Genomic DNA, 141,215 nt, shown 5'->3' with positions numbered 1-141,215 from the left:
ACTAGTGATACACCTCTGAAAAGTGCCTTTTTTTTTTTTTTTTGCTCCCAGCCCCATGCAGGGGCAACTGCTATTAAAAACAAAACCAACCAAACAAATAAACAACAACAACAACAACAAAAAAAGCCAGATATCTGATCCCTACCTCTTGGCTGTTTGCAGGGAGGAGGGAAAAAAAAAATAACTCATAGCTTTTAGCCCTTGGTAAATATTGTGGTCTTGGTGACCTCATCCTGGGTGGTGTTTGTAAGTTAGTAGCTGAATTGAATCACCTCATCATGCTTGGTGATGTCTCATCAAAATCCCGTGTCATCATCATCCTTCCTATTTCTGGTGAGTGGGTGTTGGGGGAAAGGCCCGAGCTATTGAAGTTTGTAAACCACAGGTTTAAGAGGGGAGGCGCATTTTCTACTGAAACTAGACTGGAAGATCTAGATATTAGTGTGTTCTCTCCCATTGAAGAGGCCCCTGCTCAGTGTTCTGTCAAGTCCGCACCTTCTTAAGGCTCCAAGGCTTGTGGTGACCCTCCCCTCCACCCAGGATGCAAATTAGGAAGAACTTTGCCTTGTAAAAACAAGTTGACTCATTCCTAACCTCTGTCTGTCCTGCTTTCTGTAGAGTGTCAGCATCTCATTAGATGGTGCTTGGCCCTGAGACCATCAGATCGGCCATCCTTCGAAGAAATTCAGAACCATCCATGGATGCAAGATGTCCTCCTGCCCCAGGAAACCGCTGAGATTCATCTCCACAGCCTCTCTCCCGGGACCAGCAAATAGCAGCCTTTCTGGCAGGTCTTTCCCTCCCGGTCAGATGCTCCAAGGAGGGGAAGCTTCTGTCCAGCTTCCCAATGACCAGTGACACTTCCACCAAGCAGGACAGTGCTTGACACAGGAACAACATTTACAACCCATTCCAGACCCCAGGCCCCTGGAGGCTGCCTCCCAGGAGCGGGGACGAGGCTCCAGGTGTCCTAGGCCTCAACTCCTCCAGTAGACGTTCTCTCCTCAAGGGTGCCCAGCTCTGCTGGGCTTTTGCAAGATCCCGGGTGGGGGGTGGGGGTGGGGTCTGTCCCCTTCATCACGAGCTCTGCCGCCATGGGTCGGGTAGGGGAAACTGGACTGGGTGGGATAAAACTTATCACCATTTCAAGTCCCTGTCACCTCTTCTGAGTGCCTTCGTGTAGGGACTCCGGCTGTGCTGGGAGAAATACTTGAACTTGCCTCTTTTACCTGCTGCTTCTCCAAAAATCTGCCTGGGTTTGGTTCCCTCTTCCCTGGGCCCTTCACCATCCCTTCACCTCCGTCCCCACCCCCCAACCTCTCCCCTAATGAAAGGTGCCATGGAAGAGGCTAGAGGGCCAATTGCTGAGCCACCTGCCCTTTTTCTGCCTCCTTTAGTAAAACTCCCCGGTGAACTGGTCTTCCTTTTTGGTTTTTACTTAACTGTTTCCAAGCCAAGACCTCACACACACCAAATGCAGAAACAATGCAACGCAACAGACCAGCTGTAAATGTGTGTATAGTTGGCATGCTAGTATACAAAAGGATTATAGTTGATCTAATTTTTTTTTAATTTTGCCTTTAAGTTATTTTACCAGTCTTTTTTTTTTTTTTGAAAAGATGTTCATTCTAACCTGGAGGTCAATGTTAATGTATTTATTTATTTATTTATTTGGTTCCCTTCTTGCTCCATATTTTCCACGGCTCCTGCCTTAGGTTTTTTTTGTCGTTGGTTTTTTTTCTTCTTTCTTTCCTCCTCTGACTTTGGGACCTTTGGGGGAGGGCTGCAACGCTTGCTCTGTTTGTGGGGGTCACGGGACTCAGGCGGGACAGCTGCTACAGCTCCTTGGCTTCTTCCTGGGGCCCCTTACCTACTTGCCCAAGTGGGTATGGGCTCTGTGGGCTCAGGGGGCGGGGCATTGCTGACTTGTGTATATAGGATAAATATATGAAAAGCAGTTCTGGATGGTGTGCCTTCCAGATCTTCTCTGGGGCTGTGTTTTGAGCAGCATGTAGCCTGCTGGTTTATCTGAGTGAAATACTGTACAGGGGAATTCAAGAGATCTTATTTTTTTTTTTTTTATACTTGGCGTTTTTTGAATAAAAACCTTTTGTCTTAACTTGTGGTTTCTAATTGCTGTTTATGGAGAGGCTTACTTGTAGATAAGATTTGACATGAGCGACCTTCAACATTTTAGAGCTATGCAAAGAAAGTGGGTGGATTCAGGTGTTTAGTACCGCCTTGTGGCTGGTGGCTCCCTAGCTCAGCTGACTTAGACATCCCTATTTGTCAGTTAATAATTGAGGCTTTTTTTTTTCCCTAGTCATGTCTTCTAGTAAGATATTTCTGAGCCCAGTGTGTTAGCTGACATAGAAAGATCACTTGATGCTAGGACCAGAGGCAGAAACAACCAGTATGAATATTTTGAGCAGAGACCTAGACACATTATTGTGCTTTGTTTGGTTGAATAACATCTGGGTACTGTCTCAACTTTTTTCCTCAAGGCTGGGTCTTTACCACTTGAACCATAGTTCTACTTCCCACTTTGAAATCACAGCCTTCTGTCTCACCTGGCTTCAAACCTCACTTTTCAGAATTTAGCTTCCTAAGTAGCAAGGGTTTCAGGTGTATGCCGCCAGCCCACAGCAGGAGTATGATGAGTAGGCCTTTTTTGTGTATTTGAGTTATCTTAAGCTGAATATAAGAACTCTTGTGTGCACAAAGTGGTACTGAGGTTTGAATTCAGGGCCTTGTGCTGTTGCAATACTACTAAACCATACCTTCAGCCCTGTTTTTCTTTCACTGATAATATATAGGATAAGGTCTTGCTTTAGGCCCGAACTGCAGTCCACCCATTTTGTAGGCTTTCCATTGTCCCTAGGATCACAGGCTAGTGCCAATGTGTCTAGTTTCCGTTTGTGGAGAACCATAGGAACTTTCTCCCTAGGCTGGCTGGGGACATGGCCTGTTCTCAGCCTCTAGCTAGGATGACAGGTGTATGTCACCAGTGCCCAGGATATTCTGTATTATGAAAGCACATGAACGGAGCCACTATCCTGCATACAGTGCTAACTACTAGTGTTATTTTCTTGTTTATAATGCTAAGTTTTGGGTCTAACCTTCCCATAGGTCATCCATCTTTTTTTTTTTTTTTTTTTTTTTGCCAATCTGGAGGCTTGAACTCACGGCCTGAGCACTGTCCCTGAGCTTCTTTTGCTCAAGGCTACCACTTAAGCCACAGTGCCACTTCCAGCTTTTTTTGTTTATGTAGAACTGAGGAATAGAACCCAGGGCTTCATGCATGCTAGGCAAGTACTCTTCTAAGCCACACTCCCAGCCCCATCTCCTTCCTTCGGAGAATGTACCCCCATTTCAGACCTAGGCCCGTGCACGCTTGGAGGTTGAGCATCCAAACCATAATATCTTTCCTTATCTACAAACCCCGGCTCAGCCCTTATGTGGCTATAGAGAGGAAGGATTTCTTTGTTGGGGGGTGGGGATGATTTGCTGAGGTTCCCCTTTTCTCTACCACATCTTCCTATCTCTCCCCTCACCTTTCCCACAACACACACACATTTGTTGTATCAACTGTTAGTCTTGTGAGCCTCATCTCTTCCAGTAAAGTTTACACTTGAACAATTAAAAGTTGCTCAGAATTCCGAAACTGCGGAGAGCCCCACCCTTCCCTCCCTTGAATTCACATCAGTTTCTCAATCCATCCAGACTGCTACGAGTGAGGCAGAAACTGTACTGATGCTGGCTGGGTGGGAAATACTAGGAGTTGTAGGAGGTAGAATTCAGCCGCTCTTGTCATGCACAGTTAAGAGAGTCTGCCTTAGGCTCAAGTTCTGCCACTATTACCCGAGTTCTGGGAGCAGCTTCTCCCCTCTGAGGCTCCTCTGAAGAGCTGCTCATTGCCTGGCTTCTTAGGAAGCTGGCATTCAGTAACAGATTTGAGCACGTGCAGGCAAATGCTCTGTGCGGCTTCATAGACACCTGTGTTTCCCTGGAGAGCAGCACTGGGGGACAGCAGTTCTGGGGGCCTTGCCGGTGGTTCTCACTGTGGCAGAGGAAAGGGAAGCTGTGTTACTGGACAGGTTTCTGTATAGGGCCCTTTAGCTGGCCTAAGATTAAAGTATTTACAGTAGTTAATGTTTAAAAAAATTATGATAGTCCTGAGGCTTGAACTCGGAGCCTCCCCTTCTAGCTTTTTGGTTTTGGAGCTAAGAGTCTCATGGACTTTCTTACCTGGGATGGCTTTGAACCAGGATCCTCAGATCTTAGCCTCCTGAGTGGCTAGCTCTGAGCCACCAGTGCTTCACTTGACTGGATCTAATACAACCCATTTCTTTCTCTTTTTTTTTGGGGGGGGGTGTTGGTCACGGGGGCTTCAAGTCTGGGCCTGGGCGCTATGCTGAGCTCTTCAGCTCAAGGTTACCACCCTACCCTTGAGCCACAGCACCACTTTCTGTTTTCTAGTGATTAATTGGAGATAAGAGTCTCACTGCTCTGTAGTGCCCCAGGCTGGCTTTGAACCTTGATCCTCAGATCTCAGCCTCCTGAGTAGCTAGGATTACATGTGTGAGCCACTGGGCCTGGCACAGCCCATTTCTGTATGGCCTGGGAGCTCAGGGTTTTCCTTTTTTTTTTTTAACCAGTTTTGAACTCAGGGCCTGAGAACTATCCTTGGGCTTTCCTCAAGGTTAGCATTCTACCACTTGAGTCAGTACCATTTCCAACTTTTCTATGTATGTGGTATTGAGGAATCAAACGCGGGTCCTTGTTCATGCTAGGCAAGCACTCTACCACTAGGTCAAACTCCTGCCTTCCCCCCACCCCCCGACTTTTTTTTGGTAAGTTGTGGGGCTTGAACTCTGGGCCTGGGCGCTGTCCCTAAGCTCTTCAGCTCAAGGCTAGTGCTCTACCACTTGAGCCACAGCGCTACTTCCGATTTTCTAGCGGTTCATTGGAGATGAATCTCATCGACTTTAGTGCCCAGGCCGACTATGAATCATGATCCTTGGAGCTCAGCTTCCTGAGTAGCTAGAATTATAGCCACTGGCACCCAGCAGGGGTTTCCTCCTCCTCCTCCTCCTCCTCTTCCTCCTCCTCCTCCTCCTCTTCCATCTTCTTGTTAGTCTTGGAGTTTGAACTTGGCCTGGGTACTGTCCTTGAGCTCTTCTGCTCAAGGTTACCACTCTACCCTTGAGCCAAGTCCCACTTCCCATTTTAGGAGGTTAATTGTAGATAAGAGTCTCAGGTCCTTTTGTGCCTTTGTACCTTAATCCTCAGATCTCAGCCTCCAGAGTAGCTAGGATTACAGGAGTGAGCCACCAGGCCCCGCCCAGGGTTTTTCCTTTTTGGGAAAAAAATTTTTTTTAGTGGCACTGAGGCTTAGAACTCAGGGCTTTTATATAGAGTAGGCAAGTGTTCTATTACTTGAGCTACACCCCAAGCCCTCAGTTTTACATGTTGAAGAGTAAGATCTAATGGAGTGTAACATTTGATTATGTGAAATTGATATGAAATGCAACTGCTAGTCCCATGAATTAAGCTTACCTAGTTCCATGCTGCTCCATGCCTGGTTTTAAGGCACCCTGGCAGAGACAAGTTGGTAAGTCAGACCATATGCACCACAGAGGTCCAAGAAGATTTTTTTTACCCCTACTCTAGATGGATTGTTGTCCAACAGCCTCGTGTACACACAGAGCCTGCCCTATTCTTTTTTTTTTTTTTTGCCAGTCTTGGGCTTGGGCTCAGGGCCTGAGCACTGTCCTTGGACTTTCTCAAGGCTAGAGCTCTACCACTTGAGCCTCAGCACCACTTCCAGCTTTTTTCTATGAATGTGGTACCGAGGAATCAAACCCGGGTCTTCGTGCATGCTAGGCAAGCACTCTACCACTAGGCCAAACTCCCGGCCCCTGCCCTATTCTTCATGCTTTGCATGAGTTAATGTTTTCATTCTTGCACCAACCCTTGAAGTGGGTGCTATTATTTCTCCCAATTGTACAGATGAGAGAAGCTGACTCTGCTCCTACTACTTTTACAGACTAACGTTTAACTTTATTTGTTAATTTTCGCAGCGTTGAGATCAACTCCAGGCCCTACTCCCGTACTGCTATTCAGACATGTGTGTGGATTTGTTTCTAGAACCTCGAGTTGGGTAAGTTCTATTCTATGCAAATACTCGTGATGCCACCTGCCTGGTGCTTGTTACTTGGGCCTAGGAGGGAACAAGAGTTAGAGGCGCGAAATGCAGGGGAAAAGGAACCAGGAGTGGGGGTGGGTGGGTGGAGTAGGGGCCCATTTCTTGTAAATGTTGCTCAGCTTCTTTAACTGCTGTGTTGATTCTTGGAAACCCTTACCACAAGGACCTATCTAGAACAGTGTCAGAGCAGATGTGGCCTCGTCCTCCGCCTCATTTCCGGCCCAGCCTTGCGCTACTAACCCCGATTGCCAAGACCGAGTTGCAATGACACCCCCCCCCCCCATCACTGTGGAAGGAAGTACAAAAATAAGCAGAGCTAGGGTCAAACCCAAAGGACTTCATTTTATTTTTATTTGTCACAACAGGACATCCGAGCCACAGAATTGGCTTAATCATGACCCCAGAACCATGATGTATGCTCATGGCTAATCAGGCATGGCTGTTAGTAGGGCATTTTGTTATAGTGGTTTTTGAGCCCACAATCTAGTACAAGAAATAGCATTCTGTGATGGGATCCTGACATACTTGGTAGAGCACCCTCCCTAGCAAGTGTGAGGCCCTGTGCTAATACCGCAGTACTAGCTGAGTGCCTGTGGTCCATGCCTATAATCCTAGCTACATAGGAGGCTAAGATCTAAGGATCACAGTTCAAAGCCAGCTCGGACAGAAAAGTCCCCATGAGACTCTTATCTCCAATTAATCATTCAAAAAAGCCCCAAGTGGAGCTGTGGCTCAAAGTGGTAGAGCCCTAGCCTTGAGCAAAAGAGCTTAGGGACAGCACCCAGGCCCTGAGTTCAAGTCCCACAACCAACCAAAACCAATCAACAACCTCAGTACTGTCAAGAGAGAAAGAGAGAGAGATGAGAGAAGGGGGAAAAGGAAGGGAGAAAGAAAGGAAAGATGGAAGAAGAAAGAAGCAAGCAAAGAAGACGTCATCTTCCCCCCTCCCTTCAGTGCTGGGGCTTGAACTCAGGGACTAGGCACTGTCTCTGAGCTTCTTTTGCTCATAACTAGCACTCTATAGCCAGGCACAGTGGCTCACACCTCAAGGCTAGCCGGGCACGAAAGAATGAACGAGAGACTCTTATCTCCAATTAATCACTAGAAAAAGGGAAGTGGGGCTGTGGTTCAGGGAGTAGGGCGATAGCCTTGAGCTGAAGAGCTCAGGAACAATGCCCAGGACAGGATTAGGGCTCAGAGATCGGGCCCCGGCCCAGAGTTCAAGCCCCATGACCGACAAAAACAAAAAATCAAAACAAAAACGAAAAAACAAACTAGCACTGTGTACCACTTGAACCACAGAACCACTTCCAGTCTTTCTTCATATGTAGTACTGAGGAATCAAACCCACAGCTTCATGCATGCTAGGCAAGTATTCTACAGCTAAGCCATATTCCCAGCCCTATAACTGGAGATAGGAGACTCACAGACGTTAGTGCCCAGACTGGCTTTGAACTGAGGCCCTCAGATCTCGGCCTCCTGAGTAACTAGGATTATAGATGTTATCCACTGGGCTCTGCTTGATGCATCTCTTTTCATGAATATGTGTTAAAGATTCAATCTAGAGCTGGACACTGGTGGCTTCATAGTTTGAAGCCAGCCCAGTTAGGAGAGTCTGTGAGATCCTTACCTCGTTAACCAGCAGAAAGCTAGAAGTGGAGCAGTAGCTTAAATGGTAGAGTGCCAGCCTTGAACAAAAAAAGCTAAATAAAAGTATGAGGCCCTGAATTCAAGACCCAATACACACACACACACACACACACACACACACACACACACACACACACACTTTGAATCTGGGGCCTAGGAATGTGGCTTAGTGGTAGAGTGCTTGCCTAGCAGCATGAAGCCCTGGGTTCAATGTCTCAGTACCACAGAAAAAGAAAAAAACTGGAAGTGGTGCTGTGGCTCAAGTGGTAGAGTTCTAGCCTTGAGCACAGAAAGGCTCAGGGACAGTGCTCAGGCCCTGAGTCTAAGCTCCAGGAGTAGACAAAAAGCTTGGGTCCAGGCCCTGTGGGTGCTCCTCCTGGTTTTAACACTGCGCGACCTTAGCCTTCCCATCCTTTTTTGACTTCCCCATAATTTTCATGAAACTGTTGACTTTTGTCTCCTTCTCGAAAGTCTTCTCCTGATTTCATAACCTCTGTCACTTACTACTGATTCCTCTCCTCCCTCTTGCCGCTATCTCCCCTTCCTCCAATGGGGTCAGGTGGCACTCCAATAGGGTAATCTGAGAATGCAGAATAAGACTCATTTGCTGAGTTGTGGGGCTGGTGTTGGCAGCCACCAGGGGGCAGCGCTGAGCCCTTGGCTGTTATATGGAAGCACTGCCTCCTTCACAGCAGATTAGAGGAGGGAGCTGCCACCAGAGCTGGAAGCTGCAGAGATGTAAAGACTACCCTGCATTCACTGTAGAGAAGCAGACAGCATCTCCTGCCACAGCTCCCACTGGCTGAACCCGGCTGGGAGTCAGACATGGAATGAGGGCTGCTTCTGCATAGTCCAGCCACTAGGGTAAGGAGCAGCTCTGGAGCCCTACGGGTGAGACCTACAGGTGGAGGCGATCTGGTATGCACCCTTCCCCTAGAGGAAAAGAGATGGCAGGGGGCGACAGGACACATGCTCTCTGGACAGTCCTCCCTCAGGCCTCTGTGGCCATCTATCACACATTCATCTTGTCTTATAAGAAGCTTTTAGTACCAAGGCTTCAGGACCTTGTATTCTTCCTTGGCTTTCTTATTGACACTGGGTACTCTATCACATGAACCAAGCCTCCAGTCTGGCATTTTGCTGGCTGATTGGAGATAAGAATCCCACAGACTTCTCTGCCTGGGCTAACTTCAACCCTCAATCCTCTGGATCTCAGGATATGCAGTGGATCTCAGAGGCTGCCTTGAGTAGCTGGGATGCTGCGCATGAAACAATGATTACCTAGTTTTGATCCTGCTTGAGGCTCTGAAAGCTGAACAAATTAGAGGCAAGACTAAGGTCAGGGCTCACAGTGTTGCAGCATGGGATGAAGGGTTTAATATTTCACCAGAAAAAAATACTCCTCTTTAAATCACTGATATTTAAAAATGCGTGGGATCTATGTATACCTTCCCCATGTCATGGTCCCACAATCGCCCCTCCACCCTCCATGACACACTCTCTTCCAGCCTTTCACTGCAGTCATTTGAGAGGCTTGAAGAGATAGAAAGCCAGTTCCCATGTATTTATATCAAGCCACGGGGGAAAAGCACGCAGTAACAGAATAATCTGACATAAAAGGTAATTTTAAGTGCGTATAGCCGGCTCTGCTCTCATCCAACACATTTTTCATTGAAAGGAAGGGAGTGAACATTGAAAAAGGAACTTTCTTCAGGCGTAATTTGCATACACAAAATAGCACTCATCTTAAGTGCACAGTTGGATGTTTTGACAAATACACACAGCCTGAAACTCTGTCACACTCAGGATATAGATGCTTCTACACCCCCTCACAAGCAAACCCCAAGTTCCCTGCATCCCTTTGCAGTCTGACTCCTCACACCACTGCTAACCATCCTCTGTCCCTACAGATGAATTTTACCTGCCCTAGAAGTTCCTTTAAATGGCATCACACCACATGGACCCATTTGAAGGACTGTTTATTGAGTGCCTAGCATGTGACACACTGTGACAAGTTTATGATTAATTCTATTTTTTTCTTTTTCCTTTTTTTGCCAATCCTTGAACTCAGGGCCTGGGCACTATCTCGAAGCTTTTTTTGCTCAAGGTTAGCCCTCTACCACTTGAGTCACAGCACCACTTCTGGCCTTTTCTGTTTATGTGATACTGAGAAATTGAACCCAGGGTTCAATTGCATGCAAGGCAAACACTGTATCACTAAGCCACATTTCCAATCTGATTGTTTCTACTTAAAAAAAATTATTATCTTTAAATATTTGTACAAAGGAGTTGTCAGTGAACAAAGCAGTTTTTATTTTACTCATTTACTTATTTTATTTTGTATTTATTGTTGCCAGTATCATAGTCTTATGCTTGTTCAACTTGCTTGCTCACGGCTGGCACTCTACCAGTTGAACCACAGTTCTACTTGCTGGTTGCTTGGAAATAAGTGTCTCACAGACTTTCCTACCTCGGCTGTATTTAGACTGCAATCCTCAGATGGCAGCCTCTTGAGTAGCTGGGATTGCAGGCGTGAGCAGCTGGTACTTGGCAGTCCTTGTGTTTTTGTTTTGGTTTGGTTTTTTTTTTTTTTTTTTTTTTTTTTTTGCCAGTCCTGGGCTTGAGCTCAGGGTCTGAGCACTGTCTTTGGGCATTCTCAAGGCTAGAGCTCTACCACTTGAGCCACAGCACCACTTCTGGCTTTTTTATATATATGTGATACTGAGGAATCGAACTGGGGGTCTTCGTGCATGCTAGGCAAGCACTCTACCACTAGGCCAAACTCCCAGTTAGTCCTTGTGCTTTTTACAGTCCCTCTTCCTCCCAGCCCTTTTTTACTTTTTAGTTGTTTTCCAGATAGTCTCTTCCTTGGGTGGCTTTGAACCATAATCATTCTTCCTTGGCCTTCTGAGTCACTGAAATTATAGGCCTGAACCATTAGCACTCAGCTTCTGGCCTTTTATTTGTTTATTTATTTTGGTAGCCCTGGGGATTGAACTCAGAGCCTTGTGTTGCTAGGCAGATGCTCTATCATTTGAACTGTGTCTCCATCCTGCTTGGATTTGTGGAGGCTCTGAAAGGAAGAAAAAAAAAAACAGGGGCAATAGGAGAAAGGTCAGGACTGGCTGCAGAAGGAAGCAGATTTAGGCCAGGAATTTGTCCTACTGGTAGAGTGCTTGCCTAGCATGCACTAAGGAGGCCTGGGTTCAGTTCCTCAGTAACACATACATAGAAAAGCTGGAAGTGGTGCTGTGGCTTAATGGTAGGGCTCTGGCCCTGCTCTATCCTTGAGGAAAGCCCAAGGACAGTGCTCAGGCCCTGATTTCAAGCCCCAGGACTGGCAAAAAAAAAAAAAAAAGAAAGAAAGAAAGAAAGAAAGAAAGAAAGAAAGAAAGAAAGAGAAAAGAAAAGAAGAAAACAGAGCTTTAACTTTTTTTTTTTTTTTTTTTTTTTTTTTGCTAGTCCTGGGCTTGGGCTCAGGGCCTGAGCACTGTCCTTGGACTTTCTCAAGGCTGGAGCTCTACCACTTGAGCCTAAGCACCACTTCCAGCTTTTTTCTATATATGTGGTACTGAGGAATTGAACCTGGGTCTTCGTGCATGCTAGGCAAGTACTCTGCCACTAGGCCAAACTCCCAGCCCCGAGCTTTAACTTTTAACCAAGAATGCTGGGCCTGTGGTACAGATGGAAATAGCTCTGGTCTCAGGAGAGAAGACTGGGTATAGGGCTGAGGGCAGGTGCAGCAGAGCTGGTCCTCTAAGTACAGGCAGAGTCATGAACTGAAGCTAGAAAGATTGGATTCAGAAGGGGCTAGGTGGGCCAGGAAGTGGGGCCTAGTGGTAGAGTGCTTGCCTAGCATGCATAAAGCCCTGGGTTCCATTCCTCAGTACCACATACACAGCAAAAGCCAGATGTATAGCTGTGGCTCAAGTGATAGAGCACCAGCCTTGAGAAAGCCCAAGGACCGTGCCTAGCCCTTGAGTTCAAAAGGAGGAGGAAAAAGAGGCCATGTTTCGATTCTTCCTGTGTTTGCTCAACCCATGTTGGAATTTGAAGTCTAGAGCTTCACAGTTGAATCAGGCAAACAGATTCAGCTTCCAGTTTCAAACAGGGAGTATCAGGGAGAGGGTGGCTGGGTACATGAGAGGTGTGCACGTGCGTATGTCATGCCAGTTCTAGGGCTTGCGCTCGGGCCTGGGCGCTGTTCTGGAGCAATTTTCTGCTCAAGATTAGTGCTCTACCCCTTGAGCCACAGCTCCACTCTCAGCTTTTTGGTAGTTCATTGGCGATCAGAGTCTCATGGACTTTCCTGTCCGGGCTGGCTTTGAACCACCATCCTCAGATCTCAGCCTCTTGGGTAGCTAGGGTTACAGGTGTGAGTACCAGCATCCAACTTGAGGAGTCTTAAGGACAAAAAAGAACAGAAAGTGCCCCAGTTTGAAAAAGCTCATGTTTTTGGAATTTGCCTGTGTATGGTTTGCTTGGCGTTGTTAGGCACGGAGGCCAGACGCCCGTGGACCCTCCCAGTGCTGAGTTTACACTGTCATCATGGAAATGCTGCCTAACCATGTGAGACCAAATGGAGAAATCAGACAAAACAATGGCTGTGGACTGAGACATTTGAGCATGCTCTTTGCAGCATGTGTCCCCAGGCCACCGCTACATCGTCTTCTCTCTTCCCCACACAGGAATCTGCTCTTCCCTATTCCTGCGACAGGAATTATGGTGAAAATTTGCCCTTGTTTCGCATGAAAGTTTACATGTGTCATGTGTGTGAGGTCCTGAATTCCATGCTCAGCAATGCCCTGCCCGCCTGGGTGTGGACAGAGCAGAATGAAGACTTAGGAGAAGCAAATAGGAAGTGCTTGGGGGGGGGGGTCACCTGAAGGTGAAAGGGCTCTAACCCCACAGGTTAAAGTGGTGGGAACTGGGCAAGGCGGGCGCTGACAGCGACCCTCGGTGCCTCCAGCGGCTCACAGCACGTAACTGTACCTGGATGGTTCCGCTGGGCCAAACGCAGCATCCTGGATGTTAGAGGAATCTTTGTAAACACAGCGTAAAGCACGTGGCTTGTTTTGTTTACAAAGGGAGGATGAGAGAAGTTTTTATTTGTGAAAAGAACGGAATGAACAGCCCACAAACATGAGCTAAAAGGAGCCCAGTATTGGTAGCTCACGCCTGTCATCCTAGCTACTCAGGAGGCTGAGATCTGAGGATCAAGATTTCTGAGGTTCAAAGGTATCCTGGGCAGAAAAATCCGCCAGACTCTTACCTCCAATTCACCACCAGAAAACCAGAGGTGGCACTGTGGCAAAGTGGTAGAGTACTAACCAAAAAGCTCAGGGACAGCTCTCAGGTCATGAGTTCAAGCCCCATGACTTATCTTAAAAGAGAGAGAGACAAAAGGGTTTGGGTGCCAGTGGCTCATGCCTGTAATCGTAGCTATTCAGTAGGCTGAGGATCTTGGTTCAAAGCCAGCGTTGGCAGAAAGTCCATGATACTCTTATTCCCAATTAACTAGTTAAAAAAAATAGAAGTACAGGTGTGGTTCAAGTGGTAGAGCACCATCCTGGAGAAAAGAATTCTAAGCGAGAGCTCAAGGCCCTGCATTAAAAAAGAGAGGAGAGGAGAGACAAAGGGCAGGCTTGGGGAAATTTCTCTATGTTCACTGGACCAGATGAGGTTGTGCTCAGAACATTTTTGAGGCCTCCAGGTGAGGCCATGACTCAGGCTACGGACACAGACTTATGTGCTTCTGGGCGAGGCACATTCTGTAACGATGAATTGTGTGTGTGTTTGGGGGGGTTGAGGGGAGTGCTGGGGCTTGAACTAGGGGCCTGGACGCTGTCCCTGAGCTCTTTTACTCAAGGCTAGTGCTCTACTACTTGAACCACAGCACTACTTCTGGCATTTTGTGGTTAAGTGGAGATAAGTCTCCCAGACTTTTCTGCCCAGGCTGGCTTCGAGCTGTGATTCTCAGATCTCAGCCTCCCAAGTAACTACAGTTACAGACCTGAGCCACCAGTGCTGTGGTCACGTGTTTTTTTTTTTTTTATAATGGTATTTTTAATAAGAGAGTATAAAATTAAAACAAACTAATTGAGGTATAATTCCATAAAGTAAGTGACATAAATCTTGAGTGTTCAGCTTGATGACTTTTTACACATTTGAGTGCCCATGTAACCCCCATCCAGATAAATACAGAATATTGCCAGCATCTGCATCACCACCCACAACTCCCATCTACCAAGGGAAGCCACTGTGTTTCTGATTTCTATCATTGTTGAGTCATCAGGTTGATAGATTTTGAAGATTCGTGTAAATTCATACAATATGTACTCTGGTATCTGGATTCTTTCCTTCACAGAGTTTTGTAAATATCACATGGAATCCACATTTTTTTATTTTTTTATTGTAATTAGTAAAAGGGTTACATGATATTTGCCAGATAGAAGGTGCATTAATTCACATACATTGATACTCTTTCACATGTCTTGGTACCCATTACCCTCCCCCCCACACCCCCCACCCATCTTGGTTTTCCCCCCTTCCCTATCAAATTTCAAATAACCAAATACAAATAAATTCAATATATCAGATAACAAAGTGAGATACTATAACAATATGAGATAACCAAGGGACAGCAAAGGAGATGAGAGACAACATAGTACATTAAGGACAACAATCATTCGTTATATGGCTTTTGTTTCAATATCCTGGAGGTCCTTTCAATTAGCTTCATACTATATGGCCTTATGTATCAAGATTTTGCTCTATTGCAGATCTCTGCTAGTAGAGCCCAAGGTTTCTACTGATTATGATGGATGAGGGAAACCATTGAGCCTAAGTTCCTTTGAGTCTGGCTTACTTCACTTAATATGATTTTTTCTAAGTCTTTCCATTTCCTAACAAATGGGGTGATGTCATTCTTTCTGACAGCAGCATAGAATTCCATTGTGTACAAATACCACAACTTGTTGATCCACTCATCAACTGAGGGACATCTAGGTTGGTTCCATATCTTTTCACGTTTTTTTTTTTTTTTTACCAATTGGTACTCAGGCTTCTTGTATGTGTTTCCACTTAAAGATATCTTCTTCAGGAATGTGGGTGTGCAGCTTGCGGGTGGACTGTTGCCAAGGTTGCATGCCACCCTGGGTTTAGTCAATACCATTTTTAAAATGAGCATCTCTAAAATTCAATATTAAAATCTTCTTATTATAAAGGTGATGTACACAGAGGGGTTACCATTTTATAAGCCAAGTAATGAGTACACTTCTTCTTGGTCCATATCAACTTACTTTGTATCTATGGTTCACTCTTCGACTTTGAACTCTTGGCCAACAGCACTGTAACGCAGGCCTCAGGAACGTGAATCCAACACATGTTTTCACTGTAAGGCTCATTAACGTGTCCTGTGCTTGGGAACACCAAATAGTAATTCAGTACTATGCTTGAGGGATGTTTTGCACAGCAAAATCACAAACAAAGAGCACAAAAATGTGAAAAATGTGGCATTAAATGTTCCACGAAAAGACTTGCTTACAGTATGGGAGGTGAAGCTGGAAGGCAATCGTGGCCCCACTCCTGGCTGCAGCGGCTCTGGGAGCCCATGCACATGGCTGGTCAGATTTACAATGGTTGGGAGCCGCTGTGAGCATTAATTTGGTGCCATAAACAAACCTTGGCACATAGCTAAGTCACAAATATAGACTCCCTGAATAATAAGGATGTACTCTTTTGTGTATGTGTGCATGCACGCGGGCGTGTATTCACATGAGTTGTTATTGGGACCTGAACTCAAGGCCTGAGCTCTGTCCCTTACCTTTTGCTACTCATGGCTGGTGCTCTACCATTTGAACCACACCACCACCACCATGAGTCTCATGGACTTTCCTGGCTGGGCTGGAACTGAACATTACAGGGGTGCACTGCTAGCTCCCACCCTTTCATAAGCAGCTCTCTTTTAGGGGGCTGCTATAAGATGCCTTTCGCTCATTTTGTGTGCTCTCTCTCTAGTCCTGGAACCAACTGCATCTTCAGGGCATGCTGTCTCCTCCTTCGCTGAATGCAGTCAGAGCTTGGGGCTTCCAGGGTGTTCTTCTATGTTAAAGACTCGGGCCTTGGTAGCAGAGGAGTCCCAAGAGAGCGCTTCCATAAGCCGGAGAACCAGGGAGGCATCCTGGCTCCTGAAGAAAGGCAGGAGCTCCCCACCCCCTCTCCTTCCACTCAGCCCCCCTGCAGAATGATGGGGCCTGCTCAGCCCAGGGCTCCCCTACTCAATCCACTCCCACAAACTTTAATTTCTTCTAGAAAGACACCCTCGCTCCCCGCCGCCAACACAGGACAACCCATTCTAACCAAACACCCTTCAGAAGAGGGGTGGACCATGCTTAGGAAGCACCAATTATCTGGGCACCCTTTAACCCAGCAACGGTGACTCCCCCCAAACCAACCATCACAAGTCTACCCTGGTCAATTGAGCATACATCCAGGTTTCTTAAACTGTATTTACTGTCTAAGGTTGTAACAAGGTTCTAGTTTGACAAAGCCCGATAATGACTAATCTGTGTGTAACTGAAAACACATAGAGCAGGTAGAGCCTTTGGGTGATTTTTTTTCTTTTTCCTGGTGCTGGGGATTGATTCAGAGCCAAGGCTATGGCTTGTTTTTGTGTTTGCCTCCCCCAGCGTGAGTAGATGAGCCGTGCATTTTGGTAAGTAAATGAGTGTGGAAGGTGTGCATACTGCTTTCAGGTGAGTTGTGGCAGAGGTGGTGGGGAAGCTGGTAATTAAGCAAAGGTGATCAAATGCTAAATAAAGTCATCTCCGTCGCATCTCTCTTCATCAATTCTGGTTATTTCTCATGGGTGGCTTTTCTGCCTAGGTGGCCTCAAATCGCAGTCTTCCCAATCTCAGCCTCCTAAGTAGCCAGGATTACAGGCTTGAGCTCTGATACCCAGCTTGGAAGTTATTTTTGAAAATCAGCAAGTAATTGTTTAACACAGCCTTTTACATATACACAAACACATAACGATACACAGACACAAACACATAATGAGACATAGACACAAACATAGGTACATAAACACACACATGCCCGCAAAGGCTAATACACAAAGATATCCAACATACTCAAAACACACAAACACAAGACACACTACAGCAAACAGAAACACAGCACACCATACCCGAAGCCTTTTTAGATGACATAAAATCAATCTGGTCAAAAGGCGCAGGGAAACCTGGCAAAGAAGGTGAGTCCTTCAATACGGTTCTGATTTACTTCCAATTGCTAAGAAGGAAGGAAACAGCAGAGGCCCTGCACTTTTTCTGGCTGAGCATTCCCAAGACAAGAGCATGGCCCAGTCTCCAGAACCACCTCACCCGGGGCAGTGCCGGGGCCTTTATAAAACACACACGCAGTGGCTCGCACCTGTAACCCTAGCTACTCAGGAGGCTGAGATCTGAGGATCACAGTTCAAAGCCAGCCTGGGTGCTCCTGTCTGTGAGACTGTTATCTGCAATTTAACATTAGAAAACCAGAAGAGGGGCTGTGGCTCAAGGGGTAGGGTGGTATCCTTAAGCAGAAGAGCTCAGGGACAGCACCAGGCCCAAAGTTCAGGCCCCATGACTGACAAAATCAATCAAGCAATCAATCACACATGCTTAGGGTGGGAATGTGGCCTAGTGGCAGAGTACCTGCCTAGCATGCATAAAGCCCTGGGTTTTATTCCTCAGCACCACATCCAACAGAAAATTCTGGAAGTGGTGCTGTGGCTCAAGTGGTAGAGTGCTGGCCTTGAGCAAAAAAGAAGCTTAGGGACAGAGCTCAGGCCCCGAGTTCAAGCCCCAGGACTGGCAAACAAACAAAATAAAACATACATGGAAAGCAATCATCTCTGTGTGAGAACAACAGTTGAAAGGTGCAGAAGGGAGCCGGGTGTGGTGGTACAGGCCTGCAATCCCAGCACTTGAGAGGGAGGCTGAAGGCAGGAGAATTTTGAGTTGTATCCAGCCTCGGATGGTCTAGGGAGGGAGGCCTTGTCTCTCAGAACAAGCAAACAGAAAAAAGTAAATAATAAGAAAACAAAGGGACTGAAGAAAGGACCAGAGAGGGCATTGGAAGCCAAGACCAGCAGGGAGACAGGTGAGGGTTTAGATGTTAGGGGGTCCAAACACGGAAGGCCAGGGGAAAGGACAGAAAGAAGAGAGGGAGGAAGGGAGGGAGAAACATTTGCATGTCTGGCAGCTGCAGGAAGAGGTGGCATTTCTGTGGAACAGCTAGTGGCAGGTGGCTGCGCTCAGGAGGGACAGGTCACTGCTGGGGACCCTGGATGGGCAGATACCTGAGCAGAGGCTGTGGGAAAAGGAGTCCCGGCCTTGTTGTTAGGGAAATTCTGTGTCCACAAGCTTCCTCTTAACACGAGCCCTAGTGCAGAACCCCTTCCTTCATCCCTCTAGATGGTGAGAGCTTGCAGGGGAAGCTGCACCCTCTTGGGCTCCTACCTGCCTTTTCCTGCTCTCTCAGGGGGCCACCTCTGGCCCCCCAGGCCTTCCTGCAGCCCTGGACAGTGCAGGTCCAGATGACCCCTCATCAGGCAGAAAGCCCCATGGAATGGGATTTGCTCTGTGACCATGATGGCAGGCACAGGTGGTATTTGGCATGGGCCAAGGTGGGGGCAGAAGGGTGACAGGGATGGGGCAGGTGAGCAGGAGGACAGGGTCACGTGGTAAGAGTGCCTCAGAGGTCAAGCCTAGGACTGACAAAAAAAAAAAAAAAAACACAAAAAACACAAAAAGGAAAGAGACCTAAGGGTGCCCACAGGGTCTTTGAGCCAAGCGTTGGGTAGAGCAGGGTAAACAGTTGGGGGCAGAACAAGTGTAGGGACAAAACTAGAAGAATTAAGGCCTAAAAAAAAAAAGTTTTTCTGGGTGTGGTGGCTCACGCCTGTAATCCTAGCTACTCAGGAAACTGAGATCTGAGGATCAAGGTTCAAAGCCAATCCAGGCACTTAAGAACTTGAGACTCTTATCTCTACTTAATCACTAGAAAACCAAAATCTGAAAACCAGAAATGGGGCTTGGCTCAAGGGTAAGGCTCAGGGACAGAGCCCAGGCCCAGAGTTCAAGCCACATGACCCCCACACACACAAAAAAAAAAGTTTTGTTTTTGCTTTATGTCAGTACTAGGGCTTGAATACAGGGTCTGGGTGCTGTGTTAGCCATTTGCTTTGGCTTTTTGATCAAGGCTGGCATTTTGCCAGTTGAACCACACTTCTACCAACTTTTTGCTGCTTAATTGGAGGTAAGAGTCCAACAGCTTTGTCAGCCAGGGCCAGGCTTTAAACCGTGATCCTCCGATCTGAAACTCCTTTTAGGATTACAGGCGTGAGCTCTGAGTGCCTGCCTTGGGATGTGTTCTGAAGAAGTTCTAAGTACTGATGTGGGACTTACATGTATTATTTCTCTGTGTTACCCAGTGGGGCACCCAATAATCATGGGACCATGAGGCTTGGGTCAGGGTTGATTATGGGGATGGAGCCCCAAGGCTGAGGGTCAGCTCTGGGGTCTGCATGGCCCATGCAGTAGGGTGAGCTGAGGAACTGGGGCCAAGTAAGTGAACATCAGGAATGCCTATGTGTGTGGTGATCCCCCGCTCTTCTTGGGGCACCTGCTAAGAGAATGGTGCATGCCTGTGACCTAGTGTGCTAGGGTGACCTTTCGACCTGGCAGACAATGGGGGGGGGGGGGGGCAGAGAGCAGTCAACGACTCCAGAATCTGAGTTCCTGAAAAACAGCTTAGGTAACTGCTACCCTCAGGACCAGGCAAAGGTCAGGGATGTTGTTACAACAATTTGTTTTCTTTTTCTTCCTTTTTTTTTTTTTTTTTTTTTTTTGTCAGTGGTGAGGTTTGAACTCTGTCTGAGCCTGGGCACTGTCCCTGAGCATTTCAGCTCAAGGCTACCATTGAGCCACAACGCCATTGCCTGCCTCTCTCTTCCCCCCACCCCCTCTCCCTCTCTAATTATTTGGTGCTGGTCTTGGGGCTTGAAGTCAAGGCTTAGGCGCTGTCTTTGGCATTTTTTTTTTCTTCATTTGTGACTCGGTGGTTAACTGAAGTTTAGGGTCTCTCAGACTTTTCTGCCCAAGCTGGCTTCCAACCATAATCCTCAGAGCTCAGCCTCCTGAGAAGCTAGGATTACAGGTGTGAGCCACCAGCATCCAGCTCAGGAAACTGAGTCCAGCTGATTCTTGGAACTCTTTCTCAGATCATTTTTAGTATCCAGGTTTACTCCTCCCCCTCATCCCCCCATCTCTCCACTCCAGCCACCCCAACAAAGATTGGGAGATGGAACATTGTTTGATTTTCTTGTGTTTCTGACAAGAGGCACACAGTTAGCTCTGGACCATCAGCTTGGGGTGCCTTAAATGCAAAATCAGCTTTGGAGGACCTGGTTTAGGTGAACAGAGCCGAACGGAAGCTTTTACTGCCACCTCGTGGTAATTTTAGAAACTGCACGGTTCTAAGTTTGCCTCTTGCAGTGTGAGGGGAAGAGCTGAATGAATTGTTAGACTAGCATCTGTCATGTGTTCAATGAAAGTGCATTTTTGTCATCCTGCTCATGGTTCAGAGGAAAGCAGCCACCATGAACAGCACCCCTCGTCTCTGCTCTCAGTTAACTTCAAAGTGGCTCCTATTAAGTCAACTGTAGTGTGTACCAACGCTCAACACTGAAGCCATGTTTCTTTAAAAAGAGTTCTTCTCTAGGGGCTGGGAGTTTGGGCTGGTGCCTGGCAAGCACGAAGATGGGGTTTGATTCCTGGGTATCATATACATAGAAAAAGCCAGAAATGGTGCTGTGGCTCAAGTGGTAGAGCTCTGGCCTCAAGAAGGTCAAAGGACAGTGCTCAGGCCCTGAGCTCAAACCCCAGGACTGGAAAAAAAAAAAAATTGTTCTCAGCCCATGCTGTAATCCTAGCTCTTCAGTAGGTTAAGATGTGAGGATCTTGGTTCGAATCCTGGTTTGAAGTTAGGCTTGTCAGGGAAGTCCATCAGACTCCAGTAAACTCCCCAAAATCCAGAAGCGGAGTTGTGGCTCAAGGGATAGAGTGTGAGCCTTTACACACACACACACACACACACACACCACCACCACCACCACCACCACACACTTCTCAGCTGGTGGAAAAAGAAGAGATAGAAAATTTACAAGTTTAAAGGTATTTTTGGTTGTGACTGACATCTGAGAATGAGACACAGGTCAGTGGCATGTTTGTAATGAGAAATCCTTCAAGGCTGTGTGTGTGTGTGTGTGTGTGTGTGTGTGTGTGTGTGTGTGAGAGAGAGAGAGAGAGAGAGAGAGAGAGAGAGAGAGAGAGAGAGAGAGAGAGAGAGAGAGAGAGAGCGAGCTCCAGCTTGCTTACCACGGAAGCCCAGTCTACACATTTGTTACAATAATTAAAATCATACTTAAATAAGATATATATATATATGACCAAAAGGAAATAAATGTGAATCCCGAATGATCTATTCATTTGTGAGTGGGGTGGCTGAGTGGGCATGTACCAGTCCCGGGGCTTGAACTCGAGCGCTTAGGCACTGTTACTGAGCTTTTATGCTGAAGGTCAGCATGCTACCACTTGAGCCACAGTTCCATTTCTGGTTTTTTGGTGGTTAATTGGAGATGAGAGTCTCATGGCCTTTGCCTTACTTTAGCAAAGACAAAGTGAATTTCCAGAATGCTTCACTTTCCCTCACGGAGTCAGCCACAAGTGGCTATTGAAATTCAAGTGGATTACAATGGAATAAAATGAAAAATCAGACTCCTGAGTTACCCTGGCCATATTCCAATTGCTGGGTTAGCCACCATAAGGAGGAGACAATGCCACAGCATGGGGCTTGAACTCTGGGCCTGGGTGCTGTCCCTGAGCTCAAGGCTAGTGAGCACTCTACCACTTGGGCCACAGCACCACTTGCAGTTTTCTGGGCTTATTGGAGATTAGAGTGTCACGGACTTTAGTGCCTGGTCTGGCTTTGAACTGCGATCCTCGGATCCTAGTCTCCCGAGTAGCTAGGATTATAGGTGTGAGCCACCACACCCGAGATATTTTTTTTTAAATCAATCCAGAAAGTTCCATGGAACAGCCCTGCTCCAGCAGGACTCCACAGAAGAAGAGTTGGAAATGGCACCCAGGAAGCTCAGGCGGGGGGGGGGGAGGGGGAGTGGGGGGGAGGGGGAGTGGGGGGGAACTATGCAAAACAGAACTTGACACCAACAAGATAGATGAACAGAATATATATATTATTAGCTGCTAAAACAAGTAGCACGGACAGGCACATTGGCACACTAATGATCCATGCCACCTTCTTTCCAAGAGCCCTCCTTAGAACCTAAAATTTGAAAAGCCCAAAAGGCAAGCAGCGTCCACGGGTGTCAGGCTGGGAGGTGAGGGCCTCAGTGTTGCCAAACACCACACTTCTCTGTCTCTTCGCTCTCTCATCCTTCCTAGCACTGTTCATTGTAACTTGCGATAGATCATTCCCAGCCCAACAGGGGTCCACAGGTCCACGGTGCTGGCGGAGGAGTGCCTGTGGCGGCCTAACTTTCCCACCATCTTGGGCTCCTTGAAGAGGAAGTAGCCATGCTTGACGATGAAGGGCAGACAGCAGAAGTGCAGGCACATTCGGGAGACTTGGAAAACCATGTGCAGGTAACCCAGTTGCCGGAACTGTTCCTTCACCAGCCCCTGGATAAGCAGAATGAGGGAGAAGTTGATGAGCTCATAGGCAACAATCCACAATGTGTAGATGAGCGGCCCCAGGAACTGGCTCCTGAGGGTACAGTAGAGCAGGAGGCAGCCCATGAACACGGTGGTGAGGGTCAGGGAGGTGTTGAGGGTCTTCTTGTAGACCATGAGCTTCGTGACGAACTCAGAGCTCGTGCTCAGGTAGAGGCTGTATTTTTCTTCATAGCCAATGTGCATGGACTGGTTCAGCTCAATGATGAGGAACTGCACGGTGTTGAAGATGGAGAAGACGGCTGCCACGAGGGATACCATCCTGGCATTCATCTTTCCTGTCTTCCTGGATTTATCTCCTGCGAGGAAAATACAGATTGGATGGAGAAATGTGACGGGAATGGCGAGAGTCAGCCCAAGACAATTCCCTAAGCCATTAGATGGCACTAAGGAGGGCGGAGTGATGGAGATGTGGGGACAGGCTGGTGGCTTTGGGGGCGTAAGAGGCCTCCAGGGATAATGAGCAATGGTGTGCTGGGCTCCCCTGGGAGGAATCTGCGCCTCTGAAGAAAGAAAACCAGAGGCCCAGACATCTCTAATGTTCATCCTTTCTTCCCAAGTCCTTGGAAATGAACTGTTCCTGTGCTGTCCACTGGGGGGCGCCCCAGTCTTGTTCCAAGGCTGGGCCAGCAGTGTGGAACCAGGGGAGGTTTAGCACACAAGACTTAACTGTCTCTGCTGCCCAGAATAATTCTGCCTTTAAATAGCTGCCTTTGTCTTGGGTACTCATGGATCCTACTAATCAGGAGCCTGAGATCTGAAGATCACGGTTCAAAGCCAGCCCCAGGCAGGAAAGGCCCTGAAATTCTTATCTCCAATTAACCATCAGAAAATCAGAAATGGAACTGTGGCTCAAGTGGTAGAGTCCTGGCCTTGAGCACAAAGAAGCTCAGAGACAGCGTATGAGGAGCTACCGGCATCCGGTTTACAATTTATTTTTTATTTTTGGTGCCTATCCAAATGTTTGAACTCAGGGCCTAGGTGCTGTCCCTGAGATTTTTTTTTTTTTTTGCGCGAGGCTAGCATTCTGCCACATGAGCCACAGCTCCGCTTCTGGTTTTTCTGGTATTTTATTGGAAATAAGAATGTCACAGATTTTGCTGCCTGGGCTGGCTTCAAATTGCAGTCCTCACATCTCAGCCTCCTGAATAGCTAGGATTACAGGCTTGAGCCACCAGTGCCTGGCTAACTGCACTTTTTTTTCCCCCTGTGGGTCATGGGACTTGAATTCTGGGCCGGGGCACTATCTCTGAGCCCTTCAGCTCAAGGCTACCACCCTACCCTTTGGGCTACAATGCCACTTCTGGTTTTCTAGTGCTTAATTGGAGATAAGAGTCTCCCAGACTTTAGTGCCCGGGCTGACTTTGAACCTCAGATCTCAGCCTCCTGAAAAGCTAGGATTATAGGCATGAGCCACCACGCCCAGCTTGCACTATTTTTTAAAAAGCATTCCAGATGTATACTTTACCAGACTATGACTCCTCTCTGTATATCACCTTTAAGATAACATTAAAAAAATTTAAAGTATTCAAGATATGTCCATTGAAATGCAATTTAAAACATAGATTAGGAAGGGGAAGAAGAGAAAGAAAGCCACAGGGAGAGAAATTTGCTGATTTATCTATTAACATTTTTTTTTTAATTCAAAAGACTAGACCCCACCAATCAGCGCCCTCTGGTGGCTGTAATGCATTGGTACATCACAATTTTTTTTGAATGTTTGCCTTATGGCCACATTAAAGTCAAACCTACCTCCCAAGACGTATCAAATCCTATCTCTTTAACAAAGCCATTTGTGATTACTACAGTTCAGGCTGACTGCATTCCTCACTACCCATTAAAAAAAATCCCTGGGGCTTGAACTCAGGGCCTCAGACTTCGTTTAGAATTTTCACTCAAGGTTGGCACTCTTAATTACTTGAACTACACCTCTATTGTTTTGTTTTGTTGGTAGTCAATTGAAAATAAGGAAGTCTCATGGACTTTCTGCCTGGGATGGCTCCAAACAGTGGTCGTCAGATGTCAGCCTCCTGAGTAGCTAGGATTACAAGCATGAGACGCTCCACTCATCTGCTTCATTTGGACTCATTAGGTGGTATAGACCGGAAAAAGAGGGCAGACCTGGAGGAGGGCTTGATTCAAAGCAATGCCCTTGAACTAAGTCTCCTCATGGATCAGGAGGGCCCACAAAAGGAAGCCCTGCCTGGCTGTGGGGGTGAGGGTGCGGGAGGGGTTGACATTACGTATTATAGTGATGGACGAAGCTTATAATCTTGGATTTCCGCCGTGGAGTTTCTCCGTTCAACACTGACATGCGTCTGCTGTAGACGATGTTGCCTTGTTTCTGACTTTTGTAGATGATTTGCATGTAGTTGAAGACGAAGAACATCCAGAAGCCATGCAAAAGGTCCCGGCACACCAGGCCGCTCCAGCGCACAATCCGGACCTCCTCTATGTTGAAGTCGTTGGTGATGATCTGGATGACCAAGTTGATGGCCTCGTAGATAAAGATCCACGCACTGTAAATCACCAGGCCCCTGTAGATCTGGGCATAAACGGAGTACAAAAGGAGAAAGCTGATGATCATGGTGATGAAGGACTGGAAAAGAATGATTCTGAAACTCCAACAGATGATGAAATTACTTAGCTTGTGCCTGAAGCTCCTCTGGTTCTGGGTGCTAATGTCTGTGCAGTTGCCATTCTCAAGGTGCTTCTGCTCAAAGATGAGGTACAAGTGGGTGATGATGATGGAGAAGACCCCTGAAAGCATGGTCCCCATCTTGGCAGTCATCCCACACCACCGCTTCTGCTTCATGTCCACACCTAGGGAGGGAAACCACACGAGCCGGGCTCCACTTGCTTCCCAGGCTGGCAGTCCAGGCCTGCTCTGTCTCCCCTTCCCCAATCGGCCTGGTTGAAATGCATTGGCTATGGGGAGGAGGGGGATTTCTGCAGCTAGGAGCTGCTAAAGGAGAGCACTGCTTCTTACCCCTTCTTGGAGATCCTCAGGATGGGCTGAAAGTGCCCAGGCCCCGCCCTCCCCCACCCTGGACCAATCAGATCTTCCCTGAGGGCGACCCAGGCAGCAAGGTTCTAAGAGCCTTATAGGAATTTTCATAGGCAGCCAGCCCCATATTAGACAACACAAGGTTATAGCAAGGTGATCTAAATTCTCTCTGATCTCTCCAGGTATTGCCCTAGATACCCACTGCGGTCCGCATGGCTAAACCAGCTAACCCTAGGGCAACAGGGTCATGATGCAGACCAACCAGCACTCAAGTCACTCCTCTGCTGCATGTCAAAACCTATGAATTAACAGGTACTGGTGGCTCACACTGGTAATCCTTGGTTTGAAGCTAGTATCTAAGAAAGTCTTCTATCAACTAGAAAAATGACAGACTGGAGGTATGCCTCAAGGGATAGAGAGCCAGCCCAGCAAGTGCTGAACTTTGAGTTCCCTGTACCAGAGAAGGGGGAAACAGTGGGCTGTGAATATCTTAGTAAGACTGCTTTTATTTATTTTATCACTATTATTATTTAGAGCGGTGCAGCAGAAGTTAGGCCTGTGGGCATACTAGTCAAGTATTTGTGTGCATGCCAAACCTAGGGCTTGAACTCAGGGCCTGGGCACTGTCTCTGAGGTGTTTTTTTTCTGTTGTTGTTGTTGTTGTTGTTTTGCTGTAGGGTAGTGCTCTACCATTTGAACCACAGCTCCACTTCTGGCTTTTTGGTGGTTAGTTGGAGGTAAGAGTCTCACAGACTTTCATGAGTAGGCTAGCTTTGAAATATGATCCTTGGATCCCAGCTAGGATTGTGGGAGTCAGCCACCTTTACCTGGCTTATTAGTCAAGTTCTCTATCATACAAAGACATCCCCAGCCAGCTGACTGTGGTCAGTTCCTTTACGCTGGATGTTTTGCAAATTTCCCTCCCTTCCTAGCAGTATTTTAACTCAGGGCCTTGCACTTAGTAGGCAGGTACTCTACCACGTGACCAGGCCTTCAACCCTGCACCTTTTCAAATCAACACTGCCTGCTTTACCCACAGGATCTCCATCTCAGGCTCTCAGGGCACAGATTTCCCCATACTTTCCTCTGTGGGAGAAAATGGGAAATCCTCTTCAATCTAGAGCAAATGCCTGGCGTGCTTTGACAATGAGTCAGCCTAGAAGCAACGAAAAACAGCCCAAAGACAATGAGGTAATTCCAATGGTAAATCCCACAGCTGGATACAGAGTCCACACTGTCTGCTTGAGGGGTGAATGCATTCTTTCTCGTGTGTGTGTGTGTGTGTGTGTGTGTGTGTGTGTGTGTGACACTATCACTGTCTTCACTGTCTCTCAGCCTATTGGCTCACTCACCACAGTCATCTACACGTACAGGAAGACCTCAGGATGCTAGGCTGGTCTTCCTTCTGTGTCACATCTGCCTGCCACAGGCCCTTACACCAGCATCCCAACTAGGAGTGTGTCCCCAAGCCTTCTCCCCTTCCCACTGCACCCCACGTCTTTGGTTCATAGGAAGTGCACATTTCCCAGAAAAGCCAAACAGACTCATAGCTCATTGGTCAGCATTTGGTCACATGATCGCGCATAGTTGTGGAGGTAGGGGGAGGCTGGGAAAGCAAGTTTCTGGCAGAGCTGAATGGGATTATCATAACTGGTTTTAGACTAATGATTTATGCCCAGGCTGGGAACAGTTGCTCTATGCACTAAAAAATGAGGTCCTTAACAAGGAATAAGTGTCAGATAACTTAAAAGCTACTTTTGTTGTACCCACGAGTTAAGCTAAAGCTGGATACCAGCTGGGCACTGAGCTCTTTGGACCTGTGTCCTTTGATCTGAGCCATTCTCTCCCACAGGTGCTCTGCAATCACCTCCAGGAAGGACAGGATTTATCTGTATGCATCTTGTGATTAAAAAACAAAAACAAAAACAAAACTGACAACCAGGCACCAGTGGCTCACTCCTGTTATCCTCGCCACTCAGGAGGCTGAGATCTGAGGATTGCGGTTTGAAGCCAACCTGAGCAGAAAAGTCCCAGTGACACTCTTAATTCCAATGAACCATTCAAAAGCCAGAAGTGGTACTGTGGCTCAAGTAATAGAGCACAAAGAGGCTCAGGGACAACACCCAGTCCCTGAGGGTAAGCTCCACAATCAACCAACAAATAAAGGAAGGGGCCAACTGCCCTTCAAACAGGCGATGCTTGATTGTTTTTTCTTTTCTCTTTTTGCAGAGATTTGGGCTTGAACTCAGGGCCTTGAGCTCTCACTTTGCTGTTTTGCTCAAGGCTGGTGCTCTACCACTAGAGCCACAGAGCCACAGCTCCATTTCTTCTACCCCCCCTTTTTTTTCCTGCTTAATTGAAGACAGGTCTCATGGATTTTTTTTTTTTTTCTGCCCTGGCTGGCTTCAAACTGCGATTATCTGGTGGTTAATTGGAGATGAGTCTCATGGACTTTTCCTGCACCAGGCTGACTTTGAACCATGATCTTCAGATTTCAGCCCCCTGAGTAGCACTGTTTCTTGTTTCTTTTTTTGCCAGTCCTTGGGCTTGAACTCAGGGCTTTGTTGCTATCCCTGAGCCAATTTGTGTTCAAGGCTCGTGCTCTACTACTTGAGCTACAGAGCTACTTCCTGCCTTTCCTGAATAGTGTTGGAGATAAGAGTCTCATGGACTTTCCTGCCTGTACTGGCTTCCCCAACTGCGGTCCTCTGATCTCAGCATTTTGAGTTGCTAGGATTACAAGCATGAGCCACCAGTACCCTGGGCACTGTTACTTTTATCTCAACAAACACAACTGCCTCCTGTGTGCTGCCTAAAACCATGAAAAAAAAACAAAACCCTCTATTTCCACCTCTTCTTTGACCCCATGTTTCTCTCCAGTTTACCTTCAACCTTTTTCTGTGTGAGAAGAAGCAGCGGATCCAATGGTAGGCTGATTGAAACAGAGAAGGCATTCCTTATAGGCAATGGGGAAACCCGCAGAATCACATGTGTCTATTAACCAGCCACAATGCCCCGTCAACAATCACAGTGCCCTGGTGGCCCATGACAGTGATCTCATCATTAGGTCACCAGCCCGTGGGGCTCTGCTTATTTGGGGCGGGGCTGGCTGGGTCAATGCCAGCCAGGCTGGCTAGTGTGTCTGTAGTCAACTGTCAGCTGGCCAGGCAGCTCTGTTGGTTTTGGCTGGGTTCATTCCTACGTTGGAGCCTCTGTTGGCTCTTGGCTGATTTCCGATGGCCTCAGCTGGGAAACCGGGAGGCTTGGCCCGGGTCCACGTGTCTCATTGTGCAGCAGGCCAGTCTAGACATGTGCTAATAACAATCACGCAAGCCCAGGTTACATGACGGTTTTTCAGGCCTCTGCGTGTGAAACGGTTTCTAAAATCCCATTGACAAATGCAATCAATTTCAAGTGGGATCCTGGAGTCAGAAGAAGAGCCAACACAATAAGGCCCAGAAGGGTAAGAACTGAGTCTATCATCATGTAACCATGCCGGGTCTAGACGCTTCTCTCTGAGGGTAGTAATCACAGCTCAGTGCCAGCAGGACCCCTGAAGATACGGCAAAGCCACTGATGAGTGTTTGACTCCATCATTATGCTCTGTGTTCGTTCTTCTGGGGCCAGTCTTGAGCTGCCAGGGCACTGCCCAGCCACAGAACCCAAGATTCATTTTTTTTTTTTTTTAGAAAATAGGCTTGATTCGCTTCATTATTCTTGTATAAAATCATATGGTGTGGCCACAGCTGGAGCTTGAGTCGTCTGCATGGAGACTCTGGTGTGGGTTTTTACAAGGCGATCAGTGAATTCCTGGGAAGGAGATTTGGTGAAGATGGTCTCTCTCCAGAGATCAGGGGTCAGGTAACTATAGGTCTTGGAAATGGCATCCAAGGTGGCCTTGGTAAAGCTGCCCAAGATAGCAGAATAGCCCCTTACTGAGCTGTAGCTGTCACCAGCCACAGCTTCTTGGGGACAGGGGCTGAACCAATCCCAGTGCCTCTGGGGGTGGGGAGAGCCACAGCGGCCTGTGACCTTGCATGGGACAGGGTGAGGCCTGCCAATCTTGTCCCCCGGGGACAATGGAGAGCTTGGCCAGGATGATGGCCCCTCGGGTGGCAGTGGCAAGCTCCCTAGAGGACTTCACACCAGGCCGACATGGCCGTTGTAGTCACCAGTGGCCACCAGTGTTTTGAACCTGGTGCGCTGGCCAGCGCGGGTCTGCTTCTGCATAGGCAAGTCTTCAATACCTCGTCCTTGAGGGATGCCCCCGGGAAGCGGATGATCTCAGACCCCTTGATGAGAGGGAGAAAAGAGAAATCTCCTCCAAAGACCTGATCTTCGTGTCCTTAACTAGGCAGCCCAGTTTGGTGATGGGGATCCATTCCTTGTCTTTGGTCTTGCCTCCATGAGCCCCCTGGCTGCAATCCCGGCCTCTACCATGACCAGGACCATAACCTTGACCCCTCTTCAGAAGCAGCCTTGACCTCCCAAGGCTGGGTCCCCGGGGGTCCTCTGGACCCTCCCGCTGCACTGGTGTCATTTGTATAACCCAAGATTCTTATCCACTTTCACATCTCTGCAGTGTGAATGCCTCACCACTCAACATCGAAAGCGGGAGCATTTTACCGACACAGCCAAGGGCACTGCCCTGGTCTTAGCTCTCAAGGAAGCCTGGAGCTGACTCTGGTAGAGACTCTGCTGGGAGTTGGATTCTGCATTTCAGGGAATTTCCACAGGCTGGGAAACTTTCTGGTGGTGATGTCTGCGTTCAAGGCCTTGCACTTGCCAGGCAGTATTCTTTTCTTTTCTTTTTTGGTAGTGATGGGGCTTTGGGCTCTGGGCCTGGGCGATATCTCTGAGCTCTTCAGCTCAAGGATACTGCCCTACCCCTTGAGCCACAGAGCCACTTCCAGTTTTCTAGTTGCTAATTGGAGATAAGAGTCTCAAGGTCTTTAGTGCCCGGACTGGCTTTGAACTTCAATCCTCAGATCTCAGGCTCCTGAGTAGCTTGGATACAGGTGTGAGCTGCCACACCTGTCCCATGATTAGTTTTGAAATACAGTCTCTCATGTTTGCCTAGCCAGCCTGTTTACGTTTCTTCCAGGCATGTACCACTGAGCTCAGCCATTGGCTCAGATAGGTTCCACACACTTTTTACCTTGGCTGGGCCCAAACCAAGAATCCTCCCAATTTCAACCTTCCAAATAGCTAGGGTTACAGGTGTGAGCCACTGCACCTGGCTGGCAATGACACTCTATGATACACTTATGAACACGTGTGAAGCCATGGGCTCAATCCCCAGTACTAGGAAAACAAGAAACAAAAAAGTGGAACAGAAGGCAACAAAATGCTGACTGAACACGGTTGGAAATGAAACCATTAGACTGGGATGAAGACATGTTTACATCATGGAAGAGTACATTGCGGAGAAGATGAATAAAACTGGAGAGATGGAGAGGAAAAAAGCCAGTTGCAAGAGCATATGCATAGAGTGATGCTATTTATAACGTTTCCAAACATGGAAAGCATGTTGTTTATGGACATGCACATATGTGGGAAGTCGGAGCTGTGCGGGAAAGCGAACTTGTCACACAGGATTCGATTTTCCAGCCAAGGAGGGGGACTGAGTGAGATCACAAAAATGGTCTTTATATCTTAGGTCTCTCTCTCTCTCTTTTTTCTCTCTCTCACATGTGCGCATATGCACTCTCTTTCTCCTCCTCCCTCCTTCCTTTTTCATTAACTTAATTGAGCAAAAATTTTTTTTGACAGTCCTGGGCCTTGAACTGGCACTGTCCTGAGCTTTCTCAAGGCTAGAGCTCTACCACTTGAACCACAGCACCATTTTCAGCTTTTTTCTATGTATGTAGTACTGAGGAATTGAACCCGCGTTTTCATGCATGCTAGGCAAGCACTCTACCACTAGGCCAAACTGAACAAACTTTTTTGATTCACTTACATTAGTTACACAGGAGGGGATTTCACTATTATATTCCCATATGTGTTTATAATATATTCTTCTAATTAATGTCACCTCTTCTATCACTCTGCAAGCCCCGTTCTTAATCTTCTTCTTACACACATTATTTGTTATTTAATATTTACTGCAGGCAGGGCCGAGCAAACTATCACTCATGGGCAAAATCTGGTGTACGATTTTTTTTTTTTGATAGTCCTGAGTCTTGAACTCAGAGCCATGCCTTGAGCTTTTTTTTTGCTCAAGAATAGCACTCTACCACTTGAGCCACAGAACCACTTCCAGCATTTTCTTCATATGTAGTATTGAGGAATCAAACCCGGGGCTTCATGCATGCTAGGCAGGCACTCTACCACTAAACCACCCTGGCCTGGTTTTTACTTTCTTAAATTTTTTTTTTTCTTTATGCTGGCTCTATAGATTGAACTCTGGGTACTGTTCCTTAGCTTTCTTACTCAAGGCTAGCACTCTACCATTTGAGCCACAGCTCCATTTCTAGCACTATTGGGGTAGTTGAAGGTAAGAGTCTCACAAACTTTTCTGCCTGGGCTGGCTTTGAACCATGATCCGCAGCTCTCAGCCTCCATAGTAGCTAAGGCTATAGGCGTGAGCCACCAGGGCCTGGTTTAAAGGACAGTTTTTAAAGGTCCTTCTTGGCTGCTGTGGGAGGCATAACAGTGGAAGCTGAGAGAGAATGGTGGCGATCAGGGCTGGGAGTTTGGCCTAGTGGTAGAGTGCTTGCCTAGCCTGCATGAAGACCTGGGTTCGGTTCCTCCCTCCATACCACATACATAGAAAAGCCAGAAGTGGTGCTATGGCTTAAGTGGTAGAGTGCCACCCTTGAGAAAAGCCCAAGGACAGTGATCAGGCCTTGAGTTAAAGCCCCAGGACTGGCAAAAAAATTAAAAAAATAGATTAAGGTGATCATAGTCTTAATGGTGGTAAGAAAGGGCCCAACAATCTTTGCTTCCCTACCAAGCACTATTTTAAAAGTTATTATCAGGGGCTGGGAGTTTGGCCTAGTGGTAGAGTGCTTGCCTAGCATTCATGAAGACCCGGGTTCAATTCCTCAGTACCACATACATAGGAAAAGCCAGAAATGGTGTTGTGGCTCAGGGTAGAACACTAGCCTTGAGGAAAGCCTAAGGACAGTGCTCAGGCCCTGAGCTCAAGCCCAGGACTGGCCAAAAAAAAAAAAAAAAGTTATTATCAGCCAGGGACCAGTGGCTCACACTTATAATCCTAGCAACTCAGAAGGCTGAGATCTGAGGATCATGGTTCAAGGCCAGTCTAGGTAGGAAAGCCTGACTCTTATCGCCAATAAACTATCAAAGAGCTGGAAGTGAAGGTGTGGCTCAAGTGGTAGAGCACCAGCCTTGAGAAGAAAAGGTCAGGCCCTGAGTTCAAGCCCCACCCAGATGGCACCAAAAAAATGTTATAAGGTGATTAAATTCTTTTTTTTTTTAATGTTACATGAAAAACTGGCTTGATATAGAAAATAAAGAGGGGAAATAATAGAGCTTGTCTGGGCTGAGAATTGTTAACTAAATCCCCTGGGCACTTGTGTTATTTAACATTTCCTAAATGACTTTTAAGAAGGATACTTTGAGACTCGGCGAGGTACACAAATTAGACTTTCCTTTTCAGGTAGGGAAATGTCAAGTCAATAGGGAGTACCTTCTGGAACATTTCTAATTCCCTGTGAGTTAGCTGAAAAGTGGGAGGTGTCTTGCCACAGGGCCAGATTTGTGCAGCTCCCATAAGGAAGGCAATTTTGATGACAGATGAAGGATAATGAACTCTGAATGGCCAGCTGCTTTCCAGGAAGGGGATCTAGAAATCAAGGTACCAACTCTCCTAAAGCAGAAAAAGCAATGGGGTGCTGGTGACTCATGCCTGTAATCATAGCCACTCAGGAGGCTGAGATCTGAGGATGGTGGTTTGAAGCCAACCTGGGCAGAAAGGTCTGTGAGACTCTTATTTTCAATTAACCAGCAAAAGAAACAAACCAAACCAAACCAAACCAAAACAACAACAACAACAAAAACCCCAAAAACCCAAAAAGTGGAAATGGGGTTCAAGTGGTAGAGTTCCAGCCTTGAGCAAAAACATAGTTTGAGATTCCAACTTCTTTTTTTTTTTATTGTAATGTATAGAGAGGTTAGTTTCACTGGCCAGATAGTAGGTGCATTGCCTGTCACACATTGATACCCCTTCTCATGTTTTGTCCCAATTTCCCTCCCTTCACCTTGTGAGGTCCCAATTTCAAACCCCAATTATAATGCACACAAATGAAATAAAAAGGTCTTTCTAGGGATGGGGATTTGGCACAAGTAAGAGTACCTGCCTAGCTGGCACAAGGTACTGAATTAAAATCTCAGTACTACCAAAAGAAAAAAGAAGTCAGATGCTGGTGCCTCAAGCCTTTAATCCTAGCTACTCAGGAGGCTGAGATCTGAGAATTGTGGTTCAAAGCCAGCTCAGACAGGAAAGTCCCTAAGACTTTGTCTTCCAACCACCAGAAAACTGGCTCAGAGTGGTAGAGCACTAGCCTTGAGCAGAAAAGCTCAGGGACAGTGCCCAGGCCCTGAGTTCAAACCCCATAACTGGGGGAAAAAAGAAGAAAAAAGAAAAAAATGAATTATTAATGAGAAGGGTTCCTTATGTATTCTCCAATATGTAGAAAGACATGAGATAGCAGTGAGTGAGGGGAAGGGTGGAGGGGGCAATCTGTCACACACTAGTCTTTAGTTAGCACAAAATGATTCTGAATTAGCAAATACTCCTTCAATTATCATGGAATACAACCATAAACACTAAAAACAAAAACAAAAACAAGAAAGGAATCACTAACAAAATATTCAAAATGCTAATATGTTTCATTCTGAGTAAAAACTTGATTGAAAATAAATTTAAAGGTGAATGACAAATAAAGAAAATTAAGGACATGGATTGCTATCTCTGTAATCTTTGTGACTGAGATCCTCTATATCCTCCAGAAAAATGACACTGGGTGATGGTGAGTTGGATGGATAAAGTAAGAACCTCCCCTATGCCCAACTTGTTCAGTGCTAGCTTTGTGTAGTCAAAACGTAAAGAGTCGGGATTGAAATCAGGGTTACATCATTTCAATGTCACCAGCAAGCCAAATCCTGTAAGAGCGTTCAGTTATCAGAGAAGATTCTGATGAATCAACTGTTACTTGCCTGTTGAAACAGTCACTCTGGGCTTTATCAGTCTTCCTTCAAAAAATTTTTAAAAATTAGTTAAAAATATATAATGAGTGACTGTGGTCCTTAATGTACGATGTTATCGCTCATCTCTTTTGCCATCCCTTGGTTATCGCATATTGTTACAATTTTTCACCTTGTTATCTGATATATTTTATATGTGCTTAATTGGTTATTTGAAATAGGATAGGGAAGGGGAGAAATCAAGATAAGGAGAGGGAGGGAAATGGGGACCATGCCATGAGAAAGGGTATCAATGTTTGTGAAGTTATGCATCTTCTATCCGGGGCATATAATGTAACCCTTCTATTAATCACAATAAAACATTTTTGAAAAAAAATTAATTAAAAAGAAATAGGGGATTTCAAGGGAAAGAGACGGGGCCTGTCCTAAACCTGTGTCATTAAGTTGGGAGTTGGATGTCACAGGCATCCCTGTGGGCTCTTACTTTTCGGTCAAAGAAATACATGGTTCTTTCTCCTTGTTTAAAAACTCGCTATGTTAATAATCTCAGAAAGCTCATTCTTCTCAAAGAAAACCGTCTTTTCTGCCAGTCCCTTTCCGTACCTGTTTCTCGCCACCGGTGCGTAGAACTTTCAGCTCCGCCTCCCTGCTCGCGTAGGCCCCGCCTTCTCGGCCCACCTGCGTGCCCAGCCGCTGACGTAGCGCTTGGGCTTCAGAGGGCTGCAGGACTCTGGCTTCTGATTGGTCCATCCGTTTGGGGCCTGTACCGAGCACCAATGGAAACGAGGCTGGGCGGGGAGATGCCCACATCCAAGATGGCGTCCCCAAGCTCTGGGAGCGGGTGACCCGCGGCGGCGGCGGCGGCGGAGGGGAAGCGGCCTGGGTCCGGCCCTCAGATTCCGGGGTCCTGGGGGCATCTCGCGGGGCACCTCCTCCCCGTGACCCGCCTACCAGGACCTCTCCGGGCCAGAGCCATGGCCGCCGAGAACAGCAAGCAGTTTTGGAAGAGAAGCGCCAAGCTGCCGGGGAGGTGAGCCCAGGACGCCGAGGGGGAGGAGGGATCGGACCCAACCCTCCCAGATGCCAAATCCCGCGGGCCCGGGCCGCCGCGGAGGCCGGAACGCTGGCGTGGGGGACCCCCGGCCTCCTCAGCCTGGGCCGCCCGGCCTGGGCGGGCAGCTGTCAAGCCGCGAGCCCCGGGGCCGACGGGGCGTGGGGAGCGCCCGGGGGCCGGGCGAGGGGCTCCGAGGGTGACCGCACCGGGCGGGGCCCGGGGCCCGGGAGCCGCCCCCAACCTGCCTCTCACCTTACCCTCGACTCCTCCCCGGGGGTCTCCGCCCCACACAGGTGGTTGCCCGCAGGTGGGTGGCCCCGGGCTTGGCCCTAGGTGGGGGGCAAGCGGGAACCCGACTTTCTCCTGGACCCCGGGCGAGGCTTGAGAGCCGGTCTCCACTTGACGTTCAGTTGGCCTTTTCTTCTTAGGGGTACTCACTGGCCATTTTCTCAAGATTTGTGCAACCCCCAGTGAACGCCTCCTGTCCCCCACCCCTCCACCGTGTGTAGGAGTCTTCTTTTTTGTGTAAACATACCCAATGCTCTTCAGTTTTGTTGGAAAGCTACTTCCCCCCCCCTTTCTTAATTGCATGTTGACACTTACCAATCTTCCACCCCTCTATCAGTCTTCTGTTGGTTTACGGTTTCAATTTGTTTGAGGTTGGGTCCTGAGAAGCAAGAGAGATGTGTGCTTTTCAGTTGTTAAGATCCTGATAGGATCTTTTGGAGAATAGTGGTTGTTTAGTACAAACACTAGGCAAAAAAAAAAAAAAATACACAAAACTCCCTGCCAACATATGTATTAAAGTCATAGGAGAGACTAGGTGGAGGTAGCTCATGCCTGCAATAATCTTAGTTTATCCTGGAGGCTGAGATCTGAAGATCTGAGTTGGAACAGGAAAGTCCCAAAGACTCTTTTAGACTCCAGTTAACCAACAAAAAGCTGGAAGTGGAGGTGTGTCTCAAGTGATTCGAACTCCAGCCTTGAGTAAAAAAAGCTATTGCTCTGGCCTTGTTCAAGCCCTGAGGATCATGGTTCAGAGCCAACCCAGGCACAAAAGTTCATGAGATTCTTTTTTTTTTTTTTTGTATTATTTTTTTTAATTGTGATGAATAGAAGGGTTACGCTATATTATACCAGATCATGAGATTCTTATCTCCAATTTACCGCCAGAAAACCAGAATGGTGCTGGAGTAGAATGCTAGGAGAGCACTAGCCTTGAGCTGAAGAGCTCAGGGACAACACCCAGGCCCAGAGTTCAAGTTCTACAAAGGAACAACAACAAAAAAGATGTACTTTAGATGAACACCACTTCCTGCCATCTGATTTCCTTTCCTTCCTGCTCTGGTGAGCTCTCCAGTTGTGCTGGCAGTGTTTTCTGTGTTTTTCCATAGATCATGACATGTACACATCCTAAGATTTGAACGAGTGGGAATACGATGTAGAAGATAACAGGAGGTGGTGTAGTCCTTTGCGTCTTTTGTCTGTTGTATTGACTATCTTTTGTTTTCTGTATTCTCCAGGTTTACAGGAATATGGAGTTTTTTGTGTCTATGTGTGTGCTGATACTTGAACTCAGGGTCTGGGTATCTTTATTAACTTTCCTGCTCAAGGCCTTTACTATTTGCACTACATCTTCATTTCTGGCTTTTTGGTGGTTAATTAAAGAAAAGATTCTAGGGCCGGGAGTTTGGCCTAGTGGTAGAGTGCTTGCCTAGCATTCACGAAGACCCAGGTTCGATTCCTCAGTACCACATACATAGAAAAAAGCCGGAAGTGGTGCTAAGGCCCAAGTGGTAGAGCTCTAGCCTTGAGAAAGTCCAAGGACAGTGCTCAGGCCCTGAGCTCAAGCCCAGGACTGGCAAAAAACAAACAAACAAACAAACAAAAAAACAACAAAAAAGAAAAGATTCTAATAGACTTTCCTGCCTGGGTACGCTTGGGGAATCATGATCTTAAGATCTTAGCCTCTTGAGTAGCTTGGATTACAGGTTTGAGAGCCACTAGTGCTCTCATACCTAGTGCTGGTCCAGGGGCTTGAACTAAGTACCTGGATGCTGTCCCTGAGCTTCTTTTGCTCAAGGCTAGTGCTCTAGCACTTGAACCACAGCTCCAATTCTGGCTTTTTGGGAGGAGTTTATTGGAGATGAATCTCAGTGACTTTCTTTCTTTGTGAGCAACCAGCACTTGGCTCATGAAACTTTTTTTGGGGGTGGGTGGGGTTAGTTATGGGGCCTGATTTTTTTTTTTTTTCTAGTCCTGGCTTGAGCTCAGGGCACTGTCTTTGGGCTTTCTCAAGGTTAGAACTCTAACACTTGAGCTACAGCACCATTTCCGGCTATTTCTATGTATGTGGTAACCGAGGAATCGAATCCCATGCATGCTAGGCAAGCACTCCACCACTAGGCCAAACTCTTGGCCCCATCAATGAACTTTTTCCCTCAAGGCTAGTGCTCTACCACTGAACCATAGCTCCATTTCTGGTTTTCTGGAAGTTAATTGGAGATAAGGTTCTCATGGACTTTCCTGCCTTGGCTGGCTTCAAACCACAACCCTCAGATCTCAGTCTCCTGAGTAACTAGGAGTATAGGCATGAGCCACTATGCCCAGCCAAATTCTTTCAAGTAATACAGTTTTGTTTTTTCTTTTTCTTTTTCCCCATCTTTTGGTATTGGTCTTGGGACTTGAACCTCATGGCGTGAGCACTGTCCCTGAGTTCTTTTGCTCAAAGCTATGGAGCTGTCACTTGAGACACAGCTTCACTTCTGGCTTTTTGTGTGTGTGTGTGTGTGCTTAATTGGAGATAATATCATGGACTTTCCTGCTTGGGCTGTCTTTGAACCACAATCCTCAGATCTCACTCTCCTGAGTAGGTAGTATTATAGGCACCCAGTAGGGTGCCTTAGTTTAAGGAAGCCATTAAAGCATTTTCTTGGATAGAAAATTCGCATTTGGACTCTTCTGTTTTTGGGCTGGAAAACGACCCAGCGGACTGTGTCTGTGATAACCTAGAAGTGAAACCGTTTGAGTTGTCTTCAAAAATTGAAAGATAAAAACCTGAAAATGATGGCAGGTTGCTTTCACTTTCCTTTATCATGATCCAGTGATAAGTAACAAGTGACAAAAACTAGGAATTTCATTAAATAAAATAACCTAAGTTCAAATATGAATAAGACTTTCTTTTCCAAATAGCAATGTTGCTGAGATAGAATTCACACTGTGAAACTTTAAAGTGTATAGTTCAGTTGTAGTACAGTATATTCATCTGAAGCATAAAGGATTTTGTCTAATCATCACCACCGACTGCAGGACATTTTTATTACCTTCCCCACTGCATTTACTTCCCATTCCATCTTTCCTCTAGATCCTAGTGACTACTGATTTATTTTTCTGTTTACCCATTCGGGATATTTCAAATCAGTAGAGTGTTTGGCTTCTTTTACTAAAAAAAAATAAAAAAATAATGTTTTCAAACTCATCCCAGTGGTAGCATATGTAAATACTTTGTTCCTTTTATGACTGGGTAACATTTTTTGTTGTTGTTGCTCTAGAGATACCATTTTGTTTATTTGTTCATCAGTGGATGGACATTTGGTTTGTTTCCATCTCTGTGAACATTCACACACAGGTTGTGTGGACGTGTTTCTATTGTGTACACAGAACTGAAATGACTGGGTCCTGTGGTCACTTGATGGAAATAAACATCTTAATTTCTTCCAGTTATCCATAAGAACCTCATGGACTTGATATTTGGTGCAGTGGCTCATGCTTGAAATGCTATCTAGTCCAATTGGAAGAATCAAGGTTTGAGGCTGGCCTGGGTAAAAAGTGAGATTCTCAATTCTACAAAACAAGCTGGTTATGGTGGATGTCTGTTATCCCAACAACTAGGTAGGAGGTTATAGGTCTCTGTCAGGCTGGCCCAGGTGAAAAGCAAGATTCTATCTGAAAAAATTAAGCAAAAAAGGACTGCAGGTGTCTGTGGCTTAATAAATAGAGTGCTTTTATTTTTTTCCTGCCAGTCCTGGAGCTTGAACTCAGGGCCTGAGTAGTGTCCCTGGGCTTTCTGAAGGCTAGAGCTCTACCACTTGAGCCACAGCACCACTGCCAGCTTTTTCTATGTATGTGGAATCAAACCCAGGTTTTTATGCATGCTAGGCAAGTACTCTACCACTAGGCCAAACTCCTGTCCCCAAGTAACAGAGTGCTAATCTGCCAAGATTGAGGCTCTCAATACCACAAACCCCAGTACTACCAAAACTTGAAGGGGAAAAAAAAGCAGGCCATGGGACCTAACTCCCTGGGCTCATATCCCACCTTTGCCACTTTCTAGCTGTTCACCCTGTGGAAGTTAACTTCTCTTGGCTTCAGTCCGTAAACTGGGCATGGAATATCTTCCTCGGTATAAGGAAAAAGGTTCATAGCCCATGGTAAGGAAATAACCCATAATGTCAGGTGGCATGAGAAAGATATACTATAGTAGCTCCAGATTTTGTTTTCCCCCCAGTCAAAAGACTTTGGTTAGTGATGTGTCTGGAGTCCTCAGTCAGCATTGTGCTGGAGAGAGGTGAAAACTAAAGCCTCCACCATTCAGATTACTTAGGCAGAGGACTTCTGGCAGCTGTGCCCAGCCGGCGGCCATTCCTGAGGAGACTGTTTTGAACAGTAGGGCTGTACTGCAGGGCTGGTTAAGATCTAAGTTTTCCATCTCCCATCTGCTCCAGAATTCCATATTCATTAGGTTTGGGAAATTGATGGCTTTTTTTTTTTTTTTTGCTAGGTGTGGGGCTTGAGCTCAGGGCCTGAGCACTGTCCTTGGACTTTTCTCAAGGCTAGAGCTCTACCACTTGAGCCACAGCACCACTTCTGGCTTTTTTTTTTTTTTTATGTATGTGGTAGCGAGGAATCGAACTTGGGTCTGCATGGTAGGCAAGCACTCTACCACTAGGCCAAATTTTTTTTTTTTCCTGGTTCTGGGACTTGAACTCTGAGCCTGGGCACTGTCCCTGAATTTCTTTTTGCACTCTACCACTTGAGCCACAGTGCCACTGCTGGCATTTTCTAAGTAGTTTATTTTAGATAAAAGTCACACGGAGTTTCCTGCCTGGGCTGGCTTTGAACTTTGATCCTCATATCTCAGTCTCTTGAGTAGCTAGAATTATAGGCATGAGCCACCAGTGCCCAGCTGAGTTGTTTCTAACAACAATTCAAGTGCAGCAGCAGCAGCTGGTCTAGGGGCTGGCTGTGCTTTGGGTACTGCTGAGAAAAGAATCTTGAATTAGATTGCCAGGAACTCCACTCCTGGAGCTGGGATGTTTGCCATATGGGTCCTGAAAAAACTAATTGATCTCATTGGTACGTCACATAAGTCCAAACAGAACTTTGGGGTCCTCACCTGCCACCTCAGTCTGTAGAGCTGTTCAACTCAGCTAATGGCTCCCCCATTGCCCAACCCTGTAATTCTTTTTTTTCTTGCTACCTGCAGTTCACTAGCAAGTCCTGCTGGCATGTCAACATTCACCTCTTCTGGGCTGCCCCCACTGCTTCCCCTCTGCCACCTGCATCAAGCATGCTTAGTCTGCTGTGTAGCTGCTAGATAGCGCTTCTTGTTTTTCTTTTGTCCCTCTACAGGCCTTCCAGTTATGGTTAATACAATCCAAATTCTTGGAGTCTTCTGGATTTTTATGTTTCGAAAGATAAGTTATCTGGGCACTGCTGATGCCTGTCATGCTAGCTACTCAGGAGCCTGAGATCTGAGGATTGAGGTTTGAAGCCAGTCTGGGGAAGGAAAAATCCATGAGATTCTTATCTTCAGCTAGCCACCAGAAAACCAGAAGTAGTCCTGTGGCTCAAAGTGGTAGTGTTAGCCTTGAGCAAAAAAGTACAGAGACAGCTGGTCGAGTTGGCTCACACCTGTAATCCTAGCTACTCAGGAGGCTGAGATCTGAGGATCATGGTTCAAAGCCAGCCGAGGCACTAAAGTCCATGAGACTCTTATCTCCAATTAACCACCAGAAAACTGGAAGTGGCATTGTGGCTCAAGGAGTAGGGCAGTAGCCTTGAGTTGAAGAGCTCAGGGACAGCACCCAGGCCCAGAGTCCAAGCCCCACGACTGACCAAAGGAAAAAAAAAAGTGTAGAGACAGCATCCAGGCCCAGAGTTCAAGCCCTATGACAGACCAAAAAGAAGAGAAAGGGAGAGGGAGAAGGAGAGGGAGAGGGAGAGGGAGGAGGAGGAGGGAGGGAGAGAGAGAGGACACCAAGAGGGATGTGTGTGTGTGTGTGTGCAAGCAAGCATGCACTTTGTGCTGGTAATGGAACCCAGGCCTCTTGCTTGTTGGGCAGGTGCCTCTCCACTGATTGACCCCTATACCTAGACTTTGATCTTAATCGAGTGTAGTGGGATGCTTTACAAAGTTGGGAGGGGTGTGACATCTCAGATTTGTAACTACTGATACACTGTTGTGGGGTTAAAAGTGTGGCTTAGTGGAGGAGTACTTGCCTAGCTTGTGTGAGGCCCAGGGTTCATTCCCACACTGAAAAAGAAATCAGGATGAACTGGGGAAAATGGTATAGATTAGTGTTTGCAGTGGCTGTAGGACATCTTATATCTCTGCCGTGATCCACTGAATGCCCTGCAGGGGACAAAGGGTGCAAGAGTGAGGGAATGGAGGCTCCTCAAGGGCAAAAGTGGACATCAGTGCTGGGTGCAGTACTGGTAAATGATTACAGGTAAAGAGGGAAGGGGCAAGGAGAGCGGGCAGGGGCCAAGGAGGTGGTGCTCCTGGGTTTCCAGTTAGGAGCGCAGGGAGCGTGTGGTGTTCTTGCTTCAGAGAAAAAGCCAAGTTTTAAGGCAGAATTCTGAAGTACTCCACCCTTAATTTCTCCAGATCAGGTGAGCTCTAACAGCAGCTCCAGTTCTGAAGAAGTCATGAGTGAGGGTATTTAGTTCTCTTTCCTTTGCCACACAGCACCCTGGAGACATGGGAGTAGGTGGAGGGGCTGGGGCAGAAGATGGACCTTTCTGTTCTGAATTTTGGAAAAGCTGGATGCTGGTGGCTCATGTCCATAATCCTAGCTATTCAGGAAGTTGAGACCTAGAGGACTGAGATTTGAAGCCGGAGGTGGGGAGGTGTGGAAAAATTGGTAAGATTTCATCTCCAATTAACTAGCAAGATGCTAGACTGGAGGCATGGTTCAAGTAGTAGAACACCAGCCATATGCAGGAACCCTGGTTTTGGCAGAGTGCGTACACACCACACACACACACACACACACACACACAATTAAGGAAGCTTTACTGCTGTTTAAACACACTGAGGGCTAGAGGTAGTGCCTGGCATCCGCTTGGGTATTATCACCACCATTGCCCAAGGAGAGTGCCCAGGTCAGAGTTCAAGCCCCACGACTAACCAACCAACCAACAATAAAAAGAAATGCTGTCTTTTCTTTTTTGGGGGGGTCACCTGTAGGGGGTTTGAACTTAGGGCCTGGGCATTTTTGTGGGCTTTCTCAAGGCTGGTGTTCCACCACTTGAGCCACAGGATTATGGCCACTTACATAGTTTTTTCTTTCTTTCTTTCTTTCTTTCTTTTTTTTTTTTTTTTTTTAAGATTTTATTAACATTGATTTTTACATCATATTTCAAATGTCATGTTTAATAAACAAGTATTTCAGAAGGGAATCTATATACAATCACTGGTACATAGATTTTAGAACATAATTAAAATTAGGCTGAGGGTTTGTATGTCATAGATACATATTAATCTATGTAATAAAACATGTCTAAAGAGTATATGTATCCCATCATAGATTCTTATGTCTGTGTAGTTATGTTTATATCTCCAAGACCATGTTTTTAACCTTGGGTACCCAAATATTGAGTCATCACTCTTGTGTACTATTTGGATGCAATATCCACATACTAAGGATACCATGCGCCTTTTGTTCCTTTGGTCTTGACTTGTCCCACTCGACATGATTCGCTGTAGTTTCATTCACTTCCCAGTGAATGCCATTATTTTATCTTGTCTGTTGGCTATGTAGAATTCCATTGTGTATATATACCACATTTTTTGTATCCATTCATCTGCAGTAGGGCATCTGGGTTGTCTCCATTGCTTGGCTATTGTGAATAGTGCAGCGATGAACATAGCTGAGCAGGTATCCTTATCACATCCTGGCTTATAATGCTCAAGATAGATGCCCAGGAGTGGGATGACAGGATAGTAGGGAAGGTCTATTTTCAGTTTTTTAAGAAACCTCCAAACTGTCTTCCAGAGTGCCTGAACTAGTTTACATTCCCACCAGCACTGCAGTAGGGTTCCTCTTTCTCCACAACCCCACCAGCATTCGTAATTGTCTTGAGTTCAGATTATTGGTCATTCTAACTGGGGTAAGGTGGTATCTTAGGGTTGTTTTTATTTGCATTTCCTTTATGACCATGGATAATGAGGATTTTCTCATATGTTTTTCTGCCATTTTAACCTCTTCTTTTGATAAGTCTCTCTTTAGTTCCCTTGCCCATTTAGTGATTGGTTTGTTGGGTTTTGGGGGGATTAGTTTCTTTTTTTAAAATATTTTTTATTGTAATTAATAAAAGGGTTACAAGATATTTGCCAGATAGTAGGTACATTAATTCACATACATTGATTCCCTTTCACATGTCTTGGTACCCATTACCCTCCCCCCCACTCACCCCCCACCCCCCGTCTTGGTTTTCCCCCCTTCCCTATCAAATTTCAAATAACCAAATACAAATAAATTCAATATATCAGATAACAAAGTGAGATACTGTAACAATATGAGATACCCAAGGCACAGCAAAGGAGATGAGAGATAACATAGTACATTCAGGACAACAATCATTCATCATATGCCTTTTGTTTCAATATCCTGGAGGTCCTTTCATTTAGCGTCATACTATATGGCCTTATGTATCAAGGTTTTGCTCTATTGCAGATCTCTGCTAGTAGAGCCCAAGGTTTCTACTGATTATGACAAATGAGGGAACCATTGAGCCTAAGGGGGATTAGTTTCTGGAGTTCACTGTAAATACTGGATATTAAGCATTTGTCTGATATATTATTAGTAAATATCTTTTCCCAGTTGGTTGACTGTCTTTTTACTTTAGTAACTATGTCTTTATCTGTGCAGAAACTTTTAAGTAGTCCCAGTTGTTGAGTCTCCAGTCTGTTGTGACCCTGGACTCTGTTCAGGAAGCTTTTGCCTGGGCCTCACTTACATAGTTCTTAACTAAAACATCCCAGATGACCTGCTAGTGTGGTATACAGGTCCCAGCCTACGTGGGCTGGCGTATTAGCACCTATTCTTGGCTTGACAGTGGTCTTACTGGTACCATGATTAGAAGGTCCTTGCAGTGCTGGCTCAGCAGATCCCAGTTTTGGGACACGTGCACAGAGTGGAGGAGCCTGAGTCCTCTGCCAGCGTGTCTGGCATTTAAGCTGCACAGCTCCCACCTTATGTTTGCCTCCGTTCCTTTGTCAGCGCCCAGCACCTGTTGATTTTTCCTCCTCAGGTTTGCACACCATTGCTAGCTGGATGACAGCTCTGCCAGCAACTTCTGTGTGCCTTCCTGAATGGGGAACACGGGGCAGAACCCTCAGGGCTCACCCAGAGCCTCTTTTCTGTGTGTGCACTGTTTCCCTGCTGTAGTGGGAGATGTCAGTTTCTAGGTCCAGCTGGAAGAGTGCGCATAAACCAAGCCTTGTAGTGTTCTGGGCTTCCCTTCAGTTCTGTCTCTAAATGTTGTTGCATGCCTTGTGCTGGGTGTTGTGTTTAGGCACTCAGTCAGGGACAGCAGAAGCGACCACAGCTTTCTAGAAGCTGGAAATCCATTTGGCACTTGGCCTGCCCTGGTGAGGATGTGAATGATTGACTATCCGGTTTTTCCACTCAGCTTATGTTCCTTTTATAATCAAAAGTAAAGCTGGGGTGGGGGTGGGGGGTGGGGGGGGTGGGGGGAGGGCTGAAGGAACCCAGAAGGTAGGCATGCCCCAGTATTACAAAAAAAAATTGCACATTGTCCACATACTCTACTCTATAAATGTATACAGTTAAAATGTCATTCACAAAATAAGAATACATGAAAAAAGAAATTAGTAATAGAAAAAAGTACAGGCCAGGTGCCTGTGGCTCACAACTGTAATCCTCAGTTACTCAGGTAGCTGAGATCTAAGGATCATGGTTTGAAGTCAGCCTGGTCATGAAAGCCCGTGAGATTCTTATCTCCAGTTAATCACCGGGAAACTGGATGTGATGCTTTGGCTCAAAGTGGTAGAATGCTAACCTGGAGCAGAAAAGCTCAGAGACAGTGCCTGGGCCCCCTCCTACTACTGCTCATGGAGCCAGGTGTGGTGGCTCATGCCTGTAATCCTAACTACTCAGGAGCCTGAGATCTGAGGATTGATTCAAAGCCAGCCTGGGCACTGGCACTAAAATCCGTGAGACTCTTATCTCCAGTTAACCACTAGAAAAGCGGAAGTGGCACTGTGGCTCAACGGGTAGGGTGGTAGCCTTGAGTTGAAGAGTTCAGAGACAGTACCCAGGCCCAGAGTTCCAGCCCATGATGGACACACACACACACACACACACACACACACGTGCGCACGTGCATGCACACATGTACACAAAAGAGTGTCACAGACTTTAGTGCCCAGGCTGGTCTTGAACTGCTATCCTCAGCTCTCAGCCTCCTGAGTAGCTAGGATTACTGTGCCTGGTGTGATTTACCTTTTGATCTAAATCTACCTAAAGTTATATAAGTCCTGATTTGTACAAGTGAGTCAGAGAGGGTATGGGCGCTGGGGGAAAGGAAGGCAGGGAAGTCTTATGGTAGGTTGGGTTTTGAGGAGAGTTGCAGGATGGATACAGTTTCGAAAAGGATGTAAAGGAGAGAAAACCATTTGAGGGTAGGGTTAGAGAGGCTGATTTGACAATTGGGGTATGTTTGGAAGGTGGAGACCTTGGAAAGATCAGAAAAATGGAGCCTCTGAACTACCAGGCTCTGTTGTCATTTAGCCTCTGTGATTGGATTGGTTTCTTTTTATGAGGTGCAATAAACTGGTTTATTATTCAAGATGTTCCACATTCAGCCGAATCATGGTGTAGCTCAGGAACAGGTTAACAAATTCAGTTTGGGCCCTGATTCCTTTGCTGATGAAGTCCATCATTCATTTCAGCCTTTTTAGCTGTGCCAGCATGGATGGCTGACATCTTTAAAAAATAGTCCACTGTGAGTGTAAGATCCTGTCCCAGGTAATTAATAGGCTCTGGCCCTTAAGCCTGCACAATTAGGATTGAATTTTCTCTGCACAATTTACTGGCGGGTGGCTGAACTCTTTTTAAGAGGACCTCAGGATCCTTACTGATTTTTCTATCAAGTCAACTCTCCTAACTGGCTCATTGGTATTTTCCTACAGAGATTATTTTACCATTATTTTATGTTTTACTAAGAGGGTTTGTGGATTTGGAGAATTCAAGTGTACTTACTCTAGAGTGTGTATGAATGTTATAATGCACATCCATGGTGGTTAATGAGGGATACAAGACTCATGGAATTTTCCTGCCTTGTCTGGCTTTGAATCTTTTTTTTTTTTTTTCCAATCCTGGGCCTTGAACCTGGGGCCTGAGCACTGTCCTTGGGCCTTCTCAAGGCTAGAGCTTTACCATGTGAGCCACAGCACCATTTCTGGCTTTTTTTTCCATATATGTGGTACTGAGGAATCGAATCTGGGTCTTCATGCATGCTAGGCAAGCATTCTACCACTAGGCCAAATTCTTGGCCCCTGGCTTTGAATCTTGATCCTCAGATTTCACTCTCCTAAGTGAATTACATGCTTGAGCTATCCATGCTCAGTTTTGCCTGCCTGCCTGCTTGCCTGCCTCCCTCCCTCCTTCACTCCCTTTCTCTGTCCGTGGTGACTCTTCAGCTCAAGGCTAGGGCACTACCCTATTGAGCCACAGTGCCACTTTCAGTTGTCCAGTGGTTATTGGGGATAAGAGTTTCATAGACTTTCATGCTTGGGCTGGCTTTGAACTGCGATCTTTTGAACTGAATCTGTTCTTTAAGAGTGTGTGTGTGTGTGGGCTGGGAGTTTGGCCTAGTGGTTAAAGTGCTTGCCTAGCATGCATGAAGACCTGGGTTCAATTCCTCGGTACCACATACATAGAAAAAAGCCGGAAGTGGTGCTGAGGCTCAAGTGGTAGAGCTCTAGCCTTGAGAAAGTCCAAGGACAGTGCTCAGGCCCTGAGCTCAAGCCCAGGATTGGCAAAAAAAAAAAAAAAAAAGAGTGTGTGTGTGTGTGTGTGTGTGTGTGTGTGTGTGAGCGTGCATGCCTCTGTCTAGACATGTGTCTGTGTATGTTTATGTGTTTGCTTGAACTCAGGGCATGGACAGTGTCCCTGAGCCTCTTTGTGTTCAAGGCTGGCACTCTGCCACTTAGCCATAGCAACATGTCTGGCTTTTTCTGTGTATGTGGTACTGAGGACTCAAACCCAGGGCTTTGTGCATGCTAAGGAAACACTCTACTACTAAGCCCATATTTCTCTTAAAACATGTATTTGTGAGTGAAAATGCTGGGGTTGGGGTCTGTATTTGCATTCTTCCTGGTTGTAGAATTTCAAAGTAGTTGTGTCACCGTACCCTCCTCCTTTCTCGGCTCTTCCCTTATGAGGTGAGCAGATTAGAAAATCGATTTGAATATGTCAAATAATTTGGTGCTGGTTCCCAGTGGTGTGGGTGACAGAACCAGCATGTGAACTCTGCTCTTCGTTACCTGCTACACTGCTATCCTCACAGAAGGACTTGCTGACCGTCAGCGACCTCACACATTGTGGAAGATGCTTTTAAAGGCTGGAGTGCCAACTCTTGCGATGGCGTGGTGTGGTTGTTTATGAGATAATCTGTTTCTTAAAATACCGTCCAGGTTTGTGGTAATGAGCATCCTGACACCTGGCTCCTTCCTTTTTCCTGGCTTCTAGCATCCAGCCCGTCTATGGAGCGCAGCACCCTCCTTTGGACCCTCGGCTCACCAAAAAGTAAGTCAGGACACTTTCTCCTTCACGCACCCCGCTTCTTCCTTCACCCCTGCACCTACCCCAATTTGGTTGAATTGACCCGTTCCACATTGATTTCCCCTCCCTCTGCCTCTCTCTCTCTTTTTTCTCAATACTGGGGCTTAAACTCAGTACCTGGGCACTGTCCCTGAGCTTTTTGCTCAAGGCTAGCACTCTACCACTTGAGTCACAGTTCTACGCTGTTTTTATTTCTTCATATGTGGTACTGAAGAATTGAACCCAGGGCTTCATGTATTCAAGGCAAGCACTCCACTGCTAGGCCACATTCCCAGCCAACATTGACCTTTTCTGCTCCATTTTGGACCCGGAGGTGAATAATCTTCTGATCCCCCAAATGATCCACAGCTGACTGGGAAGCCAGCTCTTGGGAGAGACTTCATGAGCAGGTCTGTTCTATTCAGAAGGCTGGCATGGGCCTCGCAGCATCCCTGGATGGGCCTCCCATTTCCAGCAGGAGATGTGCTGTGGGAGCTTGTTGCTTCTGAGTAGAAGTAGGGCAGCCCCCTCCGGCTCCCTCACACCATGAGTCAGGGCCAAGAGTGTGGAACTGTCAGCTGATCTTCCCTGGTCCTGCTGCTGGCCCACACTCTAGGAATCCCCAGCATGTGTCGTTTTAAGCCATTTCTGTAATAAAATTCTTTGCAGCCACACAGAAACTAGTTAAAGCCAAGCTGTAAGGACCAGTGTCCATCTCCTGGTGATCACGTGGCTCCTGTCTTCTTGGGGAGCATTCATTCATAGCAGAGATAAGGAGGAAGCAGCGTGTCATCTTAAGTTTTCCAACTGTGTCCTCCATCTTTGGCAGAGTGAATTTTTTTTTTTCCCAGTCTTAAGCACTTTTGCTCAAGGCTAATGCTCCCCCACTAGAACTACTAATGTTTTTTGATTTTTGTTTTTTTTTTCTGTGTATGTGTACCGAGGAATTGAACCCAGGACTTTGTACATGCTAGGCAGGCACTCTTTCACTAAGCTACATTCCCAGCCCATGGCAGAGTGAATCTTAGAGGTCCGTTTCTTGGAAATCTTGTGCAGATCTGGTTTTCGACTCCCGGGTGTGTGTAGTAGTGTCATCTCCTCCTTCCTTCACAAGCAGTGGAAGTACGGCGATTTGTTATGATAATTATGAGTCTGGCTCTATGCCATTCTGGAAAGATCCACCTCGGGAGACTGCCAGAAACAGCGCTTTTCAGGGTTGGAATGGGGAGAGTGAGGCTAGGCAGAGGATTATTTATTTATTTATTTATTGTCAGTCCTGGGGCTTGAACTCAGGGTTTGGGTGCTATCTCTGAGCTGCTTTTGCTCAAGTACCTGGCCTAGGAAGAGGATTTTTAGGGACAGTAGTACAATGGTAGATTCACATCCTCATGCCTTTGTCTGAACCCTTAGAACGTGGACTGTGCAGCACCAGGTGTGAGGTCTGAGTGAGCTGTGGGCTCCGTGGCGCTGTGTAAGCGGAGGCTCATCAGTTGTGATGAGGTACTCCTGCTGTGGGGTCTTGCCTGGCTGGTGGGGGGCTCTGTGCTTATTCTGGAGATGTGGGTTCTGTTGTACCTTCTTCTTGAATTTGCTATGAACCTTCAACTGCCTTTTTTTTTTTTTTTTTTTGGTTGTGGGGCTTGAACTCTGAGCCTGGGCGCTGTCCCTGAGCTCTTCAGCTCAAGTCTAGTGCTCTACCACTTGAGCAACAATGCCACATCTGGTTTTCTGGTGGTTACTTGGAGATAAGAGTCTCACAGACTTTAGTGCCCAGGCTGGCTTTGAGCCATGATCCTCCGATCTCAGCCTCCTAGAGGTAGAGTGCTCGCCTAGCATGCACAAAGCCCTGGGTTCGATTCCCCGGTACCATTTACTCAGAAAAAGCTGAAGTGGTGCTGTGGCTCAAGTGGCAGGGTGCTAGTCTTGAATAAAAAAGTGTCCAAGGACAGTGCCTAGCCCCTGAGTTAAAACCCCAGGACTGGCCAAATAAATTATTTTTATTTTTATTTTTATTTTTATTTTTCCAGTCCTAGGGTTTTAACTCAGGATGTGGACTGTCTCTGAGCTTCTTTTTCTCAAGGCTAGCACTCTGCCACTTGAGCCACAGTGCCACTTCCAGCTTTTTCTGTTCTATTTTTTTTAATTGTAATTAGTAAAAGGGTTACATGATATTTGCCAGATAGAAGGTGCATTAATTCACGTACATTGATACCCTTCCTTTCACATGTCTTGGTACCCATTTCCCTCCCCCCCCCCCCCCCCCCCCCCGCTTTTTCTGTTCTAATACTGAGGAATTGAACCCAGGGCTTCATGCATGCTAGGCAAGCATTCTGCCACTGAGCCACATTCTCAATCCAAGTATTTTTTGTTTTATTTTAAAGAGCACAGCTGAATGTTTTGTACTGTATGTACTTCTCCCAACTTGCTCTTGCCTTTCAGAGGGCAGTCTTTTGAGTGAGCTTTGGGTGAGATGCACACTTTTCTGCTAGGATTCCATTACAGAATAGAAGGGACCTTGCCTTCAGTCTCCTGTGACGGACGGCAGGCTCCTGTCACCTGTAGAGGATGGCAGGTGCATGTGTCACCTCCTGGTGAGGGGACCTTGCCCTCAGCCTCCTGTAGAGGGATGTCACCTTCAGTAAAGAGATGGCAGGTATGTGTCACCTCCTGGAGAGGGCTGGCAGGTACATGTCATCTCATGGCAGGTGCAGGTCACCTTTCAGTGAAGGGAATTAGTTTTGTTCACAACTTTCTCCTCCTCCTCCTCCTCCTTTTTTTTTTGCCAGTCCAGGAGCTTGAACTCAGGACTTCCACACTGTCTCTGAACTTCTTTTTGTTCAAGGCTAGCACTCTACCATTTGGGCCACAGTGCCTCTTCTGGCTTTTTCTTTTTATGTGGTAGTGAGGAATTGAACCCAGGGCTTCATGCATGCTAGGCAAGCACTCTACCACTGAGTCACATTCCCTCTGCACCTAGAACAGATGCCATTGGTACCTGGCTATTGCAACATATTTTTTGTTGCTTGTGAGGCTGGAACTCAGAGCCTAGGTGCTATTCCTGGCTTTTCTGTTCAAAGCTAGCACACTACCATTTTGACCCAAAGCTTCACTTCCAATTTTCTAGTGGTTCATTGGAGATAAGAGTCTTCACAGACTTTCCTGCCTGGGCTGGATTGGAAACATGGTCCGCAGATCTCAGCTTCCTAAGTAGCTAGGCTTATAGGCATGAATCACCAGTGTCTGGCCATTGCAGTATGTTTTATAATTGCCTTTATAAACAAGTACCTATAAAGCTACCATCTAGGGCTGGGTGTATGTCCTTGTGGTAGAGTGCTTGCCTAGCATGCATGAAGCCCTGGGTTTGATTCCTTGGTACCACATACACAGAAAGAGCCAGGAGTGTTGCTATGGCTCAAGTGTAGAGTGCTAGCCTTGAGAAAGCTCAAGTGCCCAGGCCCTGAGCTCAAGCCCCAGGACTGGCAAAAAAAAAAAAGGCCCCCATCTGCGCTTTTATTGGGTCCTACTGCATGTTGGGTCAGGGTTGGCATGTCTTGAGTTTCCCCTTGTCCTGTATGTAAGGCAGATCTTTAGGGACATCACCATGTCCCACAATGCCAGGGCAAACTTTCAATCCTGTCCTCTGTCACATATACACAAGGTTAGACAGTGAACATTCTCAATAGTCACTGAGCAGAGCTGCAGTGTACTTTAAGTAGAAGCAATCCCTTAGCTTTGCAAATTGGGAGGACTTTAATTATCTGAATTAATTGCTTCCCTATTTCATGTGTGTGTTACATTCTACATCAGGGGACACCATGCAGCTCTGCCCCACACTGTTTTACAATTCCAGATTGTTGCTATAAAACATTTATCGCCCTTATTTTAGTACTTTGTTGGGACATTTTTATTGCTTTCTCTGCTACAGGATTATCGCTCCACTTCAGACTGCCATTAATTACTGGATGGTTAGTCCCCATCACTGCAGAAGCCTTACATCAGGTCTTCAATTATCTAAGTTGCATGAGCACCATAAGTCATTCCGACTGTGCATTATTGACTTCAATTTGTCCAATTATTACTATTAGTGGGAATATTGCTTGCAATAATTTTTATAGTTCACGTAAAACCAGTCTTATTGCTGAGAAGCCCCATTGACCACATGATGATATGACAAATGTATTATTGTTTGAATTTGATGCTCAAGTAGGATAAATCTTTTTTGGGGGGGGCGTTGTGTGGCTTGAATTCAGGTTCTGGGCACTGTCTCTGAGTTCTTTTGCTCAAGTGCTCTCACACTTTGAGCCACATTTCCACTTAGTTTCATGGGGAATTTCTTTCTTTCTTTCTTTCTTTCTTTCTTTCTTTCTTTCTTTCTTTCTTTCTTTCTTTCTTTCTTTCTTTCTTTCTTTCTTTCTTTCTTTCTTTCTTTCTTTTTGTGGATCCTGGGCCTTGGCACGCTCCCTGAGCTCTTCAGCTCAAGGCTACCACCCTACCCTTGAGTCACACCCCCACTTCCTTTTTTCTAGTGGTTAATTGGAGATAAGAGACTTTAGTCTCCTGGCAGGCTTTGAACCTGATCCTCAGATCTCAGCCTCCTGAGTAGCTAGGATGACAGGCATGAGCCACTGTGTCTGGCTCTCATGAACTGTTACATCAAGAATGGCCTCAAATCTCCCTCCTCCAATCTCTGCCTCCCAAATAATTGGGATTACAGTAATTGAGCCACTGCCTGGCCCTAATTTTTTTTTTTTGTTGTTGTTGTTGTTATTTGTCACGGGGCTTGAACTCTGGGCCTGGGCGCTGTCCCTGAGCTCTTCAGCTCCAGGCTACTGCTCTACCCCTTGAGCACAGTGCCACTTCCCATTTTCTAGTGGTTAATTGGAGAGAAGAGTCTCACAGTCTTTAGTGCCCAGGCTAGCTTTCAAGATCCTCAGGTCTCAGCCTCTTGAGTAGCTAGGATTGCAGGCATGAGCCAGCGTGCCCTGCTCATATATTTTTTCCTTTTGGTTTAAAAATAGAGCCTTAAGCCAGGCACCAATGGCTCACACCTGTAATCCTAGCTACTCAGGAGGCTGAGATCCAAGTATCATGGTTCAAAGCCAGCCTGGGCATGAAAGTCTGAGAGAGACTTATCTCCAGTTAACCACCAGAAAACCAGACATGGCACTGTGGCTCAAGTGGTAGAGTACTAGCCTTGAGCTGAAGAGCTCAGGGACAGTGTCCAGGCCCAGAGTTCAAATTCCACAACCGACCCCCCCCCCCAAAAAAAAAGCCTTAAACTGGGTTATGACTCAAGTAACAGAGTGCCTGCCTAGCACGTATGAGGCCATAAGTTCAAGCCGCAGTACCACCCAAAAGAAAGACAGAAAAAAGAAAGAAAAAAAGTATCCCCAGGGCCGGGAGTTTGGCCAACTGGTAGAGTGCTTGCCTGGCATTCACGAAGACCTGGGTTTGATTCCTCGGTACCACATACATAGAAAAAAGCCGGAAGTGGTGCTCAGGCTCCAGTGGTAGAGCTCTAGCCTTGAGCAAGTCCAAGGACAGTGCTCAGGCCCTGAGCTCAAAAAAAAAAAGAAAAAGAAAGAAAAAAAAATCCCCAAACTAAGATCTTCTTTTTCTTGGCTAACAGAAAAAAAGAGAAGGTGGGGGGTATTTTCATTTTGGGACCTAGCCTAAAATTATGTTCACTTCTACCATAGTTGTGTTTGTTCTAACAGCTAATTTAGCTCATGTTGTCACAACAAATTAACTCAGAAATCTTAGTCGATTAACCCTGAGATTTAGCATCAATAAGATTTATTTCTTGTTCGTGCTTGTGTCCAAAATGGGGTGAGGAGCTGGATGCGGTGGCTCATGCCTGTAACCCTAGCTACTCAGGAGGCTGAGATCTGAGGATCAAGATTCAGAGCCAGCCCAGGCACAAAACAACCTGAGACTCTTGTCTCCAGTTAACCTCTAGAAAGTGAGAAGTGAGGCTTGGCTCTAGGGGAGGGTGGTAGCCTTGAGCTGAAGAGCTCAGGGACAACATCCAGGCCTCGAGGTAGGGCGACAGCGTTGAGCTGAAGAGCTCAGGGACAGTACTCAGACCAGTTCAAGCCCCATAACTCACAAAACAAAACAAAACAAAGCAAAAACAAACTAACAACCAGAAAAACAAAATGGGGAGGGCCAGCTTTGCTCCACATCACCACTCAGTCACCCAGGCTGAGGAAGGCTCCACCATGTGGAAGCCTGCCAATCCCAGGACAGAGAAGGGTCATAGAGAACTCACATCTGCTCTTGTGTACTTTGGCCTGTAAATGACTTCTTCACTTCCCTCAGCTCCTTGGCCAGAGCCCATTCATTATAGGGTCTCATGTGCAGGGGCTGGGAAAGACAGAGGCATCACGGGAGATTCGATGTCTCTGGTTCAGCTGTGTGGGCTACATGGGGCTGATAGGGATGCACTGAGATGAGCTGGTTTTGTTTGAAGAAGATAATGGGTAGTTTGTGCTGTTACTATTACAAAAATAAGCAAATAAAGGTAGTCATATGTGTGAGGCTGCTGGTCCTTGCTAATGCTGTCTCTTTTCTCGAAGCTTCATTAAAGAACGGTCAAAAGTCAACACAGTTCCTCTGAAGAATAAGAAGGCCTCAAGTTTTCACGAGTTTGCCCGGAATACCAGTGATGCTTGGGACATTGGCGATGATGAGGAAGAAGATTTTTCCTCACCTTCTTTGCAGACTCTGAACTCAAAAGTTGCTTTGGCAACTGCTGCCCAAGTCTTAGAAAACCACAGCAAGCTGAGGGTAAAACCAGAACGGTCCCAGTCCACGACATCTGATGGTCCTACGAGCTACAAGGTCATAAAGTCTAGCAGTGATGCCCAGCTATCCAGAAACTCCAGTAAGTCCACCCTGTCCTCTCCGTGCAATCTCCTCACTGAGTGTATTTTGAGTAAAGATGATTTTCTAAATATCCTCATTCTGGCCTTCTATGGGAGTGGGAAATCAAGCCTGAGCTTGCTCAAGTATGACATCTGGAACCTCATTGGTCACAAGCTGCCCTTGACCCTCCCACTTTGGTAGCTGTTAGCCCTGTGACTGGGGCCAAGCGTCACCTGGCATTCTCTACCGATTCTCCTCTTCTCTGAAGTAGTTTTTAGGATCACGTTCTTTGAAGCCTGGTCAGGTTTATGAATTCTGAATAGTATATTTAAAGCTGTTAGTGGCTGCCTTTCACTTCAGCAGCCCTGAGATACATGGCCTGTCATAGTCCCATGCCTACCACCTGTGCCTGTCATGGCGTGGGAGAAGAGCTCTGTTCTCACCCCCCCTTCCCACCCAGGAGACGAGCCTCAGGAACTGCTGGGGGTGAAGGTGGTGTTAGAAGGTTGTTTGGGCCTTTCCCTGGGCATATTTATGCATCTGTTGTATGTTCCGTGTCGCCCTAAAGGGCTATATGGGAGTTGGTTATTTTGGTGAAAGTTCAAACACCTCACTGGTGAAGGATAAGAAGGAAGTTGAATGTCAGAGTCTGGCGTGTGTCCTGGCTCACGTTCTAAGAGAATTGCTCTTCCTGCTTCAGACTAAGCATGTGGTGCAACTTGCACTTAGGCTGTGAGGTCTCTATAATCCCTCCACACTCATTTGCCATGACTAAGCCTGCTCCCAGCTTGAACTTCTGTGCCAGGCCCATTCAGTGTTGATTGGCCAGGTGGCCACAGCTAGAGGCTGTGAAAGTATTCACACACCATGATTGGTGGTCTTCAGGGGTTCCAACAGGGAAAAGCACACCCCTCCCATGATCCCTGCCTCTATATAGTGAGGGACTGCCTCCACTGCCTGTGAGAATCTTCTGTTAGGAGCTAATTTAGGGATACAAGACTGTTTAGATTCACACTATGTAATCTGTGTTTTCTTCTCCCTCCCTCCCTCCCTCCCTCCCTCCCTCCCTCCCTCCCTCCCTCCCTCCCTCCCTCCCTCCCTCCTTCCCTTCAATTGAACCCAGAGCCTTGTAAATGCTAAACAGTGCTGAACCACTGAGCAACATCCCTAGCTCCAGTCTGTATTTTCTAGGCCTAGTCTGTTAGGTATCCCAACCAAGTACCTTATGGCAGTTGGATTTATAAACCTGATAGGGGAGGTTGATGAATAATCCACTGTTAAATATTTGTGACCAGTACTTTTATGGCCAAGATACATTAAGAATATGAAGCAGAGCTGGGCACTGGTGGCTCATGCCTGTAATCCTAGCTACTCTGGAGGCTGAGATCTGAGGATTCCAGTTCAAAGCCAGCCTGGGCAGAAAAGTCTGTGAGACTTTTACCTCTAATTAACCACTCAAAATCTGGAAGTAGAGCTGTGGCTTAAAGTGGTCGAGCCTTGAGCACCTTGAGCAATAGAGCTCTGGGACTGTGCCCTGGCTCTTAGTTCAAATCCTACAACTAATACTCCCCTCCCCCAATGAAACAGTTGTGAAAAGACAGGCACAATTAAAACTTGAGTTTTCTTTTTGGCATTTGGTCATCTCAAAGGTGTCACCGTTACTTCTCCAGACTGCAATTTGCTCCTGTGGAAAACAGATACAAATTCTTCTCATTGTCCTCAGGATCGGAGGAGAGGTCACATGTTAATAGTGACCAGCCTCTTTAACAGTAAACACTAGTGTTTGTCCTATACTGCACCGATCTCCTATTTGATCTAGCGAAGACTAGAGGCACAGAGTGTAGCTCACATCTACGTTCTGCTACTTCAGCCATCTTTTGGCAGAGTTCAAGCTGTGTCATTGTGGTGGGGAAGGTGGAACAAAGAGTAATCTGGAAGTATAGCACCTGCCACGCTGGTGTTCCTTCAGCCCTTGTGGCAGCAGCTGGTCATGCCTGGGCTGTGAACAGGGAGCTCTGGGCTGTGGGAGCTGGAGCAGAGCATTGTGTCCTTACAGGACTTCCTCCTGGGCCTTGAAGGACGTTCCAGATTGAGGTAGAACGAGTATTTGATTTTCCGTGGTGTTGACATACAAGTTCTCAGGAGTTGCTTCAGCATCTGAGCTCTGTTAGCACACAAGATGCCTTTGCCTGATGCTGTACATGCAGCTCTTCTTTGGGCAGGAGCAGAGCCCGCAGGGGCTCCAGCTGGCCTTCAGCCGGAGTGTCAGACAGCATACATAGGTGTACCTGCACTCTGGAGGAGGGTCCCCCTAGCTGAATGGGCAGTCAGAGTGTCTCAGCATCTCTGCTCTTCACAGGCCGTTCTTTTTCTTTCACACAATCTCAGGTGACACGTGCCTGAGGAACCCACTTCACAAACAGCAGTCACTCCCTCTCCGGCCCATCATCCCCCTCGTAGCCCGGATCTCAGACCAGAATGCTTCCGGGGCACCTCCCATGACAGTCCGTGAGAAAACCCGCCTAGAAAAATTCCGTCAGCTTCTCTCCAGCCACAACACTGACTTAGGTGAGTTCTTGAGAGTCCTGGGCATGGCAGCAGTTCTTGGTGACTGGGAGTCTCAGAGACCTGGAAGCTATTGCTCTTTATTCTTCCTTCTTTTACTTTTCTAGCATCTCCTGATCTGGCGCCCATTGCAGTGACCTGCAGGTATTAAGGCAGAAGTTTGTTGCTAGAGACAAGGGACCAAACTAGGTGGGGTGGGTTTCTGGCTCCTGTAGACCATAGTGCAGCTATGGCTTTCTCCTATCTTCTGCTTCGACGGGATCTTCACAGAAATCTACACCCATGGGACTCTGTTTCCCCTAACTCTCATCTCTGAGCTGACTGATGGCTGCTGTGCCCTTTCTTGGTACTCTGCTGCTCAGGGCTGTCATTTTGGGCCTTACCCTTCCTTGCTTGTCAGCAGCAGGCGCTGGTGGTGGTAGTATCTGTCTTTGAAAGGTAGGAGGCGTCTGGCAGCTCTGGTCTGGGTTTGTTTTAGGGCTTTGTGGGAGGGCCTAATCCAATGAGGCTGTTGTCTGTTTGCAGATGAGCTGAGGAAGTGTAGCTGGCCAGGGGTTCCCAGGGAGGTTCGGCATGTAACCTGGAGACTCCTGTCGGTGAGTTCTACCCCTGTGTAGAGAAGCGTGAGCCTCACACAGCCCTTCTTGCCTGATGAGGTTAGTCTGGACATGTTGGTTTTACTCCATGAGTTCTCCATCCCCACTGGAGGGCTCAGAGATGCCCTGCAAGTTCATCCCCACCACTGCAGGATAGGGATCTAGTCTTCCTCCCTTGCAGGAAGAGGGGCACAGCTGGCTCTGTGGCCACAGTCTCAAATAGCACAGCGGGCGAGTCCAGTAGGCGCTGCAGGGAAGCTCCACACTGCCTGCGTGCCTCTCCTTTTGCAGTGGGAATAACTCGAGTGGTTGAAGCCCATTTCCCACGATGACCTGTCACTAAGTGATCTCTCATTAGCCATACTAATCCCATCCCCCCCACTGTGAATGCTGTGCCAGTCACTGCTAGGGGAACGCCTATAAAATTCATCTGTTGATCTAGGGAGGACTTTTGAGGGTCTGTTGTTTGCCAGGCACGGTGCCAGATGCTGTGAGCAGATTCAAAATGGAATCATTGCTCAAATCATCCCATCCTTGCTCTCCAGGCCCTGCTGCCCAATGCGTGGCTTGAGGTCTTTGGGAGGAAGGGGCTCTGCTCTTTGAGCCTGCAACCTGCAATCTTATAACCATGTAACCATCGCCCCTGCCACTTCTAGGCCCAGTGCCATTCAGAGTGGCTTTGCTGAGCAAAAGAGAAATGGGAGATCTGAGAATGACGAGTGGGAGGGGGACCAGGGATCAGAGCGAATGTTTGCCAGAGCTTGGACTAAGAGTGGAGCTGCTGCCAGGTCAGGGCTGGCATCGTAACTGCTCCGTCACAAATTCCATTCAGCTCCCTAAGCTGGTGATGCTCAGGGTTACCCTGGAGAAGCATGCGTGATTACTGCCAGCCTATTTGGCACACCTAATGCTGTGCAGTAGAAGCTGCCAGATCCTTGTAATTCCCGGGAGTGTGGAAGATGGGGACTCGGACTCAGTTCCCTCCCACGGACCTTCATTCCCTGCTGCTGAGGGGGCCAACTCGATGTGCTGTGAAGCTTATCAGTGGTCTGTGCTCTACCTCAGGAGTCAATAACCCTAGGAAAGTCAGCCTTTTCTGCACACATGGATCCCATTGGCAGAGGAAAAAGCCAACACTGGGTGGCCCAAAGCAAGAGAACTACCCTTGTCCTCTTGGCAGTGTTCCCTCTGCCTTTGTGAGTTTCCCAGCCACTGCTAAATCTAAAAGGACAAACATCCAGCCCATGGCCGTCCCACCAAGCCACTCTCGTTCCTCCTGACGGGCAGTGTTGTCTGCAGGGCTATCTCCCAGCAAACACCGAGAGGCGGACGTTGACCCTGCAGCGCAAACGGGAGGAGTATTTTGGCTTCATTGAGCAGTATTACGACTCTAGAAACGAGGAACATCACCAGGACACCTACAGACAGGTACAGTCTTAGTAGTTCTGTTCTTGAACTGTGTCTCCTGGTAGTACTGACTCCCGGAACCTCCTGGTAGAGGCTGTCCAAGTCTTCAGACGGTGGCATGCCTGGGGTAGACTTCCATCCCTCCCAGTCCTCTCTCCCTTCTTGGCACTCAGAAGCCCTGCATGAATTTATTTATTCATTTGCCAGTCTGGGGCTTGAACTTAGGGCCTGAGCACTGTCCTTGGTCTTTCTCAAGTCTAGAGCTCTACCACTTGATCACAGCACCACTTTCGGCTTTTTCTTTGTGGTACCGAGGAATTGAACCTAGGTTTTCATGCATGTTAAACAAGCACTCTACTATTAGGCCACATTCCCAGCCCTGCTTTTGGTCTTTTTAAATAGGTCAGCATCGTTAGTAGTGGTCAGTGGTAGTGCTTCTCCAATTTTTACATGTGTGTAAGTCACCTGGGATCTTGATGAGCCCCTGCTTCCCTGAGGATTATGGGAAAATTCAGGGCTGCAGTGAACCCCAGCAAATCCCCGTAGCAGACAGCACTGGTTCATAGACCACACTGAGCACTGAGGGCCACTGGCCACACGGGAGTGGTTCATGCCCCCCCAGTATTGCCTTCTAACAACCACAGTGCCTACATGGCACCCACTTCTCTGTCCTTTTTGTCATCTGAGCTTTCACAATTAGGGAGTCCTCTGTCTCTAGGTCCTCTGAGGACCTAGAGAGGTCCTCACAGACTGTGGAGGTCTGCATGCGGCGGGAGAAGAGGGGAGACTAGGGGAGGGATAGCTGTGCTATCCACAACTAGCCTGGTAACTGAAGTGGGCTCTGTTGCTGTGGACTCCGTCTAGGATTGTTAGACTGGGCATTAGAAGCTCCTCAAAGTTGAAAGCAGCTGGACTGACTACTTTGGCAACAGAAATGACATCTTTCAGCATCAGTTGAGAAGGCCAGCTGCCTGGGCCTCTCTCATGTCTTACCTGGCAGAGCTTCATAGGCCTCGTTACTCTAGTTCCCTAGCCCGCTTGCCTGGCAGCTGTAGGAGCTCCTTCAGTTCTTGGGAAGTCAGATACAACAAGAGGGCCACACATTTAGATCCCACATGGCACACAGTGCTGGCCTGGGGGGAGGGGTGGGGAGGAGGAAGAGGGTGGGTGCATTGGCTAAAGCTGTTGGATGAAAATGGCCATTTCAGAAGGTGCCTTGTTGTTAGGTGAGCTGAGGCTAGCATGCACATGCTCAATGGAGGCAATTTAGCTTGGATTTTGTTGTGTCTGTTGGTTCTTCCTAAAGGGAAATCATGCTCTCTTACTCCTTTGATTCCATTTGAGAAAATACTTGTCAGAAGAACACACCGGCATTTTTATGGTTGTGCAAATGGCTTCTCTTTTTCAGATTCACATTGACATTCCAAGGACGAATCCTCTCATTCCATTGTTTCAGCAGCCACTTGTACAGGAGGTGAGGGAATTACTTAACGCTCTCTGGTCCTTCTGCCCCAGCGCACGGCCCCTGCGCACAGTATGCAGCTATTGCTCCATGCAGAGCTTTGCCTCAGAGCACTTTCTCTTGTGTCCTCATGGGCTCGCCACAGGTAAGGAGCTGGCCCAGCCTTCGGCCTACCTGGTGCCCGTCAACAACCCTCATCTAATAGTTGGCTCTACTTTATCAAGATGGAAGTTAGGATTAGAAAAAAAAAAGTATGGTAAATACATACATATATAGTTTACCATTTAACCCTTTGTGTGTGTGTATATGCTGGGGCTGGATCTGAGAGCCTGGGTACTGTCACTGAGCTTTTTTGCTCAAGGCTAGCACTCTACCACCACTTGAACCACAGCTCCACTTGCTGCTTTTTGGTGCCTTATTGGAGATAAGAGTCTCATGGACTTTCCTGTCTGGGCTGGCTTCAGACTGCAATCCTTGGATTTCAGCCCCCTTAGTAGCTAGGATATAGGCATGAGCCACTGGTGCCCAGCTTTAACTATTTTTTTTTCAACTCATGATTCAGTGACATTAAGCATATTCACACTGTTATATAATTATCACCACCGTCTAGTCTTAGATCTTCCCAAATTAAAACCTAGTATCTATGAAATAATCCCCTTTTGTCGAGTAACCACCATTCTACGTGTGTGTGTGTGTGTGTGTGTGTGTGTGTGTGTGTGTCTATTAGCATTTTGCTAGTTATTTGTAGATAAGAGTCTCATGGATTTGGCTTCTTCAGCCAGCTTTGAACCATGTTCTTCAGATGTCAGCCTTTGGAATAGCTAGGATTTTAGGTGTAAGCTACCAGCACACAGCTTGCCACTTTGATTTTTATTTTTTATTTACTACTCCAGGTCCTTCAGCTAAATGGAATTATACAATATTTGTCCTTTTGTGACTGACTTAATTCACTAGCATAAGCCTTCAAGGTTTCTTTGTGTTTTAGCATGTACCAGAAGTTCCTGCCTTTTTATCTTCCCACCTCAGCAGTATCTCCCAGCCCCTTGAGGCCAGCAGTTTCCTTCCCAGCACTGCAGTAGACAGGATGCTAAGTGTTCATGTTCCTTGAAGCAATCTGTCAGTTCTCCTCAGAATAGAGAGGGCTTATGGCAAAATAATTTGCTTGACTTTGAGTGGTGTTTGTAATTCTATTATTATTTATTATTTTTTATTTGTTTGGTGGGCTATAGGGCTTGAACTCTAGTCCTGGGCTCTTCAGCTCAAGGCTAGTGCCCTACCCCTTAAGCCACAATGCCACTTCCTGTTTTCTAGTGGTTAATGATAAGAGTCTCATGTTCTTTAGTTCTTTAGTGCCCAGGCCGGCTGTGAACCATAATCCTCAGATCTCAGCCTCCTGAATAGTTAGGTTTACAGGTGTGAGCTACCTTGCCCAGCTTAATTCTATGATTATTATCATTTTATTTATTTATTTGCCAGTCCTGGGGCTTGAGCTCAGGGCCTGGGCACTGTTGTTGGGCTTTCTCTCAAAGCTAGTTAGTGCCTTATCTCTTGAGCCACAGAACCACTTTCAGCTTTTTTTATGTATGTGGTGCCAAGGAACTGAACCCAAGGTATCCCGGCCCTTCATATTTCTATTTAAATACAGGTATTTCTCTTTGTGAGAGCCTTCCTGACTTAGCAATACCATAAGGAAGACTTGGGGGTTTCACCATTGTTTTACCCATAAAATTCAGTGCCAAGGAAGCTAAATATGCAGTCAGCGTTCCTTTCTACCTCCTGTTCAGTGTCCCATAACTCAGCCCTGCTCGTCCCCCATTTCTGGGTGGTAATGTTCAGATACTTTCCTTTTACTTACTCAGGCCAGCCTAATTTGGTCATGAACAAAGTAGTTTGTTTAAAACTCTTCCTTGAGGGTCGGGAGTTTGACCTAGTGGTAGAGTGCTTGCCTAGTATGCATGAAGACCCAGGTTTGATTCCTCAGTATCACATACATAGAAAAAGCCAGAGATGGTACTGTGGCTCAAGTGGCAGATTGCTAGCCTTGAAGAAAAAGTCCAAGGACAGTGCTCAGGCCCTAAATTCAAGCCCCAGGACTGGCAAAAACAAAACAACAACAACAAAAAACTCTGCCTTGGCCTGGGTGTGGTGGGTGTAATCTGAGCTACTCTGGAGGCTGAGATCTAAGGATCATGGTTCAAAGCCAGCCCAGAGCACAAAAGGACCTGAGACTCTTATGTCAATTAAACTCTAGAAAACCGGAAGTAGGGCTTAGCTCAAGGGTAGGGTGGTAGCCTTGAGCTGAAGAGCTCAGTGACAGCACCCAGACCGAGTTCAAGCCCCATGACCCACAAAAAATTAAAAAAATAAAATAAAACTCTTCCTTGGGCTGGGAATGTGGCTTAGCGGCTTAGTGGTAGAGTGCTTGCCTACCATGCATAAAGCTCTGGATTTGATTCCTCAGTACCATATTCACAGAAAAAGCTGGAAGTGGCACTGTGGCTCAAATGATAGAGTGCTAGCCTTGAACAAAAGAAGCCCAGGGACAGGACCTGGGCCCTGAGGTCAAGCCCAGAACTGGCAAAAAAAAAAAAAAGGAAAGAAGGGCCGGGAGTTTGGCCTAGTGGTTAAAGTGCTTGCCTAGCATTCATGAGGACCCGGGTTCGATTCCTGGCACCACATACATAGAAAAAAAAGCCGGAAGTGGTGCTGAGGCTCAAGTGGTAGAGCTCTAGCCTTGAGAAAGTCCAAGGACAGTGCTCAAGCCCAGGACTGGCAAAAAAAAAAAAAAAGAAAGAAAAATCTTCCTTTTGTGGTGAAACCTGGCTAGAAAGATAGAAACGCAAAACTTCATTTTGTGTAGTCTTTCTGTTAAATCAGTAAGAATGCCATCCGAGGACCAGAAAGTAATACCGAATACTGAAGTGCTTGGGAACCTGCTATATCCTTGAGACCTGCATATAACAAGTTAGACTGGTTCCCACTAGAAGAGGAGGCATGGGAAACCCGTGAAGATTTTCCTTTCCACCCCCAGCTAGTTGTCTTCTGGTAGCATTTTTTTTTTTGCTTCTTTATGGTGCTGCATGAGTGTGTCTGCATTGTTTCATTCTTACCCATGAGGCATCCTGCTGGTCTCCTGGTTTGAACAGCTAGCTTCTGTGTACTTAGACATTGTTAAAGCCAGTCCTCAGGGATTTGTATTTCCACAAGGGCCAACAGTGTAGGGCAGACAAGCCTTCAGAATGATGGGTTTGAGGACCTTTTACAAATTGTTTTTGTTTTGTGCTATTCGGAATGGAACTTGGGGCTTTCTGCATGCCAGCTGTACTCGAGCTACATAGCCAGCCCTGGGAGGAGCTTTTTACAGAAGCATCCAGATAGACACAGGTCAAGGATAGTGCAAGGAGACAGACTGGGGTGGAGAGTTCTGGAGATTTTTCTGGAGCATGATGGATCTAGTTGGGGCTTCATTTCCAAGCAAGTGAGAGCAGTCATTCAGCAGCAGAGTGACAGATGTGTAAGAGGTTCTCATGCATGCAATAAGGATGCCATGTTCTTTCTTCAACCCAGAGAGCAAGTGTGTAAGGCAAACGGAGGCAAAAGACCAGCCCAGTTCTAGGCAGGACTTCGTTCTGCCGCCACAAGAAGTGTTTCTCAGCTCTCTTAGACAGCTGGGGCCAGACTCAGCCACCTAGGATGCAGAGGCTAAGAAACATTCTTTATTGTCTCTAGATTCTGTGCTTTGTTACGCTGGATAACCATCTCCCAAAACTTTACAACTATTTTATATCCTTGGAATAAGGCTCTGAACTGTATCAGGCCTAGGAGTTATAGTTCTCAGGACACAGGTGGGCCGTGGATAGCATCAAGTTGAGAGAAAAGGAAAGGAAAGCTCAAAGGGCCAAGTAAAGTAGAATACAGGAGACTAGGATAGGGCAGGACTCTTAAGGGACCGTTGATGTCTTTTCCTTGTACCCCACATAGACCTCTGGCTTCTTTTGACTAATGTCAGTAATCTCAGAGGCTTCCCTGTTGGACTTTGGTTGATTTTTCTTGCTCAGAGTCCCACCTGTGGGAGTTCATGGGATTTGAATCCTTCCACTTCCTATCGCAGCCTGTGTTCCAGTTGTATCCTGACATATGAAGGCACTTCCTGCATGTGTTGTCTGCCGCTTGTTCCTACTCGGCCAGAATGAGCTAAATCTAGATCTTCTTCTCAGCAGGGAGAGAGGGGAGGGTGGTGGAGAAGGTATTTCCTCTCTAATTCCAAAAAAGATTTAGGAAAGCTATCAGGTAGGATGCTCTGATATTTTGTTTCTGGAAACAACTAAAGCAGCAGCATTCACAATTGAGAATGTTGTGGTATTAGTGACACTCATAGCAACCCTTTTCCTAATTATTATTATTAAGGCTTTTTGTTTTTTTAAACAGTGCTGGGGGAGACCCAGAGCTTTGAATATGCTAGGTTATTTTGATTTGGCGGTGTGTGTGTGTGTGTGTGTGTGTGTGTGTGTGTGATATATATATAGATATATGTATATATAATTACTATTATTTTGCCAGTCCTGGGGCTTGAACTCAGGGCCTGAGTACTGTCTTTGGGGTTTCTCAAGGCTAGGGCTCTACCACTTGAGCCACAGCACTACTTCCGGCTTTTACTATGTATGTGGTACTGAGGAATTGAACCTGGGTCTTTGTCTATGTTAGGCAAACACCCTACCACTAGGCCAAACTCCTGGCCCTGTGTGGATACTTTTGAGACAATCTTTCTGTATAGCCAGGAATGGCATAGAACTTGCTATATAGCTCAAGCTAGTCGTGAACTCATAATTCTCTTGCCTCCACTTCCTGACAGCTAGGATGACAGGCAAGAACCACCATACTAGCATTCTGCTTTTAATAAATCATTGTCACTATACTTTCTTTTCCCCCCAAACTTTATGTCCTGATGACCAGCTACTGAAAAGATAAAAGGGGGACTGTATCTAAATCACAACTTGTGTGTTAGGAACTTTTTGCACTGGTATGCTTCCCTTGTCCCACAATATTTTAATTCTTCCTAATGATTCCCAGAATGCCTGAAATGAATTATGAAGTAGGAAAAAGAAGGGCAAGAGTGAGGGTGTCCTCTGATTTAACACTTGTGTCTTCTTTCTTTCTCATTTTCCTAGATCTTTGAAAGAATTCTATTTATTTGGGCCATCCGACACCCTGCCAGTGGGTATGTCCAGGGAATTAATGACCTGGTCACTCCGTTCTTTGTCGTCTTCCTCTCAGAATATGTGGGTAAGAAGCATGAGCACCGAGTTGAACAAGCTACTGCTCTTTCCTATCTGCCATCTGTTTGCTTTTCCTGAGTGTGCACCAGTGGGTATGTCTTGCTGAAAGAGGGACAGATAGTGCCTTTGGAATGCACAGTCAAGAGCTGCTTGCAGCCATAGTCCAGCCTTGAATTGATCTCTTGAGATGATCACAGATCTCACCTAAAAAGACGAGCTTTGTCACAAGATGGACCAAGGTGATAGTGATATTCTGCTACAAATACATGGGTTTGATGGCTTTTCCAAAGTGGTTTAGGGTTCTTTGGAACTTGTCTCACAGATAGGTACCCGCCCATGAATGCTGGCATTTTAGGAACAGGGTGTGGACACAGAGGACAAGGAGCTGTGACACTAAAATCCAGCTTATATGGGGGATGGAGAGGGCCAGAGAGAATGCCAGGACCTTGGTTTCTCCCTGTTCCTCCTTCCCCCCTACCCTCAGGTTCTCCTCACCCTGGAGAAGGCTCACTTTCATGAAGGTGTGTGGGTTTTCTGTCAGTTTCTACTTCCTCCCCAAACCAGCCTAAACTTTGAGGGCCCTGTTCCTCTTCTCAGTTTCTTTACTCATTGTGCTTGGAAAACCACAGAGAGACCCGTCTATCATGATCTGGTGCTTTGCACTTTTACTCAGATGAGAGCTTGTGTAAGAATAAGAGTATTGAAAGGATCTGGCACATGCCTGCACTTCTTACTATTGGGGAAGCTGAGGCAGGAAGATTGTAGCCTGGGTTATGTAGCAAAACTCTTCCTCAAGAAAAAAAAAAAATTGAACCAGGCATCTCATATCACTAGCTACTCAAGAGCCTGAGATCTCAGAATCATGGTTTGAAGCTAACCTAAGCAGGATAGTCCATGAGACTCTTACCTCCAGTAAACCACCAAAAGCCAGAATTTCAGCTGTGGCTCAAGTGGTAGAGTGGTAGCCTTGAGCAAAAGGGACAGTGTCTATACCCTGACTGGCTGTATATGTGCACATGCACACGCATATACACAAAAACATTGCAAAATACTTTAGTAAACACCCCATAGGTCTTTGATTGCACAGATGAAGTAGGAAGTTCTCTGTCTCCTTGTATAGCCAGAATTAGGGCTGGTGGGTCATTGTGAATTTCTTTTTTTTGCCAGTTCTGAGGCTTCAACTTAGGGCCTGGGCACTTTTGCCCTGGGTACTTTTGCCAGGTAGAGTGGACTGGCACTCTTTCACTTGAGCCACAGTACCGCTTCTGGCTTTTTGTGTTTACGTAGTGCTGAGGAATCAAACCCAGGGCTTCATGCACTCTAGGCAAGCACTCTACCACAAAGCCACATTCCCAGCCCATAGTCTTTATGGATTTGGGGAATTACCTCATTCTAGTCAGCTTTTCTAAGGGAGCCTACAGGGACAGGGTTTGCTCTTCTACCAAGCAGTCTCATCTCAGAAAGTTAAGGCATCTAAGTACCAATTTACTGTGCTTCCCGCCGAACTGGGAATGAGGGTGGGGTCCCTGTCACCTGCCCTCTGGTGGTCCCACTCAGCCTTCTCTTCATCTCAGCCTTGACTCTCTGCACTAGGTCTTTCTGTGATATGTATAACTGTTTTCTGCTTGTAGGATCTGGTTGATTAGTATGCACACACACACACACACACACACACACACACACACACGCACGCGCACGCACGCACACACTGATCCACAGCACCTCAGGTATGAAGGGTGCACCTTTGCACTTTGTAAGGATTGGTCTGGATGAGGCAGCACAGAGATGTCCCTCGACCACAGACCTTACCTGGGTCTTTAGTGTCTCTGACCTAGGAAGATGGAACCCATTCATTTTTCACAAGAACTTGTTATGCTCAGTCGCAAATGCATGTCATCACCCAACTTAAACAATAACTATCCATTTGCTCTGCACTCATCCTGGTGTAGTGTTTTGTTGTTAACATAAGGCCTTGGGCCATTTTCATAATAATAACTGTGGCTGGGCACAGTGGCTCATGTTTGTGATCCCAGTCACTTGACTGGTGGAGATTGGGAGGATTACTGGGCAAGGCCAGCCTCAGTAGGAAGTTGGTGAGAGAGACCCTATCTCCAAAGAAAGCTGAGTGTGGTGGTGCCTACTGTTATCCCAGCTAGTCTGGAGATGTAAATATGAGGCTTATGGCCTGGATCAGCCATGCAAAAGGCACTTGAGAAAATAGAACAAAAAGAGCTGAAGACATGTCTCAGAGGGTAGAACATCTTCCTAGAATGTGTGAGGCCCTGAGTTTTAAGTCCCAGTTCTGTTTAAAAAAAAAAAAAAGTGGGACCAGGAGCGTGGCCTAGTGGCCCAGGGCTTCACGCATGCTAAACAAGCACCAGTACCACATACACAGAAAAAGCCGGATGTGGCACTATGGCTCAAGTGGTATAGTACTAGCCTTGAGAAAGCCGAAGGACAGTGCTCAGGCCCCGAGTTCAAGCCCCAGGACTGGGGAAAAAAAAAAGTAATAATGGCTTTCTAATATGATCTAATATATATAGTCAGTGAGGTCCAGGTGAGATTCACATGTTATATAGACTTGGTTGATAAATCTATTTGCCCCCTCTTCCCCATTTCTTTCCTTTAGGAGTCTGTAGATTTAGTCAGGGTTTTTCTGGTTTTCAAGCAAAGACCTTGTCACCTTGTCATGCAAAGCAGTAATACATTCTAATTTCTAAAGTCCTGTTTCATTTGTAAAATACTTTGACATATCTGATTTCAGGTGCAAAGCCCAAGGGTGAGAGATTAAATGAGCTTCCCACTGATAATCCTGATCTCTGACCTTCAGCCCATGCCTGAGATGTGACATGGGATCTCACCTTGAGTTGTGCTTAGATGAGGAATGGCTCTCCTTAAACTATTCTCTGCCCAAAGCAGGCAGCACAATTCTTCTTCCCTCTTTACCTAAAGAAAAAAAACAACAACAACCATCCAAAACAAACAAAAACTATGGCAGAAGAACATTCTCATTGAAAAAGCCCAAGCAGTATAGAAGGGATAGCATGTCCTCAGGTGAGATCCCTATTGTTAGTCTTTTAGTGTGTATTTCATTCCTTGTGTGTGCACAGAAAAACATATTGTGTGAGGGGTGTCCAGAGAAATGGGAACAAATAGTTTGGGTTTGTACTTTCCTGCACCTTATTCATTTTTAATCTAAAAATCTCATATCCAGCTTTCCAAGTGTGGACATTTAGATCTTTATTTTTAGTAGTTATTTCAATAGTTTATTTAGCAGCTTGTTCATTTGTGGAAGAAATTTAAGTTGCCTACAATTTTTAGCTATAATAAATAACATTGCAATGAATAGCCTTCTACATATTATATATTTGTGTTCCACTGCATATTTCACCTCAAGGATCCTAGAAGTGAAATTTCTTTTTTCTTTTTTTTTTTTTTTTGCCAATCCTGAGCTTGAGCTCAGGGCCTGAGCACTGTCCTTGGACTTTCTCAAGGCTAGAGCTCTACCACTTGAGCCTCAGCACCACTTCCGGCTTTTCTCTATGTATGTGGTACTGAGGAATCGAACCCGGGTCTTCATGCATGCTAGGCAAGCACTTTAACCACTAGGCCAAACTCCTGGCCTAGAAGTGAAATTTCTTAAGAGCATGCCAAATGAGTATTACTAAATTACACTTCAGAAAACTTGTATGCTAGCTACGATTGGTATATACACTTTTCCTTTCATCCTTAGCAAAACCAGAGAGACCTGTTAAGCGAGGTCTTGGCCACTGGTAGATGCACTATGGTTTATTAAGGTTTATTTTAAGGTTTTATTTTCACTTGCTTGTCAGTGAGATCACATATTTTTCTTTTCTTTTTATTTATTTTTTTTCTTTCCTTTGTTGGGACTTACAATATAAGGCCTGGTAACTCCTTTTTTTTTTTTTTTTTGGTGGGTCATGGGGTTTGAACTCAGCCTGGGCGTTGTCGCTGAGCTCTTCACCTCAAGGCTACCACCCTACCCTTGAGCCACAGCCCTACTTCCCCTTTTCTAGTGATTAATTGGAGATAAGAGTCTCATGGTCTTTAGTGAGGGGCTGGCTTTGAACCCAGATCCTCAGATCTTAGCCTCCTGAGTACCTAGGATTATAGGCGTGAGCCACTGCCCTGGCTAGGGCCTGGTACTCTTGCTTGGCTTTTTTGCTGACAGCTGGTGCTGTACTGCTTGAGCCATATCTCCAGTCCAGCTTTTTGCTAGTTAATTGAAGATGGAGTCCTGTAGACTCATCTGCTTGGGCTGGCTTCAAAGATTGATTCCTAGACCTCAATCTCTTGGGTAGCGAGGATGGCCTGGGTGAGCACTGGTGCCTGGCAGGGCACCTTATGTGTATGATATTTGTTTCCTTTGTGGTAGTATTTTCAGTCATTTACTAGTCGTTGCTTTTTGTTTGTTTATTTTTATTTTACACTGGGTCTTTGTTTTATATATGGTCTTGGTACATAGCCCAGATTGACCTTAAACTTGGAATTCTTCTGCCTTAGCTTTCCAAGTGCTAGGATTGCAGGCATGTAGCACAATACCTAGCTCTTTATTATTATTTTTTTTGTGTGTGGGTCATGGGACTTGAACTCTGGGCCTGGACATTGTCCCTGAGCTCTTCAGCTCAAGGCTACCGCCCTACCCCTTGAGCCATACTCCCACTTCCCATTTTCTAGTGATTAACTGGAGATAAGAGTCTCACAGTCTTTAGTGCCCAAGATGGCTTTGTAGCGAGGTTATCAGATCTTAGCCTCCTGAGTAGCTAGAATTATAGGCCTAAGCTACCGCCTGACTCTTACTCATTTTTAAAAATGGATTTTTGGTTTGTCTTGTTTTGTAAAAGATGTTTTGGTAGATTAGATATATTCATCTTTCATCTGGTGTGTGTTAAAAAGATGTTGAATCACATGAAATTGCTAATATTCAAGTATTTTTGCCCCTAAATGTGGAAATTTTGTAAGATTTATTTTTATACTTTTTTCCCAGGCCATCATTTTTGTTTGTTTGTTTGTTTTTGCTTTCCTGGAGCTTGAACTTAATGACTGGGCATACCGTGTTTGAGCTTCTCAAGGCTAATGCTCTATCACTTGAGCCACAGTACCACTTCCGGCTTTTTCTATGTATGTAGTAACCAAGGAATCGAACCCAGGGCTTTGTTTATGCTAGGCAAGCACTCTACTTACTAGGCCAAATTCCAAGCCCTATCATTTGTTTTTTATTTCGATTTATTATGTCTCCTATGTAGAACTCAACCAAATTTTATTTAGATTTTTCATCTAGTAAATATTTATTGAGCCCTTATTACAAGTTTAAAACTATAAGAGTGACTTCAGAAGATAATGTGGAGTGGCTCATAGCTATAATCTAGCTACTCATAAAACTGAAGTCTGAGGACTGAGATTTATTTATTTATTTATTTATTTATTTTACATTGTGAAGGAAAATCACGGTTTCGTTTATTTTTATGAGACAGATTATGAGTGCATGATGAAAAAACTTAAGAGTCATCATCAAACTGTGCCAAGAACATTGTAAGAAATTGCTCAGGGAGGACTGACATTTAAAGCCAACCCAGGCTGGAAAGTCTGTAAGACTCTTATCTTCAGTTAACTACCTAAAAAGCTATAAGTGGAGCTGTGGCTCACTCATAGCCTTGAGCATAAAAGCTTAGGGGTAGCCGGGCGCCAGTGCCTCATGCCTGTCATCCTAGCTGCTCAGGAGGCTGAAACCTGAGGGTCACAGTTCAAAGCCAGCCCTGGCATGAAAGGCCTGTGAGCACTGGCCTTGAGCTGAAGAGCTCAGGGACAGTACCCAGGCTTTGAGTTCAAGTCTTGGGACTAGCATTAAAAAAAAAAAAAAAGGTTGGGGCAGGAGTTTGGCCTAGAGTGCTTGCCTAGCATGCACAAACCCAGGTTTGATTCCTTAGTATCACATATATAGAAAAAGCCAGAAGTGGTGTTGTGGCTCACGTGGTAGAGCTCTAGCCTTGAAAAAGCCCAAGGACAGTTCTTGGGCCCTGAGTTCAAACCCCAGGACTGGCAAAAAAAAAAAATTCCACTAGTAAATTGAGTTGTAAAGTTTTACTCCATTTGGATGGCTTGAGCACTGTCATTGGGCTTTCTCAAGGTTAGTGCTCTACCACTTTAGCTACAGCACCACTTCTGGCTTTTGCTATGTATATGGTACCCAGAAACTGAGGAATCGAACCTGGGTCTTTGTGCCTGCTAGGCAAGCATTCTCCCACTAGGCCAACTCCCAGCCCTTCATCGCCATTCTTAAGTAGTACATTTCTTTTACTAGTGTGTAATCTCTCTTTAGAACATTACATAAATCCTTTCTGTGGCTCTGCTTCATTCTCCATTTAGGTCTATTCCTATTCAAATACAATGGGGCACAGAGGCACAGATTTTGATTTGGTGATTGAGTGAAATAGAGGGGAAGAGAGAGAGGGGGAGGGAAGAGGGAGAGAGGGGGGAGAGGAAGAGAGGGAACGTGTATACTCTCAAGAGCATGTGTGTGTTTAATCTCAGTCTCTCCACTCTTTGTCTCTGTCTCTGTGTAATACTGAGATTTGAACTTAGCACCTTGTGCTTGCTGGGCTGAATATTACATACTATGGCCATTCTACATACCCCTCTGTTCCCCGTGCTAGGGAATAAACCCATCACCTTACCTCTGAGCTACAACCTGACCCTCCCACATCTTATCTCTCCATTCATTGATGGATATAAATTATGCTTAAACCACGCCTGCAGACTCCTCCCCAGCTTCTAGGCTTTTCTGTGTTGCCAAGAGGCAACATTGTGGGCCTTAAAACTGGTTCTCTTGGTGGCCGGGGAGGGAAATGGGGACCATGACATGAGAAAGGGTATCAATGTATGTGAAGTAATGCACCTTCTATCTGGTGAATATAATGTAACCCTTCTATTAATTACAATTAAAAATATATATGAAAAAAAACTGGTTCTCTTATCTTGAACCACTTTTCTCCCAAGTTAATGGCGGCATCCTGACAAGGCAGCTTCTATGCAAGACTTTTTTCTTTGACAAGCCCTTGACTTGGTGACAGTAGCAGATTGTCACTGGTGGAGATAGAAAGGCTTGAGACCGTAAGAGGGATGACCTGTGAGGGGATGAGGCAGTATTATCCAGTGTGACTGACCGTGTGGATATCAAACAAATACTATGTGTATCATGAAGTCCAGCACAAGAGTAGCGTGATCCGAAAGATGAGACATGTTCCATTTTCAGAAGAGGGATGCCAGGTGCAGTGGCTCACACCTATAACCCTAGCTATTCAGGAGACTGAGATCTGAGAATCAAGGTTCAAAGCCAGCCCCGGCACTAAAGTCTATGAGACTCTTATCTCCATTTAACCACAAGAAAACTGGAAGTGGTGCTGTGGCTCGAGGTGCAGGGCGATAGCCTTGCGATGAAGAGCTGAGGGATAGCACCCAGGCCCACAGTTCAAGCCCCACTACCGACCAAAAACTATTTCTTCCTGATTGGGTGATATGTACATTTCTTTCCTTTTGCTTAGTATGAGCTGTTCTCTTTCTCCTCTTGAAAACTGCTAGCTGCTCAGGAACTAGCCCTGTTTTGCTGGGCATGGCCACTGGGGGGCAGTAAAGTTCTTTCCCGACAAGGTGCTGAGTGGGGTAGGAGAGGGAATCACTGCTCAGTCTGCAAAGTGCTGAGTGTGCAGTTTGTGTCAGCCACTGTGGGTGATAACCATGCTTTCAGGGATTTACTCAGGGAAAATAGAAGAAGTGGATAGGACTATTCTTAGCAACTCAACTACAACAGCTGCAATAAAATCCTCATGTCCATTAAAAGCTATTCATGCCATGGAATAATATTTAGAAGCAAAGGAATATATGCTGATTGAATGCCACAAGAAAGAACCTCAAAATTATTAAGTTGAAGAGGTGCCAGCTACCAAAAATGTACCTACTAGATGATTTGACTCCCTTTAAGTGCAGTCCAGAAATAAGCAACGAGTCTGTGATAATTAGGATTTTCCTTTTCTCAATTTACTTTTTTGCCAGTATTGGGGCTTGAACTCAGGGCCTGGATGCTGTCCTTGGACATTTTTTTCTCAAGGCTAGCACTCTGCCACTTGAACCACAGCACCCCGTGTATGTGGTTCTGGGAAATCTAACTCAGAACTTTGTGCACGCTAGGTGAGCACGCTACCAGGAGGCCATGCTCCCAGCCCTCAGTTTACTTTGTGATCATTAAATACATGAGTTTTCTCATGAGTCCAGGTTTTATTTTTAATCTTATTCTTATTTATTTATTTATTTTTATTTTGTCAGTCTTGGGGTTTGAACTCAGGGCCTAGGCAGTGTCTCTGAGCTTCTTTTGCTCAAGGCTAGCCCTCTACCACTTGAGCCAAGTGCCACTTCTGGCTTTTCCTGAGTAGTTTCTTGGAGATAAGAGTTTCACAGACTTTCCTGCCCAGGGTGTCTTTGAACTGCCATCCTGAGGTCTCAGCCTCCTGAGTAACTAGGATTATGGGCATGAGTCACTAGGGTCCAGCTTGAGTTTAGGTTTTAGAAGCCAACCGCAAAGGAGGGAAGCTTTGGAAGGCAGGCCATCGCCAGCTTACCTGGAGCCACTTAGCAGGTCACAAAAGCTGGGGCTTGCCATGGGATCCTAGTTGGCTCCTGTCAAGGCCTTAGGGCAGTGCATGGACAAGTTATTCTTGTCAGTTTAGGCAAAACAGGTTCTTTCCAAAGCTGTCAGCATGTCTGTGAGGCACTTAATAAGCTGGCTTCAGGCCCAGGACTCAGGAGTTCTCAGCACAAATCATCAGGTGACTGAGCCCCATTCACTTCAGCATTTTATCAGCTAATAAATGAGCATGTTCTATTCAAGCCCATAGTGGGCAATTTGGTTTTCATAAAGAGCTTTTGAGTTTCCTCCTTTCAGATGGCTTGCCTTTTAAAATAGCCATAAAACATCTCCAAAGCTCTCATTTCCTCCAGTCTGCGGCTGGCTGTTGTCGCTTGTCATGCCAGCCAGCCTGCCCTCACTGGAGACTGCGTGACTGGCCTGGCATCCAGGTTCCGCTTCAATTATGTGTTGATTTCCTCAAGTGGACGTTTAATGATCCTTCCGAACAGATTGTTTATGCCCAATTCAGCTCTACGGAGAGCAGTGGCTCCTCCTTCCTCCACTGCTGCTTTCTGGTGCTCTCTGCTCACAGTTTTTGACTGAACATTTGAATTTTATCTTCAGAGAACGAAGGAAACACAGTGCTGGTGAAGGGACCCCAGGTACCCAGTAGCCCTCACCTAAGTCCCCAAATAGGGTTCAGCACAGCTCCAGGTACTGAGAATGGCCGCCTGCCCAATTGTGACCTCTTGTAGTGATTGCCTTCAAGACCAAAAAGTGAAAGCAGAAACTTTTGACAATTGACGTTGTTGGGTTTGGGGGGAGTTTTTGGTTAACCATAAGGCTTAAACTCAGGACCTGGGATGCTGTCTCAGAGCTCTTTTGCTCAAGGCTAGCCACCCTACCCTTTTGAGCTATAGTTCCACTTCTGTTTTGTTTTTTTTGTTGTTGTTGTTGTTTTTGGCAGTCCTGGGCTTGAGCTCAGCACCTGAGCTCTGTCTTTGGACTTTCTCAAGGCTAGAGCTCTACCACTTGAGCCTCAGCACCACTTCTGGCTTTTTTCTATGTATGTGGTGCCGAGGAGTGGAACCCTGGGATTCGTGCGTGGTAGGTGAGCACTCTACCACTAGGTCACACTCCTAGTCCCCACTTCTGGTTTTTGAGTGGTTAATTGAGATAAGAACCTCACAGGGACTTTTCTACCCAGGCTGGCTTTGAACTGAAGTCCTCAGAGCTCAGCCTCCTGAGTAGCTAGGATTATAGGTATGAACCACCAGGGTCCAGCAAAAATTGACTTTTTTTTTTTTTTTAGTTGCTTGTGGGGCCTGGGTGCTGTCCCTGAGCTCTTTAGCTCAAGGCTACTGTCCTACCCCTTGAGCCGTAGCACCACTTGTGGTTTTCTTGTGGTTAATTGGAGATAAGAGTCTCATGGACTTTAGTGCCTGGGCTGGCTTTGAACCGTGATCTTTAGATCTCAGCTGCCTGAGTAGCTAAGATTACAGGTGTGAGCCACCATGCCTGGCTGACTTTTTTTTTTTTAAGGTATGTTTTAGGGCTGCAAGTTTGTCACTTTATATTAGGCAAGGCTATGCAATAGAGATCTTAAATGTCAACATAGAAGCATATTTGTCCCTCATATAACAGTCGTGATTAACATTTATGTAATGCTTATTTCATGCCAGGGCTGTTGTTATCACTTCATATTTGAACTCAGTATAAATCATTTTGATATAGTGGTGATAGGACAGGGAAGAAATGAGCCACAGAAGGCAGTCATTTGCTAGGAGGGATGTTGGGAGTGCTTGGCGGTCAGGATTTGGGCTCTGAGTTGGCTGAAGAGTCTGTACTTGGCTGGTGGGCTAAGTCCCCCTGTCCCTTGTGGCAGTGTTGCATTTAGTATCCCAGTGTTCAGGAATCTGAAAATTCCCAGGTTGGAGAAGATTTCCAGTTGGATCTTCCTGAGGGAAATGCCTGAGGAGTGGAAATGGCTTTTGTCTGAAGTCTTTCTTGTGAGTGGCATGGTTTCCTTGAGCCTCTGTTCTCTTGGTGAAGGAGCTGCAGTTGAGGGTGGGGAGTGGCGTGCGTGCTCCCTGATGAGGAGAGGCTCTCTTCCTTCCCCACACAGTTGGGAGGCTTCTCCAGAGAAGGGACTGCTTGCGCCTGGAACCTGTAGAAGCTCTCCTGCAGGCTCCCTGGATATGGCGTGGTTTGCGGGTATTTGAGGGCTCTGTTCCTGAGGACATGAGAGGCAAAGTGGCAGGGTGGCCCCGCTGTGAGAAATGAGAGTATGTACAGAAACCTGGAAAGATCTCAGCGATGGAACACAAACAAAAAGCAGGATTCCGAGCTGGGTCTTTCTTATGGTACAATATGATTAAAGTAATATATATGCCACCTAAAAAAATTACGTAATAAATGCTTCAGTTAGGATAAAAGGAAAAGGTTGTTTTTTTGGAAGGCTTTTTACATGCGATTTTTCAACTGAACCTTTTTATGTTTTCTGAATTCTTTGCTTCTGTAAGCTTAGGGTTGTCTTACAAACCCTTTTTAAATTCAGTTTTGGTGATAAAAGGCAAGTGTAGTCAATTTGTGGTTCTCTTTTTCTAAAATAATGTGCATTTTCAGGCACCATAAAATTATGCTTATTGTAGAAATTTTGAAAAGTCCAGTAAAGCTTAGAGAGAATAAAGTCTTTTATTTCTTTTACCTGGGGAATAAGCACTATAAACATTGTGATATATTTTGCCTTTCCTCTGTGCTTATGTAAACATACATATTATATGTAGAGTAGTTGAAAGTCTACCATATATAATTTTATGCCTTGTTCCTTCCTCTTAACACTGGGGCATGCTTTCTAGTGTTGTTGTATACATACTTGTAATAAACTTCATCTTAAGTTGTGTGCCTACTGTGTGCTGGGCACGGAGTCATCATTGTACATGTGCTAACCACAGCCATACTTTTCAAGCTAGACTTGTATCGCTTTCCCAGGATCATAGCTTTTCTGACAAAGTATTCTGGTGTCTGCAAGAGGATTTTTTGTTGTTATTATATAGTCCTTGATGTTCATTAAAACAAACAAACTAAAATCCAGCCAGGCCCTGATGGCTCATATCTGTAATCTTAGCTACTCAGGAAGCTGAGATCTGAAGATTGTGGTTTGAAGCCAGATTGGGCAGAAAAGTCTGTGACTCCAGTTAGCTTACCTTCCATCCATCCCCAAATACATACAAAGGAAAGCTGGAAAGGAAGCTGTGGTTTAAGTGGTAGAGTGCTACCTTTGAGCCAAAGCTCGGGGACAGCGCCTATGCCTTGAGTTCAGTGCCTAGGTGCTGTCCCTGAGCGTAAGCCCAAGGACTGGCACAAAAACAAAAACAAAGCAAAACAATTCTTTAAGAAGAATGAGAGTGGATGCACTGGTGGCTCATACCTGTAATCCTAGCTACTCAGGAGTCTGAAATCTAAAGATCATGCTTTGAAGCTGGTTCAGGCAGGCTCATGAGTCTTATGAGGCTCCATGAGTGCTTCTGCTTGTCCTCTTGACAGGCATGCAGTGTGGCTGTGCTGTGGGGGAGGGGAGCCTTTCTGTGGCTGGAGGGTTTTTGAGGATCTCACATATTCTCCTTGCTAGAAGTCAAAGCATACAACTTCTTGCTCTCATTGCTTATGTACTGCGGGCTTGCCATGAGAAGCTAGTAGTGTTAAAGAGGTCTTGTGGATAAACAAGTGTGGAAAGTACAGGTAAACAAAGGTGACTTCTCCACTGCTTGTTGTTGTTGTTGTTGTTGGTCATGGGCTTGAACTGTGGGTCTGGATGTTGTTCCTGAGCTCTTCAGCTCAAGGCTACAACTTTAAGCCATAGCGCCACTTCCGGTTTTCTGGTGATTAATTGGTGATAAGAGTGTCATGGACTTTCGTGCATGAACCATGATCCTCAGATCTCAGCCTTCTGAGTACCTAGGATTACAGGTGTAAGCCATGGGCACCCAGCTTCTCGACTGCCTTTTATTTTTGCTCAGTCCTGGGGCTCAAACTCAGGGCCTGCACACTGACCTTGGACATTTTTTTGCTCAAGGCTAGCACTCTGCCACTTGAGCCACAGCGCCACTTACCTGGCTTTTTCTGTGTATGTGGTACCAAGGAATCAAGCCTAGGGCTTTGTGCATGCTAGGCGAGCACTCTACCACTAGGCTACACTCCCAGCCCCCTCTCAACTGCTTTTGTATGCTCTAATTTTGGTGGCTCTTCCAACATGGTGATGTAAAACCCAGTGTTGCTCATCTGTATTTGTTCCCTGGGCTTGTTCTTTTCTTGTGACCTACAGGATTGGCATTTTGCAGAACCCATCCATCCTGGGCAGTAGCAGCTTGGTATAGTTAAACCCCAGAAGCACCCACAGGCTTGATTCTTCTTCCTTTACTTTCACCCCTTTACTTCTCAGTCTCGAGACCATGTGTCTGCCTTGTCAGCATTTGGAGTCCATCCTTACTTTGAACTGTGGGGGGCGGGAGCTACCTGACCCCGCTGTTCTCATTATACATATGTGTGACTCTGCTAGAATGCTCTCTGAAATTTAAAAAAAAAAATGTGTCCAACTATCTCTATTGGACTGAATAGAAGGCCTGAATTGGTCAGTTTGACAACTGAATGAACAAAGGGGAGAGACAGATGTGCTAGATTCCACAGGCTCAGTGTTGTAAGGAGGATTGTCAGGAACTTCTGAGCCACAGAGTCCCCTTACTCTGGGGAATAGGGCAGCCTCATTCCTTGACATCAACTTTACCTGGTTCTCCCTTGGCCTGAAGGACTCTGTTGAAGACACTAGGCTCTATTTTTCTCTCTCCATTTTTAGATAAGACCTCTGGACTTTCTTCACCTTTTGTTTTACAGAAGAGGATGTGGAGAACTTTGACGTGACCAACTTATCTCAGGACATACTGCGAAGCATTGAAGCTGACAGCTTTTGGTGCATGAGCAAGCTGCTCGATGGGATCCAGGTGAGCTGCTTCCACCCTTACAGGCCACATAGGCCCCAGGTTCCTGCAGGCCAGTCCTTAACTCATTGCTCTTCCGAATAAGGCAGGGTCACCCATCCACCATGGCCCCTCTACCTCTTTCATTAGCTTCACAGTGGTCTCAAGTCCTCAGAGCCTGAGGACATCTTTAGGGAGCTCTGGCTCTTCCTTCATAGAGAATTCCATTTTTCTGTACAGTAAAGGGTTATTACTATTGTAATGTTAGTTCTTTTGTTCTCCCAGACACCATCTGGAGTCGGGAGTACTAGGTTTGGAAAGATAACCTGTGCTTTTAACCACATTGCAGCAAAGGTAGTTGTTCAGTCTGAGTTTAACCTAGACTCTCTTGCATTTGCAGGATAACTATACCTTTGCACAGCCAGGGATCCAGAAGAAAGTCAAGGCACTGGAAGAGCTTGTCAGCCGGATTGATGGTAGGTTCCAAGGAGCCAGAATTCCCTAGCAGTAGCTCAGCCTGGCCCTGACACAGCCAGCGGTACTAGGGCCATGAACCTTTCCAGATGCTGGCTGTTATTTATCGACAGCTCCAGCATCTTCCCCATCTTGGCAGGAAGGGGAAGAAAACTCCACTGCTCTCCTGAGTGCATCCTTCTCCCTAGGCTTCTGTCACCCCATTCTCAGTTCTCCTTTAGTATCTCTGCTCTGTTGCCCTGGCCACAGCTCTAGTCTAGCCATTCCTACATTTCTGCCACTTCCTCCTAGAAGGGCTTACCCCCTCTTCCCCCCCAAACTCGTGCTCCTCTCAGCATTTTTCTACAGCCTCCTCCTGACCATGCCCCTTGTATGCTCTACACCCCCTCTGGCTTCCCATCACCATTATCGTCAAATCTGGAAGTCACCCTGTCCTGCTGTTGCACTCCTGGGCTCATAGCAGTCTGGCCTACCCCAGTGGGACCTTCTTTTGTTCCCTAGGGAATCAAGGACAGACAGACTCCTCCTGAAGCAGATGTCTTTAAGGAGCAGGAACTCCACAGGGGTCCCTGGCTGTGCTAGAATTGCAGACTTTGGGAAACCCTCCTGTTGACTGCCAGGGACATGGAGGCCAGGAGGGGAGTGAGCTAAGCTTCCTGAGGAGCGCACAGATCCCACAGGGAGACCCTGAGAAGTGGGGGGGTGTCCTCTGGTACCACTGAGGGACTCTGAAGTTACATTTACAAGCAACATCAACTCTTGCTTTTTCTTTTCTCACATTTTCACATTTTCTCCTCCCGAAAGCCTTCCAGGCTGCAGAGGATTGTCTCCATTTTATAGATAAGCAAACAGAGGGTGACACTGATGGGGGATAGTCCTGAGGGACATTAGTTGCAGGGCTGTGTGGTGGCGTGAGGGTGGGGTGTATGTTGACTTGCCCCAGGATACCACCTGGGTGGCATGGGGCGGGAACTGGGGGGCTCTGGCCTCTGTTCATCTGATGAGATACATTTTGGTGGATCGTGTCACACGTTGTGGGAGAGGCTGCCCTTGAGTGGGTCCAGTGAGCCCCTTCCACCGGCAGTGTTCAAGTCCCCGCTGGCTGCCCGTCTGTGAGGAATGCTGAGAGGAATTCCTCACTGGTGGGAAGATGGCTAAGGTGACCTCCAAGGTTCTTTTTCACTCTGGAGTCTTCTCATGAGTAATGAGATCAAGCAGCCAAATGAGCCTTATGTCTCCTGCTTTGTGGCCAGAGCAGCCTAGACGTCCCTGGGGATGTCACTGTCGCCCTGTGCACCCGGCTGGCTGTTAATGTGTGCTGTGTTGAGCAGATGGTCACAAGCACAAAGGCTTACTGTGCCCGTGCTCCCCTCTGGATTGGCTCCGCAGGGTGAGGAGTGGTAAGAAATGGGATCTGCCTTGTTGGCTCCTACAACTCTGAGGGTCAGTCTCCTAAGGTTGTGTCTCTGAGGCCAATGACGCTTCCTGTTCCAGAGCAGGTACATAATCACTTCAGGAGGTATGAGGTGGAATACCTACAGTTTGCCTTCCGGTGGATGAACAACCTACTCATGCGAGAGCTTCCTCTTCGCTGCACCATCCGCCTATGGGACACATACCAGGTAAGAGAGGGAACCCCTGCCTCGCTCTGTGCCAGGCCATCCTGGAGTGCTCAGCTCTCTGCTCTGGTGCGTGGTGCTGCAGTTCGGAAATGCCCACCGTCTCCTTTCTACTGTGTCTACCTTGGCCTTGGGATCAAGCCTTTGCTGATTCCTTTCTAGTTCCTGCCGTTGGAGGGTATGGCACCCCTTTGTGTGAGTGGGAGGACCCAGAGGCTCCCTCTTGGCACACACATGGCTTGGGGGCCTGACTTGCTCACTCTCTTCTTCCCAGTCTGAACCAGAAGGATTCTCCCACTTTCATCTCTATGTGTGTGCAGCCTTCTTGATCAAGTGGAGGAAAGAGATCCTGGATGAGGAAGACTTTCAGGTGAGCTCAGCTTGGGCTGAGGACAAGCAGAGGGTGGCAGAGCCCTTGGTAGGCTATGGGGACAGCGGATGCTGCAGCAGGTACCTATGACCAGAGTAGGAGGGGAGAAGGTGGCTCAGGAGACGCTGCCCTTCTCGCTGGACCCCTCCCGCTGTAGTTGGAGTTCTTCCCAACTGAGAGGAAGGGTACAGAGTGGCTGGGCAGGCTGAGAGTCACCCTCTACCCCCTTTTAGTTTGTACCAGTCCTGGGGCTTGAACTTAGGGCTTGGGTGCTATCCCTGAGCTTTTTGACTCAAGGCTAGCACTCTACCACTTGAGCCACAGATCCACTTCTAGCTTTTTTGGTGGTTAATTAGAGTTACGAGTCTTATGGACTTTGCTGCCTAGTTTGGCTTTGAGCCATGATCTTTAGCACTCAGCCTCCTGAGTAGCTCAGATTACAAGCATGAGCTACCAATGCCCAGCTGAGAGGCCCTTCACTCACTCACCAGTGGTGCCAGGGGCACTGTTGTTGAAGCTTGGCCCTGGGTGATGATGGCGGATGAGAGAGAAATGGCCAAATTCTGGTTCTGTTTTGTAAGTAGAACTGACAGGAAGCGATGACTCTGGATGACTTTACAGTGTATGGCAAAGGCTATGGAGAATGGGGAAGCATGTTGAATTTGAAATGCTGTTAGATGTCCAAATGGATACCCCGAATATGCAGACCAATCAAATAAACACAAGTGTGAGGACATATACATTTAGCAGCCTTTGGCTAGGTACTGCTTCAAATCCAGGGCGCAGGCTGACATCCCTAAGGAGGAGTGAGCAGAGAAGAGGTGAGCTCTGGAATACCTGCACAAGAGGCCAGGAAGAAGAGGCAGATGGAATAGAGGCCAAGAGGGGGTGACCTGTGAGAGTACAGTATGTTAGATAGCCTGGATGAGGTCACTTCCGGTTCCTGGGAAGAAAACTCTAGAAAGGCCTGTGCTAGGTGGTAGAATGCCAGGCTGCTGCTCCAGTTTAGGGTTGAGGGACTAAGGGCTGAAAGAGATGGGCTGAGAGGGCACAGTTTGTAGGTTGTTCAGAAGGTTGTGGGGGAATTTGTTTCCATCTCAAGGTGTACTTGTGGGTGTTCGCGTGCATGTGTGTGCGTGTGCATGTGTGTGTGTGTGGCAGGCATGTCTTTGTTTTAAAAGCATGACAGCTTTTTCAGAGAAGGCCAGGTGCTTTTTCTAAGGGGCAGCCTCTCCATGCGATGCAGAGTGGCACCAAGGACTCTGGAGTTGTGATTAGGTGATAGCACAAGAAAGCCTTTTCAGAGAGATGTGCCCAGCTTGCCCAGGAAGGGTTTGGGAAGAGCAACGGGAGGATGTATTGATTTCTGTGAGTTGGTGCTGGCTGTGGTGCCATGCTGCAGGCCTCTGATTAAGAACCATAGCATCTGCCAACAAGCAGCATACCTGACATCCCAGGATAAATGGGGACGGGCTGCAGGGCTGTATGCCCGGATGAGCTATCAATTTTCCTAATGTGTTTGAGGTGGAGCAGGATGTAGAGAGCATGAAGTCTAAATTACTTACCATGAGCCAGGCCTAGGCAGCCTTGTCAGGTGAGACCAAAGGCCTAGCAGTAGCTCAGGAAAGGGAAGGGATTCCTGCAACAGCTGTCAGCAATTCATAGGGCAGTTCTCTATGGCTTTAAAACTGTGCTGGTTGCTAAGTGCTGGCAGCTCACGCCTATAGTCCTTAGCTACTCAGGAGGCTGAGATTGGAAGGATCCTGGTTTGAGGCCAGCCTTGGCAGAAAAGTTATTTTAGTATGACAGGAAGCCTAAAATAGGCGGACCATGGCTCAGGTACATACAAAGGCAGGATGTGGCATCTCGTTTCATAAATAACAGGTGTGGAGGGAGGGGAGTGGCTGGATGTATGACTTAGCAGTAGAGTTCCTGCCTAGCAAGGGTGAGACCCTGAGCTCAAACCCCAGTACTGCCAAAAAACAAAAATAAAAATGAAAACAAGAAACACATTTGATATCGGATGGACTGGAGGCCCTTGGGCAGTAAACCACAGAACACTTTTTGTGTGTGGGTTAACCTCAGTTAACCCTACTGTAGAGTACTCACAAATAAAAAAATAAAAAGTGAGGGATCAAATGTGGATGCTGCAGGGCTCCTTCCTCCCTAATGCAAGAGGAATGCCAAGCACGCATTGGTGCCTGGCTGTGTTGGGTCTTCAGGAAACAGAAACACCGTAGAGGTGTGAGGAGAGGACGGAGGGCATTGTGGGAGGCTGAGGTGTGAGGAGAGGACGCAGGGTATTGTGGGAGGTTGAGGTGTGAGGAGAGGACGCAGGGCATTGTGGGAGGTTGAGGTGTGAGGAGAGGATGCCAGGCATTGTGGGAGGTTGAGGTGTGAGGAGAGGACGCAGGGCATTGTAGGAGGTTGTACTGTTGGACATGACCTTGCACCCTCTGTTGCTGAAGACTACTCACAGTAAATCACTGCACAAGACTCTGTAGGAGAATCCAGACATTGTAGAAAGCAGTTTTACTGCACTAATGATGCAAAAAAGACCCAGCTGGAATCACATTAGTACACGTGGCAGTCCCAGGAAACTTGGTCACCCCTAAAGAACTGGGACAAGTGCTAGGTAACGGTGGGCCTTCCAGGGCAACAGCGCCTCCTGCTAAAGTTGGAGAACTTGCAGAATAGTGCAGTGGTTTAATCCCTTCTTTGGAGCTGGGCTGCCTGGCGTCATATTCTCTCTGCTACTTTTCTAGGCATACTCCATTAAGCAGATAGCTTTGCTTTCTATGCCTTACTTTCCAGTAAAATGGGTACTAGTGTATATTTCGTAGGTCTGCTCTAAGGACCAGTCTGGTTAGGACACATGGGACAGGTAGAAAGGTGCACTTGACATATATCTCATAAAACAGTGAGCTTGCCAGATGTTGTGGCACATACCTGTATCCCACCTACTCAGGAGGATTGAAAGTTTGAGGCTAGCTTAGGCAAAGCTTACATAGTGAGACCGTATTTCAGGAACAAAATACAAAAATGGAAGGGTGAGCACTAGTTAGGCCAAGGCTAAAGCATTTGCCAAACCTGAGGCCTTGGGTGTAGTCTTCAATTGCTGTGAATAAAAAAATGAAACCAAAACCTCATTAATATTATCCCCATGTATAGTGTGTGCTCCTGAGTCCGGAAGTGACCAAATGGTGATAGCTTTAAAAACCAAGCTTTTGCTGGGCTCCTGTGGCTCATGCCTGTAAGCCTAGCTTCTCAAGAGACTGAGACAGACAGAGTGCCAGTCTAGTGAGAGTATGAGGCACTGAGGTCAAGCCCCCTGAACCATGGGAAAGAAAAGAAAGAAGGAAAGGAAAGGAAGGAGGGAAGGAAGGAAGGAAGGAAGGAAGGAAGGAAGGAAGGAAGGAAGAAAGAAAGAAAGAAAGAAAGAAAGAAAGAAAGAAAGAAAGAAAGAAAGAGAAGGAGCACTTTTGTTTTGTGCCAGTCCTGGGGCTTGATCTCAGGGCCTCGGTGTTGTCCCTAAGTTGCTTTGGTGCAAGCCTAGCACTCTACCACTTGAGCCATAGCTGTACTTCTGATCATTTTGGTGTTTAAGTCACAGGGACCTTCCTGCTGGGTCTGGCTTTGAAGGATGATCCTCAGAGCTCAGCCTCCTGAGTAGCTAGGATTGCTGGTCACCAACACCTGGCTTGGAAGCACTTTTTTTTTTTTTTTTTTTGCCCGTCCGGGCTTGAGCTCAGGGCCTGAGCACTGTCCTCGGATTTTCTCAAGGCTAGAGCTCTACCACTTGAGCCTCAGCACCATTTCCGGCTTTTTTCTATGTATGTGGTACCGAGGAATTGAACCCGGGTCTTCATGCATGCTAGGCAAGCACTTTAACCACTAGGCCAAACTCCCGGCCCCCTTGGAAGCACTTTTAAAAGTAGAACATTTACAGGAACACAAGTTATACCAGTCTGTGTTACATTTAGCATGGCACATAGAAAATTTACACAAGAGAAAGTCACTCACTATAAACTATTTGGATGTAACCTGCTGCCTTAAGGAGGTGTGCATGAATAGAGGACAAGCCCCCAGCTAAGAGCTGCAGTCCAGTGAGTCATTGTGGGAACACAGCATCTGTGGTAGATGTGGTGGCCATAGAACAGGTCCCACCAGGCCTCATATGGCTCAGAGCTGATTCTGAGAAGCACCGTGCAGGGGACCATAAGGGCTGATAATCAGAGTTCCCTTACATAGACAGAAAGGAAACAAGGAGGCAGTGGGCCAGCCACCACCAAATCAATGTCTGCCAGTCCCAAAAAATTCTTGCATTCATCATCTAGAAGTCTTGGAGCCAGGCATGGTGGCTCACACCTGTAATCCTAGCTACTCAGGAGGCTGAGATTGGAGGATCACAGTTCAAAGTCAGCCCAGGCACTACAAAGCTGTGACTCTTATCTGCAATTAATCACTAGAAAACGGGAAGTGGGGCTGTGGCTCAAGGGGTAGGGCAGTAGCCTTGAGCTGAAGAGCTCAAGGACAGTGTCCAGGCCCAGAGTTAAAGCCCCATGACCCCCCCACCCCCCCCCAAAAAAAGAAGTGCCTTGGAAAGATTCCCACTCTGAAGGTGTCTTTGCAAGAGAAAGGTTGGAGGTTTTTTTTTTTTCCAGTCCTGGGCTTGGGCTCAGGGCTTGAGTACTGCCCTTGGACTTTCTCAAGGCTAGCACTCTACCACTTGAGCCTCAGCGCCACTTCTAGCTTTTTGCTATGTATGTAGGGTACTGAGGAATCAAACCCAAGTCTTCATGCATGCTAGGCAAGCACTCTACCACTAGGCCAAATTTCCAGCCCCGAAAGGTTGGAATTTTTAAGTGAAGGAATGAAAGCCTGTAGAATGTTCCAGGCCTTAATAACAAACTGAATGTAAATAAATCACCTGAATCAGATGGCATCCACCCACACTTCTGTGGGAACAAACTCAAGAGTGAGTTGTGGAATGTGGCCCAAAGCCCTCAGCTGCAGGTACCTGGCGAATTGCCAGGTTGACCACTGCCCATAAGAAGGGTTCAGAGGAATCCTGGAAATGAAAGATCTTCAGCCCCAAAACAAGCTGCCGTGAGAAAGGCCCTGGTTTCTAGGCATATAAACAAAAAGTTTTAGGAAAGCCATACTGTTTTCCTGGGAGGAATGGGGGGAGACTTGCCAAATACACCAGGTGCTTTGGTGATAGAAAATCAGCGAATCCACATTTGACTTTCAGAAAGCTTATAGGCAAGGAATTGCTTTTGAAAGTTAGATTGGAATCAGAGAAAATATTTTACTAGATGCTCAGACTAGGAGATGCTTGTTTGCTTGTTCAAAAGTACTTATGTGACTGTGAAAGTTGAAGTGTTTGTGTGTGTGTGTGTGTGTGTGTGTGTGTGTGTGTGTGTGTATATATGTTGGTACTGGGACTTCAATTCAGGGCTTCTCAATGTCCCTTTGTGCTCGCTCACACGCTCTCCCCCCCCCCTTTCTTGTCCTGGGCTTGAGCTCAGGGCCCAAACACTGTCCTTGGCTTTTCTCAAGGCTAGAGCTCTAGCCCTTGAGCCTCAGCACCACTTCTGGCTTTTTTCTATGTATGTGGTACCGAGGAATCGAACCTGGGTCTTCATGCATGCTAGGCAAGCACTCTACCCCTAGGCCAAACTCCCGGCCCCTCCCTTAGCTTTTTCTGCCCAAAGCTGGTGCTCTCCCCATTGAGCAACAGCTCCATTTCTGGGGTTTTGGTGGCTAACAAACCATCAGTGCTAGGAAAGTGTTTTTACATGACTGGATACACTTTACATTTATAAAGAATGCTCCAGTATTGCAAAGTGATTTTCATACAGGATCCTTTTAAAGCTTTTGTGCTGTTCTTGCATGTCCTGTGTTCGGTTGTGCTATCCCTCATCACCAGGTAAAACTAGTTGGCTCTTCAAGATTTGTTTCAGTTTCTTCTGTGACTTCTTTGTATTCTATTTGCTTTGTGCTGCTGCTTTCCCATGCCAGGATAAGCAGTCTGGGCATCAGCTCTTAAGCTAGGTGTCTGGCTCAAACCCTATTAAGGCAAGTTCCTTAGCCTGCTTTCTTATCTGTAAATAAAGGTAATGTTAGTGCTATTGGCAGGATTAAATGGGCGAATACAAAGTATAGATAGAGCATCTGGAACCCCAGCTGGTATGTATGTACTGCTTTATAAGTGATCGCTGCCATTACAACCATTACAATCAATACTCTTTTTTTTTTTTTTTGCCAGACCTGGGCTTGAGCTCAGGGCCTGAGCACTGTCCTTGGACTTTCTCAAGGCTAGAGCTCTACCACTTGAGCCTCAGCACCACTTCGGCTTTTTTCTATGTATGTGGTATTGAGGAATCGAACCCGGGTCTTCCTGCATGCTAGGCAAGCACTTTAACCACTAGGCCAAACTCCCAGCCCCACAATCAATACTCTTGATACTCTCCCTCTCCCCCATTTTTCTCTTAAATATTCTCTGATGGGATGGGTCCCTTGTACCTTTCCTTGATCAAGGTCCCTTTTCATTTTATCTACTCATGCTCTATCTACTCTTTGGCCTTTGTTTAATTGCTTTCTTCCAGTCTTCACACATGGCTCAAATTCCTTCTTGGCCTTTTCCCTTTGGAATTTGTGGATTCTCAGCAGGAGCCTCTTGCAAGGCCCTGTTCTACAGTTTTGGCATTTACAGCTCATGCCTCTAAAAGGCCATTGCCCTCTTTCTGTGAATTGAAAACCATTCTCTAATGCTTGCCCTACAGGCATCCTACCTCCACTCCACTGCTCTGCTATTTCACATCATGTTTAACGCTCCGCTCCCCTGCACGGCAGTGTCTCTTCTCTATCCTGCACAGAAGAGCTGATTTGTTATTACTACCTTTTCCACAGCCAAGTTCCAGCTCTATCCATTTTTGCAGCATTAGGCTAGGTGGAGGCTGGGGGTGGGGAGGTTGTAGCTCTGAGATATTGCCACTAGGTGGCAGAGTGGTGCTTCACCGCTCAGCCTCACCTCCCTTCTGGGAAATAGGTTAACTGTGTAGAGGTAGTGTGGTTCAGAAGCTTTTAGGAAGTGTCTCTTAAGGCTATTATACATTACAGGTAGAGCTCAAATCAGAAAAACATATTCCCTTCTCTGAACTGCGCTTTGCTGGCTTTTTTGGGGGGAGGTGGGGCAAGTCCTGGGCAACTCAGGACCTGGGCAGTGTCCTTGAGCTTTCTCAAGGCTAGTGCCTTACCACTTGAGCCACAGCACCACTTCTGGCCTTTTCTGTGTATGTAGTACCAAGGAATCAAACCCAGGGCTTTGTGCATGCTAGGCAAGCACTTTACCACTAGGCCATGCTCCTGGCTCATAAAAACACAAGTTAGAGGGAAGATACACAATTGAAGCCAGGTTAGTACCAAGGGAGAGTTGTGAGTGAGAAGTGAACACTCCAGAGACGTTTGGATCCGCAACACAATGTTGCATTGTGTGGGCTGGGGTCTAGTGAGAGGGAAGTGGCTGAGTAAAGTAGGGTTAGCCAGATGATGGAGAATTACCATTTGTGAAGGCTGGGAGGAAAAGACAAACTATCGTTCTGTGCACCAGGTTGAAAGCAAATGGCTCAAAAGAGGCTTAATTGGATGATGGGTGGTTATTCTCCTGTCTTACGGAGTTTCACTGTTGTCATGGTCCGTTCATATTTTCAAAGAGGCAGGTGTCAGTGCATCAGGCAATCAACAGAGGCTTTTCAAGGTTTCTGGGGATAAACAAGGGGCCAAGGCTACTGGTGGCTCAGAAAATGGGAGGGTAGATCCTTTGGGTGGAGGGAGAGTGTTGAAGGAGGGGCCTCTCTCTAGGCCTGGGTCTCTAATAGAGTGTCTGCCATTTGCAATCTGAAGTCTGGGCAGAGGTCAAAAAGCCCTTCTTGCCTTCTAGGGTCTCCTCATGCTGCTGCAGAATCTACCTACAATACACTGGGGCAACGAAGAGATCGGGCTCCTTCTGGCAGAGGCATACAGACTCAAGTACATGTTTGCTGATGCCCCCAATCACTACCGCCGATAGGTGCTGTCTCCCCTGGGGACCCAGACTGCCCCCATCTTTGATGGCAATCTCATCACTGTGGCCACTGAGCGAGCCGTGGACCTTGGCCAAGAACCACTCCTGCTGTACAAAGCTCCCTCCGCAGCCCGGGTTTCAGCTTCTGGGCATCCACCACTCCATGTCTCTGGATGTGTCTCTTGGACCACTCTCAGTATTCCATGCCATGTGGATGGGCCCAGCTCTGGGAGAGGACAGAAAAGGAGTACAGGGTTGCCTGCCCCTTTCAAAGGAACTGGACAAAAGAAAAGGGGGAGGCTCAGGGTCTCAACTCACATTGTCCCTACATGGGCCAGCTGGCTGTTGCCTTGAGGCCCCCACAGATTCCAATTGCTTTTCTTTCTTAAAACAGGAAAAACACAATTTATTAAATGCCTGAGGCAGGGGATTATTAGGCTGATAACCTTTGCTTTTTTGTGACTCACTTTGAGTTGATCACAGTTGTATGTGTTTAGAAGAATCCTGGCCCCCTTTCCTCTTTTGGCTCCCTAGCCGCTCTCCCTCTGCTCTGTCTGAGCCATTGAGATGGAGGAGGCACCAAGGCTCATAACTCTGGGAAGAGGCCTACATGTAAGGGCTAGGAATTTTCTTTTTCCTTTTCTCACCAGATGTCTATGTGCAAGTGTGTACCAAGCCCATCTGCATTCTGTCACTGTCTGAACTTCTATGTCCAGTCCAGTCCATCAGCACCAGTGGGGGACAGCTCCAGTGACCAAGCAGAGAGGGATCAGGGCCAGGCAGGGAGGAGGGGATTTTTCCCCTTCCAAACCTTTTTTCCATGATGACCCACTCCAAGATATTATGTGTAAATTGTGTTATTATGTATATGGTAAAGATGTACAAATATATGTCCTTTGTAGCAGATATGATTTTATATTTATAATGTGCATCAATATGTGAAAGCAATCTAGGTCACTAGCACAGATGAAGTTGTCTGACCGGTAGCTTCTTTGATCGGTTTCTGGGCACCCTGTCTGCAGGGGGCAGACTGGCAGTCTGCTGCGGTGGGTATGGCTAAGATGGAGCCATCAATCCACACATCAGTATCTCCGTTTTTCTTTTCTCCCGTCACCGATGCCTGGACCCTGGCCCTCTCTTCTTCAGCAGTGGAACTCCCCACCCCTTTCCCCAGTACCTCCCTAAGAAGGGACTGCAGAGGCCAAAGCCCTCCTTCTTTTTCCTTGGCCCCTGCCTTTCCCGAGCAGCATCTTAGGAAGGTTGTAGGTCAGCACTGGATTCAGCACTGGATTCAGCACTGAAGCTGTGGCTGACTCCTCAGGGTCAAGGGAAAGGATTTCCTCTATGTCCCTGGAGTCTGGGGCTCTTCTCAGAGTGGCATTTGGTGTCTCCTGCTGTCACCATCACCCCCTGTCACAGCTCATGAGATGTGTGGTCTGTGTTCAGTTCATGGTGGTTGGTGGTGGTGGAATGTGTGTGTGGGAGGGGCTGAGGGCAAGCTGGCATCCTTTTGGGCAGCCACATGGTATCCCCAGAGGAAGACATGAGTGCCATTGCCAGTCAGACCCTCTTCTGAGCCACGGCATGACTGAGCTGGGTGTCTCTCAACTGGAGCTGTTCTCAGGTGTCCTTCCCCTTCCGTGTGCCTCTACTCATGTCTCCTTCACAAGTGGGGGGGGGGGTCCCCTCCGTCAGCCAGACTAACTAAAGACACTTGTGCTCCCAAGTGGTGGTTTTATTTTTTTAGTTTTTATGTTTGTATGGGAAATTGTGGGTATGGTGAATGAATTGTAAATAAATGGTGTATTTCCTCCTCCATCTGCTGTTTTTCTCCTGTGGATTTGTGTAGCCTGGAACCAAAGCTGTTTCATTTTCTTGGCATTTTTCTTGCTGACATTCATATATAAGAATCAAAGGGCCGAGAGTTTGGCCTAGTGGTAGAGTGCTTGCCTAGCATGTACGAAGACAAGGGTTTGATTCCTTGGTACCACATACACAGAAAAGCCAGAAGTGGGGCTGTGGCTCAAGTGGTAGAGCACTGGCCTTGAGGAAAGCACAAGGACAGTACTTAGGCCCTGAGTTCAGTTCCCAGGATGGCCAAAAAAAAAAGGATCAAGCCTTTCCCTGGGAACAAGAACACTCAGGACATCACGTAAAGACTAAAGACCAAGAGGCAGTGCCTGAGAACATGAAAACTCATGAGTTCAGGGCTAGCCTGGGCTACATAGTGAGATCCCATTGCAAGAAAAAAAAGAAGAGGAGGAAGAGAGATGGAGGAGGAAAGGAGGAAAAGAAGAGAGATGGAGGAGAAAAGGAGGGGGTAGAAGGGAAGGAAAGTAGATAGAATTTCAGCCTAGAGATAGCTTTTTTTTGGCCAGTCCCGGGGCTTGAACTTGACCTGGGTGCTATCTCTGAGCAACTTTTACTCAAGGCTAGCACTCTACCACTTGAGCCACAGCATCACTTCTGGCTTTTTTGAGTAGTTAATTGGAGACAAGTGCCTCATTGAGGGTAAGTGTCTCATGGACTTTCTGCCTGGACTGGCTTTGAACCTGAATTCTCAGATCTCAGTCTCCTGAGTAGCTAGGATTACAGATGTGAGCCAACAGTGCCAAGCAAGATAGGTAATTTTTAACACCCTTATTGTTCAGAGGAACACCCTTCACATCCAGGCTAGGGACAGCCCTGGCAGGACCAGGATAGAATGCAGGCTTCATCCTGTCTTGCCTAGATAATGTATTCCACCAAACCACATAAAACTAAGGTGTGTAACACAGAGGCTGTACATATTAGGGTCTCCATTAGGCCTTTTTTGGGGGGGAGGGCTTTTGGTGTTTAAGTCTTTTCTCTTGGCAACTTTAGCATGTAATGTCTCAGAAAATACAGTCTGGTTGTATAAGCACTTACCTTCATGTACAACAATCTGGGATGGATCTCTTGACACCAGAAAGAAAATAAACCATTACATAGCAAGTTTTGTTTACTATCTGGCATATATAGCTCATAATCTGTTAGCTATTTACTGTTTTATTCATTCCCACACACATATACACAGTGTATCTCAATCAACCTTCCCTTCTCTATTCTCCATCTTCAAACAATTTTAGCAGGCTTCATTGTTCTGTTTTCACATGCCATTTATTATTTTACTTTCTATGATTTAGTTAACATCCCTCACCGCCCCCCCCAACTCCCTGAGGACACAATTTTGTGGAAGCAAAGTGTTCATCTGGTATTGGAAAACTGAAAACAAACAGTGGGCTGGGGGCATGGCTCAAGTGGCAGACCACTTGTTTAGCAAAAACGAAGTTTACCCCCCCCCCAAACAGTGGCAGGCATTGTGCCATTGGAGACTGTTATGGGTAGAAGCTTTCACACAATACCAAGAGAAACAGGGAAGGCTATACACATGGAGACCACTACAGTCAACGTAGGTTTAGAATATTTTTTTTTTTTGCCAGTCCTGGGCTTGGGCTCAGGGCCTGAGCACTGTCCTTGGACTTTCTCAAGGCTAGAGCTCTACCACTTGAGCCTCAGCACCACTTCCGGCTTTTTTCTATGTATGTGGTACCGAGGAGTCGAACCCGGGTCTTCGTGCATGCTAGGCAAGCACTTTAACCACTAGGCCAAACTCCAGGCCCGGATACTTCTGTCCCTTCTTTCTTCAGGTCCTTCTAGCCCCTCTGAATCCAATCGCCATTCCCACACTAGAGTCTGGTAAGGCTGCCTGGGCCCGCCCCGCCCCCTCCGTAGCTCCCTCCCTCGGGCGGCGAAGCGAGGCTCCAACGCTCGCAGCCGCGGCTGCCTGCTGCGCATGCGCCAGCCGCGAGCTTCCGGCTCTCCACGGGCCGCGCGCAGCTCCAGGGCGCGCGTTCGTTTGTGTCGAACGCGAACGGCAGCCACTGCTTCTGTCTGTTGCCTAGGAATGGCGCGGACTTACGGTACCGGAGACCCGGCTCTCGCCCGCTGCTGACTGCCACCGGGGGTGCCGAGCAGACCATGGGGGAGCCGGGCTCCTCGGTGAAGGGACGCCGAGCCGGCCGCCGGGGCTGGTGCTTGAAACGAATCGGGATGAACGCCGAGTGGCTGCTGCTGGAGGACGGGCGCGAGGTGAGGGCGAGGCGCGGGGGCGAGGCGCGGGGGGCGAGGCGCGGGGGGCGAGGCGCGGGGGGCGGGGCGCGGAGGCCGCGGCCCGGCCGGCGGGCGCGGGCGGCGGAGGCGGGCGGAGTGGCGGGCGTGGCGGGCCGGGCCGGGCCGGAGGTCGCGGTGGCCTGGGCCAGGCCCCGCCCCGGGAGAGGCGGCCGGGACCGCGGGTGCGGAGTGGGGCGGCCCCGTGCGGGGGTCCGGGATTTCCCGGGCCCGGCTCTGGCCTGCGGGGCGGGGGCGGGCCGCCAGGGCGGGGCCTTGTCAACTTTATTTTGAACTTGCGGGTTTAGTTGAGGACGCTCCGAATGGTCGTTTCCTACGCCGTCCCCTCCGCCTCAGGAGAGGTGCGGCTGGGGCCGGGCCTGCAGGCCCCGGGAGCGTCGCCCTGCTGAGCAGAGCCACGGGCTCGCCCGCAGTGCTTCACGAGTGGAAAGCGTTTCCGCGCCCGGGTGCATACATACCTTTAAGAAAGTTGGAAAAGGGAAAAGGTGCGGCCTGTGTCGGCAGGTAAGAAGGGCCAGGACTAGCGTGGTGCCAGGCTGTGGGGAGACATCACTGCAGTTAGAATGGAAAGTACGGCTCTGTCTTGGGCAGTTACGACAGGGAGCCATTCGGATCTCGGCAGTCATTTGTATGCGAGGTTTATGTTGACCATTATATTAGAAGTGAAATAATTATTTGGCCAGGTCGTAGTTCACACCTGCAACCCTAGCCAGTCTGGAGATGGCAGTGGAGAGGATCACTGTTGGAGGCCAGAGACCCATTGATGTAGGCCCTCCAAAGCAAAGAGTGAGACCCTCTATCAAGCCTCAAGCTAGGTGCGGCAGTGCAGTTCTGTACACAGGAGAGATATAGGAGGAGGATCAAATAACCGAAGTAATAAAGACTTCAGTTTTCCACAGGCTTTTTATTTTATTATGTATTTTAAGTTGGATTTTAAAAATAAGTCTCAGTTTATAGTCCCTTAGATATTTATTGACTATCCATATTGTTTGGTGTATTTAGAGATAAATAGACTCTGTACTGGAGTAATTCAGAAGTGGCTTTAAATGTTGCAAATAGAGGCTATAAAATGTTACTTATTTTGTGAAGAACTTATCTACGTAATCCAATCCCTGCTAGTTCACTGAACTTTTTCACACAACCACATATAGCCAGACGTTGCACAAGATTTGGGGAGGTGTACAGTCAAGTCAGACCCTTGCCTTTCTGTTCCCCTTCAAAGTCCCACCCAAATTTTGTGGATGAGATAGTATATCATTGAAAAGAATCCTGCCTGGGCTGGATGGGTGTCTTTAAATTTCTTAAGCCAATTGATAGAATTTGGTATAAAAACAAATAAGTAGATCACGAATTGATCTACTTACTTCATCTAATTGATTGTGATTATAAATTGATCGCAAATTATCTACTTGCCAGTTCTATAAAGAAAAGCCATAGCATCACCATTCCCCCCCCCACCTTTTTTTTTTTTTTTTTTTTGCCAGTCTTGGGGCTTGAACTCAGGGCCTGGGCACTGTCCTTTTACATGTTTTGCTCAGGGCTAGCATTCTGCCACTTGAGCCACAGTGCCACTTCTGGCTTTTTCTGTGCATGTGGTACCAAGGAATCAAACCCAGGGCTCCATACATGCTAGGCAAGTACTCTACTACTAGGCTATACTCCTTTCCCCTGTTTTTGTTGTTTTCCTTTGCTCTTGTATTTGGTCTTCATGAAGGATTCTATCCTAACAGGGTTGGCAATAAGAAGGGGTGGTTCTAGAGTATGTGCAGGCCCTCTAGGAAACCAGCCCAAGACAAAAGGGATCCTTGGTATCCTTTAATTAAAGTGGAAGTAACAAGATTATCTCTAGGTTGATAATATCAGTGTGTTGAAGGGCCTGTAAAACTTGCAAATGGGAAACATTTCTCAATGATGGTTGATGTTTTTGGTGTGCAATTCCAATGGAGAATTAAGTTCTGGCGTTGAGATTTCCAGTTGTGCACATTGTGTTCTTAACTGTAGTCAAGGTAAAGTCTAAGACCAGACACTGAAGGAAAAGATGAAATGAATGTTTTCTTCTTTTTCTGGATTCAAAGGATATGGGAGGCAATTTCAGCAAAAGGTACTCTTCTGTCTCTTCTATTTTCCCTAATGATATTCTGGCTGTTTCCCTGAACTAGGAAATATGGAAAGCTTCTTAGATAGATACTTTATGGAATAGTTTCTGATACTTTATTAGAATATGGAATACTTTCTCTCTTAGAAATCTAACAGATGGAAATTCTTAATAAATAAGGGTGACAGTTCTTAAATATTCCTACCACTGAACTATACCACAGTCCTAAACATTCCATTTTTATAGGACATACATAACAATTCGGAGGAACTGTTTGAATTAGTGAAATTTCTGGCAAACTGTCATAGGGACTAAAAAACTTTAGACTGAATTTTAGTGGCAGTGATCACCACAGCATTTTAAAGGGATATAAATGGTAAGAGTTCCTAGCTGTTATTCTATATTTTCCAGTCCTAATAATCCAGTTTCCAACTTCCTACCTAAAAAGTAAATAACTAGGGCTGAAATCAGTGAATTAGAGAAGTAACAACCAAAAACAAAACAAAAAAAATAGGCATAGAATCAATGAGACAAAAAGCTAATTCTTTGAAAAAATTAACAAAATTGAAAGACTTATAGCTATTGACAAAAAAGAAAAGGAAAAGAGACTCATATCAACATAAGTAGAGACAACTAAGGTAATGTCACAGCAAATATCTAAGAAACCCGAAAGATTATGAGGATTACTTCCAAAAACCTATACTCAGGATGGGAAATCTAGCAGATATGGATGAATTTAGAGACATACAAGCTGCCTAAGATGATCCAAAAAGATAAAAACCACTTAAACAGATCTATAATGAGCAATGCGACTGAGGATGTAATAGTCTTCTAACAAGAAAAAGTTCAGGACCTGATGGATTCACCGCTGAATTCTGTAAGAGCTTTAAATATTAACAAATACAAGTATTCCTCAAACTTTTCTATGAAATAGAAATAGAAGGATCACTACCAACACATTTTGGGAACACATCATTATACTTCATTACATTTCACTGGTAGGGACCCAATGAAAAAAGAGAATTATAGGCTAATCTTTCTGATGATCATAGATACAAAGCTCATTAATAAAATATTTGCCAACAGAGTTCAACAACTAACCAAAAAAATTATACATGATGATCAAATGGGTTTTATCCCAGAGATGTAAGACTGGTTTAATATAAATAAATCAGTAAATGTAATATACCACACTAAATAGAGCCAAAGACAAGAATCACATGATCTCAATAGATGCAGACAAAGTCTTTGACAGAATCCAGTATCCATTCACATTAAAAGTTCTGGAGAAGCATATAAAGCAGGTATCTTAACATAAAAAGACTGTATTGGGACTGGGAGTTTGGCCTAGTGGTAGAGTGCTTGCTTAGCCTGCACGAAGACCTGGGTTCCTCGGTACCACATATATAGAAAAAAAAGCCAGAAATGGTGCTGTGGCTCAAGTGGTAGAGCTCTAGCCTTGAGAAAGCCCAAGGACAGTGCCTAGGCCCTGAGTTCAAGGCCCAGGACTGGCAAAAAAAAACCCGACTATATCAAGCCTGGTGGCTATATCCAACTGGTAGTTCATACCTATAATCCCAGCTACTGAGGAAGCTGAAATCTCAGGATTGTGGTTTCTGTCAGCCTGGGCAGGAAAGTTTGTTAGACTCTTGTCTCCAACTAACTAGCTAAAAATTAGAAGTAGAGGGCCGGGAGTTTGGCCTAGTGGTTAAAGTGCTTGCCTAGCATGCACGAAGACCCGGGTTCGATTCCTTGGTACCACATATATAGAAAAAGCCGGAAGTGGTACTGAAGCTCAAGTGGTAGAGTTCTAGGCTTGAGAAAGTCCAAGGACAGTGCTCAGGCCCTGAGTTCAAGCCCAGGACTGGCAAAAAAAAAAAAAAAATTAGAAGTAGAGCAGTAGCTCAAAGTGGTAGAGCACTGACCTTGGGCAAAAAAGCAGGGACAGAGCCCAGACCCTGAATTTAAGCCCATGACTAACAAAAAAAATGAGGAAGGGATGATTAATATATGACATACCAATAGCCATCATCATACTAAATGGTGAAAAACCATTTCCTTTAACATTAGGAACTGGGCAAAGATGTCCATTTTCTCTACTCCTTTGAAACTCCTAGCTTGAGTAATAAGGCAAGAGAAGGACATAAAGGGGATTCACATAGATAAGAATTCAAATTATTCCTATTTGTATTCAACATGATCCTATAGCTAAAGAACCTGAGAGACTATACACAAGCTTCTAGAGCTGATCAAAGCTAATGGAACAATTCTCAATGACTCGTTGATGTTTTTGGTGTGTAGTTCCCAGAGGAAATTAAGTTCTGGTGTTGAGATTTCCATGCATGCACGTTGTACTCTTTTTTTTTTTTTTTTTTTTTTTTTTTTGGTGGGGGGTGTGTGTGTCATGGGGCTTGAACTCTGGGTCTGGGTGATGTCCCTGAGCTCTTCAGCTCAAGGCTACCGTCCTACTCTTGAGCCACAGCCCCACTTCTCATTTTCTAGTGATTAATTGGAGATGAGTCTCATGTTTTTTAGTTCTTTAGTGCCCGGCCTGGCCTTGAACTGCGATCTTTAGATCTCGGCCTCCTGAGTAGCTCGGATTACAGGGGTGAGCCACTTTACCTGGCACACATTGTACTCTTTTAAGTGTAGCTTCTAGAACTTTAGTTAAATTGTAGGATACAAATCAGTAGCCTTTCAGTATACCAACAATGTACATTCAGGGAGATTAGGAAAGCAATTCTATTTGTAATAACCTCAATAAAACAGAAAGAGAGGAAATAAACCTAACCAAGGGAAGAAAAGATCTCTATAGTTAAAAGTTTAAAAATCTGAAGAAAGAAATGGGAAACCACAGCAGGAACTGGAAAGACCTCTCATGTCCACAGATAGGTGGAATTAATATCGTGAAAATGTCCTTACTGCCAAAGGTGATCTACAAATTTACCATAATCCCCACCAAAATCCCAGGGATGTTCTCACCAGACAGAAAAAAACTATCCAGAAATTCATGTGGAAGAACAGACCCCAGAATAGTCACAACAATTCCCAGATGTAAAGTTCTACTACAAAGTTAAAATAACAAAAGCAGTTTGGTACTGGCACAAAAATAGGTCTGAGGATCAGTGGAACAAACTAGAAGACCCAGAAATTATGTCACATACAGTTATCTGATATTTGACAAGGGAGCCAAAAATGTACAATAAAAAAAAGCCTCTTCTTCATAATTGCTATTGGAAAAACTGGATGTCCTTATGTAGAAAACTAAACTTGGATCCCTGTTTGTCACCATGCCACCAGTATTAACTCAATCTGGATTAAAGACCTCAATATCAGAGACCTGAAGCATTGAAGCTATGCAAGATGGAGTAGGAGGAACGTTAGAACTTAAAAACACAGGCAGAAACTATTTGAGAAAGGGTACAGCAAATAGGATAGACTTGACAAATGGGATTACATCACAGCAGAGGGCATACCCACTAAATTAGAAAGACAGCTGACAGACTGGGAGATCTTTTCCAACAAAATTCTAATATCCAAAATATACAAGGAACTAAAAAAAATATTAACCCCTCTCCCCAAACTAACAAACTAATCAACAAATGGACAGTGGACCTAAGGAAACTTCATGGAAGAAGTAAGAATGGCAAACATGAGGAAAAGAGACTTCCAAGAAGAAATAAGAATGGTGGCCGGGAGTTTGGCCTAGTGGTTAAAGTGCTTGCCTAGCATGCATGAAGACCCGGGTTCGATTCCTCGGTACCACATACATAGAAAAAAGCCGGAAGTGGTGCTGAGGCTCAAGTGGTAGAGCTCTAGCCTTGAGAAAGTCCAAGGACAGTGCTCAGGCCCTGAGCTCAAGCCCAGGACTGGCAAAAAAAAGAAAAAAAAAAAAAAAGAAATAAGAATGGTGTAAACACATGAGGAAAAGAGACTTCTAAGAAGAAATAAGAATGGTGTAAACACATGAGGAAAAGAGACTTCTGAGAAGAAATAAGAATGGTGTAAACACATGAGGAAAAGAGACTTCTGAGAAGAAATAAGAATGATTTAAACACATGAGGAAATTTTCAGCATCCCTGACCATAAAGGAAATGCACATGAAAACAACATTTTGCCCCAATTAGATCAGCCACCTTCAAGAATTCAAACAACAAATACTGTCAGGGATATGGAAAAACAGGAACCCTACTGTACTGTTGGTGGGCATGTAAACTAGTATAACCACTATGGAAAGCTGTTTGGCAGTTCTTCAAAAAAACTAAACACAGTGACCTAGGCTCCTCTGAAACGTGGTGTTGGCTGGGGCCATAACTACAAGCATGACTACATGAAGGAAGAGGAAAGTTTTCCTAAAGATGAGGCGATTGAATCGGAAAAATAAAAATAAACAACAATCACCAAAAAAAGCCCACTACGTTTGGTGAAAGAATTGGATTTTTTTTTTTTTTGTGGGTCATGGGGCTTGAACTCTGGGCCTGGACACTGTCCCTGAGCTCTTCAGCTCCAGGCTACCACCCTAACCCTGGACTTGGGCATTGTCCCTGAGCTTTTCAGTTCAAGGTTACTGCCCTACCCCTAGATCCTCAGCCCCACTTCCCATTTTCTAGTGGTTAATTGGAGATAAGAGTCCCACAGTGTTTACTGCCCATTCCAGCTTTGAACTGCAATCCTCAGATCTCAGCCTCCTGAGTAGCTAGGATTACAGAGGTGAGCCACTGTGTCTGCTAAGAATTGGATGCCTTTCTAAAGGTTGTCAAAAACCCAGTAGAGACTTCAGCCAGTGATGGTTTCTCTGATGTCCTTAATTACTTTGGCTGTGCTAACAATAATAGAATTCTCAGTATATGAAGATACATGGATGAAGTGTGAATATGAAGTAGACAAAGATTTTTCTAGTTGTTGGAGCAGATGTATTGGATTTAGCAGAAGCGGTGTTACTTCTGCAAATGATCTTATTTATGAAACAATAGTACTTGAACTTTTACCACAGCAAAAAGAGTGGCAGAGGATGCTGCAGCTGATTAAGAGTAGGCTACAAGAAGAGCATTCTCTTCAGGGTGTAACATTCAAAAGTGCTTTTAAAAGTTCATCTACACCACTTTCTCCCAGGGAAGATGACTATCAAAGCAGTCTCCAGATACATGCAGAATCCATGGCAATCTCAATGCTAATAAAGTAGCAGGGAATTTTCCCATAACGGCGGGAAAGGCAATTCCACATCCTTGTGGACGTGTGCTCTTGGCAGCACTGGTCAACGATGACTCCTACAACTTCTCATAGGCTATATTGCTTATCTTTCAGAGAGGTTGTTCCAAGAATTATTAGTCCTCTGGATGGAACTGAAAAAATTGCTATAGATCATAACTAGATGGTCCCATATTTTATTACAATAGTACCAAGAAAACTCCAGACATACAAAATTTCAGCAGAAGTATATCAGTTTACTGTCACAAAAAGGGAGTGCATCATCAACCATGCTGCCAGCAAACATGAAGTTTCTGGAATCTTGAGGTGACAGTTACTGAAGAGGAGCATATGCCATTCTGGTAGTTTTCTGTAGGACTCTGTGGTATTGTTGGAGGAATCTTTTCAACAACAAGATGTTACATGGAATTGGAAAATTTATAGTTGAGATAATTTGCTGTCAATTTATCCCTGGATCCTATAAATCTATCCATTTTGTTCCCTTTGAGGATGGCCACACAGCCAACCACCTAACTCTTGCAAAGTAATACACATTGTTACCTCCTGAGGGGAAGGAGAAAAGAATTTTTACTGAGACCTAAAAACCTTTTTTTTAATAAAAAAAACAAATATTATACAATATATTCAAAGAAAAGTATGATTGAGAAACTAGGAGCATACTTTCTTTTTTAAAAAGGAAAAGAAGCAGGTACAGGTGCTCACACCTGTAATCCTAGTTACTCAGGAGGCTGAGATCTGAGGATCAAGGTTCAAAACCAACCCAGGCATGAAAGTCAGACTCATATCTCCAAGTAACTACAAGAAAACTGGAAGTGGTGCTGTGGCTTAAAGCGGTAGAGCAGAAGTCTTGAGCTAAAGAGCTCAAGGACAGTGCCCAGGTCCAGAATTAAAGCCTCATGACTGACCAGAAAAAAAAAAAGAAAGAAAAACCTCAGTGTGAAATCCTATTGATATTTTGCCTGTCATAAATGTTCTAGAAGAGATAGCACAGCAAATCAGTGACCATACCAGCTCGACGCCAATGTCAATCTGAGCCTCTGGTTCTCTCATACCTGGGGACTTGGTCCTGAAAAAAAAACACACACACACACACACAGCTGAGGAAAAGACCTTTATAAGTGTGCATGTTGCCTGCTTCTGTTTTTACAAACCTGATATGAAAATAAAAGATGTGAAGCAAAACAACAACAGCAACAACCCAAATCTAAACACAGAACTTCTCTGTGACCCAGCCGTACCACTCTTGGGTATCTTCCAAGATCATTCATTCATTACTCTGTGATTGAATCATGTTGGCCCGACAACCCTGAGAGTCTACAGTTAACTCCTTTCAGCTCTCTTCTTATTGCCTTTCTCTACTTGATGGCTCTCTTGACAACAGAATTGTTTGGATTCCTCAGAAATCTGTTTTCCCAAGTCTGGATCATATACTCTGCTGATTGATAAGACGGAAGGACCTCCTTTTCCAACACAGTGATTGATCGTCTCTCCTTACATTGTTGTCTTCTAGGTGACTATAGGACGAGGATTTGGTGTCACATACCAGCTAGTATCAAAAGTCTGTCCACTGATGATTTCTCGAAACCACTGTATTTTGAAACAAAACCCTGAGGGCCAGTGGACAATTAAGGACAACAAGGTAGGAGCATGCATAGGTGCCTAATGACTTTGAGTTTTATATATTTTTCTATTATTTTGTTTTGCATAGATGATTCATTGTGTAAAACGGAAAACGTCAGTGTTCTTCCCTTATCACTTTGTTTTCTTTCCTCTGTACAACTTCTGAATTCTGCGAGAGGCCAGATTACATCAGTAACTTCTAATGACCTGGGTTGAATGCGTTGTTAATGAGTGAATTGTAACTATGAAGGGAGCATCTGAATTAGGGTCATAGGTCCTATTAAAAAACTAGACTGAGTTTTGGGGGGAATTGGCTCTTTTTCTTTTATTAATTAATTAATTTGCCAGTCCTAGGGACTGAACACAGGGCCTGAGTATTGTCCTTGGGCTTTCTCAAGGCTAGAGCTCTACCACTTGAGCCACAGCACCACTTCTGGCGTTTTTCTATGTATGTGGTATGGAGGAGTTTAACCTGGATCTTTGTATATGCTAGGCAAGCACTCAACATTAGGCCAAACTCCTGGCCCCGAGTTGGCTCTTTTGAATTGAAGGTCCAGACACCCTAGGAATCAGATGAAGCTTCTAGAAGACGTTTGTGGCTCAGAAAACAAGGGAAGAGTGGAGAAAGTAAGCTTAATTGCACTTAGCTCCTTTCGTAATGCTTCTTCCTCTTCCACCTAAGCCTGAAGAAATTTTATGTTGAATAAAAGGGTTTTCTTCTTTAAACAAACCTGTGTGTTGTCTATTGGAGAATATACTAAAGGAACTAAAATAGTATATAAAGCCCAGAGATTAAGGAATACTAAGTGCAGGTGTGCAAGTACCAGAAAGAAATGAAAATAGTTAAGTTTAGAAAGTTTTGGGGGCCAGGACTATCACCTACTGGTAGAGTGCTCACCTAGCATGCACAAAGACATGGGTTTGATTCCTTGGTACCACATACGTAGAAAAAAGCCAGAAGTGGTGCTGTGTCTCAAGTGGTAGAGCTCTAGCTTTGAGAAAAGTCCAAAGACAGTGCTCAGGTCTGAGTTCAAGCCCCAGGACTGGCCCCCCCCAAAAAAAAAGAAAGAAAAAAAAAAGCAGTAAAGCAATATAAAGTGGTATCTAGACATTTCAAAACTTTCTTTTTTCTTTTTGCCAGTCCTGGGGCTTGAACTCGGGGCCTAGGCACTGTCCCTGAACTTCATTTGCTCAAGGTTAGCTAGCACTTTACCCCTTGAGCCACACTGCCACTTTTGTTTTTTTCTGTTTACATAGTACTAAGGAACCCAGGGCTTCATGCATGCTAGCAAGCCCTCTACCACTAAGCCACATTCCTAGCCCTTGGCCAGGATTTTAAAGGTACCTACTAGAAGGAGGGAGATTGTGCCTCAGTTCAATCCATTCTTAGAAGACAACATTAAGAGAAGGAAAGGAAACAAGAGTGGAAGATGTTTGCTGCACATATAGTGGATGAGAACCATATATATACATATATATTTTAATATGTATATTTTATTTATACATACATATATATTTTTTTTAAAAAAGAAGATAAGACCCAGTTTCAAAATAGGTAAAAGACAGACATTTAGCCGGGCACTGGTGGCTCACACCTATAATCCTAGCTACTCAGGAGACTGGGATCTCAGGATTGGGGTTCAAAGCCAGGCCGTCACGTAAGTCCGTGAGACTCTAATCTCCAGTTAACCACCAGAAAACTGGAAGTGGCGCTGTGGCTCAGGGATAGGACAGTAGCCTTGAGCTGAAGAGTTCAGGAATAGCGCCCAGACCCAGAGTTCAAGCCTCAGGAATAACAACAACAACAACAAAAAAGACATTTATCAAGAGTATAAAAAAGGTTCCCAGGGCCCGGAGTTTGGCTTTGTGGTAGAGTGCTTGCCTAGCATGCATGAAGGCCCGGGTTCCATTCTTGGGTAACCACATACATAGAAAAAAAGCCAGGAGTGGTGCTAAAGTGGTAGAGCTCCAGCTTTGAGAAAGTCCAAGGACAGTGCTCAGATCCTGAGCTCAAGTCCAGGACTGGGAAAAAAAAAAAAAAAGAAGTTCCCATTGGCCCATGCCTGTAATCCTAGCTACTCAGGAGGCTGAGATATGACCATTGTGGTTCAAAGCCAGACCAGGCAGAAAAGTCTCCAATAAACTCAGAAAAAGCCAGAAGTGTCTTAAGTGGTAGAATGGCAGCTTTAAGCACAAAGAGGCTCAGAGATAGCACCCAGAGTTCAAGCCCCAGAAATGGAAAAAAAGAAAGAAAAAGGTTCAATAATGTTCATTCTCCTTAATGATCAGGGGAGAAATTCACATAAAAAACACAAGAAAGCTAGGTGCTATTGTAATTCTAGCCTGTCAGAAGGCTGATATTTGGAAGATCATAGTTTAAAGTCAACTCAGACAGAAAAGTCTGCTATACTCCTCCCAAGTAATTAGGAAGAAGTTAGGTTAGAGACATGGTTCAAATAATAGAACAGCAGCTGAGTAAGTAAGCCAAGAGAACTGGAGTTCAAATTGTGGACACATAGGTCTAGGTGATATCCCTTGGCTTTTTTACTCAAGGCTAGTGTTCTACCACTTGGGCCACAGCTCCACTTTCAGCATTTTTTTTTTTTTGTCGGTCAGTCGTGGGACTTGAACTCTGGGCCTAGGCACTGTCTGAGCTCTTCAGCTCAAGGGTACCCCCCTCCCCCTTGAACCACAGCGCCACTTCCAGTTTTCTAGTGGTTAATTGGAGATGTTTCATGGACTTTAGTGCCCAGGCTGGCTTTGAACCACAATCCTCAGATCTCAGCCTCTTGAGGATTACAGGTGTGAGCCACTGGTACCAAGCACTTTTGGCTTTTTTTGTTGGTTAATTGGAGATAAGAGCCTCACCAGCTTTTCTGCCTGGGCTAAACTCAGATCCTCAGATCTCAATCTGAGGATTGCAAGTGTAAGCCACTAGAGCCTGCCCTATATAAAGTTTAGAAGAAAAAACAAAACCTATGATAGATATACTGATATGTTTACTTTGTGGTTATTCACCTAGTATATTTGAAATTTGTGCACTTTGTTGCCTATTTTTTATTAGCATATATCAGTTGTATAGGGGGGTTCATTATGACATTTCTACATTTATACACAGTGTATCCTGATCAACCTCACCCCCTGAATCACGCTCCCTTAGTCTATTCCCAATTTCTTAAAACTGTATTATTTGCTTTTAACCCCTATACTAGTACTTCTTCAAAATCAGTGAGTAGTGAACATTATATGTGAGTCAGTATGCTATGTGTTTACATGTGTTATCACATATAAATCATATGTTATCACATGTGTTACCACTGTTCAGTGAGATAAGTACTGTACTACCCATTTTGTAGATAGAATTGAAGCACAGAGAATATTAACAAATTGCTGAAGGACATGCAGCTATTAAGCCCAAAGGGTTACATTTGGGCAGTGAGCTCAAGGCTGAGTATAGAGCTCCAGTCTTTTTTTTTTTTTGGCCAGTCCTGGGCTTGAGCTCAGGGCCTGAGCACTGTCCTTGGACTTTCTCAAGGCTAGAGTGCTACCACTTGAGCCTTAGCACCACTTCCGGCTTTTTTCTATGTATGTGGTGCCGAGGAATCGAACCCGGGTCTTCATGCATGCTAGGCAAGCACTTTAACCACTAGGCCAAACTCCCGGCCCTAGAGCTCCAGTCTTAACTACTATGATGCAATGCCCACAGATGTCTGGTGATATTAGTTAGATCAAGCTCTACTTACAGTTTAATTCCATGGGTACCTGCTTTGGAGTTTGCGTGCACTGGGATATATTGAGGGAACACATGCAAAGACAGTACTTGAACAACTTTGCTGACCAAGCCTACATTATGGACTTTACCATTAGATACCATTTTTTTTTTTTACTAACAGAAGTTTGTTTTTTGTCTTTTTCCTTTTCCATTTTGGGCTATTGCCTTTAGTTTTGATCAATATGAGCAATTCAGTTTCAGTTCTCTTCTGTGCTGTTACATATATATAAGTAATTTATCACCTAATAATATGATGATTCTTGCTTATTTTATAGGCTCTTCTCTGTAGAGAAGTGTGAAATAAGGGTGAAAAGACAAAGTGCTGTTTGATGAATGCTGTTGTAAGGATGGTTGGGCTAGGAGCCTTTTTTCCCTGTTTATTCTCTGGACTTTTCCTTCAGAAGAGGCAGAAGGGATTTAGCAGCAGGAAAGAATTCCCACTAGGTGGAAGAAAACAGGCAGCTTAGTTTGTCTCTCTTTCTTCAGAGTCTGAATGGTGTTTGGCTGAACAGAGAACGTCTGCAACCACTGCGGGTTTATTTCATCCAGGAGGGAGACCACATCCAGCTTGGAGTGCCTCTGGAGAACAAAGAGAATGCAGAGTATGAATATGAAGTTACTGAAGAGGACTGGGAGAAGATCTATCCCTGTCTTGCCCCAAAGAATGACCAGATGATGGAAAAAAACAAGGTCTTGAGAACTAAAAGGAGATTTAGTTTAGATGAATTAGAGGGTCTTGGAGCTGAAGGCCCCTCAAATCTGAAATCTAAAGTCAGCAAAGTGTCTTGTGAACCTGGTCAGCCAGTGAAGTCACATAGGAAAAGTGAAGTGACAAGTCAATCCTTGGAATATTCGTGTCCTAACTTGACTTCTCTTGAAGCAAGTAAGACCACTGGGGCTCATCATTACCCTGGCCCTCAGAAGGGCAAAGAGCTTCATCATAAGAAGCAGAAATCCTCAAACTCCTCAGTATCTCAGAACAGCTTAGAGCTGTTTAAAATGAATATGTCCAGGATTTTGAAGCTGAAATCACAGATGCAAGAAAAACAAGTAGCTGTTCTGAATGTGAAAAAGCAGTCCCAGAAGGAGAACTTAAAGAAAATTGTGAAAATGGAGCAGGAACTGCAGGATTTACAGTCCCAGCTGTGTGCAGAGCAGGCTAAGCAGCAGGCCAGAGTGGAGCAGCTGGAGAAGACCTTGCAGGAAGAGGAACAGTATCTCCAGGTATACCATTCAGGGAGGGTAGGTGCCTTGCAAGCTTCTAGCTGGTGCTGATTCTGGTCAGGCACCGAATGCTGAGTACTAGGAATGAGAGTAGATAATGTAAAGATGTTGAGGGAAGTGTTAAGACTCCAACATGCTGATGAGATCAGGAGCCACAGTGATCTCCCTTGCGGCTTGAAGTGGTAAGTGACTGAAAGAACTAACTATGACATAAGGATTATGTCATTAGGATTGATAGCAGAGGTGTCTTATACCCAAGATCAATTCAGGGAGAAGGTGGGTAAAGATGAGGATGCTACAAAATCACAGCACATTCCAGTGAAGCTCATAGTTGTCTTCCTGACTGTCTTTGCTATGTGGTCAAAGCAAGTGTAGATCAGATGACTACTATGCCATTGTGCCTGACAAGTGTGTCAGCTATGAGGATTAGTTAGCCGTAGCTAATGTAGGAGGTGGAAGGCTAGAAAAGCTTTTGTTACATGCAGTGAGCATGAAAAGGGACAAGAATCACGACTCTCTTGTTGGGCAGAATGAGAAACTAACAGCCTTTCTTTAGTATAAGAAAGTAAGGTAGCAATTAACTGTCTTAGTGATGTCAAAGTGAGATCAAATGTATTCCGGTCCCTAAGTCATTTGCTTAAATGACAAGCTCAGACACAAAGCTTTAGACTGGAGCTCATCCTGTCCCTGCTCAAAATGTCAGCTCCCATCTGGCAGGAACCATTTTAGTCCCACCCTGTTGTTCAGGTAATGTTGAATGTCAAGAACTCCCCATTGTTGACTTAGAACTAAGAAGGACCAATCACAACTGAAGTGAAAAAGCCTTATCTTTTGTTTGGGTTGCTCAGGGCGAGCAACAACCAGAAGCAGTGTTGGCTTATTGCTAAACAATTTATAAATTTCATTCTAATCTCTGCTATGACCTTGAGCATGTAGGATTAGCAAAGGCCATGAATTAAGTGCCCTTTAAAGATATGCCCTGGCTGCATATCCAGCACAGATGACTTCTTGAAATTATTAGAGGGTAATAATCTCTTCCTATTTAGTATCATACCTTCTCCAGAGAGAATTTTCTCTTTCTCTTGTATGTATCTGTTGTATGTATGTATGCACACATGTATCAGTACTGGAGCTTGACCTCAGGGCCTATGTGCTGTCCCTTACCTCCATTTCCAGCATTTTGGTGATTAATTGGAGATATTAGAGTGTCAGGGACTTTGCTGCCTGGTCTATCCTCAAATCTTGATCCTCAGATTTCAACCTCCTGAATAGCTAGAATTATAGGCATGAACCACATGTGCCCAGCCCAGTGGTTTTCTGTTTTGTTTTCTTTTTACCCAGAAATGTTTTACCTTGTTGAGAAGTGGTATTGTACACATAATGGAAGAATAGGTTTCAGACATTGTATTAAACTAGAAAACAATTTTAAGTTGACATATTAATGTTTGAGGAAGGAAGAGCTTAGATGTTCTTGTGGAAGAAGCTGGACATATGATTTCATGATGTGAAATCGTATTGGAGGGGCTGACAGAACTACATCAGAACCTAAGACAGAGAGGAGGAACAGCTTAGAGGTTAAAAATGGAAAAGACTGAGTGGAGACAGGGTGGGCAGACTGAGGGAAGAAACTTTGAAGTTCTTTTTTTTTTTCCTTACCAGTCCTGGGGCTTCAACTCAGAGCCTGGGCTCTGTCCCTGAGTCTCTCTTTTCTCAAGGCTAGCACTGTACCACTTGAGCCACAGCACCACTTCTGGCTTTTTCTGTGTATGTGGTACTGAGGAATCAAACCCAGAGCTTCATACACACTAAGCAAGCACTCTTTCATTAAGCCATACTCCAGTGCCCCCTTTTCCACCCCCTCTTTGAAGTTCTTAATAGCACCAGCATGCAAATTGTCTTCATTTAAGGATTTGGTGGCTCTGTAGTTGAGTTTGCATCCTTTGTATGTTATTTCAGTAGCCAGTCAATAAAGGAGGCTTGTACTGTAAGCCTGTAGTCTTTTTAGAACCATCTAAGTGGTGGCTTTGAGTCTTTTTAGAACCATCTAAGTGGTGGCTTTGAGCTGACAGTTCTGAAGAGTGCAATATTTGAACAAATAAACTACTTGAATCTTTTACTGCCAACAGCTTGAATTAAGAGGGGGGATTTTCTACTTGCCCTGTTGTTTCCAGATGCTCCTCACCCTAGCTGGCCTGCTCTGGTAGCTGCTGAGTTTTGTTCTCTCTTCTCCTTCCTAACGGGGAAACCTTCATTTTCTTTTGACTTTACAGGGTTTGGAGAAAAAGCAAGAAGAGGACTTGAAGCAACAGCTGGCCCAGGCTCTGCAGGAGGTAATTTCTCTTGTTTCACTGTTCAGAGACAGTAGTGATTTATAAGAAGTGAAGGGCCGGGAGTTTGGCCTAGTGGTACAGTGCTTGCCTAGCATGCACAAAGACCCAGGTTCAATTCCTTGGTACCACATACATAGCAAAAAGCCAGAAGTGGTGCTGTGGCTCAAGTGGTAGAGCCCCAGCCTTGAGAAAATCCAGGGACAGTACTCAGGCCCTGAGCCCAAGCCCAGGACTGGCAAAAAAAAAAAAAACTATAAAATTTAAAGGATCGGGAGTTTGGCCTAGTGGTTAAAGTGCTTGCCTAGCATGCATGAAGACCCGGGTTCGATTCCTGGTACCACATACATAGAAAAAATGCCGGAAGTGGTGCTGAGGCTCAAGTGGTAGAGCTCTAGCCTTGAGAAAGTCCAAGGACAGTGCTCAGGCCCTGAGCTCAAGCCCAGGACTGGCAAAAATAATAATAGCCTCGTTTAATAAGCGGCCCCATGGTGTAATGGTCAGCACTCTGGACTCTGAATCCAGCGATCCGAGTTCAAATCTCGGTGGGACCTAAGAATCTTATTTAATAGGGAAGGGGGGGAAACCAAGACAGGTAGGGGGGGTGGGGGGAGGGTAATGGGTGCCAAGACATGTGAAAGGGTATCAGTGTATGTGAATTAATGCACCTTCTATCTGGCAAATATCATGTAACCCTTTTACTAATTACAATAAAAAATTAAAAAAAAAAAAAAAGAAGTGGGCAGCCAAGCATCACATGACCACTAGCTGCCTCTGCCTTTTAGCCCAAACATCAGCAGCATCTCCAGTCTGCAAACAGAGCAGGTGGCAGCTGTTCTCACCATCAGGCTGGGAATTTGAAGCCTCACAGATATACCAGATCTTAGCATGAAAATTTACATCTTCATCTGGGCAGAAGTTGCTCTGGTAGTGATGGCAGGTGGGGGAGGAACCCCCAAAGCAAAAAAACCAACCCTGTAGTCATGGAGACTCTGGAGAAGAGGTTTGACTTTCAAAATAGTGAGAACAGCAGAGCGGAGATAGGAGCTATGACTAAGTCTCACGTCTCTGAGCTATGACATCTAGAAACATTTCGAGAATGTTTTTACAAAAGCCTTTAAAGTCACTAAGATTGTGCAGTTTAATCACAAAATACACGGACTTAATTGTAGTGTAATCTCACAGGAATAAAATTCTCCGAAAAGATTACCTGTAGTCTATTTCACTTAACTACTTCATTTGGTTTATTTGACTTGTGTGTATATGTGTGTGTGTGTGTATGTTTATACTGAGGCTTGAACTCAGTGCTTCGTTGTCTTGCTTGGCATTTTGCTCCAGTCTGGCACGTTACCACTTGAGCTATAATTCTTACTTGCAGCTACTTGCTGGTTAATTAGAGATAAGAATTTCCTGGGTTTTTCTGCCTGGGCTCTCTTTGAAGCTGGATCCTCATATCTCATTCCCCTGAGTAGCTAGGATTTACAGGAGTGAGCCACCAGTGCCCAGATTTTTATCTGTATTTATTTATAATATTTATTTTGCATATAGAAGTCTATATTTATTATTATTATTATTGTTATTATTATTATTATTATTATTATTATTTTGGGCGTGAGCTTCGGGTCTGAGTGCTGTCCTTGGAATTTCTTGAGGCTAGAGCTCTAAGCACTTGAGCCACAGCACCATTTCTGTTTTTTTTCTATGTATGTGGTACTGAGGAATTGAACCCAGGTCTTTGTGCTAGCTAGGCAGGTACTTTACCACTGGGCCAAACTCCCAGCCTTATATTATTATTATTATTTTTTATTTATTTGTTTATTTTTGCCAGTCCTGGGCTTGAGCTGAGGGCCTGAGCACTGTCCTTGGACTTTCTTAAGGCTAGAGCTCTACCATTTGAGCCTCAGTACCATTTCCGGCTTTTTTCTATGTGTGTGGTACCGAGGAATCAAACCCGGGTCTTCATGCATGCTAGGCAAGCACTCTACCACTAGGCCAAACTCCCGGCCCTATTACTGTTTTTAAAGCTGCCTCATCTTCTGTCCTTTATGTATTATGACTAGTAGTTTGATATAAGTTTTGCCAGGAAGTTAATGGGTTAGCTCAAATCTCCTTGAGAAAAGTGAGCATGGGAATTTTTTCTTATATTCATTTATTGTTTATTTCTCTACCTTACAGTACTAATAATTATGTGGTATTGTAAGTGTGACAGTGCCTACCTTAACTTCCTTGAGGGATCCACAAATAGTTTTAGAAAAATTTGATGTTTTGGTATTTTTCTGAGATTGTTTTATTTTGTAGGGTGGGAGAGAATTATGTTTCCCATTTGGAATATGTTAAGATGAATATTTAGATGCAGGTTTGAAGTTGACTAAAAAACAATAAGGCTCTGTTCCCTGGGATTCCCTGAGGGATCATTGTACAATATACACACTTGTTCTGAGCAGACAGGAGAACACACATCATGGATGCTTAGCTTTGAAGTCACTGAACTGAGCTGAATCCTGATGCTTTCAGATCATGATTCTGTATGATCATGCCAGGGGGACATGTTACTTTGTTTTTTCTTTGCCAGTCCTGGGGCTTGAACTCAGGGCCTATGCACTGTCCCTGAGCTCCTTTTGCCCAAGACTAGCTCTACCACTTGAGTTATAACACCACTTCTGGCCTTTTCTGTTTATGTGGTACTGAGGAATCAAACCCAGGGCTTCATGCAAGCTAGACAAGCACTAAGCCACACTCCCAGCCTGACTTGTTACTCTTAACTAAAGCAGTGATTCATTTTTGTACCTTTGAAGTTACTCATTATCACACTGATAGAAAATCTTGAATTTATAGAGAACTTTAAAATGCTTCTGAATGTTTGTTATAACCTGTTCTCTTTACTTTTGGGGGGTAGGGGTGGGGGTGGGGGAATGTAGATTGAACTTGGGGCCTTATACTTGCTAGGCCTAATCCATGCTCCTAGCCCTTTTAAATTTACTTTATTTTGGGGGTAGAGTCTGTCATTTATGCTTTGGACTGGCCTGGAATGAGATGTTTCCTGCATGGCTGGTATGATAGATGTACACTATCATGCCCAGCTTTTATTGATTGAGATAAGTAAGATCTTGTGAAATTTTTTGCTGGGCTGGCCTTGAATTGGGCTTTGTGTCCTGAGTAGCTAAGTTTACAGGTGCCAGCCACCATGTCCAGCTTGGAAATACTATTTTCTTACCAATACTGTGGTAGGAAGTACACTTGTTTTCCTATTTTATAGATAAGAAACTTAAGGAGCATGCCAGGCGTGGTGGCTCGTGCCTAGCCTAGGAGGCTGAGATCTGAGGATCTCGGTTCAAAGCCAGCCCAGGCACTAAAGTCCATGAAACTTATCTCCAGTTAACCACTAGAAAACCTGAAGTGGTGCTTTGGCTCAAGTGGTAAGGTGGTAGTCTTGAGCTGAAGAGCTCAGGGACAGCATCCAGACCCAGAGTTCAAGACCCATGACTGACAAAAAAGAAACAAAAAAGAAAGTTAAGGAGCATATATGTTATTGGTCAGAAGACCTAGACCTTTTGACATAGCTCCCTTTTTCTGAAGATCACATGTTTAAATTTTTCTTTTTTTTGTGGGTCCTGGGGCTCAAACTCTGGGCCGACATTGGCCCCAAGCTACCGACTTACACCTTGAGTCTCAGCCCTACTTTCCATTTTCTAGGGGTTAATTGGATATAAGAGTCTCCGGTTCTTTAGTGCCCGGGCTGGCTTTGAACTGCAATCCTCAGATCTCAGCCTCCTGAGTAGCTAAGGTTACAGGCATGAGCCACTGCGCTCGGCTTATTCTGCCTTTCAAAAAGGATTTAAGGAAAGATGCTAAAGTCCAATCTATGCTTGTATATGAAGAAATTAGCAAACTAATTCCCTCCCTCCCTCCTTCCTTCCTTCTCTACTTCAGTCCTGTCTTTCCTTTTCCTCCCTTTCATGCTGGGGATGGAACTCAGGATCTCATGCATACTAAGCATGCGATTAATCACTGAGCCACACACCCAGCCTTTTAATTATATTTCATAAATGTGCATTTCTTAACATTTAGGATAAGCAGCTAATTGTATGAATCAGCTATTAGCTTCTAGGCATGCTATCTTCCAGAAGACTTTAGCCAGGTTCAGGCAATATTGTATTCTGAACATGAGGCTTATCATTTGTAGAATGAGTAAGTTAAAGATTGTCTTTATTGTTTTTTTCTTGTCAATCAGAGGGCTTGAACTCAGGGCCTGAGTGCTGCTTCTGAGTTCTTTTGTTTAAAGCTAGCACTCCACCATTTGGAACCACAGCTTCACTTCAGGAGCTTGAATTCAGGGTCTGGATACTGTCCATGGGCTTTCTCAAGGCTAGAGCTCTACCACTTAAGCCACAGCACCATTTCTGGGTTTTTCTGTGTATGTAGTACCGAGGAATCGAACCCAGGGCTTCGTGTCTCTACCACTAGGCCACACTTCAATTTTTTGGGGGGCGGGGGATTACTGGGCTCGATCTCAGCCTAGGCACTGTCCCTGAGCTCTTCAGCTCAAGTCTACCCCTACCCCTGGGCCTGAGCTCTTCAGCTCAAGGCTATGGCTCTACCTTTGTGCCAAGCCCCAATTCCCATTTTTTAGAGGTTAATTAGAGACAAGAGTCTCAGGTTCTTGGGCCAGTAGTGTGGCCTAGTGGTAGAGTGCTTGCCTAGCATGCTCGAAGGCCCAGGTTCGAGTCCTCAGTACCACATACATTAAAAAAAAGCTGGAAGTGGTGCTGTGGCTCAAGTGGTAGGGCTCTGGCCTTGAGAAAAAGTCCAGGATAGTGCTCAGGCCCTGAGTTCAAGCCCCACAACTGGCAAAAGAAAAGAAAAAGAGTCTCACATTCTTTTGTGCCCGGGCTGGCTTTGAGCCTTGATCCTTAAATCTCAGCCTCCTGAGTAGCTAGGATTACAGGTATGAGCCACTGTGCCCCGCTGACACTTCCAATTTTTGAGTTGTTAATTGTAGATAAGAGTCTCACAGGGAATTTCCTACCCAGGTTGACTTCAAACCTCGATCCTCAGATCTCAGCTTTCTGAGACTAGGATTATAGGCATTAGCCATCAGCTCCCCACTAACTTTTTTTTTTTTATTTCAATAAGATGATGATCAGAGTACCTGAACCCCATTTTGTTGCTGCTGCCACTTTTTTTTGTTTGTTTTGGCCAGTCCTGGGGCTTGAACTCAGGGCCTGAGCACTGTCCTTGGGCTTTCTTTCTCAAGGCTAGGACTCTACCACTTGAGCCACAGCACCACTTCGGCTTTTTTTCTATATATGTGGTACTGAAGAATTGAACCAGGGTCTTCATGCATGCTAGGCAAGCACTCTACCACTAGGCCAAACTCCTGGCCCTTAGAGTGTTTTTGTTTTTTAAAATAAAATGCGCGTTTTGAGGCCTTGAGCCAAGCAAACATACACAATCAGACTCTGGAAAAGCAGTAAAAGTTCTTACATTGATTTGATTGGCCACTGAGGTTGGATTAGGGACTAACATTTGATAGCCTCCCTCATAATCCCATCTGTGAAAAAACAGCAGTTAGAGTGGATATCCTAAATAAGAGATGTTATTTTATTTAATTTTATTTATTTATTTATTTTTTTTGCCAGTCCTGGGCTTGAGCTCAGGGCCTGAGCACTGTCCTTGGACTTTCTCAAGGCTAGAGCTCTACCACTTGAGCCTCAGCACCACTTCTGGCTTTTTGCTATGTATGTGGGGTACCGAGGAATCGAACCCGGGTCTTCATGCATGCTAGGCAAGCACTTTAACCACTAGGCCAAACTCCCGGCCCCAGAAGATGTTATTTTAATTTGAAAATTCATTTGGTCCCTGAACCAAAGTCTCTGACTAAGGGGAGAAGTAGACGTGTGTAGCTGAAAGGAAGGATCTATGTAGCTTATCCTGAATATGTATTTGCTTTGTTTCTGCAGCATCAGGTTCTAATGGAAGAGCTCAGTCGCAGCAAGAAGGACTTTGAAACAATCATTCAAGCCAAGAACAAAGAATTGGAGCAGACCAAGGTACAAAAAAGAGGATTGAGGTTAAGGATTCAGTTAGTACATGCAGCTCAGCATTTTTGACAGTGCATGGGTTGCTATGGTGAACAAAGAGAGAGATTATGGCTGCTCCTTGCCTCTGGGGAAATAAGCTGTAAAATTATTCAAGGCTTATAGAAGGTTCTGCCTGTAGGGCAAGATCTCTTTCTTTCCCTTGTCCAGAAACTAAATGCTGGAAATAAGACACTGGCATCTGGCATTCTAGTTCATGGTGTGGTGAATGTTCCTTTGGGGTGTGTCACTGATACAGACTATGGAGTGTCAGTCAAAAATGATAGTTCAGGGCTGGGAGTTTGGCCTAGTGGTAGAGTGCTTGCCTAGCATGCATGAAGACCCAGGTTCGATTCCTCAGCACCACATATATATAGGAAAAAAGCTGGAAGTGGTACTGTGGCTGAAGGGTAGAGTTCTAGCCTTGAGAACAGTCCAAGGACAGTGCTCAGGCCCTGAGTTCAAGCCCCACAACTGGCCAAAAAAAAAGATAGTTCATTGTAATATGTTTACGTAATTCTTTTCCTACCATATCAGTAGAACTTTTAAATTCAGTGTTACAAATGGAAATGCCCATCAGAGCCAAAGCGGTAATATAAGTGAGCGTAGGGCCTGGTGCAGGACAGTGAGGGTGAGGTGCTTCGCTGCCTTTACTCAGGAGGCAGTTCTTTTGTACTCAGTTGTTGCCATCTGGGAGTGCAGGCCCAGCAGTGTTACACCTGACTTTTCTAAGGCAAGAAAAATCATTTCTGGTGCAAGTGAATTGTCTCAGGTTTCAGATATTGGCAGCAAGTTCAGCTGTTGTTGTTATTATTATTTTTTTTTTTTTGTGGATTATGGGGCTTGAACTCTGGGCTTGGGTGCTGTCCCTGAGTTCTTCAGCTCAAGGCTACCACCCTACCCCTTGAGCCACAACCCCACTTCCCATTTTCTAGTGATTAATTGGAGATAAGAGTCTCAAAGCTTTGTAGTGCTTGGGCTGGCTTTGAACTGCAATCCTCAGATCTCAGCCTACTGAGTAACTAGGATTACAAAGTATGGGCCAATAATAGCCAGCTATTGTTATTATTTTTAAATAATAGATATAATCATACCATTTATGTACTTTGAGGGTACCATATGATGTTTCCCAGAGCTGATTACAGAAGGGATGAGGTGACTTTTTCCCCAACCTGTAATCCTGCAGCTTGAGTTGAGGGACTGGGAACTGACCCTAAGCTTCTTTATGCTTAAGGCTAGCATTCCAACACTTGAGCTTCAGCACCAGTTTCCACTTTTTCTAAGTAGTTTATTGGAGATAAGAGTCTCTCAAGCTGTATGTGGTGGCTCACACCTGTAATCCTAGCTAGTCAGCAGGCTAAAGTCTGAGGATCTCGGTTCAGAGCCAGCCCAGGTACTAAAGTCTATGAGACTTATCTCCAGAAAATCCGGGAAAACCGAAGTGGTGCTGTGGCTCAAGGGGTAGGGCAGAAAGGTAGCCTTGAGCTGAAGAGCTCAGGAACAGTGCCCAGGCCCAGAGTTCAAGTCCCACGACCGACCCTCCTCCCTCTGCGCCCCCCCCCCCCCAGGCTGACTTTGAATACAATCCTCTGATCTCAGTCTCCTGAGCAGCTAAAATTACAGGCCTGAGTCACAGTCCACTCTTAAAACAATCACATAGTACATTGTATACATGCATAGAAATGTCATAATGATATTACTTTCCCCAACTAACATATACTTAATAAATTTAAAAAAACACACCAAAAAACTATCAAGTCCAAGTTAGGGTGCAGACATTTAGACTGTAGCAAGTGGGAGAAGAAAGAAGGAAGGAAGTTAGTGTCTGTATTAGAAAGCAATTCATGAGAAATGGTAACCCAAGGGAAAAGTGTTTCGTTCTCAGGTTGCTACACCAAAATGAATTTTTAATTTAAACTTTCTAAATCCTATTCCAGATAATTAACCTAGCTCCCTGCACTAATCTGCATTCTCCTCAGTTTTCTCAAATGGCATTATATGTCTTTATAGGAAGAAAAGGATAAGGTGCTAGCTCAGAAGGAAGAAGTCCTTAACCACATGAATGATGTGCTAGAGAATGAGCTCCAGTGCATTATTTGCTCAGAATATTTCATTGAGGTGAGTATGAAACAGTGGTTAGCCTCTCACACTTTGCCACCTCTGAGGGGTTTTCAGGGGCCTTTCAGGTTGTTCCTATAGGGAAATAGTCTTGAGACTTTTATTCCAGGAATTTTTAGCTATTTTGATTTCAAAGTGACATCTCAAGATGGCCTCTTCTCATTAGGTTCTGTAATTGTCCTCTTGATTGTCCCTTTTCTTACTTGAATTTTTTTTTCTTTGCCAGTCATGGGGCTTGAACTCAGGTCCTGAGCACTGTCCTTGGGCTTTTCCTCAAGGCTAGAACTCTACCCTTCAGCCACAGTACCACTTCCAGCTTTTTTCCTATATATATGTGGTGCTGAGGAATCGAACCTGGGTCTTCATGCATGCTAGGCAAGCACTCTACCACTAGGCCAAACTCCCAGCCCTGAACTATCATTTTTGACTGACACTCCATAGTCTGTATCAGTGACACACCCCAAAGGAACATTCACCACACCATGAACTAGAATGCCAGATGCCAGTGTCTTATTTCCAGCATTTAGTTTCTGGACAAGGGAAAGAAAGAGATCTTGCCCTACAGGCAGAACCTTCTATAAGCCTTGAATAATTTTATAGCTTATTTCCCCAGAGGCAAGGAGCAGCCATAATCTCTCTCTTTCGCTCTACTACTTGAACCATAGAACCATTTCCTGCTTTTCTATGTATGTGGTACTAAGAAATCGAACCTGGGTCTTTATGAACGTTAGGCAAGCACTCTACCACTAGGCCAAACTCCCAGCCCTGACTTTTTTTTTTTTTTTTTTTTTTTTGCCAGTCTTGGGGCTTGAACTCAGGGCCTGAGCACTGTCCTTGGTCTTTCTTTCTCAAGGCTAGGGCTCTACCACTTGAGCCACAGCACCACTTCTGGCTTTTTCTATGTATGTGGTACTGAGAAATTGAACCTGGGTCTTTGTGCATGCTAGGCAAGCACTCTATCACTAGGCCAAACTCCCAGCCCCTAGAACAATTAACATTTTAACTTCAATAAAACTCTTATTTCCTTGTTGAGTGGTGGCAGGGAAACAGTGCTACATGGCATTAGGATTTTGAAGTATCGGAACAAAGCTGCCCAGTAAAGCTATTCTTTACTCACAGTGGGCAGAATGCCAAGAGTAGCTTTTAGTGCAGCCCTTTAAATAGGGTGCTAAATGTCATTGATTTGTGGTCACTCTGGGAATTCAGGGGAAAAGCTGCATATATTTCAGGGACTGCAGGACTGCTTTTGAAACAGAAACATCTATGTCCTAGTTTACCATTTGCTATCCTGTCATATTTTTTGCTCCAGCTCATTTAGTTTTCATAAATTTCTACCATTTATGACCAGTCCATGTTAAACTAGAAGTGTTGAACTCAGGCTGTTAAATGGCAGTCTTTTCAGATTCCTTAGAAAAGGAAAATGCATGCACACAATGCTTCCTTTTCTCTGGCAGTCTTTAGGGAGGCTGGATCTATTCATCTTCTGAAAAATCTCTCTCTAGTAGACTTGTTTCTTTGTCCTGGATCCAGTTTGACTTCAGGTCGTAATTTCCCACAGTTTCTAGTCAGGTGATTGCCTGTTGTAGAGAAGAAATTCAGTGTACTTGGCCTAGTGTTACCTGTCCTGTGCTACTATGTTTATTTTTCATAGACTGTCTTAGAGGACAGGGGCATGACTCAAGTGGTCAGGCACTTCCCAGCAAAAGCAAAGCCTCAAGTTTAAACCCCAGTACTCTACATTACACACACACACACACACACACACACACACACACACACACACACTCTGCATGTAATTTTATGAGTTCATCTCATATGGGAAATAATATGTTTGTTTGTTTTCTAGCTTTGTAGATATAACATTTGAAGAGACATATCGTTTCTGTGCTTTTTTTTCCCCACTGTTATCCTAACAGGAACGAGGACTCATAAAAATTTTTACTTATAAGATGAACATAAACAAGTGTAGAAAATACTTTTCCTGGATTAGAAAAAAAGAAAAAAGAAAAAAAGGCAGATATCTGACCCAAAGGATTATTCAGAAGAGTATCTCACATACAGACTTCTTTCTTTGTTTTTTCATGGGCATAATTGCATAGAGGTTTAGGCACCAAGAAATCAAACCCAGGATTTTGTGCATGCTAGGTGAGCACTCTACCACTAGGCTATGTTCCTAGCCCTCCAGGTACATTTTTTTTTTTTTTGGCCAGGTGTCTAGTGCACATTAGCAATAAGCAGAACAAAACAAATAAATTACCTAGGGTCTGATCTATGTCTTTTATCTGAGTCTGTTACAACTTTGTCTGTAGCCTTTGAGAAAGGAGGAAGTGAATCCTCTAACATGAAGCTTAAACATTTCCACCCTTGCCTGTAGACCTGTAATCTTAGCTACTTAGGATATTTGCAATCTGAGGGCTGTGGTTCAAAGCCAGCCAGGGCAGGAAAATGTGTGAGACTCGTCTGCAATTAACTGCCAGAAAACTAGAGGTAGAGCTGTGTCAAGGAGTAGAATGCTAGCCTTAAGCACAAAAGCTAAGGGACAGTGCCAAGGCCCAGTTAAAGTACCAGTATACTCTCTGTCTCTGTTTCTCTCGCTCTGTCTCTCTCTCTCTCTCTCTCTCTCTCTCTCTCTCTCTCTCTCTCTCTCTCTCTCTCTCTCTCTCTCACACACACACACACACACACACACACACACACTTTTATCCTACTATACATAAGACTGTGACCAGCTTTCCTTTTTGCTTTGAAAATTACTTGCTGTTACAGCTTTGAGAAAGTAGCCGTGACAAAAATGATTTTGTGTTCCCATTTGTGTTGTAGGCTGTCACCTTGAACTGTGCCCACAGTTTCTGTTCCTACTGTATCAACGAATGGATGAAGCGTAAGACAGAATGCCCCATTTGTCGGCAGGACATCAAGTCCAAAACTTACTCCCTGGTTCTGGATAACTGCATTAATAAGATGGTAGTTAGTCTGAGCTCAGAAGTAAAAGAACGACGAGTTGTCCTCATTAGGGAACGAAGAGGTGAGTGGATCAGAAAACCCCTAGTTCAATGAAAGACTTACCTTCAAATTTCAACAGATTTATTTATCTGTTTACTCATGATTGGGGAAAAGAGGGGAAAAGAGTGAGCTAAAGAACACAGGTGGAAGAAATGAGATAATAAAAGGGAGTTCAAGCTGGCACATGGCTCATACCTGTAATCTTAACTACTCAGGAGGCTAAGATCTAAGGATCACAGTTCAAAGCCAACCCAAGCACGAATGTCCATGAGACTCTTCAATTAACCACCAGAAAACTGGAAGTAGCACTCTGGCTCAAGTGGTAGAATGCCAACCTTGAGTTGAAGAGCTCAGGGACATGGCCTAGGGCCAGAGTTCAGCCCCATGACTGACAAAAAGGAAAAAAGAAAAAAGAAAGCTTGTGTGTGCCTTGGCCATGAGAGGGTGGTAAAAGAAAGCTGACTAAAAACAGTCAGATGTTTGCCTTGTTGATCACTAGATGGTGCTGTTGCTCAAGACAGTTGAGTTGCTGTCACTTAAGTTGAGTAGACAATTATAAATAGTATGTTTACAAATCAAGGTTTTCAACTTGGTGCTAGCACCATGGCTCATGCTTGTAATCCTAGCTACTTAGGAGGCTATAATCTGTTGGTCATTGTTCAAAGCCAACTCAAGCAGAAAAGTCTGTGAGACTCTTATCTCCCCAATAACCAGAGAAAGCTGGAAGTGGAAGTAGGGCTCAAACAGTAGAGACCTAGCCTTGAGCAAAAAAGCTAAGGGACAGCACCCTGACTCTGAGCTCAAGCCCTAGTACTGCCACAAAACAACAAAAAAAAGGTTATGGCCAGGCACTGGTGGCTCACACCTATAATCCTAGCTATTCAGGAGGCTGAGATCTGAGGATTGTGGTTCAAAGCCAGCCTGGGCAAAAAAGTGAAGTCTGTGAGACTCTTATCTCCAATTAATCACTAGAAAAGGGGAAGTGGGACTGTGGCTCAAGAGGTAGGGTGGTAGCCTACCTCTGAGACAGTGCCCAGGCCCAGAGTTCAATCCCCATGATTGACAAAACAAACAAACAAAAACAGAAGAAAAGTTTTCGGGCTGGGAGTTTGGCCTAGTGGTAAAGTGCATGCCTAGCATGCACAAAGACCAGCGTTCAATTCCTTGGTACCACATATATAGAAAAAGCTGGAAGTGATGCTGGGGCTTAAGTGGTAGAATTCTAGCCTTGAGAAAGCCCAAGGATAGTGCCTAGGCCCTGAGTTCAAGCCCCAGGACAGGCAAAAAAACAAAAACAAACACAAGGTTTTCACTGGGCTCCAATGGCTCACCGCTGTAATCCTAGCTACTCAAGAGGCTGAGATCTGAGTATCACAGTTCAAAGCCAGCCCAGGCTCAAAAGTTTGTGAGATTCTTTATTTCCATTTCCAATTAACCACCAGAATACCAAAAGTGGTGCCAGGGCTCATGTGGTAAAGTGCTAGCCTTGAGCTGAGGAGCTCAGGGACAGTGCCCAGACCAAGAGTTCAAGCCCTCTGACTGCCCAAAAAAAAAAAGGTTTTCAGTTTTCAGAATACTTGAACACATACACATGTATACATGTCCTGTCATTAGACAGACTGGACAGGATTATAGACCTAAGATATGTAAGTGTAATCCTATTGTGTTGTCTTTTGGAATGCTGATAGTTTTACTAACAAATCTCCCAGTCAGAGTTTGTGTAAGAAATAGCACAGGTGAATTTCCCTGATGAACTGTGCTGCTGTAGAGAGTATCTGCTCATTAAAGTTATCTTTCACTCTTAGGGCCTGCTCTGTTAAGGTTGTAGAGAGCCACTTTGCTTGAGACTGGAATATCTTTGTGGCAAAAGAATGTTGTCTTGGGCAAAGCACAGGAAGCTAATAAGGAGGATTGTTCCTGAGTAGAGAGAGCACCATTGTACATAAAAGGGTGGGTATAGTTATCATGATTAGTCCCTTGATTAATGAAGCACTGATTGGGAAATCTTCAGAGACACAATGCTGTGATGTCAGTTGTCAATTGGCTGTTCCCATCAGAGAACCAGGAGCTTGCTGCTCCTTCCTGTGTACCTGGTCATTGCAGACTCATAGTCAGTGTATCTCTGATTGTATCTCAGCACTTGATCTTGGGGCCGCATGCTCTCACTTGGCTTTCTTGCTCATGACTGGCAACCTCAGTTGAGCCATGCTTCCAGTTTTGCTTTTTCCTGGTTTATTGGAGATAAGTCTCATTGACTTTTCTTTTTTACATTTTTAAACGTTTTTCTTTTAATTGTTTATGGGATACTGAGAAATTGAACCCAGGGCCTCATGCTTGCTAGATGTGCACAAGACCCTGAGCTGAAATTCCAGTACCATTAGCCGCCCCCCCCATTCCATTTTCACATGGTATTAGAATTGTAAGACAGCAAGGCTGAGCAGTTATCTACTGAGGCCTGGGAGTGCTTTTTTTTTCTTTCTTTCTTCCCCATTTGCAAGAGTCCCAGTAACTCAATTTGATCAGAGTCAGGTTATGACCTTTGAGCCAAACTGTGTTGAGTCTGTGTCAGAGCTGGAACATCTGAGTATAGTCTCTGCCCAGCCTCTTGCCTAGGTTCTTTCTCAGATGGTTTCACAAGGCTTTGGAAGGAAACAAGCAGCATGTGTCAGCTCCATCCACAGAACTGCTTGTACGAGAGTAAATGCCAGCACCCTCCCTTTCTTCTCCAAAGGCTAATGCAGGTACTTCGTGGCCTTTTGGCAACAGTAGGAACCAGCACAGTAAATAGTTACCCCTCTGTGTGTACTTGCTCCCAGCAGTTCTGGCAACCATCTTCAGTTGTGCAGTTATCGCAGCATGCAGCTTTGAGGTGTTCTCTAGAGATACACAGAAGGTCTGAGACCTGGTTTATGGCACGATGTGCCAAATCATCAGCAGCTTCACTGGATTGCAGCGTGGGGTTTGGAGAAAATCACCATTCAAATACCAACCATCCTGTGTTTTTAGGGGCATTAAGAGCTGATTTATTCCTTAGTGCTTAGGGGATTTTGTTTGTTTGTTTTTGTTTTAAGAAGGACCAAATTTAGGCAGTAGGACTGGTGAGCATTTCGTTGTCATTTCTGGTACCATAGTCCAGCCCTGGGCAGGGATTGCTTTCCTCAAGAATTCAGAGTAGGAGGCATATCTGCCTGTGATGGCATGGGGGCTTCTCATGCAGATAGCCTGTGCTCCAGTTTTACCAAGAACAGTCCCTCCTTGGCTTCTTTGGCTGGTGGCTGTCTCAGAGTCCCCTATCTCCATGCTGCTTTCTGAGTTGGAGAAAGGATTCTTTGGGATTGGACTAGCTAACATCTAAACAGAGTTTTGTTGCATGAGTAATTGTTGCTGTCAGGAATACTAGGAGATTCTTGTGAGAAGAGTTTTGGTTCTTTCTTTCCTTCTCCTCCCCCTCCCTCTCCCTCTCCCTCTCCTCTACCCCTCCCTCCCTCCCCCCCTCCCTCCCTCCCTCCCTCCCTCCCCCCCCTCCCCCCTCCCCCTCCCTCCTCCCTCTCTTTCTTTCTTTCTTTTTCTTTCTCTTTCTTTCTTTCTTTCTTTCTTTCTTTCTTTCTTTCTTTCTTTCTTTCTCTCTCTCTCTCTCTCTCTCTCTCTCTCTCTCTTTCTTTCTTTCTTTCTTTCTTTCTTTCTTTCTTTCTTTCTTTCTTGTGGGTCATGGGGCTTGAACTCTGGGCCTGGGCCCTACCCCTGAGCCTGTGTGTTGGACCTGAGCTCTTCAGCTCAAGGCTACCTCCCTACTCCTTGAGCCACATTCTTTAGTGCCCAGGTTGGCTTTGAACTGCAATCCTCAGATCTCAGTCTCCTGAGTAGTTAGAATTTACAGTTATCAGCCACCGCTACCGGCTCTGTTGTTTCATTTTTTATTGCTGGGAATAGGCCTTGAACTCAAGGCCTGAGCTTCTTTTCTTCAAGGCTAGTGTTCTACATTTATGACACAGCTCCACTTCCAGCTTTTTGTGGTTGATTGGAGATAAGAGTGTCGTAGACTTTCTTGTCTGGGCTGGCTTTGAACTATGATCCTCAGATCTCAGTCTCCTGAGTAGCTAGGATTACAGCCACTAGCATCCCAGCAGGAAGAGGTTTTTTTGAAACCCCTTATTAGGGGAGTTGGTGAGGTGAGTGAGCAGTGTCAGTTACTTCCTTTCTGTTTTTCTGTTCTATTTGAGTTTTAGTTGACAGATTTGTTAGCTTCTAACCTTTTGCTTTTTCTAGCATTTTCCTTGGATTGTACTCAGAAAACAGAAAAGTGGGCCCGGAAATGTAGGTCCGTGATGAAGCACTTGCCTCACATGCATAAGGCCATGGGTTTGATTAAAGATTTAAAATATTGCTGATTTTTAGCTTGGACTTGTGAATATTATATTCTCCTGCTCCTTTGCTACTCTTTCACTGAGTTAAAGCTCTTGATGGGAGTGTAGCGTGGCCATCAGGGGACTTTGAAGGGGGCCGAGGTGGGAGGAAGGATTTGTCATCTCTTGAGAATCTGAGACAGAGGCTCCTCCAGAGTTGAGGGTCTCCGGTAAGATCCACTCAGGCTAGACCACCTGGCCTATGGCTTTTAGTGGCTTCTGGTAGGAAGGTGCTCCAGACATGGAACAGAAGGAATGCAGAGTCCAGACTCTGGAGTGCACGTCTGCTGTGATAATGCATCATTGCTAGAATTCAGAGGTCAAGGTGTAATTGGGGAGTGACAGCAGCAAATCTGTTCACCCAGAGAGAATGCTTGGGAGGACCCTCTGGTTGCTATATCAATTGTTTGTTAGTCCCACAGCTGACTTGCTATGTGAGGATAGTCCCTTGTCCCATTAAGAGTATGGACAGTTCTGTCACAGTGTAATCATTTTAGACTGTATTCTCAGATGTTAAATAAGGATGCCTGAGTGTTCCTTATTTGCTAAGCACCTTTTTTTCCCCCTGTGTTGAAGATGGGACTTTGGGCTTCGTGTGTGCTAGGCAAACACCACCACTGAGCAACATTCTCACTCAGCCTAGCAGGTGATTGTTAACACCCCATCCAGACCATGTGCATGAAGTCAGCCCTCCTGTCCACCTCTCAGAACCAAAATGGCTCAACAAAGTCGGGCGGGTTAGGGTGTCCACATTCATACACTCAAATATTGACTAAGAATAGACTTGATTTTTTTTTTAAAGACATGCTTTGTAAAAGTCATTGTGAGAAAGTTAATAGATATATTACTAGAAACATTTTCTTATTTCTCCCTCACAACTCTGCTTTTATTCCTTCTCCTTGTTGGTGTCCTATTATCCTTCCTTTCCTGGTCAAATGTGTTTCCTCTGTTTCAGTTATTTTCTGTCACACTGGGATGTCCTTTATTTAACATCTGAAGATATACAAGTTTGAAATGATCACAGTGTCTTTCATGCTCATCCAGTGGGACCAGTGACTATCCTTACTGCAGGTTAGCTGTGAGATTAACTGAGACATGGAATAGAGCCTAGAAAGTCCTTGAACCTCAACTTTCTTGTTGCCTTGGTAGTCCCTTCCTGTGATTTCAGATTTCAGAGCTGTCTCTTGCCAGAGGTTAAAAAAAAAAAAGCACTACTTCCCTAGCCTGGGAGTATATAGCTTAGTGGTAGAGTGCTTACTTAGCATGCATGAACTCCTGGACTCAATTCCTTAGTACCACATAGACAGAAAAAGCTGGAAGTAGTACGGTAGCTCAAGTGGTAGAGCACAAGCCTGAGCATAGAGGAGAGACTCAGGGACAGAGCCCAGACCCTAAGTTCAAGCCCCAGGACTGGCCAAAAAAAGCAGTTCCCTGATAGCAGGGAATTGGCAGAGAGGGAGTCTTCTCTCTTCCATCAAAAGCTGCCACCTCATTGCAAGCATGGGAAAAGTGTCTACATTTGAGGAGATGATCTTCCCTCATTGCACCCCAAATGCATACCCAGTTGAGTTTGACTACCTGGTCATTTCATCTCTATATAGATTCTGAGGAGGCAGAGCAGGACAGGAGTCAGTGACTGGTAAGACTCACCATGTGGTCCTGAAGGTCACACCAGTGTGATTGGAGTCTATGAGAGCAGTGCCATCTTGCCCACCCAGGATAGACTTTGAATAGTATGACATGATCTGCTTTTATTTTCTCCCTTAACTCCGGTTGCTGTGAGAAGAGACAGGGTGGCAAAGATGGAGGCAGGGTGGCCAGGGGAAAGATGCAGACTTCTTCATTGCTTTTCCTTTCTCTCCAAAGCAAAGAGACTGTCATGAAGCACATGCTCTGAATGCTTTGGAAGATAAGGTTCTTCAGACGTCACTGAGGCCACTCTGGAGGTCATCTGAGAAGCTGTGTGGACAGAGACTGAGTTAGGAAGCCTTTTGCATCCTGCTTGGCATCGTGGCCAGCCCTGCAGGCCACCTTCCTTTCCTTCAGCTACTGTTCTGAAGATGTTCTGGTGACCACGGACAGTAACGTCATTGTTGAAGGACTGTGGATCATACACACTGGCTGCTTCAAGTTCTTCACTACAGGTTCAGTGGATTGAGTTCTGGTATTTTGTTTTTTGTTTTTTTGGTTGTTGTTTTGTTTAATTTGTTACTATTTTTGGTACCTCACAAGCATTTCTGTTGCTGTATGTTTTGAACAGTTTGGTTCACTCCATGGCTGCCCATGCGGGCAGCCTGTGTTTTGAGCCTACCTTACCTCTTCTTTGTGAAAACAAGATGTCATTTCTTGGAAATAAAATATAAAAGCTATTGGTTGCTCAGCTGGGCTTTGGTGTATTTACCTTCCTTTCCTTCCAGCTCCCAGGCAGTCTCACAAGTAAACACTGGCAGCTCATAGATTACAGCCCAATAGCAGATGATGCACTTCAAGTGACTCTCTGTCTGAAAGGCCACGCCCAGGCTGTGCCACAGCAGGTGGGCTCACTCTAGCATGTCCTTTCTTACTCTGGAGGCCAAGGTTACAGCTTACCTTGTTTGGGAGTAGGTGAGTTCCTGTCTTTTTTTGTTTGTTTGTTTGTTTTGTGGGGCATGGGGCTTGAACTCGGCCTCTGCACTGTCCTTGAGCTCTTCACCTCAAGGCTACCGCCCTACCCCTGGACCTGGGCATTGTCCCTGAGCTCCTCAGCTCATGGCTACCACCCTGCCCTTGAGCCAAGCCCCACTTCCTATTTTCTAGAGGTTAATTGGAGATAAGAGTCTCAGGTTCTTTTGTGCCCAGGCTGGCTTTGAACCTTGATCCTCAGATCTCTGCCTCCTGAGTAGCTGGGATTATAGGCATGAGCCACTGCGCTGGCTGGGTGAGTTTCTTTCTAAAGGTGTTTCCAGATTTCCAAAGCAATGCTGAGAACATGGAGACAATGAACTTAGGAGAACTTGGTGTGCTTCCCTAAACCCCATTTTAATTAAAAGTCTCTTCTGATCACCTTCTCTTTTTACTTTTGCTTAGTGTATAAAAGGGTTTCATTATGTTTCTGTACATACAAATTCAATTCTTCTATTACTCTTTTTATTTATCTTTCCCTCTTTCTAAGCAATTTTATGTATATATGCATATATGTATGTATTTTAAAATTTTTTGTGCTGAACCCCAGGGCGTGGGTGCTATCACTGAGCTTTTGTGCTCAAGGCTAGCACTTTACCACTTTGGGCCATACTGCCATTTCTGGTTTTATGGTGATTAATTGGAGATGAGCCTCACGGACTTTCTTGCTTGGGCTAGCTTTTGAACAATGATCCTCAGAATTCAGCCTCCTGAGTAGCTAGGATTACAGGTGTTAGCCACCAGCACCTGGCTGTCCCTGAGCATTTTTTTGTTCAAGGATCAAGCTCTACCTCTTGAGCCACAGCTCTGCTTCTGGTATTTTGGTGATTAATTGGAGATAAGAGTGTCACTGACTTACCTGTCCAGGCTGGTGTGATCTTCAGATCACAGATTTCTTTTTTTTTTTTTTTCTTCACAAATAGACCTTTAATTTGTCATTACTAAAACTCTGAATTTTAAACAGATTCTTGGACTGGTGGTTCATATCCATCAGCTCGCTCGACTTTAGCACCGGTCTCATCCCCAGTAGCTTTTCCAGAACTACCACCTTCACCATGAAGCTCCATGAGTTTTCCCAATTCAAACTTGGGCTTCTTGAGCATTTTCACTTTCCTAACGAAGATATCATGACGTGGGTAAATAGACTGGCAAGCCTTTTCTATGTCTTTCCCGATGCTGTCTGGAATCAACTTATTAACTACTTCTTTCAAGTCATTGGTCTGCACTTCTTGGGTCATGATTTCCATCATCTTCTTCTGGATCTGGCGGACCTGCTGATGCTGAGCATACAAGGTCTTGCGGATCTGATTGTTGCGTTTTCAGTAAAGCCAACACAGAACAGACGAAGCAAATAACCATCTGTAGTCTTGACATCAACCTGAGCTTCAATCATGGTCTGCCACTTTTTGACCATGGAGCACATTTTGTCTCGGGTGAGATCCATGCCATGGAAGTTGGTCAGGCAGTTCTTGCCCTGAATGTCCTCAGTAATTAGCTTGAATTTTCTAAATGCAACTTCATCATTCTGCAGATCAGCAAGGCTCACTTCAAACACCCGACCCTTGAGGCCATCAGATGCGATTTTGGTTCCTTGAGTCCTCATGACTAGTGTTTTCCCAATATTTCTGATATTGAACATGGCCGGGGCTTTCACATCATACCAGTCTTTCTTAGAAAATGGGTCAACCACTTTCTTCTTGGCTCCTTTTTTGCCGCCTTTCGTAAGGCGCTTGTTCTTGCCGACCGCCATGGTGCTGGTCAGAGAGCCAAAAGGGCGGAAGTGCAACTCACGAGAGCACTTAGGCGTAAGGAGATCACAGATTGCTGAGTAGCTAGGATTTCAGATGTGAGTCACTAGTGCCCAGTACCTAGAAGCATTTTAGTCTGAAACAATTGCATTTGTCTGTTCTTACTCTTACTTCCTGAACAATGGGAGTCCTGTTGAGAAAGGCATTAGCTACCCTTGTCAACAGAAAGAAACACCATTTCACTGGTGGGAGGTGAGAGCTCTGGATAAGCTGTGGTGTCCTCAGTGCTCTGATGAGAACACTGGAGATTGAAGAATGGTGGTTGGATTGGAGAGCCCTCTTCCTAGCAGGGATGTAGAACTGAGTCTGTCACTGATCTGCTTCCTTCTGTTTCCATTGTCTATGCAGAGGACCATTTTGTTTTACTCTGCAATACCCTCTATGTTTCATAAAGATTTGAAGACTTTTACCACCTTTGCAGGAATGGAAAAAGTGACCATCTTCTTTCATGCAGTAGATTGAATATTGTGGATGCCCTGGTTTCAATTCTTCTATCTTTGAAATACTAGCCAAAGGCTTAGTGGTACAGCACTTGCCTAGCATGTGTGAAACACTGGGTTCCATCCTTTATACTGCCTAAAAAAGAAAGGAAAGAAAAAGAGGTACTGGTAGAATCAAGAAAGAAATAAAATGAAACATAGAAAACTGACTTTAAGAATATTAACTTTAGGGGCAGCGAGTTTGGCTTAGTGGTAGAGTGTTTGCCTAGCATGCACAAAGACCCAGGTTCAATTCCTCAGTACCACATACATAAAAAAAAGCCAGAAGTGGTGCTGTGGCTCAAGTGGTAGAGTTCTAGCCTTGAGAAGCCCCAAGGACAGTGCTCAGGCTCTGAGTTCAAGCCCCAGGATTGGCAGAAAAAAAAAAAATAATAACTATAACTATCAGAAAAGTCCTGAAAAAAAATGGGTGATTGTTACCTTGGTGTAATGACTTCCTGTTTTGTTACTTTATGTGATGACCTGGATAGGGCTAAGATTTTGTATATTCTGTATGTTTTCAGTTCAGACATTATAATTCTTTACAAATATACATTTCACGACTAAGTATTAGTTCTCATGGCTTGAAATCAAAAGCTATAAAAGAGGAACGTGGTTCTCTCCCCGTGACCATGTGTGTCCTCGCAGGGGAGCAAGTACTGGAGGCACTACCGAGATCTTCCCTGTGTGGACAGGCAGATGCACTGCGTTCTTCTCCCTTCCTTCCTTCTTTCTTTTCTTTTTTCTTTTCTTTCTTTCTTTATTTTTTTGCCACATACAGCTATGTATGTGGTAACAGAGGAATCAAACACAGGTCTTAGTGCATGCTAAACAGGCACTCTGCCAATAGGCCAAACTCCCGGGCCCTTTTCTCCCTTCTTTAACGCATGTGATAAGTTGTTCTGTACCTTGCTTTTCTTTCACACTTAGTACCTAAAGGACTTCCTCTCCCTTTCTTACAGATACCTGTTACTTCAGTTTGCGTATACCATGATTTACTTTTCTAGGCTATTTTTCACTTTTGGTGCTGTGATTGAACCAGGTCCTTGTATAGGCTAAGCAGCATGTTCTGCCACTGAGCTCCACTGCTGGTACTCCAGCCTCCTTCTGATAGAACTGCAACCCTTTTTCTCTTAAAACAATGTTGCAGTTCATTCATTAAAGAGAGTCTTGCCTTGAAAAGCCTGAAGCATCATGAGGGCCAGCCTCATAGACCACCATTCTGACCATTCCCATCTTGCTGCCTCTTCTTCCGCAGCATGCCTCCGAATGCCACAGTTTGGGCAAATACTAAGTAAAGGAAATTTACAATTTCAAAGCCACACTACCTGGATTGGACTCCCAGCTCTGTTGTTTGTAACTGTATATATAATCTAGATAAGTTTCTCAACTTTTTTTGTGTTTGTTTTTTTGCCAGTCCTAGGGCTTGAACTCAGGGCATAGACACTATCCCTGCGCTTCTTTGGCTCAAGGCTAATATCTGCCACTTGAGCCACAGTGCCACTTCCAGCTTTTTCTGTTTATGTGGTTTTGTGATAACTGAGGAATCAAACCCAGGACTTAATGCATACTAGGCAAGTTCTCTACCACTAAGCTACATCCCCAGCCCCCTCAACCTTTCTGAGCCTTGGATATTTCAGCTCTAAGTGGATCTCCATCTCCAAATAATTGCAAAGTAAGGCCCAAATAGTTATGTTCCACTTCATATCATAGTGCTCACAAACAGATATGTTGTAGGGCATTGTGCTGCATGCCTGTATTCCTATCAGTCTTGAGGTAGAGGCAGGAGAATAAGTGTCTATCTTGAGTTCTAGGTTAGGTTAGCATAGGCTACATAGTGAGATCTTATCTGAAAAACAAGCCAGAATAATGATGTCGTTGTTGTTGGGTTTTTTTTGAGGGGGGGGGCAGTAAGGTCTAAGGCTTGAACTCAGGACCGGAGTGCTGTCCATTAGCCTTTTCACTCAAAGCTGACATTCTGCCCCTTGAATCCTATCTCTACTTCCAGCCCCTCCCCCCCCCGCCCTGAAAGATCTCACAGACTTTCCAGACTTGACTATCTTTGAGCCTTGATCCTCAACCTCCTGCATAGTCACCAGCACCTAGCTGGTTTGTTGTTGTTGTTTTGGCAGGGGAAAGGCAGAATCTCCCTATTGTAGTGAGGCTGGCTTTGAATTTACAACCCTTTTAGCCACCTGAGTGCTGGGATTACAGGCATGTACCACCACACCTTGCTCAGAATGTTCTACTTTTAAAAGACAAACCAAAAAAATAACCCAACTTGCCTTGTTTCTCTGAGCTACAGAATGTTCTTTCCCTGGAGAGATATCTGATATTAAACATCATCTTCATTTTGCTTGCCTAGAAAAATACATGGTAACTTTTCTGCCACACAGCACCAAACTACAGTATAGCTGAGCCCCACCGCTGTGCAGTGTGCCTCTAATTAAAGACATGTTCTCTACAACAGGGCTCTGAGAGACTAGAGTATATGCTTCCATTCTGGCTTTATTAAGCAGATGAATACAGCCAGCAAGGTGAGGTGCTCCCTGTCCATCCCATTATTTCAATCTAGAAAGGTCTCTCTCTACCTCTAGGCCAGCTTCATCAATCAGACTATGCCAATATGGGAGATTTTGCTGTTGGTGGACTGGATAGCTGGATGCAAATAAATACAAAATCCCCTCATTATTGCTGGCCTTTCTCTCATCCCCACTTTGCCATTCTCTGTGAGTAGCCATCCAGGCCCCTTGACCACAGGGTTCCTGGGATGGGCGGCTAGCTCTTTTATAGCCTGCTCTGTAAAAATCTCTCCACCTAGAAACCTGGGGTGACCCGGGCTGTTTATCGGACGCTTATACTGCCAGATCTTTAGACAGCCCTCTGATTAGCTCTACTTGATGTACAGAGGGAATCTCTAACTTGCTTTGTGGCCCTAATCTAAGAAGAAAGGGAAGAGATCAGAGTAGGAATCACTCTGTCTGTGGCCCAGAGTGTCTGTCTTGTTACAGGAGCAGGGCCTGGTCAGAGCAGAAGGCTGCCATTGGCTACAGCAAGCCTGGGGTCTGAATGCTATTGTGCTTCATTCAGAGGAAGAAATTTCTTATCTGGTCAGAGTTTTTCAAATTTTTCTGTCTAAATGGGAGCTGAGGCAGTTGGTGAGGGCAGCTCCTAGGGAGAAGATGGGGCTTTATGTTGAGAAAAATAATGAGCTGTCTGTTCACTTTGTTCTCTAGTTTAGAACAGCCCTTCCATCCTAGAAAGGGGACTGGCCTGGAGTAGATGCTCAGCAAATGCTGATGTAATGTTGACCACATTGCCAGACCACATACCCAGAATGCTGTCGGCTCATCAATCTCCGCGCAGTAGTTCCTGCTGCTACTGCTCTATAAATTCATTGGAAGAGCAGTTTAGGTGGCATACTGGAGGTAAAACAACCATCTGCCTGGCATTAGTGAGTGAGAAATAGGACTTCTTGTCTATTTCAGGGGAGAAATGGAAATGGAGGGAAAGGTTTGAAAATCTGGTAGAAGTTGTTCCACTGATGGTCTCTTGTTTATTCTGTGGAGCTGGAAAGGGTTCTGATGACAGTGAAGAGAGCAAGTGGTAGGATCAGGCTGGAAGGTGAGGTCTGGGAACCAGGTTAACCTTGCTGGGGAGCAGGATCAAGGGGCTGAGTATAGTGATGGGCCTGGGTGTCGAGGCAGTAGGTAGGGTCCTTTTGTGTGCTTTTCCTGCTTGTGTGTGGACAAAGCAGAGGCTGGGTGCATACAGGATTGGCATCTTCTGTTTGTGTGTGCTGGTTTGTGTGTGCTGGTCCTTTTTTTTTTTTTTAACTCAGGATTTGGGCACTGTGTAAGATTTTTTGTTCAAGGCTAACAATCTGTCACTTGAGCCATACCCCCACTTCTGGCTATTTGGTAGTTAATTGGAGATAAGAGTCTCACAGACCTTCCTACCCAAGTTGGCTTCAAACTATAATCCTCAGATCTCAGCCTCTTTACTAGCTAGGATTACTGGTGTAAATCACTGGCATCTGGTTAGGATTGGGATCTTGATAGGGAAACATCTTTGGATGCTGAGAGGTTAAAAGAATGTGGATTCAAGGCTGGTCACAGTGGAAAGGGAAGTCAGGAGGAGCTGGTGAGTAGGAAAAGGCCTGGAAGAGACACCTGCAAGGTCAAAGATTGCTCTTTTATATTAGTCCACTTTGTTACAGGGATGAATGAACTATAAAGAGAAAGTATTAGGGCTGGGAGTTTGGCCTAGTGGTAGAGTGCTTGCCTAGCATGCATGAAGACCTGGGTTCAATTCCTTGGTACCACATACATAGAAAAAGCCAGAAGTGGTGCTGTGACTCAAGTGGTGGAGAGCTAGCCTTGAGAAAGCTCAAAGGACAGTGTTCAGGCCCTGAGTTCAAGCCCAAGGACTGGTTTAAAAAAAAAAAAAAAAAAGAGGAAAAGAGGAAAGGGTTGGTTTGGGTACCCATGGTCTGGGTAGCGTGATCAGGTAGACACTTTCTCCCCCAGGCCCCTGATCAGAATGCAGCACTGTGCAGGGAATGCTGGACAGAGCATTTACCTCATGGCCAAATAGGAAGAGATAAGTCCTCTTTAAGAGGACTGGGAGAGTGGTGTAGTGGTAGAGTGCTTTTGCCTAGCATGCATGAAGCCCTGGGTTTGATTTCTCAAGACCACTTACACAGAAAAAGCTAAAGTGATGCTATGGCTCAAGTGGTAGAGTGATAGCCTTGAGAAAGCTCAAGGACAATGCCTAGGCCCTGAGTTCAAGCCCCAGGATTGATTAAAGAAAAAAAAGAGAGTATGGCCAGGTGCAGTGGCTCACACCTATAATCCTAGCTACTTAGGAGGCTGAGATCTGAGGATCAAGGTTCAAAGCTAGCCTGGGCACAAAAGGACCTGAATATCTTATCTCCAATTAACCTCTAGAAAATGAGAAGTGGGGCTTAGCTCAAGGGTAGGGTGGTAGCCTTGAGCTGAAGAGCTCAGGGCCAATGCTCAGGCCCAGGGGTAGGGCGGTAACTCTGGGACAGTGCCCAGGCAGAGTTCAAGCCCCATGACCCACTCCCCCCCCCCCAAAAAAAAAAGTATATTCCTAATCACCAAGGTTCGGAGAGGTGAAGTGTCTCAACCCCGGTCACAACACAGACTGGAAGGCACACACAGCTGAATTGGAATTCCATTTCTACATTTGGCTATTAATACAAGCATGAGTTAGTCAACTAGTGGCTCACATTTATAATCCTAGCTACTCTGAAGGCTGTGATCTGAGGATCATGGTTTGAAGCCAGACAGATCTAAGAAACTTTTACCCCAGTGAAGCAACAAAAAGAAGTGTGGGGTCTGCTCAAGTGGTAGGGCACCAGCATATAAAGTCCACCCCATTTACCCTCCATTACCCTCTGCATTGGCCCACTGATACCCATACATGCCCCCAGCCCTGTTTTATTTTCCTGTGATTTATTATTGAGTATATATTAACCATACAAAAAGATTTCACCATGGTTATATGTGCATATAATATAGTCAGATTAATCTCCCCTATTGTTCACTCTCAGTCTCCATAACTCCAGTGTTTTCTTGTATTTTGTTAAAGACTTCCCAATGTTTTGCTGAACAGTGACTACATGTCATTATCTAGGACATACAATACGGTTACATGTGGTGACGTAAGGAGACTGAGATGACAGCTTCCAGCTGGACAAAGCGGGAATAGGGTTCAGTGAGAAATGGAGACTCCTACCAGCAGACATAGACACACTCTGGCAAGCAGATCATCCAACCTAGTCAAGCTTGCACAAGGCTGTCCAAGCCCAGCAGCTGATTCCCACTTCACTAGAGCCCTGGAGCCAAACTGCTCCCCAGCAGCCATGTGGATAGGTGTGTTAAGCTAGAGTCTAGGGCACCTTGTAATGGAGCAGTCGATAGGGATGTAGTAGATGGTAAACACTAATTATACTACTACTATTGGTGACTCACAGACAGCAGTTGTAGCTCTTTTCATATCATAGCAAAGTTGGGGGTGCTTCAAAACATTTTGCTGAGAATGTGACTTAGTGGTAGAGTGCTTGTCTAGAGTGCATGAAGTCCTGGGCTTGATCCTTCAGTACCACATAAACAGAAAAAGCTGGAAGTAGTGCTATTGCTTAGGTAGTAGGGTGCTAGCCTTGAGCAAAAGAAGCTCAGGGATCCGCGTGCCCAAGCCCTGAGTTCAAGCCCCAGGACTGGCAAAAACAAACATTTTTATTCATTCTTGCTCCAGAACCATAATGCTGTCAGATCTACCCCCAGATAATGCATGATTTATCTACTTGCACCTGTGTGGTGCAGTCACCAGGCAATTCTGAACCAAGTAATTATATGGCCACCAATTTGTCCTATATTGAGAATCTAGACCTTTTCATTGCTTTCACATTTTGCCAGACAGTTGAAATGAAAATTCTTTATAATACAGGTTGATCTTTTGAGACATGGATGAGTGTATAATCTACACATGAACTAGGCAATTTCAAACCTGTCTAGGGGTTCATGTAACTTCCACAGGTTATTATTTAAGATGACTATTACTATTTTTGTATTATAAAGGTAATGTACAGAGGGGTTACAGTTACATCAGTCAGGTAAAGAGTACATTTCTTTTTTGACAATGTAACCCCTCCCCTTGCTTTCTCCCAGTTTTTCCTTCCCATCTCCACCCTCATACTTGTATAGTTGATTTTCTTTCTTTCTTTCTTTTTTTTTTCTGGTTGTGGGGCTTGAACTCTGGGCTCGGTGCTATACTTGAGCTCTTTTGCTCCAGGCTAGTACCCTTCCACTTTGAGCCACTACTCTACTTCCAGTTTCTAAGTGGTTAACTGGAGATAAAGAGTCTCGCTGGAACATTCCTGCCCAGGCTGGCTTCAAACTGCCATTCTCAGATCTCAGTCTCCTGAGTAGCTAGGATTATAAATGTGAACCACTTGTGCCCAGCTCCACCTATGTGTATTCTAATATGTTAGCGTATTGTTCATGTAACCATTACCTGAGATAAAGAGGAAAGGTTTCAGTTCATGAGGGACTTCCTCTCTCCTATTCCACTTGTACTGTGGAGTGTCCCAGTACATCATCGTCATGGCAGGAGCACATGGTAATAAAGGGGAACCATTTACCTTATGCTAGGGGATAGAGAGAGAAAGGAGACCATAGTTCCACAGTCCCCTTCAAGGACATGTCCCCAGAAACCTAAAATCTCCCACTAGACCCCATCTTTTGAGGTTCCATTACCTCCTGGACTTCTTTCCATTTCCGTATGGACTGGCTGTGACTCATGATTCCTCAGTCTTTGCCTCCCAAGTATCCAGGATTATAGGCTTGAGGTACTGTGCCCAGATATATTATCTCATTATTATTAAATGAATGGTCATGAAAGCTAATGTGTGTATGTGTACATCGATATGAATTCAAGTGAGGAGCTGGCAGAATTGAAAGAATATCTGACATCTGCCCAGCCTGAAGGGGCCTCTGAACAAGACATGTCTCTCCACTATCAACAGGCAATCATGTAACTATCTCCCTTTGTTTCCTGAAGGCCTGATGATATTGTCAGAGAAGACTTATTTTGTGAGCTTCATTTTTAAACTACAAAGGCTGGGAACGTTTTGGAGATGGTAGAAGGATTTCTTGCCAAGGGAATTTGGGGGAAGGAAACCTTCCTATTCTGCACAGATGGAGTTTTGGCAATGCTCAGTGATGCATCTAGTTTTGCTACTTTAATGAGAAGCAAACTTTTCACATTGGCACCCTCATTTTTTAAAACACAGACATTCGCTGACAACAAAGATTCCTCTAACAAGCCTGGAAAAACAAGTTTTGTCAACAGGTCTCTGAGTCAAAAGCATATTTAAAAATTCTTTTTTCATCTGGATGTGAAGGGAGAACAGGAATTGCTGTCCTTCCATACAGAAGTTTACTGGCCTTCATGAAGGTCTATCTGCCTTAAAGCATTTTTTTTTTTCAAACTCAGGGCAGAAATTTTACTTCCACTGAAATAAAACAAGTACAAAAGAGAAGAAAAGCCACTCTTGGGACATTGTGAGAAAAGGAATTTTTTTGTTGATGTCTTATCTGGTCGATACTTTTAACCATGTGAAGAAGGCCAGCTTGTTGGGTCAATTCTGTGAAGTCAGCTTATGAAACAATTTCAAACCTTCTTGGCTCAATGATCAATAAGGAGGAAGCTGGAGGATATGTTTTTCTCAGAAAACTATAATATAAAATCCTGTAATCATCTTTGCAAAGAGAATTTTGTGTTTCTGAAATGCTTCTGAAGACTTCTAACGCTACTTCCATTCTGATGACTTCTAAGTTGAGCCATACATTTGCAATCCATTTTTTTTCTTGTATAAACTGAATCTAAGATGTTAAGATATTGACCTAACTAAAGATGAATTCTTGATCTTTGGACCAAAAAAAAAAAGAAGACCCTTGGAGAATTACTATATTCTTTAAGAAAGATTATTCTGGCTTTGATTTTTTTGTTGTTTTGTTTTTGGTTTTGGTTTTTATTTGCCAGCTGGGGCTTGGGCTCAGGGCCTGAGCAGTGTCCTTGGACTTTCTCAAGGCTAGAGCTCTACCACTTGAGCCTCAGCACCACTTCTGGCTTTTTTTCTTTGTATGTGGTACCGAGGAATCGAACCTGGGTCTTCGTGCATGTTAGGCAAGCACTCTACCACTAGGCCAAACTCTTGGCCCAGGCTTTGATTTTTTTTAAAAACAAGAACGACTCTAGAAGCTTCTAGTGCATAGTATTTAAATCTAGAAATGGAGACTTTCCAAGTACTAAAAATAGGTTAAATATTAACAAAACAATTATATCAAAGACCATGCCACATTTTAATTTTCTTGTTTAAGATAGGTAGTGGCCTTCTTACTGACTTTATTTGCACATATTCAATTTGTTTTATTGAAGTAGATTTTACAATGAAATCACA

General features: G+C 45.4%; 5 protein-coding genes, 1 non-coding gene and 3 pseudogenes across 10 annotated transcripts in view; 5 read left to right on the top strand and 4 right to left on the bottom strand.

Annotated features, from left to right (window-relative positions):
- Window positions 1–927, top strand: part of Pim1 (Pim-1 proto-oncogene, serine/threonine kinase) — a 4,310-nt gene extending 3,383 nt beyond the window's left edge. Inside the window, exon 6 of the mRNA XM_090355760.1 lies at window positions 619–927. Within this exon, the coding sequence (XP_090211886.1) occupies window positions 619–776 (158 nt within the window). The 3' untranslated portion in view covers window positions 777–927. The remainder of the gene's footprint in view (window positions 1–618) is intronic.
- Window positions 928–22,345: 21,418 nt separating this feature from the next.
- On the bottom strand, window positions 22,346–22,932 carry Tmem217b (transmembrane protein 217B). The gene has a single exon (XM_090355759.1). The coding sequence runs from the start codon at window positions 22,930–22,932 to the stop codon at window positions 22,378–22,380; it is 555 nt and encodes a 184-aa protein (XP_090211885.1). The 3' UTR covers window positions 22,346–22,377.
- On the bottom strand, window positions 22,870–35,519 carry Tmem217 (transmembrane protein 217). Of its 2 annotated transcripts, none has more exons than XM_090355757.1 (3): window positions 35,441–35,519; window positions 24,903–25,482; window positions 22,870–22,958 (listed from the first exon to the last, which is right to left on the bottom strand). In XM_090355757.1, exons 2-3 carry the CDS (start codon window positions 25,472–25,474, stop codon window positions 22,952–22,954), a joined length of 579 nt encoding a protein of 192 aa, XP_090211883.1. In that variant the 5' UTR covers window positions 25,475–25,482; window positions 35,441–35,519; the 3' UTR covers window positions 22,870–22,951. The 2 variants fall into 2 exon arrangements, with proteins under 2 accessions (XP_090211883.1, XP_090211884.1); XM_090355758.1 differs by lacking the exon at window positions 35,441–35,519 and adding an exon at window positions 35,322–35,410.
- On the bottom strand, window positions 29,378–30,206 carry LOC150047751 (small ribosomal subunit protein uS5 pseudogene; annotated as a pseudogene).
- A 209-nt stretch (window positions 35,520–35,728) lies between the features above and the next one.
- Tbc1d22b (TBC1 domain family member 22B) lies at window positions 35,729–93,100 on the top strand. The gene is made up of 13 exons (XM_090355756.1): window positions 35,729–35,867; window positions 48,893–48,949; window positions 55,543–55,850; window positions 58,220–58,399; window positions 58,922–58,992; window positions 60,292–60,420; window positions 61,808–61,873; window positions 67,030–67,144; window positions 80,669–80,775; window positions 81,152–81,227; window positions 82,720–82,847; window positions 83,119–83,214; window positions 91,160–93,100. The coding sequence occupies exons 1-13, from the start codon at window positions 35,812–35,814 to the stop codon at window positions 91,286–91,288; spliced, it is 1,518 nt and encodes a 505-aa protein (XP_090211882.1). The 5' UTR covers window positions 35,729–35,811; the 3' UTR covers window positions 91,289–93,100.
- Window positions 93,101–95,139: 2,039 nt separating this feature from the next.
- Rnf8 (ring finger protein 8) lies at window positions 95,140–129,658 on the top strand. 4 transcript variants are annotated; one of them, XM_090355752.1, is made up of 8 exons: window positions 95,142–95,392; window positions 104,245–104,373; window positions 108,613–109,350; window positions 111,621–111,680; window positions 117,638–117,727; window positions 119,765–119,872; window positions 122,693–122,897; window positions 124,681–124,824. In XM_090355752.1, the coding sequence occupies exons 1-8, from the start codon at window positions 95,282–95,284 to the stop codon at window positions 124,701–124,703; spliced, it is 1,464 nt and encodes a 487-aa protein (XP_090211878.1). In that variant the 5' UTR covers window positions 95,142–95,281; the 3' UTR covers window positions 124,704–124,824. The 4 variants fall into 4 exon arrangements, with proteins under 4 accessions (XP_090211880.1, XP_090211878.1, XP_090211879.1 ...); XM_090355753.1 differs by lacking the exon at window positions 124,681–124,824 and adding an exon at window positions 129,145–129,658 and having other exon boundaries at window positions 95,143–95,392; XM_090355755.1 differs by lacking the exon at window positions 95,142–95,392 and adding an exon at window positions 95,647–95,935.
- LOC150047748 (endoplasmic reticulum-Golgi intermediate compartment protein 2-like) lies at window positions 100,161–104,085 on the top strand (annotated as a pseudogene).
- Window positions 112,160–112,231, top strand: Trnaq-cug (transfer RNA glutamine (anticodon CUG)). The gene has a single exon. It is a non-coding gene; the product is annotated as a tRNA-Gln (tRNA).
- A 1,184-nt stretch (window positions 129,659–130,842) lies between the features above and the next one.
- LOC150047745 (small ribosomal subunit protein eS1 pseudogene) lies at window positions 130,843–131,717 on the bottom strand (annotated as a pseudogene).
- Between the last annotated feature and the right edge of the window lie 9,498 nt (window positions 131,718–141,215).

The sequence above is a fragment of the Megascapheus bottae genome, chromosome 22 (genome assembly GCF_031878675.1).
Source record: "Megascapheus bottae isolate mThoBot1 chromosome 22, mThoBot2.hap1, whole genome shotgun sequence".
NCBI lineage: Eukaryota > Metazoa > Chordata > Mammalia > Rodentia > Geomyidae > Megascapheus > Megascapheus bottae.
The sequence above is the reverse complement of the archived record's forward strand: the minus strand, read 5'-3'. Positions and strand labels throughout refer to the sequence as shown.

Coding starts and splice junctions, on each gene's coding strand:
- Tmem217b (XM_090355759.1), bottom strand. CDS start 22,932: ATGAATGCCAGGATGGTATCCCTCGTGGCAGCCGTCTTCTCCATCTTC.
- Tmem217 (XM_090355757.1), bottom strand. CDS start 25,474: ATGAAGCAGAAGCGGTGGTGTGGGATGACTGCCAAGATGGGGACCATG.
- Tbc1d22b (XM_090355756.1), top strand. CDS start 35,812: ATGGCCGCCGAGAACAGCAAGCAGTTTTGGAAGAGAAGCGCCAAGCTG. Junction 61,874..67,029: donor AGCAGCCACTTGTACAGGAG/GTGAGGGAATTA, acceptor TCATTTTCCTAG/ATCTTTGAAAGAATTCTATT. Junction 82,848..83,118: donor GCCTATGGGACACATACCAG/GTAAGAGAGGGA, acceptor TCTTCTTCCCAG/TCTGAACCAGAAGGATTCTC.
- Rnf8 (XM_090355752.1), top strand. CDS start 95,282: ATGGGGGAGCCGGGCTCCTCGGTGAAGGGACGCCGAGCCGGCCGCCGG. Junction 104,374..108,612: donor GGACAATTAAGGACAACAAG/GTAGGAGCATGC, acceptor CTCTTTCTTCAG/AGTCTGAATGGTGTTTGGCT. Junction 122,898..124,680: donor CCTCATTAGGGAACGAAGAG/GTGAGTGGATCA, acceptor TTTCACTCTTAG/GGCCTGCTCTGTTAAGGTTG.